Below are 132,122 nucleotides of genomic sequence, written 5' to 3'. Positions count from 1 at the left end.
GGGGTTGGAGGGGGGGTTGTCCTTTCCCTCCTCACCCCCCTTTCCTCTTTTTTTAGGGCCATTCAATTGGTTTCTGGGAGGCAGCACATCTCGGAGTCAGGGAGCAGTGTCCTTTGCGTTTTGTTACGGCTGTCACTCGCGCTCATTGTTAGGCATGTTCTACATGTTGTATCCCATATGGCCAGCTGGGCCGGGGGACCCCTCACAAAACCCAAATTGTGCCCAGCTTTCAAAACCAGCATTGTTGTCTGTGAAAGGAAGACGAATTAAAAATTCGTGCTATATCTATTCTGGAAAGAAAAAAAGGAAAAAAAAAAAAAAAAAAAGAAATAAGAGAGAGGGAGAGAAAGAAGAAAAAAAAAAAAAAAAAAAAGAAAAAGAAACCCTCTCTCCTTCTCTCCCTCTCTCCATCTCTCTTTGAAGAACAACAGAGCCCCTCCTTTTCTCCCCGACCCGCTGACAAGTTGGGCTCATGGCGCAGGAAATCGCCCCCCCAGCGCATCTCCCGGCCCGCACCTCCCGGCGGCCCGGCCGAGAACAAGGGAGCATTCACCCCCTGTAATGTTATGCAGCGCCGCACTGACCAATTTCTGTTCTTTTTCCAGAGAACTGTCTCTTGTTGTGGCTCCTCGTTGTGCGAGGCGGGCGATTAGGGAGAGAAAAGGGAGAAAGAAAAAGGAGAAGAATAATGAAATAAAAAGAGGGAGAAGGAAAAGAAAGAAAGGGAGAGAGAGAGGGAGAGAAAGGAAAAGAGAGGGAAGGAAAGAAAAAGAAAGAAGGGAAGGAGGGAAGGAGGGAGGGGGAGAAAGAGGGAAAGGAGGGAAAGGAGGAAGGGAGGAAAGAAGGAGAGGAGGGAGGGAGGGAGGAAGAGAGGAAGAGAGGAAGAGAGGAAGAGAGGAAGAGAGGAAGAGAGGAAGAGAGGAAGAGAGGAAGAGAGGAAGAGAGGAAGGAAGGAAGGAAGGAAGGAAGGAAGGAAGGAAGGAAGGAAGGAAGGAAGGAAGGAAGGAAGGAAGGAAGGAAGGAAGGAAGGAAGGAAGGAAGGAAGGAAGGAAGGAAGGAAGGAAGGAAGGAAGGAAGGAAGGAAGGAAGGAAGGAAGGAAGGAAGGAAGGAAGGAAGGAAGGAAGAAGGAAAGAAGGAAAGAAAGAAGAAGGAAAGGAAAGAAAAGAAAGGTAGCGAAAAACTAGTAAAAAAAAATAATAATAGCACTCATCCTTGCCATTTCTCCCACCCCACAGAGGAGGGGGCAGGCTGTGGGGCTGAGGCTGAGGTGTGGGAGCAGGGAGAAAGCTCACCTGTGCTCTCCTCCAGCCCCGGCCCTGCTCCGGCCGGCCTTCCCCAGCCCCTCTCGGGGCAGGAACTGTTTAGGCGAATCAGATAACCCGATAATGAGCTGGAAGCCCCCGCTAAGCCCTGGAAATAACTTACTTTCGTCACCTATTGACTGTTTGGCTTAGTTGGAACCGGTGTGGATTTTTCGGGTCTTTTTTCAAGAGAGCCGGTCAATGAAAAGCTAAGCCAATATTTACCAAGTATAAGAGCAATTCTCGGCGGTGTTTATTAAGGGGCCGGTAGGGAAGGGCTGCAGAGGACGCGCGGGGCCGCTCCTCCCTCCGCTCCCGGTGCTCTGCGGAGACGGCGGCCGCGGAATGCCAGGGAACGGGCACTTGTGGCTTCGGAAGAGCGGCACTTCCGCCCGCATCAGTGCTTCACGGCCCTTCATCCCCGCATCGCATCCACTCTCCGAACCCGCTCCCCCGAATCCCGGCTGTCTTTTCCGAGAACGAAACGATTTCGGGGTTTCTTGCTTTCTGCGAGGGATTGACGATTCTGACGGGTTTTTCTTTTTGCTCGATGACTCTGCGGGACCGCTGGGAGGCAGCAGAACCCCGCGCAGGGCGCTGCGCAGCCCCGCAGAGCCGCCCGGGGATGCGGCCCGGAGCCCCGCGGAGAGCCGGGGAGGTGGGCGCCGACCCCGAGCCCCGACGGGGCGGCCGCACGGCGGCGCTGCGGGACAACGGACGGCCGGGGTTGGCGGGAGCCGGGCTGCCATCGGCGCATCCAGGGCCCCAGGCAACCTGGATTGGCGGGGCAGCCCCAGGTCCTCGCCGCCCTTAATGCTGAAAGGATAAACACCGCGTTTTCCAAGTCCTAAGTGGGGTTGGGGGCGCGGCATTCACCTCTGGTTTAGTGTAATTACGGGCATCAATCGAGCCAGAAGAACGAAGGGACCGGCAGCAGTGAAGGGCAGCAGGCAGTGCCAACATCCCGGAGCGGGCGTGTTTTCCTCCCAGCCCTCCGCCTCTTCTCAGCCCTGAGCGAGCCACAGGTCAGAGCGGGGCTGGAGATGCAGGTGGCTACAAGCTCACACACAGCAAGGTGTTCCGGCAGCTCAGCTTAGCAGGTAGGTGCTCACAGACTCCAGTTGTTTTTTGTTTGCTGTTGACGGTGGTGGGTTTTCTTTTTTCCTTGTTGGTTTGTTTTGAATGATCCAACTTAGAGCTGCTTCAGGAAAAGCCAAACAAACAGAAGCTGCTGGATCGCCATGCTGTGCCTCCAGCACGCCTCCCACCAGCAGCAACCAGTGTCCCTCGCAGTGCCAGAGCCACTGCTTGGCTCGTGATGCTCAGCTGTTCCTCCTCTCTCTTCTCTGTCCCATTTGTTTTGTTGCACTGGCTAAAACACCATCTAAAAGCAAGTCAGTGCTCACACTTTTATCCCAAACAAGAGGCCAATCTATGTTTTTGTTTCATCCTCTGTCATTTGGAAGCATCAGAGCAGCTGGGACAGCTCTGTAGCCAACTCTGGAAGTAAAACTGAAATTCTGAGCAAATGCCAACTCAGCGCAGAGAGCAGAGCTGTGTGCACGTCCCCTGCAGCTCCAGCAGGAAATGCTCCAGGACAGACCACCCTCTGCTCATTTCCCTCCAGGTGCTGCATAGCTACATCTTGCATTTCCTTCGCTATACGAGGCTTTCATTCAGCACATTCACTACCCAGTGTAGAACCAAGCATTTGGATTCAGCGTCCTCTGCCTCAAAAATTGGATGGCCACATACAATGCTCCCACCTTGCACAGCTCGTGCTGAGGCTTTGCAGCTGACACAGCAGTTGCCACCCACCTGAGGTGACATGGCAGCACCTGCTGTCCAAACCTCACCTGTCTTCCACCAGGGGAACCCCAGCTCCCACAGCCTGGCACATCCCTGCCATCCAAGCCCACGTTCCCCTCCACCTCCCCTGGCTGGGACACGTTGGCACCAGGCATGAAATCTAAAACCTTTCCCCATGGATCAAAATGAGGGTGTGAGAGAATCATCTTGCAGGTCCCACATGGCAACAATGGTACACACTTGTCTGTGAGCCCGATAATAAATAAATTTTAAATATTTTAATAGCAAAAGAAATGATCTACAACGTGAGTTGTCACTTCTCCATTTTAATCTTTAACATGTTTTATTGTTTTGCACAAATAAGGTTTGAACAGTTAGAGGTAACCAGGATGTATGCAATGGCCCTTAATTCCATGGACATGCTGGGGATTTAACTGCTAGAAACCCTCTCTGTGCTGCTGATAAAAAAAACATTCCAGATGAGACGTGCAAGTCGGAGAGCTCAGAGGAACCTGCCTGGAATTGCTGCAGGTTGACTTAGCAAACATCAGCGTTCCTCAATTCTGCATAGAGATCTGCTGTATTTCATGGGGTTTAGCACCACTTCAGGAAGAAAGCCATCCACCAGGAAAACTGCAAGCGAAGCTGCTTAGAATAAATCATGTGAAGTCGTATTATCGCCACCATGGCTTGGTCTGGTCAATCAGGCTGAACTATTTCAACTATTTTAGGAAAACAAAACAATACAAAACAAAAAAATCAGTTCTAAATACAATGCAGGTGTTCTGATATAGATATATTTTTTCCATTTTAGTGCCAAGAACACAAAGAATCATATAGCAGTCTGTAACCCTAAAAAACAATATACAAACAATTCAGGCATCCAAAGACGCCAAATCCTTCTTCGACCACATGAAATATACAGAAAAAAATTCATCATCACCTGTTGTCTATGACTGTCAAATAAATATCCAAAGGATAATTAAAAAAAAAACAACCCTTCCCCAGTCAAGGAGTTTCACAGCTGCTTTCTTAATCAGGATTTTGTTCCACTCTACTTGAATATGTCCCACAAAAGCCTGAAGGCCATCGACTCCATTAAAGCAAACCAAATGAACCACACCAGCCAACCAACCAGCCATTTAACCAGCCATGCAACCAAACCAGCTGACCAGTGAACAAACCAACCAACAGAACCAGCCAACTAACCAAGCAAACAGCCAACCAACCAGCAAACCAGCCAACCAATCAACCAACCAACCAGCCAGCCAACTAACCAATCACACCACTGAACCACCCAACCCAACAAACCAACCAACCAACAAACAACCAAACTGGCTAACCAGCTAGCCAGTCAGCTAGCCAACTAACCAACCAACCAACCAACCAACCAACCAACCAACAAACCAACCAACGAACCAAACAACCAACCATCCATCCAACCACCCAACCAACCAACTAACCAACCAACCAATCAACTAGTCAACCAAACTTGCCAAACTACCAGCCAACCAGCCAAACCAATCAACCAGTCAATCAGCCAAACCGGTCAACCAACCAACCAAACCAGGTAACCAACAACCAACTGGCCAAACCACCACCCAACCAGCCAACCAACCAACCAGTCAACCAAAGAGCATGCTTTGTTGCCCAAGATCAGCTCAAATAATGGGATCTTAGTGTACTTTTGATAAATATGGCCTCAGCTCTCCCATGCTTTATCCAAGGCTCAGCAAAGGCTCAGCACAGCACAGTCCTGATGCTCTGCTATACCATGAAGGACTTGCTTTTCTCCTCTTCATCTGCTTTGATTTCTGCATCTGTAATCGCTCCAGCAGCCCTTAAAGTGCAGTCTATGATGCAGACTTCCTCCCACAGCCTCAATACAACCTAAACACAAACTGCAGTATGCTCACTTGAGGAAATATGTCATGAATCAGCCTGAAATGTGTACTTTTGAATAAAAATGCAGTAAAGCATCTTGTATTTTTCTCGGGGTACATTCACATAAGTGAGTGACAGTGGTGAGAACTCAGGTCAAAAGGATTCTATGGTCTCCTTAACAGGACTGGGTACGAATCAGCCCACTGGTTATCCCAGAAGATCCATTTATTCAGTAGAAAGGACCAAGGTTTGGGGAAGTGGCTGCTACTGTCGCCTTGCACTGCAATGCCAAGTGCGTGCTCCCAGGTGGGAGGTGGGAAAGGCATTCAATGGGCTGAGGAAATAGAGGGCAGAATGATGTGTTTGTGTTCACTGCCATCCATCCCACCTTCCCTAACAGATCCTTTGCCCCACATATGCCAGATGGAGCTGGAACAATGAAAGCAATGTAGCCTTTTGGCAGCCCAGGACACTTAGGGTTTCCTTTTCCCCCTTTTCCATTCTTCTGGAACCAGGCATTTCTGTGTTTGCAGCCTGCATCACGGTATAACCTGATTCAGCCTAACTTGGTCTAATTTGGCAGGAGCCCAGTCAAAATCTGGTCTGTCCAAACAAATTAGTGGAACAAATTAGTAGCAGGTTACTGATTGCCAGCTTGTACATGTTCACAAAATCATGATCTTACTGCATTCGCTGTCGGCAAGAATTTTCAGGTGGAGCTTAGAGAAGGAAATTAACATGGCAGTGCCACATCATCTCTATGATGAAAAGCACACGAACGTCGAGCTCCATCCACACGGACATGATCCACCTCCTGCTGCTCCCAAGCCCAACAAAATCTGAAGACACTGATAAAGTACGTTAAGGAAGGCTTCTGTCTTTGAAAGACCTGGAAATTAAACCCAAAATATGTGGTGCATACAGGAGGAGCTGAGATTTTTCTAGGCACCCCAGCGTGTGTGAAGGAATAAATCAAATCACACGTTCTAAGCCATCTGGCTTAATTTGTCACCAGCTGTTTTAATACTGACCGAAAAAAAGCAACACCAAAACAGAACCCTAAATTGGTCTAGGCTTTCCATTTGGCTAAAACCATAATGCAAGTGTTTAAAAGGGAAGCTCGGAGTAACCGCAGTTAAACTCCATCCCCCATTCATCTCCAATGTAAAACTGAAGCTCGGTAGTCAAGAAGAGAAAACTATTTTTCCATAACCAGTCCATTTTGTTTGGCTTAAGCTAAAATCCGAGGGCTGCCTTTTCATTTACAGGCACGCTTTGTATCTAGGTTAAGGACTTTAAAGTATGCTAAGGATAGGCTTTTGTTCTCCACCTCCTTGCTGTTCCCTCCTGCTTACCACGGAGGTCAGCTCCTCCATTAGAGCCCGTGGGCTGTGACACTTGCTGCAGCGCAGAGCAAGCTGCCACCGATGCACTCCCTCCTTCACAAATCCCCACAGGTCACAGCTCCCAGGGGCTCTCAGACAACTTTCTGTATAATTCATCACTGCTTCCTGAGGTAAATAATGCATTCTGCGCCTCCGGTTATTGTGCTCCTTCAAAGGCCCAGTCAAATAAAAGTTTGTTGTTTATCTTACTTTAAGAATGACTGTTTGCCCATCTCCCCTGACGTACCTTTATCTTGTTTCTGCCTCCCACAATAGCGAGAAGTCACTGCCAGGTAACCCCTTCCATTTCAGCCCTCTGAAAAAAAAATAAATATTGTGGCATGCTGCCTTCAATTCCGTGGGTAAAGTGCCCTGACCCCCGTTGAGTCTCTGAGATTTAAGGTGGGCTGCATCCACCTTTTCCCCCTCAGTCACCACATGCAAGCAGCCAGGACTCATTATCTGCCAAGCAGCCTCCATCAGATGGAGCCTGTAGGCCGTGGATGGATGCCATCAGTCACCTGGTCCCCATTTAGCTATGTTGAGAAAGGCTTTGGTGTGGTCCAGAAATTGAAGTAAGGACGAGAGGTAATCTTCAGGATGAGAGGGGATGGGCTCACGTTGCACCAGGGGAGGTTCAGGTTGGCTGTTAGGAACAATTCCTTCTCCCACAGAGTGGTAAGGCAGTGGCACAGATGCCCAGGGAGAGGTGGGGTCACTGTCCTTGCAGATGTTCCAAAACCATGGAGTTGTGGTACTGAGGGACGTGGTCTAGAACACTCTTGGGCATGGGATGATGGTTGGACTGGATGATCTTAGTGATCTTTTTCAATCTTAATGATTCTCTGACTCAAGTGGGTCTTTGTGTGTATTCAAGATAAAGGCTGGAGACAAAGAAGTGAGGAGGATCTCATTCTCAGCGGCATCACAAGAGGTGATGGCAAAACATGAGAAGTTTGGTCTCCACGTTGCCCTCTGGTCAGCCCCTGGCCGCACTATGTTGGTACAGAAAATGGCACCCACCAGATTTCATAGAATCATGGAATTACAGAGTGGTTTGAGCTGGAAGGGACCTTTAAAGCCCATCCATTCCCCCCCTGCAGTGCACAGGGACACCCACAGCTCCATCAGTGCTCAGAGCCCCGTCCAGCCTGACCTTGGCTGTGTGCAGGGATGGGGCAGCAGTGCCTTTCTGGGCAATCTGTGCCAGAATTTCCTACCTTTATCATAAGAAGTGCTTACTTTCTATCCCATCTAAACCTCCCCCCTTTCAGTTTGTCCTATCGCAGCAGACCCTGCTAAAGTCTGTCCCCTTCTTTCTTAGACCTCCCCTTTAGGTACTGATCTCAGGAGGTTCCATCTTAGCCCCAGAGGAGTGGAAACCTTTGTCCTTCCTCTTCCTGCCATAGGCTGTGGGGATCTCCCACGTGACCCATGCAAACAGTAATTACGGTCCTGAAGATTCAGTTCCTACCCTCTACAGCTTGATTTTAAAGGTAAACAGCAGCTTTCCTAATTTTCATCAATTATTCATGGGCCACTTAAGATAGCCATCAAATATATAATCAAATTAAATTAACATATCTTGAGTTTTGTAACCCAAGATTTCCTGTTTCGGCCCACAGGACGCCTGCTTCTGTTTGGGTTGCCACTTAATCACTGCGTAATATTTGTTTTGGCTTCGTTGTGTGTAAGGAGAGATTTATACCGTTCCATCTGGCTGCAGCACGCTAGTCATCAGAGGATAAAAGCTGCCCTTAACTCCTCTATGGGCTGTGTTCATGTAACACCACGCTGCAGCGCGAGGCTCTGGGAAGTGATGCTGGAGTAGAGTAATCAGACCTGCCTCTGCTTCTATCCACCTTATCTGTCCTTCCCAAACACGCTGTGTGAGCACTCTCCCCATGCCCCAACCTTCTTCTCCCAGCTCCTTAAGTTCCCACACAAAGAAAGCTGTCGAGTGATGGTTTCATCTGAATTTATTTAGGATGCGACAGCATTTTGTGGCCTCAACGTGGATAAGGGTCCCATTAGGTGAGGGTCAAACTCAACGCTGAGGCTGCTGTCTCAGCCCACAGAGGTCGGCACCACTGGAATCAATGGGAAATCTCACACCGACTTCACCAATCAAGTCAGCATCCCTCCTTCCCTCAGTCCTGCAAGGCAAACGTGTTGGCTTTCCATGCAGAAACATTCCTGGAAAGTCTCTTCTCCGCAGTGCTCCTGCACAGCTCCTTCCAGCCAGCACCACGCTACAGGGAAGGAAAGAAAAAAACTCCATTAAGAGTGCTATTTTAAAGAAGGGAAAGCAGATAGCATCAGGAGACAATCCGCAGAGCTGGGTAACAGCTGAGCAGGAGAAGCTGTTTTACTTCTTGAGTGGCATTTGAGGCACAATGGTTTACATTTTAGATAATTCAGCGTATCAACTGTGCAACAAAAGTAATTCAATGATACCATTTTCAGCCTTTGAGCAGAATGGATCTTAATTGCCAAAGAGACATTTTCCTTCATATCTCTGGATCTGTGCTTCACGATTTTTGTACTCTGAGCCTCAGAAAATTGCATCTCTCTCCTGATTAAGTGCTTAATTGTGGTCAGCGCTTTTCAAAGTATTTTCAGCAGTTAGCTGAAGTTCCACTTCAGACACGCACCGTTATTGACTTCTTTATCAACTCGCACCGTTTCCCCACATCAAATGCCTTCTGAAGCACCTCGGTGAGCCCAGATCCCCTCCTGTTCTGTGGGGGCTCTGAGCAGAGCCGGGCCATTCTCTGCCAACACCTCCTGCTTCATAGACCACAGGATGGTTGGGTCGGAAGGGACCTCAAAGCCACCCCAGCCCAACCCCTGCCATGGGCTGGCTGCCCCCCACCAGCTCAGGCTGCCCAGGGCCCATCCAACCTGGCCTTGAGTACCTCCAGGGATGGGGCACCACAGCTCTCTGGATGGCTCCTACTGGACAGAAGCACCTTCCCCCACATCCCTTTGGCTGCACTGGCCAAAAGGAGTTTGGCTACAATTTTAAACCAGGAATTATATGCCGATATATGCACTCCAGTGCATTGCTCACTGGTGGGTTGTGCCAATATTGCTCCAACATCATTGGACTGTGGGTCCAATCACATCCAAGTCACTGTGGGTTCTGATGAGGATGCACGGTTTAATCCCTGCCCCTTTCAAGACCACACGAACATGAAAACGAAGGGTTCAACGTCCAGCTTTACAGCACTAGGAAATTAAACACAGTGTCTAGAAGCTTTGCTACTGTCACATCTGAAAACTTGTATTGCACTGTAACTATCGAGTGCAGATTGCCACCGGGGGTCAAACTCTGACATGGTTTCCAGTGTTGTAGCTTTCATAGCTGTGAGACAAACAGCACACTGGCTGGAACACGGCGGACGTTAAGAACAGAGGGAGTATCTCAGCAAGGATTAGAAATGCTTAGGTCTGGGGAAGCATTATGAAACATAGAATCATAGAGTCAAAGAACCATCAAGGCTGGAAAAGACCAATGGGATCATCCAGTCCAACCCCAGCCCACCATGCCCACCATCCACGTCCCTCAGTGCCACATCCCCACAGCTATAGGACACCTCCAAGTGACCCCACCACTCCCTGGGCAGCTGTGCCACTGCCTCACTGCTCTTTGAGAGAAGGAATTGTTCCTAACAGCCAGCCTGAACCTCCCCTGGTAAAACGTGAGGCCATCCGCTCTCATCCTGTCACTGTTGCCACCTCATCACAGCCTCCTTTCAGGTCACTGCAGAGAGCAGTAAGGTCTCCCCTGAGCCTCCTCTTTGGCCCAGCTCCTTACCTTGGGCACCTGAGTGACAACAATTGAGATGGGAGAGGGAAACCATATCTGTCCCCATCATATGAAATTGTTTGGGCACAGGAATTGACCAACCTGATGTCACAGTGACCTGGGACCATTCTCCACCAGGAACCCCCGCCTCTAGGTCAGGATCTATCCCAGCTCTGGGCATACGGCCGATGAAGGAACCAGCAGCTCCTAGATAACATTTTCATTTCACCGTACATGAGAAAAGATAATTACTTTCAGGGTTTAAGAACTGGATGTGTTGATCCAAGTGTAATCTGTGTTTTAGCATTTGATTATTACATTAGAAATACAAATGTCATTGGGCTGTAGTAACCCAAGCTATCCAAAGAAGAAAGACGTGTTATTTAAGTTAGAGGACAGAGGGAAGAGCAGAAGCCAACGAGGGACTTGTAACTTTTGTCAATTAAAAAATACTACATCAGAAAAAAAAAATTATAGAGCCAAGAGTCTTCATTTTCTTTGAATGCCTCTTTTTCCTTTGTTCCATACAGAACGAGGAAGGCAGGGAGGATGCTTCCACAGCCTTCATAAGCACAAGTGAAAAAACATAGAACTTCCTAACCCAGTTCTGGTTTTTCTTGCCCCCACTTCCAACCATGCCAGATGGACAGAAGGGTCTGCAGCTCCTCCAAGGCAAAATTAAAAATAAAAAGAAGAGCTGAACTTCATATCAGGAATCCAGCAGCTGAGGACTTGGGAAAGTACGGCATTAATGCAGTTAGCAATAATGGATAAACACACTTTGTTACAGCAGAATCCCAATTCTCCTGTGGGTGGAGATCTGAGCTGACATTCCCTGTGGGCTCAGGGCCTGAACATGCTTTTGTCTTCCCTTTCCTTAGCTGGGCTGGCACCTTGCTTGTCTCTCTTATCCCAGCCTTCCCTAATGAATCTGACACGCAGATCATCTCCTTCACGCCCCAGCCCTACTCAATGCAAAGCGATGTGAAGCGGAACCAGAGGCCAGAACAGAGCAAATCACATCTATTTACTCATCTCAAGATGCAGTGCTGTCCTCCAGGATCCCCGCTCTGAACTTCTTGCTGAACCATCTAAGGCAAACCGGGTGCCAAGATTGTGCATAATAGTTAATAACACGAGTGTGCACCAAGAATTGATTCAAAATCTTTGTTATTTGCTGTTGAACAAGCTATTGCCTTGATTTCTCAGCAAAGTTCAAGTTTACAGCTGGCTGATTTGTCCTGCTAGCATTCCTGAAGCACTGCTGTTGTATGAAATTTTATTAAATTGCCAGCATCGGCGGCTGTTCAAAGTTTGTGCGCCTTATTTCAATTGATGACAGCAAAATAAGGAAATAAAGGGAGGGGGAGGCAGGGGAACCCTGTTAAGGTTTTTTTTCTTTCTCCTATTCAATAAAATGTCAACTCTATTATATAGATGTCAACTCCATTACTGTAATGCTTCTTCTGTAACCTCACCACAGAACTATCTGCTAATAAAACAAGTTTCTCAAAGGAAGCGCCGAGGGCAAGCGCACCCACTGTAGACTCCAATCTGCTTAAGGAAATGCCTGTTCATCCCCATACGAACCTATGCCGTTTCCATTATCCCATTTTTCCTGGTTATCTTGCCATCCCACGGAGCCTGCAGTGCCACAGACCTCACTGGAGAATTCAGGAGGTGGGGATGAAGCATCAGCATCCTGGTGGCACCACTGGCACGGCACCACAGGGAGCGCCTCATGGAATCACAGAATCACTGAACTGTTTGAGTTAGAAGGGACCCCTAAGCACCATCTGGCCCACCTCCCTGCAGTGCACAGGGACACCCACAGCTCCATCAGTGCTCAGAGCCCCATCCAGCCTGACCTTGGTTGTCTGCAGGGATGAGGCAGCACCGCCTCTCTGGGCAGCCTGTGCCACTGCCTCACCACTCTCTTAGCATGCCCTGGGGTCCCCGAGGTGCGGCCAAGCCCCCAGCCAAGTCTCCCCCCAAAATGCATCAAGGCCATAAATCCCTCTTCTATATGCATACATACATATTAATACATTTTAAACCAGAATTTCCATCCTCAGTTGATAGTCTCACTCATCCCCATGCAGCACCAGTGGGGACCGATCACCATCACTGGCTCAGGTTTGTCATCTGTATGCATCAATCTCAAGACAAAGATGAGTACATATTTAAAAAAGAAGAAAGCAAGCCATTCCAGAATGGGAGTTGTTTAGATAATTGATTTCCCTTGGACTCACAAGCACTAAATAGCACCCTCAGAGCTGCATCTCCCAGATAACCTTTTCCTTCAAATCGCTCTTCCTAAGGACTGGCCTTTGACAGAGGCATCTCGCAAAGTGCAAATCCAGCAAGCTTTAAGCAAGCTCGTAGGTAAGACCTTTCCGAGAGAACGCCACGATGATTCCTCAAGCAATTATTTTTTCTTGGTATCCTTCGCATAGAGAGAGCTAATTAACTGCCTGCCAGGTTCCGCGGATTCACAGCGAAAAATGAAGTAGTACAAATGTCATAATTAATTAGCGGTTTAATGCTAGAATGAACACAGCAAAGGTGCTATAAATATTCAGGCAACGGGACCTCTACGCTAGCACGTGCTTGTGGCACAGACCTGTCTTGTGGGACCCTGGACTGACCCCACATCTGCACCCGACAGCCCAGCCAAGAGCCCAAGCACTGCATGCCCAGCATGGGGCGTGCGCGAGCCTTGCTCCCATGGAGCTCCTCCTCTCCCCTGCTGGATGCCCCCTGCTCGGCTCAGCCTCCTGGAGCGAGGGCTCCCAGTAACTATGGTTACTTCTAATTGTGCAGGGAAAATTATTCTGACATCAAAGGTAATGGAGAGGATCCTTCAGGAAGTCAACACTCTGTCATTTCCTCCTGCTGCATCTACCCCTAACCCAAGGAGTCACCTTGACCGCACGCTGACTTCAGGATGCCAACAAAGGAAACCAAGGGATGTCGTCAAATGAGGATCAAGGTTTCCCCCCCCCCTCTTCTTTTTCCCCTTTCCAAAGAGAGCCCACGTGATGCTAGATGCCAATCTGTCTGCAGGGAGTGGTGGGGTCACCTGGAGGTGTCCCAGAGCCGTGGGATGTGGCACAGAGAGACGTGGGCAGTGGGCACGGTGGGGTAGGTTGGAGTTGGGCTGGATGATCTATTAGTGGTCTTCACTACCTTCACGATTCTATGATTCTATGGTTCTAAAGCAACCAGGAGAGCAAGTTATCCAGGAGGTGCTGCAGCAGAAGCAGCCAAACAGCGCCGACAGCATCCAGCCTGGTCCTGAGGGGTTCTGCTGAGCACAGAACCAGCTCCAGCTGGAACCACGGCAACCCACCTTCATGCCATCAGCATCCTGTCTCCGTGCTCGCAGCCCCTGCCAACCCGCGGCAGCTTCCCATGGCTCCGGAGCTGTCCAGCATCTGTCCCGGCCATGCGGCACAAAATCCATAAAGGTTTGCTTTCTTTTCTCGGCCGCCCTCCAAATGAACAGATTAACAGCTTGGCAAACGGGCTTGAGGAACGGGTCACCGCCACGGGGTGCAAGAGGCACGCAGCACCCAGTGTGGGCGTCCAGGCAGAGGAGGGCACGGAGCCCATTGAGAGGATTTGGGGTGCACACAGAAGGCCCCGCTGCTGCAAACTGCTCCGAAAACGCTCTGACAGAATGCTTTGCTCAGCACGCACAGCTCTCGAGGAAGGATTTGAGAAGTCCGATGCATTCGGCTTTTGTTCCAAGTGGGGGCACGTGCAACACCTACAGTCACTACAGTAGAAAGTAATTATCGAGTGGTAATTGCCATCAAGTAAAGACAGACAGCACAGGGGGTCAGAGGGGTGAGTGGTGAGACCAGGACCCCACCGTACAACTCTGCTGTTGGCTTTATCTCCTCATAAGCAACTCCCCCAAAAACACAAAACCATCTCCATTGCTGGAAGCAGGCACCCAGCCCTGTAATTAATTCCCAAGGGCCTGATTCCTCCTGGACACATTGGTGTGGGCAGTGGGAGCAACACGCGCAGCTGGAGATGTACAGACATCACTCCTTCCCTCTGAACGGGGGGGGGAAGAGCTGCTACACCTGGGGTTTGTAGAGAAATGATGTCAGAGTGTCTTGGAAAACCCACGTTCGTTTTTTAAATCAAATTAAACGTCTTTAGAAAGCAATGCTTTAAGCCTCCATTTCTGAACCCCTTTTTAATCTCTGCAAATTACTGGTAGGAGGTGAATGGAGGCAATCTGCCATCAGCCTGAGCCGTAACTCGGCAATGGGCGGCTATGGCTGATGAGTTGGAGGGAACTACTGCTTGTAGGCGAGCGGCCGCAGAAGTAAATCAGCATTTATACAGGCTTATTGAAACGTGGCCCCCCAAAATCAGCCCCGAGCGTTGTGTCAATTGTGTCTCACCAAGGTCAGTATCTTCACTGTAATGGACACAGTCTAAAAGAGCAAGAACAATTCAGCGGTGGAAACGAGCGCCATCCGCCCCAAATATGCCGTTAGTAGCAGGAAGATAAGCCAAGCTATTATTATCAGAAAGACAAATCGAGTTCTGAAATAGCACCTGCACTTTGCAGTGATCATCAGTGGTGACCTGTGCTGTGTGTGTCAGTGGGGAGCTACGGAAATAACCCCCAAATTAAAACTCCATCGTGGGATTTGTCGGTGGGCTCTTCGCTATCACCGCCTGCCTTATTGCAGTTCCTTTTATAAAAGCCTTTTGAAAATCTCCCTTTGAAATTTACTTGGCTGGAATTCTGCAGCTTAGTCATCCCATGCTATGGGAGCGTATGGTCCCGTTTTCCTTCTCACTTCCAGGTATGGAGCAATTCAGTTAGAAAATACACATTCTGTGATTAAGGATGACTTCAAGAGTGGGTTTGGGGCTTTTTTTTGGTGTGAAAATGTGCCTTATCAATTGGATCTTCATTTTCACACGTATTCTAAAGCAATGAAAGATTTTTTCCCGCTGGAAAATTCTGACTCACAGAAGTGAGGAAACAAAGGCACGAGTTGGGTTGGTGCAAAGACCAAAACAGCAAAGGGATAAAGCACCTCAACATTGCATTCCAACCCAGACCTGCTGCTTCATACCGCCCCTGCCAACACTCTTTCAGTAAAGTCAAGATGGGCAGCTTAGGAAACGATGGAGGAGATCATTACAATGCTGAGGGGTTGACCTATATAGATATAGACATAAAAATCATACTATTAATGAGTGAAGAATTCCAAGGCGCTCCTGGCAGGAGCAGCATATGGGCTGCATTTCTCCTGGCTGCACTCATCCTTCGGGGCTCAGCACTGTGGGGAGCACTGTGCATCCTGCAGCAGAGCTGTGAGGTGTCCCCACACCATCCCTGCCAGGCATCCTTAGGGCAGATCCCCATAGGACATCCTTAGGGCAGGAGGGTTTGGGCCCTGAGGCTCTCCAGTCCCCTCCACACTTTGGCAGAGGGGCTGTGGATGCAGAGAGGGAGGAAATGCATGAGGAAAAAAAAAAAATAAACAGGAGCACCAGGAATTCTGCTTAAGGCCTGGACAACCTGCACATGAACCCAGCTTTGTAGGTAAACTTGGTGGGGATAAAGAGTTTGGGATGGGTGAGTTAGTGAGAGAAGTAATGCACACACACTTCTGTCTGTGCTGAACTACTGGGATCAGAAAAAGGATGGATCCACAGAGATGGGATGTGGGGAGAGGATGGGATGGGATGAGAAGGGAAAGGGAACTGGAAAGTGAGAGGGAGAGGGAAAGAGATAAAAAGGGAGAGGGAAGAGAAAAGGAAAGGGAAGAGATGGGGAAGTATAAGAGGAACGTGAAGGAGAAGAGAGAAGAGAGAAGAGAGAAGAGAGAAGAGAGAAGAGAGAAGAGAAGAGAAGAGAAGAGAAGAGAAGAGAAGAGAAGAGAAGAGAAGAGAAGAGAAGAGAAGAGAAGAGAAGAGAAGAGAAGAGAAGAGAAGAGAAGAGAAGAGAAGAGAAGTGTCCCATGGCCCCCAGGCCACCCTGCAGTGTGGGAGCAGCTCGCAGCATCCAGCACCGGCCACCTGGGTGCACGTCGAGAGGCTGCATACGGTTGTGCCGTGCCCGGCAGCCCATCCTCACCCAGGGAAGGGGTGGCAGCGGCGCGGGGACACGCCGAGAGCTCAGCCCCTACTCGCGGACACGGCCGCCCCGTCCGGCTGCCCGGAGCGGGCAGCAGAGCCCGGCCGCAGTTTCCCCGACGTCTCCGCAGCCCCAGCCAGGAGGCAGCGGCAGCCCCGAAGGGGCATTTCGTCGTGGCAAAGCAAACGAAATCCCAAATCCCCGACCGTCCATCGCCCTTCCAAACTCCCCCCGGCCAGGCCCGGACCCCACGGAGCGGCGACCCCCGGGCCCCGTCCCCGCCGCGCCCACGCCGGGAGCGCCGCGGGTTTCGGGAGAGGCGTTTTCCGTCAGGGCCGCGCCGTCGGGTCGCGGGTACTTACGGGCGAGGGCCGCGGAGGAGCTGCTGCGGCCGTGCCCCGGGGCGGCCGGGCTTAAGAGCCCGTCGGCGGCCGCGGGACAATGCCGGGAGGAGGGGGCCGGGGCCGGGCGGCGGCGGGAGGCGGGGGCGCTGCCCGGCGGCGGGGAGGGGACGGGGCCGCCCGCCGCCGCTGTCCCCCTCCGGGCCGTCGCTCCGCCCCTCGGTGTCTGGCGTAAAGCTGGCGCCGGGCTAAAAGAAACGGCGAGCTACGAGCGCCCAGGGGCTGGTAGCCGCCAGCGCACGGCTCGCCGGTGGCGGCGGGAGCGGAGGGCCCGGCCCGCCCCGCCATGTCGCTGAGCCCCAAGCACACGACGCCCTTCTCCGTCACCGACATCCTCAGCCCCATGGAGGAGAGCTACAAGAAGTTCGGCGGTATGGACGGGGCGGCCGGGCTGGGGCCCTACAGGCAGCCCGCGGTGCCCGGCGCCGCAGCGGCCGCCGTCCCGCAGCACGTCGTGGCGGGCCCCGCCGGGGCGGCCGCCTACCACATGCCGCACGGCGTCTCCCAGTTCCCGCACGGCGCCGTCGGGGGGTACTGCGGCGGCGGGCTGGGCAACGTGGGCGAGCTGCCCGCCTACCCCGACGGCATGAGGAGCGGCGCGGCGGCGGGCGGCGGCTGGTACGGGGCCGGCGGAGACCCGCGTTACCCCGGCAGTAAGTGCGGGCGCGGGGCGAGGGGCGGCGGGCGGCGGGATGGGGCGGCCGCGCTCCGACGGGGCGGCCCCGGCTCTGAGCCGCGCGTCCCGCTCAGTCTCCAGGTTCGTGGGCCCGGCGGCGGGGATGAACGTGGCCGGGATGGGCGGCCTGAGCGGCCTCGGCGAGGGAGCCAAGGGCATCGTGCCGCTGCACGCGGCCCCGCGGAGGAAGAGGCGAGTGCTCTTCTCGCAGGCGCAGGTCTACGAGCTGGAGCGGCGCTTCAAGCAGCAGAAGTACCTGTCGGCGCCGGAGCGGGAGCACCTGGCCAGCCTCATCCACCTCACGCCCACCCAGGTGAAGATCTGGTTCCAGAACCACCGCTACAAGATGAAGCGGCAGGCCAAGGACAAGGCGGCCGCCCAGCAGCTGCACCCCGACGGCTCCGGCGGCCTCTGCCAGCAGCCCTCGCCCCGCCGCGTCGCCGTGCCCGTGCTGGTGAAGGACGGCAAGCCCTGCCCGCCGCCGGGCAACGGCACCCCGGCCCCCGGGCAGCCCGCGGCCCCCAGCGGCCCCGGGGGCTCTCTGCCCGCCTCCCACCCTCACCCGGGCTCGCTGGGGCAGGCGGCGGACCTGGAAGAGCTGGCGCCCAGCCCGCCGCCGCTGCACGGCCAGGTGCCCCCCCTGGCCCCCATGGACTCGGCCGGCGTCGATTACAACGGCGGCATGGTCAGCCCCAACCTGCTCTACGGCAGGACGTGGTAATCCGACGGGGCGGGCGGCTCGGCGTGTCCGCACCCAGCCCGGCCCCGCCGTCCCGCGGAGCCCGAGAGCCGCCGTGCGCGTACCTTGCGGCCCCGCTGAGCGCGAACAATAAACCTTCTGAAGTGCAACTTAGCCCGGCAGAATTAATTTTAGAAGGGTGCCCCCGAAGTGCGATTTCATTATCGGTTGATTGGAGGGAAATTGAGTTGTAACCGGAGGTCGAGGAGGCGGCGAGCGGTGCGGGCGGGAGCGGCCGCTGCCTTCCGCAGGACGGGGAGCGCCGGCAGCGCCGAGAGGACGCGGAGACTTTCCGGAGGAGCTCGTCGGCTTCGACGCTCGCATTCCAGGGGGAAAAAGAGCCGCGTTCGTTGTTCTGAATTACGGCTTACGAAATTAACGTTCGCGCATGGACAGAAAGCCCCCCGACGGCAGCGGGCAGCCCCCTCCGGGCCGCCTCGGGGCTGCGAACGGCGGGCGGGCGGGGAGCGCCGCGGGTCCCGGTGTGCGAGCCGCTTTCTTCTTCTAATTTTCTTTTTTTTGTTGTCGCTTGTTTGTTTGCTTTGTTTCCCCAACCCTTTATTTTTACTCCTTTTCCCCTGCATTTTTTTTTGTTTTTTCCTTTTACTTTTCCAGGGTTTTTTTTGTTTGTTTTTTTTTTTCGTCTTTTTTTTTTTTTTTCCGTTTACATTTTTTTTTTCCTCCCGCTTTCTTTCTATTTCTTCCTTCGATTTCTTTCTATTTATTTATTTATTTCTCCGTTCTCTTTTCCTTTCTTTCTCCTTCTCCTTTTTTTTTTTAACAATAAAGACAAACGTTGTTCTGAACCCTCGCTGCTTCCTTCCCGCTCCGTACCCGCGGCCGCCGCCTCCCTCCTACAAAACCGCGCTGGGATTTCGTTCTGTGATGCTACCTGGGGTTGTTCTGCTGTTGGAACGGTTTTGGGGGTGGAATTGATTTAGGACTCCCGCTCCCCTGCACCACGTGCAGGAGCAAAGGGGATGCTGTGCCCATGCAGACTCCCATGCCGCTCTCTGCCCGGCTCCGAGGGGGAACGCCAGCTTTGAGAAGCGTGGCTGCCAGCCTTGGGGGCAAAGAGCTGGACAGGGGGGATGCTGCTCCCAAAGGAGCTCCCTTTCACCCTAAGCTTCCTCCCCTTACCCCAGAAATGAGTGAGGGACAAGGGCATGCCTGCCTGTTCAAGCCCAGGAGCGGCGTCAGTAGGGCAAGCAGCAGCTCCTTCCACCAGCCTCCCTCCCACCACTGCACTTGCATGAAAACCCAAACTTGCTGGTTTTGTTCTGCTCAAAAAATTACTTTTGGAGACCAATGTATTTTTATGGAAGTGGGAGAAGGGCACGGGGGGAACGCTGACAGCTTTTGCCAACCCCAGGTAGGACAGCAATTGCATTGCAACGAAAGATATTACACCAATCTCCATCACTTGAAAATAACACAGTTTCACCCTCCAGGGTCAGAGGGCTGGAGGCTTTTGCCCCATTGCTGGCGATTAAGGTGTGTGCCTAAACAGAGACACTCGCAGGAGATGGCCGAAGCAATGCTGGCTCTCAGAGCTGTGTGTGCAAACCTCAGGAGCACAAGTAAGAGGTGCTACAGCAGCTTTTACCTGGATGCTCCAAGGCAGCAGAAACAGGCTCAGGTTTTGGTTAAACAGAGCTTTGAAATGGTAGGGTAGAGGCTGCGTGGAACTAGTGCTGCAGTAATGAATATCCACTGTGTGCATACAGAAATACAAAGGGGAGAAATAAAGCACGGGGTAGCGCTCCAAATTTCAAAAGCCACTTTATAAAGCAAATAAAAATATTTACTGATTTGGTACACTCACATGGAAAACCCCTAGAAAGAGTACTAAAAATGAATGGAAACTCCATACAGGGCAGCTATTTTAAATTATATATCAAAACAGACTGGTACGGCTTCCGTGCTTGTTCGTGTTACAAAAACCAAGTCAAAAAACAGGCAACAAGCTGTAGAAGTGGAAACGTTCTGCTTCAGAGTCCAAAAATCTCCTGCTTTCCTCTATAAGAAATCCAAAGCATCATCAGAGCAGCACTGCTGGACACGTCCTTAACCCCGGTGCGCTGCGTGCTGCCCGCTGCGTCCTCGCCGAGTTCATCAAATCTGATTTCTGTGCATTCTTTACAACTCCGTGTCTGTTTTCAGGCTCTTGTGTGTGAAGTAGAGGGTGGCTGCAGCTCGCATTGACAGGCGCTGCGCGGCACAGCTTGGGGATGCCATGAGGACAAAACAGCTCTCCCACCTCGGCTGACGGCTTTGCAGATCGGGGTGAACTCGTGGTTCGCAGCGGCAAAACATAATGGGTTCGGTAAGAAATGTACACATGTAAAACAAGCAGAGTTTAAAATCTACAGGGAGGTTGCTGAACAATTTCATTTCTTCCCCCTCCCTCCCCAGGTTAATAAAAACAAAACCGAAACCCGGACGTTTTGTGGGCTTGGGAGAGCAGAGCTAATTCCAGCTGTATCTTCCCGAGGGTGGGGGCAGCAGGTAGGGCCTCCCGGGGCCGTATGCCTACAAACAAACAAAAGCAAGCATTTATTTTTTGGATTAACAGCACAGCAAACAAGTTAGCGGGGCTCCAGGCGCCCCTACAGCAATGAAACAATGCATCCTCAGCACAGAAAGGCACCGCGCCGCAGCCGCTCTCAGCACAGCCTCCGCTCAAGGAGGGCAGATCCACACAGCATCCGTGCCCCAGCAGAAGCAATGCTGCTCAATAAATGGCTCCTTTTCTGCTTGAGCCGTGTGCGAGCTGAAGCTAAAGAGAGTCAGCCGTTGGTACTGAGGGACAACTGAAAACCAAAAATGAAAACAGTTTGGTTTTGTTACAGAAGCGTTTTTCAGCACTTGTGTGCTTTTAATACCAGGCGAAGCATCCCAAAATCTCACGCTGAGGCTCAGCACAAATGAAGGCATTTCTGTCTTTGAGATCAAGCCTTCTATGCAGTATATAAGGAAAGAGAAAAAAAGCTGCTGGGGAAAAAAAAAAAAGAAAAAAAAGGTAAAAAAAGGTTAAAGTGTCCTTGAAGCATTTCAAACGATTTAAAATCCTGATGCGCTGCAGAGCCCACAAAGTTCATTCTGTTGGCAGCCGTGGGGTTTTTGTTGGCTTTTCCTGGGGGAGGAAAGGGGGACCAAGGGCTGATGAAGAGGCTTCGTTTTGTTCTTTAAAAGAGAAAAACCATCTTTAGCCGGGAACGGAGATAGCTGCTGGAAGTGAAAAGGCAGAGAGCTTCGCTCCACGTGTTTGTGGCAGGCAAGCAAATAGATTTGAGCAGAAAACATTTACACCCTGTTTTTTAGGCGGGATCTGAAGAGAGATGTGCAGAACGTGCTGTTTTAGGAAGATCTGGGGTTTGTTTTTCATCGCAGTCAATGCAAAACCCCAACAATTAAACCAGCTGAGTTGCCTGCAACCCCTGAGAAATCCTTCCAGTCGCACAAAGAGCAGAAAGCTCTGTCTGTGTGCCCAGGCATGGCTCAGGAGGGCTCTTAACAGCTACACAAGGCATTTATCTGGACGTTCAGTTACGTATTAGTAAGGCCTGAAATCAGGATGTCAAGCAGCTCCACGACCACATTTACGCTTTATTTCTCTGTGCCAGCTCCGAGGCACAGGGAATGTGCACCACCCCCAAGCAGCCCCTATCCGTGGCAGTTGCATTAATTTTGTAAGCACTTTGCAGCAGCGTGTTTATTAACCTCTTCACGCCATGTTCTGGATGCTGTAAAAAAAGAATTCAGAGGTGAAAGGGACCGAAGATGATTATTTATGCTGCTCTGTGTCACCGCTTCCACTTGAATCCCTTTTCAGGGCTTTAAAGCTTTGAGATGTGCAGGCAGCAAGGCTAGATTCAATTACTGGTTTCGCATCCTAAACCTTTTCAGGTAGAGGCTAATTTTACTTCATTGCCATCAGCCCCAAGGAAATAATTACATCTGAAAGTTCATTCAAAAATAATGTAAAAAAACAACAACAAAAAAACAAAACTGAAAGGCATGGCTGCCATCCTGCCTCCTATTTCACCACTGGGGCAGCAAGCAGCTGTAGAGCTGCAGAGGTTGTTTATCACTGCACACATAGGTGCCCACAGTGCTCCGAGATCTCAGTTTCAACTTTCCAAACAGGCACTGACCCCCATCCCACCCTGCTCTGAAACAATTCCTGTCTGCTTCTGTGCTGCCTGGTAGTAACTGTTATTCACAAAGACTCAAGGTGGGGAATAAACTAATTGAAGCACTGACTTCTTTCACAAAAATGCAGGATTCAGCTCCTGGACACCATTTCCTCAGCAAGGCTAATGTGATGAAGATGCTGTCTAATTTTGCTTACAGTCAAGCCTGTGCTGGAAGGATTAGCACTGGCCACACCTCCTCTGCATACTCAAAGGCAGAGTGCATGGTATACTTGCTTCTCTTTTCCTCATTTCCTGCTGCAATACTAAACACTACAGCTGAATGAGCTGGAGACAGTTCTTCCTCCAGTCTTAAAAGCCTCCTCTGCACTAAAAATGCTTCAGGGTAGGAGATGGGGGGAGGTGTGCAAAGAAGGGAGATCTCACCGCTGCTAACAAGGGTTCAGCCAAACACGAGTTGAAGAGTTGGGAGCAGTGGGGCAGGCTGCTTGTTGGCTATAGATCTTTTCAGCAGCAAGATGTAATCCTGCAGCCCAGGGACAATGCTGAGAACGGTATTAGTGGCTCTCAGGCTGTTTCTGCTGGGCTCCGGTCCTGACAAGCTGAACCAGCGACAGAAGCACATGGCACTCTGCAAAAAGCTTCCACAGCAAAGGCCAAAGGCTCTTCTGTTACAAACTGGATTTGACAGTACGTGTCTTTATTGTATTAACTGCTTTAGAAAACTCAGAGCTAACGATGTCACAGTGCAAAGTGGTTGCGATGGATTCTGCTACCTGAGTCTCCCAGTCGGAATAGAAAAGAAAAATATGAAGTGGACAAAGAACCAGAAGTGGCAAAAAATGTAAGACTTTCAAGTACATTATGTATTAAATGGATTGTGCTTGCAGCTCCTGCTGCGTAAGCAAAGGAGACTAGGATGTTATCCAACACACTGCAGGACAGAGTTCAGACCTAAGAGAAAATCACTACTGGAAGCATAAGGGGAACAGCCCTAGAAATCAAACATCAAATTGGACTCTGTGTCACACTGTGCAACAAATGCTTGCAGGCTGGGATGGTCACAAGGAAAACTAAGAGCATATATCCAAGTGTGACTTGACTGGAGTACATTTGAAAGAGGTAGGGAAGAAGCAGGTCCCACTAGAAGGCAAATTTCAAAAGGTTTGTGCCTTGTTTGCCATATTAAAGGGCTGGGAAATAGTTACTGAGCAGCTGAGTACCTTTTTTTCCTCTTTCCCCATTACTGGCCAGTAGCCTTCCCACAACTGAGCAACAATTCCAATTCACAAAAACAGTACCAGAACATGAAGCTTAATACAAACATCTGAAAAGTATTTTAAACTAGTGAGTAGCACTGCAAACGCCCAAGTTCCTAACTTAAGAGAATACGCAGACTAAGTTTTTACTGGGAATACAAACACAAAAATAGCACATAAGCAAAACAACCTGCTGCTTTCAGGCCTTTCTGTTCTGTTGCATTTTCATAATCTGATGATAAAAACCACCTCCAATTTCGGATGTTCTCCTACCAAGTTTGCTTGCTTTTTGTTTAGCCAAACTTATCTCCAGGTGTACATTCACAGATGCTTCTTACTCTGACTACGAGAGTCTGACATTTAAATAGATTCAGCCAGTAAGCATTTGAGGGGGCAAAAAAAAGGTCAAGTTGTAAGAACCTACAGTTTAAACACACAGCAGGGAGACATCCTTCCATCTCCAAAGCATGTAGATTTCCTATGTTCCCTTACAGAAGGGGAAGGCTCTGGTTGAAATACTTGCCTTCAGATCCTATTTTCTCAAGCTGCAAGAGGTGTGTGACTTGGTAAGACGCTTGATCTGGTTTTAATGAAACACAGTGATGGTGTGGGCCTCGTGCCACAAGCACACACAGAGGGGCTGGGCAGGGTAGGGAGGTTTATTTGTCGGTGCTTGCACTGGTGGCACAGCCAGCAGACCACATGCAGCAGAGGAAGGCCCAACCTGCAGCCACAGAGGTGCACACAGCATTTCCATACCTGCCTCCCCCGGTCCATCCGATCCTCAGGTCTCTGTGGGTAGTTCATGGGCCCACCCAGCCCTTGGTACTGGCCCGGTGGGTACTGACTTTGGGCTGGCAGCATGCGGTTCCAGGCGAGCAGCGGGGCAGCCCCAGCAGTTCTGGAATAGAGAAGAAAGCGTGACCTCAGGAGTTGTGTGCTACAAAATGCACGTTGCTGTGCTCTTGTTTGATACGTGCTACCATTTGCCTCACATTTGCTCACTGCTTCTTTCCCCACGCTTGAAAGCCACACGCTGCCACCGCTCAGACTTCACAAACCAGACAGTCCAAAATATTCCTCGAAAGGATTCTGCCCAGCTTTTATTCTAGGAGCAAATTTGCCAGTTCATCTGCAGCAATCCTGACCATTGATTAAAACCCAGACCTCACCAAGCTAGCTGAACGTAACGCACCGTCCAAAGAGTAAACATGTGCAATACGGGAGAATGAGGCTTTCTTTTCTAAATGTCCAGGCTCTTTCTGGGAGTCCATTCTTTCTTGTTAATTGCAGGTTGCAAATGAATTCTTACTGTGAGTATTCTGAATCTAGGGTAGGGGCCTTGGCTGCTTTTTCCCATCCATTATTCTGCTCAATATGTCAGAAGGTCTGATCGGGAAGAAACCTTTTCAAGTTCTATTGATGCCGTTTTCAATTGACCACGGTGACCTAGCAACATAAGCACTAATTGGCATGGACTGACTGACATTTGGTGTACAGTTTATATGGGAACGCAAATTCAACATCCATTATAACCCAGTTTGCCATCCTAGATTACTAACAGCAAGAAATGTTTTAATTGCCTTCAAGTACCTATTCTAACATTACAATTATAAAGCAACAGGTATAATACATCCAATCATTGTTTGATTAAAAATATTTAGAAAAATGATACAGCCATGATATAGTCTTCAGAGCTGAACACTGGTAAGGGTACAACCGCTCAAAGAAGTCATAGCAGTTCCGTTTTGCACTGCAATATGTTGTTGTAATGAGAAAATACTGGCTAGCTGAGACAGCTAGTCTTTTATGACCCACATTCAAGAGAGCCAGTTAAGCACAGAGACAGAAATAGGAGCACAGTGAGCACAAGTACCACATTTCACATTTACCTGCTGCACTCCTTAACTGAGTTACTGTGCACATCTTCCAAGAGTCTGCCCCTAGGTTTGCTGGAGTACATTGGTGGGACTTTGGCTTTGGCCAAACAACCTGATGCAGGGACTCAATCTGATACACACTGTCAAACACACACAGCTTAAGGAGGTGGTGTGATGTCAAGAATGAAGCTGTCCCCAATAGGAGGATGCTCTGATGGGAGCAGAGCTCTACCATGGGAGGCAAACACTGCTCGAGTAAGTGGGGAAGCAATGCCAGGAGAACTGGGAAACAATTTCACCTACTGGAGCAGAGGCAAAGTTTGATTGGGCATAGAAACTCCTATCATCTCCCAAAATGAAACAAATAATACCTATTTATACACTGGCTGGTCTTATCTGATAAATGTGCAACAGGTAAACATGATGTGCAAGGAATGTACTAAAAGCTAAACGGCAATAGGCAGCTTTATTTTTAGCTTCAGAGATGCCTAGAAAATGCACAGTGTTACCTGAAGTATTCAGTAGGAAGAGCAATATCATCTCCTGAGTTAATAGCACGTTGTACTTCCTCAACTAAACACTCAAAATCAGTATTGTACCAAGGATGTTCCTTTTGATTAAGGGTTTTGAGTACTAACTTCATCTTGTTATTGTTCCTAGAAGACAGCAGGCTCTTCAGGAAGAACATACTGTTCTGCCTTATGGAAAAATCCATTGGATTACCCACATAACCCCAGTTCTGGAGCTCATCAACCATTCAGTTTCTACAGCTTTGCCAACATCCTTGTGAGAAATACCCTCAGCCCTGAGGATTACAGGTCAAAAGTTGTGTCATATACTTGGAACAGGAAAGTTCAAAGCAAATTTCATCTGACATTAATATGCCATTTTGCATAGAGTTTAAATGCCCCGTTTTTATAAAGCGCTGTTTGTTATCAGGACATACAGCATCTCGGTTTTAATCCCTCTTCAGGTGTGAAGCTGATAATAATCAGTTGTAACTATCACGTATTCCAGGGGATCACAGAATGGCCTGGGTTGAAAAGGACCAACAATGCTCATCTAGTTTCAACCCCCTGCTATGTGCAGGGTCACCAACCAGCAGATCAGGCTGCCCAGAGAATAAACCCAGTGATGAACCTGGGAGGAGAAGATATGCTGTAGTGCATATTCTGTTCTTCAAGCTACAAAAACAGTTTAAACCTTTTCTGCTACTCTTAATTCACCAAGCAATTTACTATTTCTAATCAAACAACTTCTTAGATCATCATCTGCTAAACAACTCAGCAACCTATATAGTTTGTGGCAATCGACTTCATGCTCCTCCAGTGACTGCATTAATGGGTGATTTAAGCAACCTAAGGGCAGAGATAGCAAAGCTGTTCCCCAGGGGTAACAAAAACCATGTGCTATTTGGAATATCACATGAATTCCCATTGGCAGTTACTCAACTGCAGTGCCCAGAGTTGTGCTGACTCAGAATTAAAGTAACACATCTGTGTACTGAATAGCTAACACACCGTGTCAGGAAGCTTTATGTAAAAAGAAGAAATCTTACGCTGGACACGAGATCATCTGGATTATGAGGAAAAAGCTTTGCACTACTGATTTCCACCCCCTCCCACAGGCCTATGAAACAAGAGCCAGTTTAGCACCAGCTGCACTACTCTATCCCAGAAACAGCACAAAGGCTCAAAGCCTTACTGTCAGGGACAGGCTCCTTGCTTATCCTTTGCTTGATCAAGGATATCGTAGCCTCCTGCCAACCCACTTCATCTGAAAAGGCTGGAGCAGGGGCTGGCCTCTCCCTCTGCTGCTTTCTTCCTGGGAGTCGAAGGGGCAGAGAGCAGAAATTCCTTGCAGCTTTTGCTGTTGGAGCACCTGAAGCAGCAGCAGCAGCACGCAGGAACAGCCCCAGCAGCACATGCAGCAGCAGCTTTGCAGCACCCAGAGCTTGCTGCTGGCCTGGCTTCTTACCAGGAATTAACTGGGAAGCTGAAAAGCTCTTGGGGAGAAGGTGATCAGTTCAATAGGTTTGACCATTGCCCAAAGCATCTCTTTGAACACCCTCCTCTTTCCTAATCAAATATGTGTTCCAAAACCACAGCAGAATTACTTGTCTTCAGTTCTACAACTGGCAAGTCTGTGATTTGCACCATCAAACGAAATACAAAACAGGAAGGGGAAAGTCTTGTAGAGAGAATAGCCAGAAAAGCAAGAATTACATCTTCCAAGCAGCACCATTCATCTGCAAAAAATGGTGCATCTGGAGAGTGCGTGCTTGCTTCTAAAGGTATTAGCAAGAGCCACATGCAGCAATCCTATGATAGGAGTCTAAACAGAAACAGTCCATTATGACAGTTATGTGAGAAGACGCCTTTCAAGTGTGAAACAAAACAATTTCTGCCTGAAAGGAATTATTTATATGTGAATTGAGAAACCCTTTCACTTTCCAAAAATAAAGGACCCAATGACAAAAGCACAGCGGTGTAAAAAAAATAATTACAAGTTACAGATGCGTGGCAATATTGGACAAAAGGACACAATGCAGACTGCATTCAATTAAGGTGCGGGAACAGCAACTCTCACAGACAAAGTGATATTAAAGTTTGTAATGTGACATTCAATTATAATGCAATATTTCCCATTGACACGACGCAGGACAAGGGAGCTGAACTTCCACAGGGATCAAAACGGTTGCCATGGAAAGCATGATTGCAGAGAGCTCAGTAAATTCTACCCAAGCTGATACTTTCAATGGTTAACATTTGCAAATAAATACACGGGGAAAAAAACTTCAGCCTAATAGGAGCAGAAACTTCAAGGACCTTCCATACAGCCCCCTTCCTCCATAAATATAAACAAAGGTAATTATTCATGGCTTTCACAGGTATGCTGAAGTTTGTGAAGTCTGCCTGACTTAAGGGCATACAACCTATCAATGAGAGAACGCATGCAAGACATCCCTTATTATCAAACCATGTCACATTCCTTCTATTCGATGGCACTTATTGCACTGCGGATTCCATAATCCTCCTCTGAGTCCCTTCTGCATTTAATTCAGTTCAGTCTTAAGTAGTTAAAGAAACTGTTTTCAGTGGCAACTAATAACTACTGACCTACAGTGACACTGCCCTACAATAGGCTTGTCAGGCCTGAAAAACTTGTACCAAAGAAGCTGATTAGGACTTCAAGAGGTTTGTAGCAAGAATCAATGGCTGGTCTGTACTAATGCTCTGGTTGCGGCACAGAAATGATAAAAGTGGAACACCATTAGTTATGCCTCATTAAGCTCCACAGCCCTCCTAAAAAGAAATTTGTTTAGCCTGTCCAAAATCTAATGCAGTTTTAAGCTCTCTGTGTTCAATTTCATAGTATCTCAAAAGCTTCAATAAGATAAAGGCCAAAGAACCAAGAACGGTACCAAAGCACCAACAGTAAAGTTAATTTTGAAGTCTGAGTTTTTAATGGAAAGTGTTTTTGCCTTCCTTTTTTAATACAAAGTACTCAAACCTTTTAAAGGATGAACGCCGCACAGTGTGCTCACAAAATATAAATAAATCATGGACATTAATTAACTTAAAAAAAACCAACATGACGTGAACAAATTTAAACAACGGAGTTCAAAACAAAGAGGTAAGAATGCTGTGAAAGCCAAACAGAAACAAGCACGTACTTTTAACCACGCTTTACAAAACATCAGTGCCACCTGCCTTACCTTTGTGGTGCTTGCTGAAATAAGGGCGTAGGGCCTCGCCAAGACTCCTGAGGTCTAAGATCTATAGGGCAAAACAAGAAGTTAAGAGTAAATATACTTACAAGAAGCTCTGATTTCTATCCTGCATCATTCGTCCTTAAACTAGATACACCACAAAATACACATCACTAATTCTTCTTTGGTTACCAATGCTGGTTTTGATGGATTTCCTTTATGTCGGTCCACGACGAGCTCAATGCTAATAAAAGGCAACCTTTTAAAATAAGCTTCAAGTTACAGGAATTTATTTTAATCAGTTGATGCTTGAACACTTCCCAGGTGTCTCAGCATTTCAAAATGCAAAACCAAGTCTGTTGCTCTAAAACTGAAGACTCGAATGTTTCCCACAATTGTGTCTGTCACTGCATTACATGAAAGAACTCTGCATTAACATATATAGAAATAAATCCAAACTTAAGATTTTGAGATCTTGGAAGTGCGTGTAGATGAGATATTTAAGACATTTACAAGTCTATTAATTAAATCTATTAACGATCTCTCAGATCACATAATTAGATTGAATTAAATCTTTTGGCCAAAGACGCAGCCCTGCAGTTATAAGAAACTGGAATGAAGAGGACCACCCACTTCTCAATTGTGTCTTCTACCCAAACCACCTCTTTACAAAGACGTAGCAGTAACAACATTGCTTTAACAGGACACGCAATTAAATGGTTGTTGTTCTTCTAAATAAACTGGTCAGTAAACATGATGAAAGAAACAGCTCATCAATAGCTCCCCGGTCAGGTCACAACACTCAAATTGTGTAGCAACCAAAAGCTTCAGTTTCAGTGACACCTTTGATTCTTTTCAATGGTGTTTAAGTGTGACCTAATTTTAACAGCTGGTTCCAGAAGCTGACTAATGGATATGCTATGATGGAACAGTAAAAACCCTGTTAAACCACCAATATTCAAGTACACTAAAGCCCTGCAATCGTTTGAAAGAAATGAGGAGAAATAGATAGAGGGAGATCTGTGCCTCTCTCCTAACTCTGGCTGGATTGTCTGCGTGCTTTAATGGCCTGACCTGAACAGAAAGCTTTCATGGCAGCACTTGAGAGCTCAGCACACAGTGTGGGCAGGCCTTACTGAAGATAACACACACTTGGGTCAGTGGAAATCAATCGTGATGCCCAGCAGCTCTGTCGTTTGTATCTGGCCACCTCTAGCCACAGCTATTCCCCCCCAGGCCCAGGAACACAGACACCTGCTTAGTGGTACCTATCTTTTATATGTAAATATACTGTATTTCTGTATACATACATACACAGGTGCATGTTGTTACCACCTGATGCTCATAATCAGGCAGAAGTGGTTATCTCATACCTAACGCACCACAAGGACCAAAAAGATGGAGGTATGACACACTTGCAATTCTGATAGGCTTAATCAGTGTAAGGGTTTTCACATGCATAAGCAGGCTGGGCAAACACAATGCTTTAGCAACAATGCTTGCTATTCAACAGAAAAATCAGTACAATGCAAGAAAACCCCAGAATCGTAGTGCTGGCTTTGAGACTGTGTGTGTGTGAGAGAGAGAGAGAAAGAGAGCAATTAAGCTACAGCCCTCATCTGAAATGAAGTCATTACAGGCTTTTATTTTTAAATTTGAGGTAAGATCTTGTTATATATAACCATAAATTCGTTACAGTCCAAGAGCGTCCCTCATTTCAAACTAAAATATCCCAGCAAGACTTTTCATTTCTGATAATTTCCAAGCCCTAATAATGCTAGCACTGCAGAAAAGCGTGCAATACAGCAGAACTGAGCTCTGCTAACATGTTTGCAATTAGAAATCCTCCACCTGTAGCTAGCACATCTAGTTCCTTATGCGCAGCCACCACGATGACTGCTGGGTTTGGGCTCTAGCATAGCTCAGGTTTAGGAGACCTACAGATCCACATACCTTGATAAACCGTGTAGTTTTCAAGCTATAGTTTCTTTTGCACAGCTGCCTTAGTCACACTGCAATGTGTCAGTCACCACAGAAATGGGAGGAGGCAGCTCAGTTCTCTTGCTGCTTGCTGGAAGACAAACTTCCAGTAAGACGACCCCAGTCTTGCCCTGGCACGGCGTTTCCTATTCACACAGATCCCTGCATAAGGGCTAGTTAAAATTTTATTTCATACTTAACTGCTTCTTTTCCACCTGAAAGAGGCCCCACTACCCTGCTGTAAGCACATCTTTATCTAACAGTCCCCTAGAGCTGCAAAGAGTTTAATGAAATCACCATAAACACATGTAAAGCCTCCTTATTACTGTTCATTTGTATGGCTCTGGCAGGGAACAGTCTTTGAAGGGGAAAAAGCTTGGAAAAGTAAATTACACTTCAAAAAGCGACAGAACTGGAAGAGAAATGACAATTAATATTTTATTTAGTCTTCAAAACAGAGGCATTTCCTAGAGCTATAAGGCCAAATAAACCGCCTTCCTCAGCAGCTCCTCAAGTAACAATTTATCTAATCAGTGTGGCAATCAAAGATGAGATTTTCTGTTTACTGATTGCACTAATCAAAATCACTTTTCAAATGCAGCTAATCGACAAGTTTACTGACTGAAATGGAAGTCATAAATCAGATACTTTGTGTTGCAGAAACCAAATATGCCATTCACAGAGTGCTACCATTCCACACTTGACTCCCCAAGTTATCAGCACAGACAATTATTCATCAGCTGAAAATTGGCACATCAAAGTCAAATCAGAGAACAGCAGTCAGGAACACCCACAGCAGGCCCTTGAAGGAGAGGTGGCACTTGGCTTGACCGCATTGCCCTTCGAGAGTGTAATTTTTCTTCATCACACATATAAAAATGTTATATGTAAAACGAAAAGTTGCTTTGCATCAATCCCATAAGGAGTGGGCATTGTAACCACATCAGTGCTCATTTTTCCAGAATGAATGTGCATTTTCAGGAAGCTTCCCAGTGCAGTTATTCCACATCATACAGGTGTTCTCTCACAATCTGCCTTTTACACCCTCACAAGGATGTAGCTGATGAACGTCACTCTGACACAGGACAATCTGCCCCCATAACAAAATTCTGCTTACACCTTTTCAATGCCTTGTAATTTGGTTTTCCTGGTTGAAGATACCTGCCTTTTGATAGCAGCACTTGAGCTTGGACTGAAAGATGTAGCTGCAAAGACAAGGAGATAGCTGTGCTCTCCTGTTCAGGAATACCTCTTGGTACTCCTAGACACAACTCTGTCTGGGTGAAATTGGAGGCAAGGAGAAATAAACCTTACCTAATTCTGTCCATGTGTGCCTGTTCAAAAAAAGATGACTGCCACCTACTAAAACAGGGTACAGAGAGATGCTGATGTGCTTCCACCTCAACTGTTTGCAACCCAGTACAGGGGTGTAGTCCCAACTGCAAAAACATCCCTTCAGCATGAGCATAAGAAACTGATCTCAGCACAAGTTATGATAACTGAAGGTATTTTCACAGGTGCTTTAAAATGGTGCTTTAAGCAGATCCCATTCTTCACTTGGTAGAAGAGAAGCTGAGGCACACAGTGCACTGACAGGTCCTCCTGACCCACCAGCCAGATGGCAGCACAGGAGATGACACACTGCAAGGGAGCTGGAAGGACCAGCAGGTTGACCTGGAACCTTTTAATGCACAAACAATAAATCAGTCCCTGCCTGATGGAAAACCAACCAGGAAGGAAAAGGCACAAGAAGGAAGGGGAAAGGAAAAAAAAAGGCTTTTAGGTTTGTCAAGCACACCCACAGAACAGCAACTGGGGATGCAAGGACTCTATGATGCCTGAAGGAATTTGAGAATGAGGAAGGGGCAGGAGATGAGGAGAGAATGGGATGTGTGAAAGAAAGCCCCCAGACAATTCCTGTGAGCAACAGATGTGCTGAGATTCCACACTGATCAGTGGATTCAAGCTTCCTCAATTTGAAAGAATGACGGCATCGGGGCCTATTTGCATTTGGAGTATTTCCTACACAACACAAGGTGCTCAAACGCCCCAAGGGTGAGAGCTTTTATAAGTATCTAATTGGCAAGATAAGCTCCATGTATGTAAGGCTCACAAAAGTGCTTTAAAATAACTGTTTTTCAGAAAGCATCAAGATTCAAGTTTCAGAAGACACCAACAACAGTCTGTGGGGGACCTACGGACTGATGAATTCTTTATCTCCCCACAAAACCACTCATTCTCTGCCCCTGGAGAGAAAGACAAAAATATGATGGCAGTCTGGTAGTCCCACTCCTCTCTTCTTTAAAGACCGTATTTTTGCTTACTCCAGAAATCCATTTGTTTTTTCTTTTAAACAAAGTTCATAGCTCCAAACTCATACTTAGTCTGTGCCTCCAGCCAATCTGGTTCCTCACACAGGAGGATTTCTGCATGCCCCACTCAAGCACAGCTCATCCATTTTGTACTTGGGCAATAAGTTTAACTCAGTATGGCCAATGATATTATTTGCTGTTCCTCACGCAGTCAAGAAATACAAGTCAGCTCTAAGTAGTATGAAAGCCTCACTATACAGCAATCTGGTTTCCTGCATACAAGATGCTGGAGCTTGAACTTCAGCTATTTCAGCTGTTGAAACTTCAAACATATACATGTAATATTTCAAGAATTCAGCTAAATAATTACAACTTCTAAGTTTAAAGCACCTTTTTGGGCAGTTTAGCAATGTTTCCTCCTATTTCAATCCCACCATTACAGAAACGCAGTTCCTAATCACATGTGAAGAGACAAGATGAAGATGATGCTCTACTGTAACTCTGAAGTGACTGAAGCAGATGGCCCAAAATAAGACCAGTATATAGGAAAGGACAGAACCAAACACCTCCAAAAGGGACTGAGCAGTCCATGTATAGCAGCAGCAAACGCTGCAAGACACCACAGTTGTTCTCTCCAAACACAAGCCATCAAAATGCTAAGTCCACGGATGCTGGTGATGTTGAAATTCAGCCAATACACGCAGCATAACAGACACTAAAAACCTTATTGGAAAAAATGCAATTTGAATAGCAGGCACAGCATTCAAAGCGGGATCCTGCTTCCAGGTACATCTTTGCATTTTAGAATCAAAACTGTTTCAGTGCGTTTCTTGGAATGGCTGTAGTGAAAAGTAATACAGAAGAGCAGCCCAAGGTTAATCACTCTGCTTCCCAATTTTCCAACACACAAAAAGCTCTGTAGCAGTTGTGGACTCTGCAAAAGCGTGACTGACACAAGGCAGATGTTTGGAGTCATGTTCATACAAATCATGCCTTGACATTTAACTAAGTCAAATAAAAATAATTTTGTGATTGAACCCAAACAACAGTTTCCCCCCACCACCACCAATTTGATGCCAATTAACCAACAGCTAAAGGGAAGAAAAGGTTTTCAAAAATGCTGCTTCTAGCATATTTTCATTTTTTTTCCAGCATTGTGCTAATATTTCACAGAAGGAAACCATCTGGTTGGGCTCTAACTGCATGGCTAGTCAAGACTAAGCCAAATTGCTTTTAGTAACACCAAGGTTTTCCCAGTGAACAACGCGCACTATGTTGTGTCATTTCAACAAGTTTAAAGAAAAGTAAATAATAAATAGTTGTTTTAAAAGAGCAGTGCTCACACTGGTGCTAATTCATAGGAAAAATAAATTTCTTCTGCACAAAGCAGAAGGTGGTCAGGCAAAAGGTGGAAATGGGGTTTGCTTCTTGGCAGGATCTCTGTAACAAAATATCAAACGAAGCAATATAAAACACTTCCCATTCACTGGTGTGAGAAGTGTTTAAAATTCAGCACTTGGTTGGGTAAGGGCACTAAATATACCATACCTGAGTGCAACCATTAAAAGAGTGTAAAAAATGCATTGCCTGAACTCTCACTGTTGTCAGAACATCAAAGCAGGCAAAACACACCTCCTGCAGGATGAATTCCTGATTCTACTTGTTACCTGTAACAGCGCAACAGACCAAAATCCAACTCATTTTTCAAACTCAGAAACGTATACAGCAGAACTCACTTACTTGACAGCAATTTAGGAATCTGCTGCTGCCCACTCATAAGAGGCCGGGTGTATGGGCTCCCATAAGCTCCAAGAGGTACTGCATTGGCATACATTCCTGGCATCCCTCTTTCCCTTGGCATTGCATGGCTATTGTGGGTAAGAAACGAAGAGGAGAATGAATAGGATGTTTTCACAAATGCCATCTTACAGCACAGCTGCTACCAAGTCCTTGAAATACCCAGTTTTCTCCATGCATCAGTGGAGATGTGCACAAACATGATTGTGGTGACATAGAAGGGTGCCAGGCACACCACAAACAAAGCATACACTCTGTGAGCTGGTGCTAGCACAGATACTCAAGATGCTATAGCAAGTCCCAGTAAATAGGAGGAAAAAACCCACATTTTCTGCAAACTATGTAAGAGCTCAGTAAGAGTGAACTGCTAACACTGAAGGCAATGTTTGTCAAGGCCTGGATGTCATTTCCTGTGGGGAATTACATTCTCATTAAGACATTAACGATCCCAGTGTCTTATTAAATTGCATTTCAAGGTGGCAGACATATGTGATCAGGAACGTAACTTCTTGGTTCACAAATAGAGCAGGGGAACAAATTATGCTTTCTAATGCATGAATATAAGAAAGGTGGTTGTTTTTGATTCTTCCAGCTCCTCTACAGTCATAAGATGAGGGAAAATAAAATTTAGAAAAGTATTTTCTCTTCCTAGAGAGACTCTCAGTTTACTTCTATTTGATAGTATTACAATCTACTTTAAAACATTCTCTGTTCCGGCTCTGAGAGACATATGGCTCCCTGTACTTCCCAGTAAGGGAACAACGTTTCATTTTATCTATAATACACAGCCCCAGCTCATTCCCTCTTAGTTGTCATACAATAATGCTTCAGAGCACAGAATGAAAGTTATCTTGACTTTTGGAGAACTAATAAAAACTGACTGTGAAAACGCCTTGGAAAATGACAATCAAACGGATTGTAGGGTGTAACACAAGTGCTCTAAATAAAGGTTTGTAAAACCCCCTCATTTTTAAAAGCATGAAAGACATTCCTGGCTTTGTAATAGTATTAACTACCACTTGTGTGCAATATCCTCATTGTATCTTCTGTACTTCAAGAGAGTATCTAGCAAACAAGTTGAAAACAGGAGGAAAAAAAAAACAACAGGAAAGCTAGTAAGAAATATTTTGTGGAAAAAACAGCCTTCCATCTAAAACTACTATGCAAGGTACTACTGCAAAATTGTCATGCCTGATTCTTATTAACACTGAATACAAATAATCACACACCAGAGTTCCCAGTATGGAACATCAGCATCTGATCTGTTTTTCTTTCCCCAATCCCTACACGTTTGTTTGGGTTTTTGTTTTCTTGTCTTTAAAAGGGGAAAACAAAAGAGCATAGTCAGTAGTACTGCCAGGCTTACCCTAAAGTTCTAAATGCTGACTGGTCCAAGTGGACTGGCTTTCTGTCTCGATTAAAGCCAAGCTGTGGTCTCCAAGGCCTGCCATCATTGTTGGTCTTTTCCCAGTCTCCTGGCTTCAGAACTGGAGGAGGTTTCCTGAATATCAACAATAGTTCCATAAGTAGTTACCAGAGCAAGCGCTCAGATTAATGAAAGTAAATTTGATTACTCACAACCAATACTTACTTTGCACCAGGTAATACAGTAGCCTTGAAAATAAAGTCTTCATCAAACTGTGGATCTTTGAAAGAGATACTGCAAGAAAATATTTGAGGAATGTGTTTACTTGAGAATTAAGACAAGCAAGATGAAAAAAATACTTGCTGGTCAATTAACAGTGACATGGACAACAAGACAGAAGAACCTAAAACTTAAACTGTAAAAACACCTGGGTATGTTGACTACAGAGAGTTGGATCTCTATGTTGTTTTCTACAGGGTGATTTTTTCTCTCCACTGTGCCAGTATTCCATCCAAAAGAAATGTTGATATTTAGAAAACAGTTAATCCTATGTATGGTAATGAAAGTATCTTTTGCAGATCTGTGAGAACAGATCTTCTAGTAAAAGCACTTGCACTTGACCAAGGTCAAAGGATACCATAGCAAAGATGGGAAAGTTAACAGATTGCTATGCAATCTTCTCACAAATGTACAGAACTTGGAAGCAGGGACTTTTTATTCCCAAAGGCAGCCTTGTACTTGTATGTAGTTCTACTGGGAGATGTATATGTTTTTTTCAGTGACGTTTCAAAGAACATCCATTTTGAGCTTTGGAGCATCATCCAAACAAAGAACAAAATATGGCTGGACAATTATTTTGTGCTGGTAGAATGCATTCTGTAGCAGTTTGGGTTTGCTTTTGGTAACTCTGTCCACACTCCAGTCTCCTGGTTTAAGTACCCACATTCCACCAGCTGCCAGCAGGAATTCTGAAGTACACAGGACCAGCTTGCTTGCTTCCTGTTCTCTATCAACCATTTCACACAGAAGAATGCCAGGGATGCCAAGAAAGACAAAAGCAAATCACTAAGCAGGCTAATCTCACTCTTCCAGATGAAATAAACCTATCTTTCCCCAAAACAGAGAATGAATTAGACTCCAAGGAAAGAGAATAATGGTCCCTTGGAAAATTCAATCAGAGTCAAAGAACTGAAGAGTAGAACCATGACTACTTGTACCATCTCAAAGCACAGGAAGAAAATTCTCTGCAACAGAGGAACAGACAGAAGCATGGAACAATTCAAACCTCCTGACAGTGGCAGATGGGAAGCAAAGAAGAACTCCTCATGGCTCAGTGATGTTCTCATTTCAGAGCATCCTTTCAACAACACCCTGACAACCCATAATTTAACATTCCTTATAGCCCCTAAATAGTTGCACTAGTTGAACCAAGTTATGCCTCTTTTGAGGAAAAAAATTACTCAAGCAGATCATGAGTGATTTTCAGTGTCTCAAGTATCTTACGTGGCACAAGACATGAGAAGTTACAGGCTCAAGTATTAAATACCTACTCTACCGTGCCAAATTAAGTGAGAAAAACATAACACACTAGCTGTACAGAAATTTGCTGTTGAGTACAAGAGTCATTCAGATCATTTGTGACCATAAGATTTACCCCTGTAAAAACTCTACATTATTTTTCATTCATCAGAAGTTTCTCAGTATCCCCCCAAACACCACAGTCAGGCAATGACAGTATTACTGCTATATATTCTGCAGTTAGAAGGAGGACAAAAAGGAAAAACCAAACCAAGCCACACTGTTGGGGTGAAGCTTTGAATCCAACACATTAGGATCTGATTTTTCAAGGGACTGGCAGGTACCACATGCCTCACAGAGAACATCCAGCACTTGCAGGGCTGAAATATGCTATCAGGTGGGTTTGCCCCAAGAATAACACGCGGAAGGAAAGGGTTCACTTGATCAGGAGAACCCCTCTGTCAACCAAGGCTTGTAAGACAGGAAGCTGATGAGAACCCATGTCCAGAAGAGAGAAGGTACTAAAATAAGAAATAGCAAAAAAATAAGAAAATCCTAGCTGTAGAAACAACTCATGTAAAAAGAGTTCCTTCCTACAAGGCAGGGAACTCAGCCACTCAGGGAGAAAAAAGAGAAACAGCTCCTTATTGCTGACTCTAAGAGACAAAAAGCCTATGTTCTCAGTCACTGCCTGGGAATTGTTAGCAATTAAAGTAGATAAAATCCAACCAGCAAAAAAAAAAAAAAAACCTGGAAAAAAAAGATAAAAATCAATATCCAATTCTATCTCAGGGGCTTGTCTCATGGAAGTTAGGTTTTCTTTCATTTAAAAGGCTTGATAGAGAATACAGAGTTCTATCGGTGCTGCTCTTTGCTTGCCAAAGATCCAGATGTTACAAAAAACAAGCAAAAAAGTAAAAGCAGACAAGGTGAGGCACTTCTGAAGGGATGTAAACCACTGGGTTTGATGCACTGAGAAGCAACCACTTCAAATATCCCTGCAATGGGCATGCCACCATGACCCAAACACGACTACATCATATTCGGAATTCAGAAATGAAAAGAATGTAAAACAAAAGTTGCATTTTTTCTTGAGATGAATTCTGCTGCAAATTCAAAACTACAAAACAGATTAAGCTGAGTTTTCTTATTGCATTCTGTACACTGATGTATTAAAACCCAAAATTTACTTACCTGACTGCAGAATTTTGTGTAAGATCACGTAGCATTGGAACGGGAGACTCTACTGTCCTGGTAAGAGAAAAGGCTCTGTTAAAACGTCACAAAAACTTCTCAGCATCTGCTTCACTTTCTCCTTGACTGCCAGTTAAGTCTATGTCAAATAAATGACTTCAAGATTAGCTTGTCTTTTCTCTACATCAAGTTGCTGTATAAGCAGTGGAATTACTGAACTCTTATTTCTTAATGACCTTACTTCTGCAGCTGATCATTCATGCATTCTCACTAAGGTCCAAGAGTGGATTTGCATATATTCCACTGTCCAAGTGTTGAAGAGTTAAAACTGTTCTGCACCTCAGAAACCTTTCCACATCAGTTTGATTATTACAAGCCAGCAGCTTCTGAGAGGGCAGGAGAAGAGCAGAGCAGACACACAGATGCCACATGGACACAAACTGACGTCTCAGGGAAAAAAGCCTCTGAAGAAATAAGTATTTTTAGCAGCTGTTTTACAAAGCACTGGAAGAGTTTCCTTCCTAACTGAGATTTAATAGGCTGGGATGCAGCTGCTTCTTAACCCCTTCCTTCTTCCCTCCAGAGAACTTATATCCTCATGTTGAGTAGACAAACAACATGATAGAGAACATCAACCTTTTCAATCAGAAGCTGGATCCCTTAGCTCACATTACCACGCACAACCATCACACAAATCAAACTGTATACATGCTTTGCTAAAAAAGATCTGCATGAAATTCAGTGAGCTACACACACTTTGAAGTGGTGATATAAAGGCTTATCTTCACAGATTTCCTAGCAAACAGTACCTCTCCAGGTAAAACAAGAAACCCCACACATTTCTCAAGCCCTAGATAGGGAGGGCAATAAGAGAGTTTTCTTGTTCCTACATTACTATTCTCTCCAACAGCTCTGACTTGCTCATATTCTCCACAAGCCATGAGAAGAATAAAGAAGTGTATATTAGTGAGTGTGATCGAGGGTACATTATCTGTCCAACAAAATCACAGTATTTCTGCATTTAATAGAAACGAGTTACAGAACACCTGCTTATACCTCTAAGCAAAGTTAGATTAATGAATGCATATCCAACAAAGCACAGATGACACTGATTATTTCCCAAAATAAATGCATTATCCAGAAAGAGGAAAAAAATAAGCTTATTTTCTGTGTGCACTTGGTTAATGTATATTCCTGAATTTAGTACTACAACCTAAACAGAAAACAGCAAAGCACATCCCTATTTGGATTTTTCTTTAACACAATGAAAATTAACAAGTAGGAAACAGGATGGTTTGGTTTTTTTTTGACCAGCATGCCCTACTACTGGAAGTCACATCAGACTCTTAAATCAGAATTTGTACAAAAGCACAAGACCAGAGCAACATGATGATACTGAGGAAGGCTACTGCTTTCACTATTGCTTTTAATATATAGCTCTGGTTTACCTATAATAAGCTAGTAAAACGAGTGATCTTGCCTTTGAGTAGTATAGTGATCATAATACACACCTACTCTGAATCCTAGCAGAAAGCACACTTGGCTTCGACCTAGATACACTGCCTTATCAGGAATTTTAGGTTTGTCACTGTTATTTCGTTGTTGTTTTTCAGTTTAAATGCAGGTGTAACTGAAGAAAGTACCCTCTACCACCAAACAACTGAAGCTGAGAGCTATACTCACTTATCTGGAAGAACAGCATTTTCATTCAGTGTAAGCTTTCCCTGGATTCCGTAACACAACTCTGGGGGCATATCCACTGGCTGTGGAAAAAACAACATTTCAGATGGAGCACATGGTAAGAACTCCACCCCCATCATCTGTACAGTCCCATAAGAACAAATATAACCCACCTCTGTATTTTTGGACTTGTACTGTTCCACAATGAAGTCACAAAGCGGATGGTGTTTTCCAACAAAAAGAACATCCCCACCAAGGCTATTTCTTCTGTCTGGGAAAAAATAATGAAGACAGGTAACAGTTCAGAAGAAGGAAATAAAGAACAAGGCATACCAGCACACCATTCCATTGCTATCTCTGCCAGGGCTCCTCCAGAGGAAAGCTTCACTGTGATTTATGAGAAAGCACTGAAAGTTCTTAGTATCTCTGCCCAGAACAGGATGCCCCCGATCACAAAGAACAGCAGCACACAGTAAAAGAATGGAAATCCTGTGCTTAATAGGAAGAATCTTGAGTTCAGAACGAAGTGATGGCAAGGAGATAGGTTGAAAAGGAATCTCCCACGATTTCTTTACCGACAAGAACTGGCTAACCAGGTTTAATTTTTGCACAATGCTGAAAGTAAGGCATGATTTTGCTTACACAGATTGAACACGAAGCTTCACATGCTGTAACTGGATGCAGTCAGACTGCTAACCAGCTCTAATTTTTAAATACAAGTTTACTCACTGATTCCAATACATTCATCTACCAATTACTTTGAGAACATACACTGGTAAAAGATTCTGACATGACTAAGTCACCATCTAATTTTCAGGTTAGATCTTATGCAAGTCTACTCCATTGAAATAAAAGCAAAAAATGGAAGTTATGAAAACAAATCCATCAAAGATCATTGTAATTACCAACACATAATTCAGCTCCTGCTCATTTAGTGCTTAAAGCTATACGAAACTGTAGTAAAAGCAAGTTCTGATGAATACACCACAGTCACAACAAAACAGTGTAAGTCTTACTTTCTTCAGGAGTGAGGTCAGGATAGACTTCTTCCAAGGCAGCCCTGAGGCGTCGCTCATCAACAAATGGCAATAATGCAACACCTATGAAAATCAAATCATCCCGTTTCAACAAGTGGGGAAAAACAGTCACTGCTTTGAGGCAACCTAGGAGAAAACCATCTGGAAAACAATCTACCCAGAAAAACAACACAAAAAAGCAAAAATGAAAAAGCACCGTCCTCTTCAAACTCAGAACATTACACAGGCATTTTACTTGCAGCACTTTTACTGCAAATTATCTTTGCCACGTGCTGCTCAGACGAACAAACGTTGGATGTTGTTCTCCATACCAAATGAAGCTAAATTACAGTACATTAACGAGAGTATTCCTGCTCAGAGAAGAAAGGAAAAAAGTAGCATGAGGGTTTGGGAAAATGTGACTGTCACAGGTTTTAGCTTTTGCGATGCTTGAGACCATCCAGGCTGTATGATACCAAGTGCAGGAACATTCTGCCAACTGCTGACGCTTTAAAGCAAAGTTCTCAGAACTATGACTGACTGGAAAAAGCTTGAAAGAGACAGCCCAAACATTTCAACTTTCTAAGACACTGTAATGAAGAAAAGAGAAAAGATGAGCCTGAACTGATGCGTTGGTTTCAGCAGCAACTGATGCAGCTATGGTTTCAGGAATGATAAACGAGTGCTTGTGAATGGCCATCCTTGAAAAGATACTAGCATGGAAAGTCTGAGTAGTAAGCAATAGTAAGCTTTGCCTTACTGTTCCATCAGTATGATTAAAAAAACAAATAAGTCAGTCTGCTACCCTGCAGGCTGCCAAGGAAAGGAGGAAAAGCAGTACGGGATGAAAGAGAATGTTTATGTCTGAGCCCTCCTCTATCCTCCTCCCTTCCTACAGTCTGGGGAGAGACACTTGGAAGCAGCATCCACTGCCCGTATCTGCTTCATTTAGGAATCAGATGAGGTCATTAAGACAGTCATTATTTATCTCATTTGCGAAAGATACTCTCCCAACAGAATTCAATTCTACTTTATTCAATTTATTAGGAGATAACAACGGAAGAAATCACTGTGTTCAGGCATGTGGTGATAAAGATTATATAATTCATTAGGGACTATTTATATTAGCTATTAGTTTCACTCCCAAGTCACATGCAGGCTCCTCTCAGGACCAAAAATCCTCACTAAGCAGTACATCTCACAACACTTCTCTGAGCCCACTCTTAATCATGTTTGATAAAACTGGAGAACAGCAATCCCTGGTGTGCTTCAGTGTTTTTCTTCAATTATCGACTCTAAAAAGCATTAAGAAGTTTACCATGGAAATTCTTTAAAAGATTTACTTCTGTCACCTCTATTATGGCTTTTAATCTAGAATTATTATTCTAGTTTTTCATTTCATTTCCCTTACCACAAACAGTAGAGTTTTATCTGACCATGACTACAGCTTGCTTCTACTGATGAGTTTCCCACTGATGATATTCATAGCTTCCTGTTTGCATCTGCACCAGTTCTACCAGCAGGCAGATCTCAGATGCATCTGCCATTAAATAAAGTTCTAAATATGTCAGTATGAAGACTGACAGTGTCTCAGAATATTACTTAGCTGGGAGCAGAGCTGCACAGTCTGCAGCTGCCTACCACAAGAAAGAAAGCTGCACTGTTCTTGCTCTGCAAGCACAAGGGGCTTCCACAAAGACCGAGCCCTGCTGTATCACATTCAAATTTCAACTGGAACTACTTGTGAAGGAAAACTGATGAGCCTACGTGGAACATGAACTATTCTCACCTTCACAACACAGTGGCAGAATGACAATGAAATACGAATGGAGCATTCATAACCCAAGAAATTACAGAAAGGACCAACGGTGAACCTTCAGGAGCTTAGTTACCTCCATAATAAGATGATCTTCAGATGTTGTATTAACAACACAAGGTACACTAGACACTTCTACCTAGGTATTTCTAACTTGGGAGCTATTTCTTGTTTTATAACTGCCTCTCAAATATGAAAATTCTGGATGGTAATACAGAATGAAGAATTTATAATGCAATTAAATATTAGATGAATGAAAAGTAATGTTACAGAGTGCTAAAAGCACATGGAAGCTACTTAAAACACTACTGCTTTGAACTGTACATTTGATAACCAGACAAAAGGACTAAAGACAGTTGCCAGAACTACAGCAGGGGGTAAAAAAAAGACCTTCAACTCACAGAGCAAAAACATGCTAAGCAACATATCTCATAACACTCAGGTCTGTTCTCTTTGATTTTGGTTCACTATCTGCAGTTAAGTCACTGGTGTCTCTAGCTGGCTATTTCAAAGCATAGATGAGATAATTTACAGAAGGAACCACAGCATCACAGATGTTGGCAGAAACCTCTGGGGACATTCTTGTCTAAACCCCTCCTCAAGCACAGTCACAGGTTGTCCCAGACTGTCCAATTGGATTTGAAGCATCTCTGAGGACAGAGAATCTACAGCATCTCTAGGTTAGCACGTTCCAGTGTTAGACCACCCGCAAAGGAAAAAAAAAAAAAGTGTTTTAATGTGCTCAGATGGAATTTCCTGAGTTTCAATTTGTGCCCACATCATTATTTATACATCTAATAGAGCTGTTACACTGCTGGCTGAATAACAGATAGAAAAGTTTGGCAGCTCGTTAGAACTACTATTCTCTAAAGAAAGAGACTCTAATAAATACTGTATCCATTTCCTCATTCTTTGTACACATTCAAGTATTTCTATATTCCTGAGCACTTTTCTCTTAGTAATAACGAGCCGTGACTGAACAGAATAAAATCCATCAGTTAAACACAAGGACAACAAGAGGCAATAACACAGCATGGCTAATAAAAATAGAAAAATGATTAATCTAGCTCAGAACAAATTAACAAACCTAGAGTGACTGCTGAAGTTACTGCTAACCACTGCCAATATATCAGTTTCTGAATCATCATTTGTTACTCACAGAAATTCCTTCTCAAAAATAGAGCTGCTGCAAAATACTTCTCCCCCACACCAGGTAACACAAGTTCCCCTGTTACTTGGTGTGTCCTTATCTCACTGGCATCATTTCTCATTTTCTTCCTGCTTATACAGGCCAACATATCGTAGTTCAAAAGAAGAAAGCTCAAGCTTCACCTTGCCAAGCGTACTTCTTCCCATTCAGATCAATAGCAAAGTCTTCAGGGTAGAAGTCAATTATGCTCGATTCCTGTATTTGAGAAAAATTTAAAGACATCATTAAAACCAATTATGGAATTGACTGAGAATGCCATGTAGTTATGTGTTAGCTCACACTCAGTAAGCATGCAAAGAACTCTAAGAGAAACACCTGATACTAAATACCATCTAAATAAGAAGTTTGGTAGGGCATTCCCATTACCTACAACATCAGAACAAGAAATTAAGTAGGATAGGAGAACTCCTGACAACTCGTCTCTGCTCCCCAGATGAGTTTCACAGAGTTTCTAACAGAAAGTGAATGTTTTACTAAAGCATTAAAAAGTCACAAAATGATTCTTCCTTGCTGAAAACCCTGATTCCAAAAATTCACTTGTAAGGATCTTTTAAATGGTCTCTACAGTCCGCCAGAAACGTTCCCTTCTGTTCTCCATTATTTTTTCTGCCTGAAGTCAAAAGCAGCAAGTCACAATCACACAAAACTGCAGAACCTCACGCAGAGGAATAAGCCAAGAATCCTTACCGGATCTGTCATGAGCTTCCTCCAGGTTGGAGGCAGAAAATTTCCACTTGCAGCTGGAAATACTCCCATCAGTTGTTCAAGAGGCTTGAACTGTCAAAAGTAAACCAGCAGATGTAGGACATTTCTAGCAAGCTGTTAAGTCATAAAGAAGTAAGTATGCCCTACCGGTTTCGAGCCCTTTTCAAAATCTGAGGGCATGTCTGCAATACCCTCAAAGTCAGAAGCAAACGGAGCGTAGTGAAAAGGGTAATACCAGTTCCAGGAGGCACAGCCCTAGGACACCAAAACAAGAGAATTGCAAGTCAGGCAAACCAGAAGTATAAAACAACACAATAGAATAGAAATCAAACAGCCCAGTAACTCAAGTAGTTATAACTTAGCCCAGCATCAACCGGGAGAAAGAGAAGTCCCCACAATTAGAAAAGAAAGAGCTCTTGCCTCTAAAGGTACTCTGGACTTCAGGGTGGGACTTAATTTTTCATAGCCAGATTAGAGCGATTGAGTTCAGTGGATAGTGAATGGAGACCTCGGGCATTTCCTTGGCAGCACAGAACAGCAGATAGGCTTCTCTGCCAGAGTACTCCTGCTATGTGCTAGGTCTGAGTCACTAAGGGAGACAGCCAAAGAGACAGACCTAGCACCGTCACAATACAAGAGACCTTACAGTACAATCTTAACCTTAACTTCAGGACACTGCAACATACCTCATGCTCGTTTCCTCCCCCTTGAGAGAGAACACAAACATACGCACACAATCCAATAAACCCAAACACAAGAATGTCTTGCCAAGAGCAGGAGATCACAGTCTATCCACACAGTTAACCAGGCCCTGGGGCTAAGCAGAGGAGCTTACAGTAACTAGACATATTTTAAACCTGTGTAGAGTTTCTGGCACATCTCAGAGCATGGAAATGTGCATTGGCAACACGGAACTAATTTACAAGTTCTCCATAATGGTATAACTGCACAAGTCAAAGCCACGACAGAGGTCTCAAGAGGAGTAGCAGTAAGTAAGTAAGTAGTATTTCTCTGGCAGCATATAGTTTGCAGCACTGTTTTTCCAAGCTAAATCCCACTGTCAGCATGAGAATACAAGGGAACAGGCAACGCTGATGTGATGCACTCCACATCATGTGAGTATCTGAACAGTATTTGTTGCAGGCTGAAAAGCTATTGCTTTAATTAGTTACTTTTGTACTGTGTAAAAGCACAGACGTGAGCACGTCAGGTAACATTTTGTTTTTCCTTCTTACTATCCCACCTTGAGCACTAGAAAATACAAAGTGCATTCACTTGAAAGTGGCAAAACAACACTCAAAAAGAAGAAAAGAAAGTCAACTCAAACATCGGTACACAATGCACTTTAAAGGAAACGTGTCTCCAGAAGGTCTGAGTCAAGTTTTCACCTCCTCAGCTATTTTTCTTAGCAGTACCACTTGAAACAAAAGCCTACTGCTTTGACTTCCAATGCTGAATAAGTAAATGTCAACGAGGCTTCTCCAGCGATATTTTTGGTATAAAGCTACACACACTTTAATTATCGGATGCAATTCTTCAGACAGTTTCAGTATATGTCAGGATCCAGGTGGACTGGGGTTCTTTTTTGCCCCCCAAACAGATGTTCCTATTAGTGCAACACGCTCTCCATCATTAGCTTTTTATAGAAAAGCACGTAGGAGTCTTGCTGATGTTTTATGGACAATGAGCAGTGGTTGATTGCTGGAAGGAATTTGTATTGCGGCCAATAGTTAAAAAAATAGCAAACTTATCTTGAAATTCTTGCAGTCCAATAGTCAACTAATGCAATCTGGCAGGTGTATGGGCAGAAAGTTATCTGACTGCTGTACTGATACAGCAGACTCGCCACATACAGCAACTTACAGTATCTTAACTACACAATAACAGCTCTGTTATTCAAGTACAGATGACAGCAGCACATGCAAGCATTTCACTGCTGCACTACTTTAAGTCTGCAATATCATTTTTGATCAGGTCTAGAGAGAAATCTGCCCTCTTTGAGTTCTCTGGACACAAAGCAAACCAGCAAAGAAAACCCTACCCATCTGTGTTTGTTCACCAAGTTTGTCTTTGAAACTTTACTGAACCAGAAATACTTTCTATGCAGGTAATTTTCCTCGAGACCTTATTTGCACTCCTCAATTTTCTTGAGAGCACTGTGGTCCTGCCTGAAGCCTCAAGTTATCAACCTCACCGATTTATTTTCTTTGCAACTGTAATCACTATTACTGCTGTACGTTCCAGTCACCTCGCTCTCCAAACTCCAGAGGACAAGGAGCTGTCTCATATACACATCTCATTAACTAAGCTGGTTTTATATGCTAAACCAGGCAACACTGCAGAAGGACTTGCCCATTTAGCTTGAAGTTTGGGTATAAATCAGTCTGTCAGTTCCTATAATTTAAAGGCACGGATATCTCAGCAGTGCAAGTGCAGCTGAGGTTTGAATGGTTACAAAACCCCATGCCTTTTGCACAAGGCAGCAGCACGCTCACCAAAGAGCAATGGACGTCCATCCCACGCTCAACTGAATACGACAGCCTTAATGTTACAACCTTCAAAAGAATCCAAATATTTCAGTCCTCTTACAAGTCTTCTCTCAAGAACATCTAATCTCAGCCTCTTCTATCAGCTAGGCTGCTTTTTGCAGGGGTTTTGTACCACTGCAATAGTGAGGGCTGCACTGAGGTTTTCCAGCATACGTCTATAGCTGATCTGAAGACTTACTTACAAAGCTGAGAGAGACGCTGGCACATAGTGAGCTCTAGGAACACATCTTGCCACAATTAATAGGAGCACAGTAAGCTTCCAGCAGACCTTAACCGTGTGCAGGACTGTGGGAATTACCAAGGTGGAATTTCCAACGTGGCCATTAACTCCAGGTGATGTTTTTCCTCTGCAGGAGGTAGGATATGCAGAGCTAAGTTCAACTCTCCTGCAGATCAGCTGCAACAGACTTGCCAGCCTTAAGCTGCAAGTCTTCATCCACCATAACTCTAATAAGTTAATATAATAGAATGGAAGACGCTTTTATTTTTGTCATTCTCAAGGAGTAATAAAAAAAGCACATTAGAATAAGCATGCATGTAAGGTATTTGCCCTGCTGGTGTTTCAAGTCAGACAGGTGTGAGCCTCCTACAAAGAGTGCGTGGGCAAAACCTTGGAGCTACAAAACCATACTGAGACAGATAAACTTCATTTGCCCAAGCAGATTCTATTCCCAGCTCATGCACAAAATATAACTTACTTTACCTTCAGAGCACGAAACTAGTTATTAACCAGCAGTGCAACAAAGGCCAATCTGACATCTCAATTATCAAAAGATTTAAATCAGATACAGATTACTTCAATCACAGTGCACTTCATGGAACATCATTACAATCTGTAGAGCAGACCAACAACTCTGCTCCTCGCTAGCATTTCACATGCTTTGTGCTTTATTTGCTCATTGCCATTTACCATTTCACCAGCCACTGCAATGCTATCTACTGCAAAGGGGAAACACACACTGGTTCTTAATAAAGTAACAAGCACTGCCACTGTACGGAGGGATGGACTTCATTCAAACCTTAAGTGCCAAACAGAATGGCTACTTACATCTTCAGAAAAGCAATGCTTTTCAAACATAAGGAATGCAAGTTATTATTTCCTGAAAAGAGGCAAGGTGCAGACAAAAGAAAACTGAAGTTTCAGGGAAGAAAATAAGTACCTGATAATAATATCTGAGAACCCAGCAAAGCCCTTCAACGTAGGACTGTACAACTTTACGACGGAATTTCTCATCAGATGCATCAACATCAAACTTGTTTTTATAGTAGCGTTGCTTCCAACCAGATTCCCACAACCTGCATAACAAACAGATGTCAATGCATGTTAACATTACATTCCTTTTTACATTTTTGCATTCAAATTCAAAGCAAGTAACTTGCTGCTTCAGTCCCACTTTTCTGTATTAGGAGGAGTTCCCCTCCTACTAAAAAACAACCCAACTGTTATTAATAATAATCAATTGGCTTCCTATTGCTGTTGAGACAAGCTGTGGTTTCCAGCAGAATAATCAGAAGCTCTGGAAGCCACCACTTGCTGATTCACATTAAATGAGCTCCCTTTAACATAGGGACTTCCAACCTTTTGTGCCAGGCCAGGATATCAAGTCAAAAACACAACCACAGATACTGTTTATCCTTACTTTGTGTAGCCCCCCCCTTATGTCTGCCCAGGGATGGGGCAGGGAAAACAGCCACCTGCTCCATTTGACAGATGTGCATCTGAATCCCTCAGTTCCAATGCAATATTATTGTTATAAAGATAGCAACCTGTTTAAATTCCATACAGAATCTAAAGCACATAGGTAACCTGTGAGGTCAACTCAGCAAAACTCAAGCTCACATTGCAGCAGATGAAGCCTTTAAGATAGAGCAAAGGTTGCTTAAAACTGATATACAACACAAAAATAACCTGAAACCTTGCTTTGAACTAGTTGACTTGTACATGGATATTATTTATACTTGAATTGAGCTCAACCACAATTCAAACTGCTGAGGAGATGGAAAAACAAGGGCTGTTTTTGGGAGTGTAAGGATACTAGCTGGGAGAGCAAGGCCTAGAGCTACCTGCACTGATGCCTGGACAGAGTCAAGAGCTCCTGCAGTCTCAGCAGCTGATTCCAGGAGTTCCACCCCAGCTGGATACTTAGGCAAGTTTCAAAACCCTTTCAATAAGGCAGCAACCACCAAGAAGTTTGCTAGCAGACTACAACTACTGAATCCAGCTTTGAAGTCATTCCAAATACAAAATGTATTCCCGTAAACAACTTTTGCATCCAGTTCATTTGTGTTTTTATTAGTAGCTGGAAATGATTCTGTTTTACATCGATTTCCACTCCCACCTAAATGCCACTTAATACAAATGACATTAACCTAAAATAAAGTTGTTCATTTCCTAACACAATGAAAAGCATCAAAATATTTTCCACTCAGAAAAGGATCTGAATAAGTATTCCAAGCTACAGAAGAGCTTAAATAACTGCAGACAAATGCAGTGCTTTCACTTGCTTGATAGCACTACCTTTGTCCAAACTGCTGCTACTTGTAAACCACTGTGACTCCTTCAAGCTACTTTGCTTTAGGAAAAGCACAAAAACCACTGCTAACCTCTGCTGAACTTCAAAGGCAAGCCAGTAATAACACTCATTCTGACATCAGATTGATGTTTTCCTTGATTAATTTTAAAAAAAAAACCACAACAACATAAAAAACTCCTTCAGATCTGCATCACAATAGTTAGAATGAGAGCAAGTGCTCCCTCCTGGCAAATCGAATTGGCAAGATGTAACACGTGTCATAACAACACTACTGGACACTCACGATCAATACTTCACAATGAAGTAATCCTCTTTGCTTTCCCATGTTCACACAAGTCCCCTGACTGCAGAAAACAGAAACCCATTGGCTGCATTGATCAGGATAGCAACTTGAACAAAAATTATAAGGTCTTCACCCTTGAGTTAAAGGGTAATGGCTTGATTTAAACCTTTGATAAATTGAAACTCGCTGGTAATTCACTGTCACTTAATTCTTATCGAATTCCTACCCTTTAATCATCAGGGGAACAACATAAATGGCCAAAGACGGGCTTGCTACCAATCCAAGATGGAGGAAGACATCATGACAGCCAAAATAAGTAATGCTGCACATGCCAGTGTAACTGAATGTTATGGGTTAAATAGCTCAAAAATTCAACTGCAGAGCAGTGGCATTCAGCTCACATAATCAAAGCTGAACAGTGGATGTGTAGCCAATCTAGTACGTGGTCTCACAGGGAGTAGTGGCTTGCAGGATGAAAACCTGCACGCATACTAATCTAGATACTTAGATTTAACAGCTATAGCTTACACATCTCACTGGAATTTACTGAATATTCTCACCCTCCACATTAATTACCGGTGGATAAAAAGATCATAGGAAAGCATCTGAAGGCACTGCTGCGCTAAGCTAGATGCAGTCTAATTAATGCCATTTATTTCAGCAATTTGCTAACAAAGTGCTACATAAAATGGCTTCACCTGATATTATCCTCTGGCTCAGGTTCACTGTCACTGTCTTCAGATTTTCGCTTAATTCCTCGAGCTGGGGATGGGGAGCCATCAGAATTGAGACTGGTATTTGGAGACGACATCGTCTAGGGTCATAATTGTTACAGATGAATAGAGGGGAAGATTTATTAGACATTTTAAATTCGAGTTCAAACTAGCAGTTATGTGATAAAGCAAAATCACACTCATTCTGATCCCCGAAAACAAGGCAGAAGTTATGCAGTCCTTAAACTATTAAGTCAGGCAGCAAAGGAAAAAGAAGAACTCCAAGGGCACTGATCCACGCAGCCAAAAATTTCACTGCGTTTGAGAATGAAAAAGATGCAATGAACAAGATAGTTTACAACGGTAAGGCATGCCATTCTGATGTATTCCAACTCTGGAATACAACTGTTGTCTTTAATCCTACAGCTTATTTTATGACTTCATTTTATACTGACAGTGAAAAATGAGTATGCAGAGCACCACACAAATGCTGCTTGTAATACCAAACCAGCAGAGATACTGTTTCCTCACTGCTGATCCCTTAAATTCCTTTCAAATGCATGTACTTTAATATTACAGCCTAAAAAAAAAAAAAATCTCTCATTTTCACTTCTAAAAAACTAAGAGAAATAATTGCAATAAAATATAGTCCTTATAAATGAAACCTCAGCAAGTATAGACTCCATAAAATAACGGATTTGCTTAACCCACGTGCAGAAGTTTCAAGATTAAAATGGAAGACAAACAGAAAGTACACTTAAATAAAGCAAATTGTATTCATTCAGATTTAAAAGACGACCAATCTTTATGATGAAAAGAATCTCTACTCAAAAATACATTCAGTTTTTTTAAATGAATATTTATGGACAGAAATTTTGTCATATTTCAAGTAACAATTGAGACTAATGACAGAACACTGAACTTCTTTCCAGGTTTTCACTGCTTTCTAATACATTTTAAAAATTTGACCTGAGTTTCACCTCATGTCAGTGAGGAGTGAGGCTTGAGCAGGTTAAAAAGCAATTCCCCAAAAGAGATCTGAAGAAAAATAAATCACTACTTTCCAAAACAAAAATACACACGTGCTCTTTAACAATGATCTGCGGTCCAGATCACTTTTAAAGACTACAGATTTTGCCTAATCCTTTTGAGAACTTACTGACCTATAACAGACACATACAGCTTGGGGAGAAGTGGTGGGGATCAGTGCCATCGTGTATGCCTGGTTAATGGCAATTTGCATTATTTTTCAGACACACAGCCCTACTGATGTCCTGTTTGGAACAATTTCTATACACATATATACATACACACACACTGATCAGTGAAACAAATGAACAAGATGCACATGCTGTATGTATTTCATGTACGTTCTCTGAAGCACGGGAATTTGGAGCTGAAGAACAGTTTCAGCACAGTGAAGCTGTGCCCCAACTCCCAGGTTATTTTCCCAGTTCCCAGCAGTGCTGAGAGATGAGGAGCCCCCACAGAAAAAAATAACAACCAAACAGGTCTACAGGACGTGATTATTGCCCCCTCTATTTGCAAATACCTTTAAACATGTACTTACAGAGTTCTGTCTGTCATGCATTCTCATTTCAAAGGCAGCTTGCCTGGGGTTACTGATTGCCTGAGGACTGGAGCGATTTCCCAAAGCTTGAGGGGAAAACTGCCCACCAGGAATAAAAGAAGGATGATCCCTCTAGAAAATAAATACAGACAGGTGTGCTGAAAAAGAACCGTGATCTCCACAGCGACGTGGTGATGCTCACAATGGTCAGATCAGCATGTTAAATAGCACACAGTTACAGAGGTAAGCAGTTACCCACTCAGTTCACCTTAATTTAGTTACGTTTAACAATCTTCATTAAACACAAGATTTTAAAGAATTCAGCTTACATAAAGGGCAGACACATCCCAACAACAGTTAGTGCTTCTCTAACACACTTATCATAGAATCATAGAATCACTAAGGTTGGAAAAGACCTAAAAGATCACCCAGTCCAACCGTTCACCTATTCCCAATAGCTCCTACTAAACCATGTCCCTCAACACAATGATGTTATGAAACATAACATAACAGATGTTATGAAACATCTGACAGCACTGACTTGCTTGCACACAATTCTGTAATAGCCATAGTTTGGGGTATGTCTTTTTTGTTTTGATAGAAGCAGATCAGTGCACGTATTTAAAGTTAAACTCTTCAGTCAAAGCCCATCTCCCTAAGCAACACAATTGCTGAGAAGACTTGTGTCAATCCACAGGAAAGTGATTCTTGTACTGTGATCATCAAGAAGCACTAAATCAAAGTCCATAATTATACATGCACATTTGAAGGACAAAACATACAGGTATCATCCACAGCATTCAATTCTCCTTTTCCTTCTAAGAAGTCTTTAAGATGCAATTCCTTCAATCAAAGCCCCAGTTTACAAGAAGCCATGGAAAAAAAAAATACTAACATAGTTTACACATAGCCCAGAAAATGCCACAATTACAACTACAGCTTCAACTAACACTTTCACTGAATGCTTAGCACACATCTTAATTCCTGCTAGCCTTTGCATCGTGAAAGAAATGAATTTACCTTCATTCTTTTCTTTTTTTCTTTTTGTCGTCTTTTAAAGTTATCCTAGGTAAAGAATAAAGAGGAAAACATCACCCAGATTTCTTGGAAACGTATTTTGTTATAATCCTCAACCAAAAGACTGCAAGGTTTTTGAGTAATGCTCTGAATAAGAGACCTAGATCAGTTCTTTCATCTGTAAATTCAATGCAAGCTGTCTAGAAACTTCTATCTTACCCTGAAAACCTGCAGAAAAGAGTTGCTGCTTATTCAAAGGCCCCTAATTTTGGCTATGACTGAAATCACCCAGTAAGCTTAGCAATAGTTTCAGTTCAAGATGACATCAGTGTCAAAGGATTAAGTAATAACACATGCCTTAGCTCCTTGACTGGTGTGGGACATCTGCCAGAAGGCCAAGAGAGCCAAAACCCTAGAAAAGGACAAGGCACGAGGAGAGATCTTGGGCCCAGGATACTGAGAGTTCAGTCATCAAATTAGTACATCTACTTCAACAGAAGCACAAGCTGAAGCAACTAGAAATCAAACGTTTTGGCAGCACTGGCAGAGCACTGTTTGAGCAGTAAATACAGTTTTCTTCCTTCATTCACAAGTGCTTTATCCCTCATCCTAACTGAAAAAATTGCAGTCCGTCTGCCAAAAACTGCACAGACTGCAGAGACAGACCAAAAGAACAACAATTCCTGGACAAATTTCAAATTTCAGGGGGTACTGAAAGGCAAGAATGCACTCTGAACTCATATTTAGTATTCCATCCCTATACAGAAAAAAAAAAACAAACAATCCTTGTTTAGTTTTCATAGTAGCTATTCAAAAAGTGGCAGAACTCACGCACAGTTCTTGTTTTGTTGCTGCTTGAGATAGCAACCAGAAAAAAACACCCTGCACTCCAGGAAAAGCAAATCAACTGGAAGCACTTGACTAATTTTCAAATATGGAGGAAGCCACTAGAGACACTAACAAAATACCAAGGTTTTTTTCTCATATTCTATTAAGGAGCGTCACAGTAACACAAGTGATGAAAGCAAAACTCCAAGAACACAGCATGGAAATTACATCATCGTCTTTTCGCTTTTTGAAAATGCTGTCTTCAACTTCTCCAACAGCCAACATGATCATCTGGACTCGCTGCAGGTTGACAAAACCACTTTCTGTGAGATAGCCCTGTAAAATACAAAATAACGTGGTTGAAAAGCAAATTTATTTTGGTAGCAAACAACAGAATGCTTAAAAAAAGAACCAAAAATATTACCCCAGTTTTGTGCACCACGTTTTTATAGATGTTAACCAAGCGATCAATTGCTCCCTCCCTAGAAAGGAAGCAAACAAAAGCATGAGACCTTTCATTTAAAACTACAGCAGGTGTACTTGAAGGAAAGCATGTGCTCATGTACCTGATCTCCAGAGATGGCAGATGAGGAAGAAAGTCATTTCCAACAAAGAAGCACATAAAGACCCAGTCATCAACGCTTCTTTCAAAATCAAAAGTGAAAGGTAAACTGGCCATAGTGAGTTCTCTTTCTAAATACTGCAACACAGGCAAAAGACACCAAGAACCTTAGTGAATGAAGTTTAACATTATTCATACACAGGGGATTTACCAACTGCTCCCACGTACCTCTCGCAAAACACATAAGCGGATGAAGATAAATTCTTGTTCCGAGGCAGGAAGGCTGTCTGCAAACTGATCATGCTAAAATCAAAGGAAATAACTGAATTACATCCAAGCTCGCTTTCGAGTTTATCCTGCTCCATTTTAAAGCATACTTGGAAAAGAGCAAAGAGATGCATAAGCACTGGTTCTCAAGTTCTTATGCCAAGCGTGCATCTTACTACTTTGTGTGTCTTAAGTTACTGATTATCCTCCTTGCCAGTGGGAAGAAGAAAGAAAACTAATAAGTGAGAAAGTTAGATTCTGCATAGTATTTATATGCTACAGAAGTATCATTAACATGAAAGGAAAGCCAGGCAATTCCACTAGCATAATTTGTATTACGCTTCAGACAAAACTGACAGCAAGAATAATGTGAGGATATCATTAAGACACAAATTAGTTCACACCAAGAAGAATTTGTAGATATATCAGAATTCTTACCTTGCCTTGTTTTTCTCTGGGCAAACCTTGACAATCTTTAACCTCGTGACCCATCTGGTTACAAAGAGCACACGGCTTGGGTTTATTTGGTTTAAACTCTTCCCTAATGATGGTGAAATTTGGTTCGTGTGTGGCTAATCCAAGCATTATTAGATCAGCTACCAATCAAAAGAGAAGAGTAAAATATAATGAAAGACAAACATTCAGCATTTTCTTAAAAAGAACAACAAACCATAACTGGAAACCACATTCTGCTTTAAACAAGCATTACCCACGAACTACCCAGATAGTACAACTAAGTGAAAGTCAGCCCTTTGGCCACAGACAGGCTGTCAAAAACTAACAGATACACTGGATTATTCATACAAATGCAAAATTCTAAACACTACAGCTCAACACAATCAAAAAACAGCACAAGAAAGCTTAACAGGAGAGATGCACTGTCAGCAAAGAACTCACCATCAGCCCCGCACAGACAGTGATGAGTGTTCGGGTCATGGTTTGGTTGAGCTACATGAAAGAGAATTACACAGCTTTGGTTCAATAACATACAACAGGTTAGAAACAAGGGCCATACTGCAGTTTATTACAAGTATACCTCTTTGTCTTCTAATGTAATCCATGATTTTATGTTCACCTTCACCAGGAGCACTAGCATCAGACAGGATTACCTGTGAAGATTTACAGATTAGGTAATCAATTTATGCTGCCATCCTTAAAATAAAAAATCCACCAACAGTAGGTAGTTCAAGTATTCTTAAGTCAGATTCAGTATATGAAATCCTAATTTGCAGTGTCAACTATCATATTATGACTCACAAATCAATTATTTAAGAGTTTGGGTCCTCTGAGCAGACCTTAATTTTTCTCTAATTTCAGGATGAAGCTGACATATTGATTCAAACACCACTGAAATCATCATACCATTAGCTTCCTGATAAATTATATGGACAACTGATGAAACAGGGCTGTCGGAAACTTGATGGGGGTGGAGTGGTTGAGTAACAGTATAAGAGAATCTCAAAGTCAAGAAAGCTGCTATGAATAATTTTTATTGACTGACATCTACTGTGCATCATTCAAATAATAGAAAAAATGCAGCCTGAGACAATAAACAAGTTAAAAATAAAGAGTGAAAAGAATACACACACAACGGACCGGGACATTTTTCCCTAAGATAATAAAGTGTTCCTAAAACCCTGCCTCCTATTACATCAAATTGTAGCTTGCAATATCAGATCTTTTCACTGCTTTTAAATGACATCCAAACAAATGGTGCTTTTAGATTGAGTTATTAGGATGAAATACACCTCTGAAGTCCAGCAGAAGGTGCAGGTTGCTCCATGATTAATAACTGTGCGAGAAGATGAGACAAATCTGTTGAATTCAGACTCTTCAGTCATATCCTGGCCTAACCTAATAGATCACCTTAATTTTCCTGAAGTATCAAACTGTGAAACTTACTGTCAGATTTTTCCACCCTGGGTCAGTGTTCAAACGGTCAGCAATGTAATAGCGGAGACATTTGGCAAGATTGTCCATAAACTCAGTTCCCTAAAAAGGGACAGAAGGAAATAAATTAAGCCATCATCCAGATACTGACAATTGCTGCTTAAGTGCAAGATCACTCACTGGGGTAATACAGTTGCTGTCAAATCTTTCCTTCACTTCTTCTGGAGGAAGAATGCCACCTAGAGCAATAAAGACATTTAACAGAAGTAAATCAATATGGAACATCAAACATTTTGGCATGACAAACAGCCTGATGGCTACCCTGATAGTAATTAACACTTTGTAAAAGATTACTTTGTTTCAGAAACAAAACAGGTCTTACCATCACATTACTTTCAGCTTAAAATTAGGTACTGGTACTCTTACAAAACCTTTGTTGCTTCAGAGCAGCGATTTCCTTACCTGTTTTGCCAAAAACTAGAAGTCTCAAGGAAACCAAGCTTGCTAAGTGAGATAAAACATGGGGAAATAATTTCCTCGTATATTCTACCCTACGTTTCTACTTCTTACTCACTTGAGCTCCCAAACAAGGTTACACTAACTTCCTATCTCTGAACTTCCTAAGAGTCTACAAATGCAACAGGAAAAAAAAAAAAGTGTGCTCTGCCTTTTTAACCTCTAAGGAGGCTGTGCTTCCACTTGGAAAGCCACATTACTTCTGCCTACAGTCACCTGAATTAATTCCTCCAGCACACTCAGCACCCTCCAGCTACAAACACTGCTTTCACTCGAGTCAAATTACTGTCACTCTCAAACTGCACTGATGTTGCTCTGTTCCTGAGTTTAAAGTTTCCAATCAAAGAACCTACCTTTGCTTGCAGTGCATTCCTTATTCCTGTGCAGCAACAACTTCACATGACCTCTACTGCTAAGCCTCAACTAATTTTTTGTTAGCACCCAGAAACATTCATTCCTTTCTGTAAGGATAGTGGGAGGCTAAGCAAAACTCTGTTTATCCCTGTTTTTCTGTTCACTTTCTTCCTGAAGGAATTAAGAGAACACAAATCCATTTCAGGCAGGAAGACAGAAAGCAAAAGTGACATTTTACCTTGGATCTTAACTTTGGGGAGAAAAAAAACAAAGATCCACTACACCCTCCTACTCCATAATGCACAGAGATATTTTGAGAGCACAACATCCCCTTTCTATCCCTTACTGAAACACTAGAAATAAAAAAGGTGACTCTGACTTGAAAAACAACATCAGGTATTGTCACAGCTTTACCTTTGGCCAGAATTTCTTGTCTTATTTTTTGCTTCTCTTCAGCAGCTTCCATGCCCTCTTTTGATGCTCTGAATCTTCTTGACCGCTGCTGATTCATTTTTGCACGTGGAGCCTGAAACAGGCATCATAATGCACGGGTCAGTCACCACATCCACACAGTTATTTTCCATCTGCTGGTTGTTTCTGGTTCTCAGGACAACCCTTTTGAAATTGGCCAGTTTGTGAATATCCAACCATTTAACACAGGGTCTCTCCATAACCAAACCTGGGATTCTGTTCACCCTGTCACATGGCAGCAGAGCTGGGCAAATTTCTGAATAGGTTTCTTAAGCCTCTCAGCAAAAGCATGCATGTGCAACTGTACCCTCATCTCAGAAACACACAGTGCTCAAGATGCATCATTTGTAACATTCCCTTTCTCCAAAAAGAAGCTCCTAACATTGTATACATAGCTCTTTGTGCTTCCAAAATACCAGAGCAGACAGTACTCACTTACTAGCTAGGACACCTATTTGGGATTTTTAAAAGGATACATCAACATTTACTTGTTGGATTACTTTCACATACACAAACACATTAGGAATTTTTGCACTTGTGTATCCTTAAGTAGGAAAGTTTTTACTTGAATTCATCTTATCTTGGAGAAGCTGAAAAGCCTAGAAAAAGCTTAGCAGTCCTGGTACCAGTACCAGGTACCAGTACCTAGTACCAGAAGCCTGGTAGGCTATTTCAGTGTGCCTCAGCACACAACATGCATACAAATATACTGAGTGAAGGTTTTAATGAAGTGTGGTATCTTCCATTAGACTAACTGATGCACCAGCAGGATGAGGATAAGGAACAGAGGAAGACAGGCTCCAGTGTCTGCTTAAAGCTAGACTGTGAAACATTTCATGGCATCATCAAGTCACAGCTCACTTTAAGTGCACCTGTTTAAATGGCTTTCTGGTCTTTCCCAGTCTGCTGCATAAATCATTACTGAAGTCACAGAATAGAAGAACATGTGAAATAACTTCAGAACTTTATTGTCTTAAGGAAGTTTCCTGCTTTGCCAAAGCAAAGTTCAGATTGCAGTAGACTACATCAGCCAGCTGATGAGACCCCATGGGCTAAATTCTTCAACAGTTTTGAATACACAGAATTTAATTAACTGCATATTTAACCTCTAAGTTTTTCATTTTGGAAAACTATTGTCCAGTGGATCTTATGAGAGTGGAGGGCAGCAAGCCTCGTTTCAGAAACAGTCATTAGTAGGAATTAAATTCAGTCAATACTTACCACTCCATCTATAGCCATGTAGAGAAGTCGCCTTGGTCTTACAATGTTGAAGATCCTGTCAATATACTCAAAAATTGCAACCATCATTTCATCTTCATTTTTAGGTGCTGGCCTACAACATAGAACATTAAATTTAACATGTGAAATGCTACGAATGAGTCCTACTTATAGAGACAAAGGAAACTGCCTTACTTGTCTTCTGGATGTGTACAAGGGTGAATGATACCATTCATATCCAAGTACAGATTATCAAACTCCACCTCATTAGGGTTTGGTTTGCTTGTGTCAATTGAAGCCTTGATGCCATTGCATTCTTTGGCCTGCAAAACCAGTTGGAACAATTAATTCAGTATTCAATCATGCAAGCAGAACAACTAATCTACAGAGTATTAACATACAGACTCACAGGAGATCACAGAATCATTAAGGTTGGTTGGAAAAGATCACTGAGACCACCCAGTCCAAGCATCAACCCAACACCACCATGTCTGCTAAGCCACGTCCCTCAGTGCAAGGTAATCACTTCAAAGGCAGTAGAAAAAGACAGCAACAAATTCCCCTAAACAGAATTACCTGGAATTTCATGCTTACACTTCTTACTCAGCTTTGTTTCTAAGGCCTTTATAAAATTAACATTACCTGAAGGGATAACGATGACTTAAAGTTGAGCCAGTTCACTCCTGCTGATCAGCATGTATTATACATTTTGTTCCAAGGAACTTCCACACTGTGTATTTTCCAGATAAACCACCCTTCTTACTGCCAGCCCCATACAGGCTCCCTCAAAACGCAGGGAAGGAGATTCAAAGCACATAATATGACGTGATGATTGGGACACGACAAGAAATGTCAGAAATCTCTTCACTTTAAAAGCTCGTTGTTTTAAAACAACTTTCAAGATTGGGACATCTAAACAAACTCGTATCACTTCCCTAACCCACAGGAAGAAGGAAGCAGCAGAAGCCATTCGCCTATGGCTGATCACACTGGAGAGCAGCAGGTGACATGACAAGCTCCCCAACAGTACAAGTAGGTACGTCGGAAAGAAGCAAAGTACAAGACTGAGCTGGAACACTTCCTCTTACCAGATTCCACTCTACAAAGGAAAGAGATCCTCTCAGATCCCACCAGACAAAAACTGCCACTTGGAGCATATCTTTATTACTTTTCTTGGTTACTACCAAATGCACCAAGGCGCTCACACACCCCTGAACCCTTCGGCTTCTGACTCTGAGTTTGATTGCGGATGCACTCAGCATGCTAAATAACTCCCAGCCCCTACTTTGCACCTGTGAAATAAGCAGACTTTTAACTATGACTGCCTCCCTTTAGACCAGTACCTAACCAGAAAGAAGCTCAGGTCACACTGTGGATGGTCAACTCAATGCTGAATTATAATTGCTCTAAACACATCTGATCACCGATGTTCTCAGAGCTCTTCAGCATGATTGAACACTCACACATGGTAAACCCAGATGCACAGAGAAAACAAATGTCAGCGAACAACCAGGAAGCAAATTAAACACCAGTAACATCCATGCCAGAAGACACCCTTTGACCAAGAGGACATCAAATTCATTTTAAAGACTTGATGACTGCAAGGAGTTATAACGTATCACAGAGTTGCAACGAGGAGTTCAGCTTGGCAAGCAACGCGATGCTATTCCATCCAGGCCGTGCTCACAGGATTCAAGGAGGCAGCAGGAAAAACGTTCCCCTATTGCTCCTTCCACCCCAGTGAAACTTGTCAGAAGCTGACCAACATGCACCCGGCACCTCCTCTGAGCTCACACAGCCCCTGCAGCTGCAGGAGCACAGTCTGCAATAGGAGCAATGTCTGCAGTGCATTCCTGCAAATGGATTTTTAAATACTGTAGGCTAATCTCCTCTATTTCTTTAAAAAGCTGAAATTCTGCCAACTTGCATCTTTCTCCTCCTAGCTACGCCAGCAAGCCAAATTTTGACAGGTGGGATCAGGACCAGCTCGGTTCCTTCAGAACTCACAAAGAAAAAAAGAGCATGTTGCTGCACTGTCTAGAACAAGAACAATCCTTTGGTTTTAGCAGGAACTAATTGCCAGGTGCAAACACTGCTCTGCAGCTTAAGATTTTTATCAAGTTCCTCTGGGCAGCGAAAGCCCTGATTTTAAAAGAGCACCCATTCTGGTTTACATCAGATAAGGGGACAAGCAGCTTGTCTCGTGTCCTACTTGATCTCCCATCAAACCTCTTGCCAAAGCTAACTGTGACATCAAAGGCTTACAACTGTGTGATACGGAAAATAAAACTGCCCTCTCCACAGATCTTATTTCCCGTCTTGAAGGTAAAGCAAAATAAGCACCATCTCCCTTAGATGGCTATGAAAGCCATTTAGTGGTCATCTGCATACTGCTAAGTCAGCAGCTTTGCCAGCACCCACTCACAAACCCATCAGCTTTTTAATGCAAACGTCTTGTAAAAGGTTTAAGTATCTGGGAGTGATATCTCTTGTGATAGAACTAAACTGTTCATTTCTAATCTACAGCTGCTTTTGAAACCATTGAAAACAGATCTTCAAATATGATACTTCAGTAGCAGCTTTATTAATTTGTATGAATCTGATTAAGAACCTTCTCCCCTGGATTTTATATTATCTTGGAGATCTTCCTCTTATTCTTCCCGCTCAGCTTAAGAAAAAGATTAATCAGATTTAAGAAAAAGAAATAACCTAGCAAGGTAAGAGAACAAGGATCAGCTCTGTCATATCTCAAAGAGACAAGCTACCCACAGATACAAAACTTCTGATTAGAAAGATTTATAAGCAATCCTAAGATACACACAGAACTGATTACATTGTGAGAGAAATTTAAATTCCTCCACAGTAAGACACAGCTTCTCACCACTGTCCTAGGCAGCTCTCAAACCTGTAACCAGGTACGAATATCAAAAACTGTAGTTAAACGGGATTTATTCAGGTGCTGTCCTCTCTGTACACACACTGCACTCCTAAGTCACAACAAACCAGTGCGCATAAGGAAATCTGCTCTGATGCTCCATTACGGCCAGCCAATTTGACTCTAGAGAATTTGTTATATTGTTCCTTCTCTTTTAAGATTTGCTGTTACAGTTTCAGTTACTGAACAGACGTGCAATCACATACACCAAAGGTACCTCTGCAGGTACCTTTCCTTTACCTGAACTCCACAGCAACTGGGATTAAGTTAGCATTTAGATAGGTGTTTACTAACATGATGGAAGCCTTCCGCTTTTACAGAAAGCTTTGCTGAATTGCTACAGCATGAAAATGTATTTGCCATTTAAATTGCGACTGCTGTTAAGCACACAGATCTTAAAGCATTATCCAGGAAATACTGGAAAGTTTATAAGACAAAAAACGTCCACTTGTAGTAAACACAAAACTGTAAACAATCTACATGTACTCTCACAACCATCTGCATTCATTTATTCAGAAGAATGCTGCTCTGAAGCAGAACAGCTGAATTTCACACTGAGTGATGGCTGTAAACAGAAGTGATAATTAATAGAGACACTGTATCCACAGTCCTACTTCATTGCTGGAATGGATATTCATAGAATCATAGAATGGCCTGGGTTGCAAAGGATCACAATGCTCATCTGGTTCCAACCCCCTGCTACGTGCAGCAGGGTCACCAACCAACAGACCAGGCTGCCCAGAGCCACATCCAGCCTGGCCTTGGATGCCTGCAGGGATGGGGCATCCACAGCCTCCTTGGGCAACCTGTTCCACATCAGACGTACTAAAGGAAAGGGGGGGTTGCTGATGAAAAGCTCAGACCCCACAGCCTGTTATGATGCTGACTGCAGGCAAAACAAGCCATTCACCTGCGAGAGTCTCCCACTGTGACCGAAAAGCATTCCTCGGTTCTGCTTCATAGCAACACTCGTAAATCAGAAACTACCTCGTTTGGTGGCAGCTCCTCAAACCTCCGGCATGCACCTCAGTGCCAAACTCACACCCTGCAGCTACAGGTCACACAAACCCCTCACACTGCACTGAGGGAGGCTCAGGAGCCGTAAGGACGACAAGCAGAGTACTCTGCAGGTCCAACGTGCGATTCACCCAAATTTAAGGCACCGCTTCACTGCCTAAACCTGAAACCCCGCGGCTACGTGAAAAGAACCGAACGCCAACCCCAACTCCTGCTGTGCTGCACAGAAACCTCGCTTAAGGCAAAAGGTAACACGTGCAGGCTGTTTGGCTCTCACGGAGGAGGAATTGCTCCCAACAGCCCAGCGGAGCTCCCGGCCCCAACTCCGGGCGCACACGCACGCGTAGGGCCGGGAACCGCGCGGGCACCACGCTGCCTGCCCCACTCCCCCTCTTCCAGGCCGCCCCCTTCACCTTCTCCTCCACGCAGTTGACGATGATGGACGGGTACTTGCGGCTGAGCCAGCGAAAGAAAGCCGGTACTCCCATGGCGGCACTGGAACGGCAAGGAACGGGCCCGAACGAGGCGGCGCCCAACGCTTCCGGGGCCGGAGAACGGCGCGGGGCAGCATGGGGGCCGAGCCGCCATCTTAGGGGCGGGAGCGCCTACCGCGCACGCGCATTGCCGAGAGGCCACAGCGGCCCGGCGCTGCGCGGGGTGTGAGCTGTTGTGAGGCGAGTTGCGAGGGGGCAACAACCAAGTCCCTCAGTGCCACACCTTCCTGTTTGTTGAACACCTCCAGGGATGGTGACCACCCTCCTGGACAGCCTATGCCGCTGGCTCACTGCTCTTTCAGAGAATAAATGTTTCCTAGCAGCCAACCCAAACCTCCCCTGGCACAACGTGAGCCGTGCCCTCTCGTCCTACGGGAGCACCTTGCCTCACACAGCCTCCTTTCAGGTGGTTGCAGACAGCCAGCGTAAAGAATCCCTGTCATGTCGCTCCACCCATTGCATAAGCAAATACTATTAAGTTAGCCGCGCGGTGATGTTCAAATGGAATTAAAATCTGCAGGTATTAAAAAGGATTAATAAAATCAAAGGAAGGTTTTGTGCTGGGCTGCACCCTGTCCTTTGCATGTTCAGGGGAGGAGGTGAGGAAGGAGCCCGGCTCTCGTTAACAGAGCCAACAAACCTCAGCACTGCTTGTGGAGTCAACTGCCGACCTGGGGAGAGGAGCCCTGCTAATTGGCTGTGCAAAGCATTAACCCAATATTGGATTTCTTGTCGCTCCGAGCCTCGCTTGGCTGTTGGTAAGCCATTTTCTGTTGTCACTTCTCTTACAAAGTCTGTGACTGGAATAAATTTCCCCATCGACTTTCCGCTGGCAGTACATCTCTTGTATCAGCTCGTCCTTTATCTGCTCCTTACAAAACACATCTTGATTGAAGTCTCCTATTATATCGCTCTTCCTGCTGCAATTTAGCCTATAGTAAGACAAACTTAGTATGAACACACTGTATTGAGGGGCAATCAGTTGTTTTTTTCCTGATAATACCAAAAAAGAGACAAATGCAAATGAAATGTGATCATCTTATCTCATAATTACTTGTGTAAACAAGCTTTGTTGCAGTATTATTATTATTGTTTGGGTTTTTTTTCAAACATTTCCTTGAAAAGTTAATCTACATTTTGCTGGGTGAATGAAAACAAATCCTGCAAATAACCTAAAGCAGAGCTAAGCTGCAGCCAGCACAGGACAAACAAGAGCATGGTGTAAAGATGGTATTTTAGTTGGGTGATGGCTCTTCTTTTCTGTAACAACTGGAGGGCATGATGCTCCTCATAATTTGGCATCCACCAGCTGTTCCTGACCGTGAAGAGAAAACTCTTCCTGTGGGAAATCTAGGATTGTTTCCTTTAAATTTTTCTGAGAGGTGAAATAATTGAGGAGTGGAAAGAGCCTTTGAGAGCTACGTGTGAAAATGACTCCTTCTGGTATTCCCCTGACACTGCTGTCATGCAACAAATTTGGGGGCTGCCCAAAGTGTGTTACCAAAAACTAAGCAAACTCTCCAAACCAAGTGATAGTTTGCAAAGCAAACACTGGTCTATTAAAGCATTGGGTGCATGGGGATCTCTCCACAAAGCTTGCACACCTCGGAGCTATAGCACTCTCTCTATATACATTCAACACCCAAATATTCATACAGTTTTCACAAAGCTCCCAACTATCCCCAGAGCTGTCAGAATTGGGGATTGTCAGAATATCATATCTAACTTTGTACCTGCATCTGTAAACGGAGGGGTTCTGGTGAGTCAGTTTGCCTATAGATGCAGATCTATAGCGATCACTCTTTGACGTCAACAGGACTAGATTGCTCTTGGGTGCCTCCCCATGTCTACACAAAGGGGCATGTTCTTATCTTGGGCATCAAGGGATCTATTCTTTGAATACTAACTAAATTGTTTGAGTCTTATGGTATCAAATGTACACAGTGATGAGTAAACAGCTGCTTTGGCAATGCCTGTCCTGGGTGGCTCAGTGGACAAGGCTGGCAGATGCAGGAGGCAGCAGTGGGAACAGTAATGCTGGCTGGGATCTCATCCCACAAGGCAAAGTCATTCTGTCTTGGGGAGAGCGGGAGGGGACACTCCAGTCTCAGGGCAGACTCTGAAGTTCCAAAAGTGGAGAGGCACTTGTGGTTTAGCTTTTTATTATTATTACTATTTTTTACCATCCTTTTAAATTGCTTATTGTCCTTTCTTAGCAAAAAGTTCTAATGGAGCAGCTGGAATGGACTTTCAGGCTGAACTTCAACTCTTCCTCCTGTCCAAACCAACATCTTCTGCTTCTCCAGATGAACAGTTGCCTCTGTAGCTTCTCTGACACAACTTGGAGGCTGCAGGGAGCTCACAGCTGTCCACATGGCAGCTCAGAGGACACCAGTTCCAGTCCTGCCCTCTTTCTTGGGGCTCACCTGGAGGCTGCACGGTGCTCAGGACTGCCTGCTGGACTCCTCCTGTTGTCCTGGAATGGCAGCAGCTTGAAGGACACCAGTCCAAGTCCTTCCCTTTTCCTCAGAGCTTGGGAAAAAAGGGGTGGGAGATTCTGGGGAAGGATGAGGATGGAGGATGGGAAAGGAAGGGAGCAGCAGCTGGAGCTGGGGCTCTCTGGCACATGGTGACATTTCAATGCTCAGATGGAAGTCGATGGCCCCTGGTGTGCCACCAGATGTACTGATGTCTCCAGGCAAGCATGGTGTTATAGTGCTTGCCTGGCTCTTATGGAGGTGGATCCATCTCCATTGTTTCTTCCTCTGGAGGCACATCCACCACCATGGGCTCAACGTCGTCCTTGGGTGGATCAACATCCATTGGTTCTGGTTTGCTGCTGCTCCCCTGAACCTTACGCTTCTTGGGTAGGGGAGGATCCATGGTGGGAAGGGGGAAAGGCTCCTTCTGAATTGCTGCTTCTTGTGCTAGAAGGCTGCACCAAGACACAAGTCTTTTAGAGACTGGAGTTCCGTTGTCAGGGTCCCTGTATTTATAGCAATCATCAGGGAGGTGGCTTGGGACATTACAAAGCCATGGCAGAGTGACCCTAAGAATGTCCCATGAGAACCAGAAGATGGATGTGTTGGGCATGGGGAGCCCTCAGCCGGAGGGGTGCCCCAGTTGCTGCTGATGGAATTCTGGGATTTGAACCAATTCTCTTTAATGTTTTCATCAATGACTTGATATTAAGTAAATTTTGGATGATGCTACATTGGGAGGGGTGTTGGTTCCCTTGAGGGTAGAGAGGCCTAGGCCCAAGATCCTGACACATTCGAGGGTGGTCACCATCTGCATGAACAAGAGCAGATGCTGGTTCTGCAGCCCTGGCTCTGTGTGCAGACCGGGGGATGAGGAGCAGCCCCTTGGAAAGGGAGCTGGGGGTTCTGGCCAGTGGCAAGTTGAACCTGAGCCAGCAGGGTGCCCTGGAGCCAGAAAAGCCAACCATGCTGGAGATACCAGGCCCTGTGCTGCACAGCCTCACTGCCAGCACTGCCTGTGCTCTGGGGCCACAGTATAAAAAGGACATAAAGCCATCAGAGAGCATCCAGAGGAGGGCTACAGAGCAGGGGAAGGGTCCAGAGGGGAAGTCTTTGTGAGTATACATGGGTCCAAATGAGCCAGCCTAAAAGAAAACATTATGCTGATCCTTCTCAAAACATCAGCTAACACAGAACGAGATATTTTCAGGATTTGTGAAGCTTCTGTTTCAACCAATGTGTGTGAATACTAGTGCTTGAAAACACACAGATGCTTTCCTCATTCTTAAATGCAAATTTCCCAAATTTCTGCAGCCTGAATACACTCTAGCCTAGACAGCTCACCACAAACTCCTCCTCGCTCTGCACATCAGCTCAATACCTCCGCCACTATTTCCCCTCACTCGATGACAGCACTCATCCAGCTTTTTTTTTTGTCAGCACCTATCCATCTGCTAATTTGCTTTTGCAGGCACAAGCTGATGTTTGGCCTTGCTTCAGTACAGCTGTGTGAGTGTGACGTGCAAAAAAGGACGCGGCTCTAAGTCCCTGCAGATACACAGCAGGAATACATGAAGACTTCTCCTTACAGTATTCTCAGTGGATGAGTGGCATGCTGATTTCAATCTGTTCAGGCTGTATTGATTACAGTCCTACTGTCCATCAGCATCACCTGTCATCATCATCAGGCTGCCGGTATGACAGCTGTCAAGGAGCAGAATAAAGTTGACTGGCAGAACGTTTTGCATCTAATGAGTCTGTGCACAATGAAAGTATAATAAAAATATGCTCTGGAGGAACTCGGCTATCGCTTAAATACCAGAAGAGAGATATTGCCTTAGCAGAAAGTCCCGCAGCCATCTGTCATCTGTCATTAGCTGCATGTCTGAGGCTGAGCTGGACTGAGGGAATGAAAAGCACCAGAGACTAGTGATGGGTGCCTTGTGTCATGCGAGGAGATTTAAAGTGGGCTGACATCAAGAACCCAGAATCACTCAGAAAGAGCTTAAAACTACAAAGGCGCTGCAGATTTGATGCAGTGTTCCTTCGCAGCGCTGCTCGCAGAGACTTCTTCCAGATGAACTTTGGTCTGACGTTCACTGGAAATCACATAGCAATGGTCTGTCAGTGGCGTGACATACCAGTGGGCTTAGTTTTAGCAGATGAGCAGGGCCTCAGAAATGAATTACCACAGCTGAAGGATGGGCAGAACAAAGCACCGAGGGGCAACAAAGCAGGCACCGGCCTTAGCATGGTGGGGTTGTACACTCGTTGTGCTGCAAGTCTCCCAGATGACATTGAGACTGCACATAAAGAAGGAAAATAAGCTTCCAACATGGTGCTAGAAGGCTACAGAGAAGTTTCTAGACATATCTTGTTGTCTACCAGGACCATCAGCAGGACAGCATCAATGCTTCTGGTTGTGCTGCCACTGCAATGCAAAATTCATTTTCAAGCCCAGTCTAAAGTAGCCCATGGTCCAACGGGCAGGAAACTGTCACAGTGAAGGACACCAAAGAGCTTCCCTTGTGCAGATGCACACAGTATGAGAGTTGCTCTTCCTCTTGGCACAGAAACAGAGCAGCCACTCTGACCCAGGCAGCCCTATAATGGTGGCTGGGATCCTGTAGCTGCAGAGTCCAGCTGCCTCCCATTCCAACAACCCCGCTCACACACTCCATCCTTAGCAGCACTCACTTTCCAGTTGTTGGGATAATCAACACTGCACCACTGCCGGTGTCAGGCTGGGAACCTGTAAGATGAAACAAGCCAACAGATATCTATACTAACCATTTCTTCTCATTTTCAAGCCTTCTTCAAAGCTCATTTCCGGCTACTCGTTCTTTTTATTAAATAGAATATTGTTACCATTTAAAAATCGTTTTTGATGGACTAGACCCAAAGATTTGTGGCTGTATTCAAAGATGCAGTACTGCTTTGCAGCAGGGTTTAATTGGGGTGCTGTTTTTTGCTTTTGAACTTATCATAATTATGAACAGATTTTTTTTAATGTGTCCCCTGGTTTCTCCCTTCGAAAGAAAATCTCATGTTTAATGAACTTAATTTTAGATAAAAGGAATTAAAAGAAGAAAATTAAAAATGCATGAAGCTCCTAGAGTCATCCAATTATTGTGATGTCCATACAGCAACACCAGCGTAGATTTTACAAAGCAACTAAAAGCAGAAAATCACTGAGGATCACCACATGTAAATTCTGTTCTGTTCCAAAATATGCTGAATTAGAAATGTACTTTTTATGCATTTCTTCTTCTTGATCTGTTGCAGATGATGATAAAGATCAAACATGCCAGGCAGCCCCGAGTAGCATATCTATGCATACCCAGAATGCTTGCTTTCTTTTTTCCAAACCAGTCAGCTCTGTAGCCAAAATATTAGAAGACATATGAGAAGATGGTGTTTTTTGCACTCCTACTGCAACAAAAGCAGCTGCCAAGCTGGGCTGTAGTAGTACTGCTACTAAGCATACTTGTGGCCTGCACAGCTTCCAGAAAAACAGAGACTTTGGTGATGTGGCCATTAAGCACTGCAGCCCAACCACACTTCTCCTGCAGCACAAAAAGATACATTTGGATCATATACAACCAGGTACAGAAACGGACTTGACTCCCTTTTGGTCAGTGCCTCTTCTAGAACTTGGTCTGAATCACAGAGAGAAATAAGCACACACAGCATGATGACATTGCTGCCCCAAGGACAGCACCATCACCCAAGGCCACATTTCACTCTTACAGTAGCTGGCACCACTCTCAGAGTAATTCTGTCAGGCTGGCAAGTTTTTGACCCAAGAGGTGTTATTTCTTGCTCACTGTTGACACCTCGTTTGTGACAACCCATGCATCTCTGTCATGCAGGATTACCCATTACACAGGTGCATCCCTTGCCTTGTATTTGGCACAGGGCAGGAGGTGCTTGCTGTGAGCAGGGACCTGCAGAAAATCAGCTCCAATCCCCAATAACAGAAAGAAATGGGGAAGTAGCCAGTGGGTCCCAGCTGCCTTCTGGAGAAAGCTGTACAAACCACCATGGGGTAAGTGGACATCTGAGGACACACCTTCAGTTGGATCTCCTTCAGAAAAGAAAAACAGAGTAAACACACATACAAGGAGGCTGTGTAGAAGACCAAGCAATCTTTATTCTGTATTTAAATGCGAATATCAACCTATGAGGTGCACTTCTGCACATTCAAGTTGTGGAAGGTGATGCTGTTGATTTGCTTCCCAAAAGCAAGCGGTGGAACTTCAATCATAGAAGTCATCAAAGTCATCTGCTTCTGAGCTGTGAGTTTGTGGACGCAAAACATCCACAGCCTCAGAGCTGCTATCGTCAGATTCGCCCCAGAAAGCTGAGAGTAAAGGCAAAAAATAAAGGGAGAATTATAAAAATCTTCTCCATGCCCATGTGACAGCACAGGCCTTATTCTTTTACAGCTCTTTTGAGGTAGCTAGACACTGTGGTTTATGGAGGAGCTCGGGCTTAGGGTTGTTTTGAGGACCCCCAGCAGAGGTGTGCATTTCTGGCACTGTGCTGTCACCAAGTCGTGGTTTCCTAACTGAGCTGCTGTGGAGGAACAGTGAGCCATTTACAGGGCCGACTTCATTGTTCCTCAAGGTAGTTTGGCAGAATATTTCCACTCCAAGCAATTTACTTGACCATCTGCTGCCTGAATTACAGCTTTGTCTATTATGTTCCACTTTCTCCCTCTATTTGACCCTACAGTGAAGTCACGGGATAACCATGACATCACAGAGTTGGCATAAAAATGGCAATGATGTCACAAATGGAAAAAAAACCACCACTCTGTGACAGGACCACATACAGACAAAAAACGACTTCAAAGAACTGGATGGCTTTAACAAAAGGACCTGGTAATTAGCAAGCAATTTCACTGAAAAACAGAATCACATTTAAATTTGAAGTGCTCGAGAGATTCCTCGATATGTAAATTCCTTTGACCCATGGAAGGAGAGGGAAAAAAAAAAAAGCAGCAGACACACAGGGAAGTACACAGAGCTCTTCACAACGAAGGCCTGATGAGATGATTCAGGTGTGAAGGTTGCCAGCTCAGTCGTGCAGTAACTGTTAATTTTTCTTTTTCCCTTGATTAAAAAAAAGAAAACCACAACAGAAAGCCACGCTTTTATCTCCAGAAAAAATAGTTGCTTCACCACCAAAGGGCCACTGAGGAGTGCTGCTGATCAGCAACAACACGGGGCTCTGCATCAACAGCGTTTGAATGTTAAACTGCACCCACGACAGCAACAAGCATAGGCTGAGGGAGTCAGAGGAAACAGAAGCACAGGTGGGAACAACATTCACAGGCACAAATTCCCTTCCTCTTTGGGTCTGTGGTTCCCCAGGGCAGCAAGGCACAGACATCCTACCCCACAGCTCCCCCTGCCCTGCTCTGGTGAAACCTCTCTGCAGGTTGTGTGCAGACACGTAACATCCTTCTCTCTTTCAGCCCACTGTAGGAAGCAGCCACAGGCTAGAATGTCAAGCCTACAGTTATTTCCAGAGCTGCACTGCCTGGTCCTAAAGGTTTTCAGAGGGTCCTCGTTTCTCCAAAGTTATCAAAAGAAAGTTGAGGCAAAAGCCTCACAAATACAGATTCAGACGGCAGGAGAGAGGCAAACTGTCAAGCTTCATACAGAAATTTCAGCTCATATTCGACTGAAGCACTGTTCACTATTTTGTGCTTTTGATGGCACAAGCTATATAAATACCTTATCTACAAATGCAGCAGCTGCACCTTTCATCCTATATCCCCAGACCCCTGGACTGCAGGTCTGCCATGAGCAGCAGAGTGGGGCAGGCTGCACCCTGTGCTCGTTCCCATGCTGAACGTGTGGGAGGAGAGCAAACGTGCTGAAGGGCTCCACAACACGCAGCTCCCCAGCAGAGAGCTAAGCAGGCTAGAGATGTGACAGAGGCCTTTCAAACGGCATCAAAGCACCCATGGTTAATGGTATCCTGAAATCAGCTCAGATTCTGTAACTGTGAAATAAGCTTGGTATCTCTCAGGGCTGTGATAGCTCCCGAGGCTCCCAGCAAAAAACTCTCTGGTCCCAGTACTGCCTTCCCTCACAGAGTTACAGGTGAATTTGGACACCAGCAGTTAAGGTAACTAGAAGGAAAATCAAATGTAGGAGAGAATGAAAACACACAGGGCCCAGAAACTGGTTTAAAAGAAAGCCTGCACAAGGAAAAAAGCTGTTTCAAACACACCCACGTGTACAGACACTGTTGTATGCCCACCTATGGTAACCACACAAACACACTGCTGCCCATCCACTCCTGCACTCAGTATTTCAAAGAGGGATAATGCCAGACTTTTCCTCCGCTAGGCTTGAAGAACATGGTTTAGTGGGGGAATATTGGTGGTAGGAGGACTGGATGATCTTGGAGGTCTTTTCCAACCTTGGTGATTCTATGATTCTCCTGCTCCTATTTGATTTAAATCACCAAGCACAACGATCACTGCCCTTCCAAATCATGCACTGTGAAACATGTCCTCTCTGATCCAGAATTTCCCATCAGTAACTATTTGCCTGTTCCTGTGCTGAAGTAGTGAAATTCCACGTTTCCTCCATCTCCTTAAAAATGCTGTATTTAGAGGCTTTCTGCCATTTCAATTTCCCTAAGAAAGACAGGTCTTTAAGCAGTTTAACAGTTGGTTCTTACCTTTGGATTTTATAGCAGTTATTGCTCCCTTCCTGAATTCAGGCCTGCAAACAGGGAAAGATTATAAGTATTCAGCACAGTGTCACAAAACTAAAAGACATTCAGTTGACTTTTTGTTTTTTAGTAACTACTCACTCCTTGGTCGCTGTTTTTCCCACTTGTACGTTTTACAAAAGGTGGAGAAATTATCATGCAACAAGGACACTGGTCCAGATGTTCAGGCAGCCTGCTCTGGAAGCAGCATTGCTAGCACTGCTGATGTACACCAGTAGTGAATTAAGGGGACAAAGCATCACAGCTTCATCTATCTTTCACAGCCTTTCAGATATGCACAGAAAGTAAAGAAAAAAATCCAAACAAAAATAAAAGCACCCCCCACTGATGCTCACTGAACTTCCTTATTTCCCATCCTGCCAGTGCACTCCTCCAAGTCAGCTCCTGGGTTCCCATAGCATCACCCACGTCCCTATGTAAATGTGCAATCTTCCAGCTGCCTTTGATCTACCTTGATGTATATGCAGTTGCGATTCTGTTCTGTTAAATGACTGCTCTTGTGTCTAGAGCATCACAGGCCCTTTTGAATCTCTCAAACAAGCTGGAATCATTTTGATCTTTTGTGTGTAGCGTGTGTATTGTGTTGGTGCTGTGAAATAATCACATAGGGGCAATGATGTAGGAGAATTAACTGTTATATTAACAATCCCGCAATAAGCTCTAAAAATAAAGCTTCAGCTGATTTTAATAAGGAAGATCAAATAGGAGATATTTGTGACATTACTGTGTGAACTAGTCCAACATAAGCAAATGTCAAGCTGCAATTTGAAGCTGTCGCTACAGTCAGAACACAATCAGCTGTCAAAATTTCACACAATTTGCTGCATTTCATTTAGAGACACGGCAGCTAACACATAATTACTTGAAGCGAGGAGTTAAAAATATTCTAACTACCATCAATGAAGGCATTTGTGAAGGAGATACAAGACGACAGATGATTCATTGCTCGTGTTACATCACCGTATTCAGTGAGATTTTGTGATTACAACTGGAAAGTTCAACTTAATGCAGGGGAGGTTTCATTACATTACAGCTACCTCTGTAACAGCAACTCCTCTTTTTAAGAGAAAAAAATGTTAGTTATATTCATCTCCTACAAGCTGTGAACGCCATTAGCCTCAATCTCCCTTCTCTAAAGGGATTCACAAATTCCCAGAAGTCGAACATTAAACACAGCTGAAGTTCAACTAAAATATCAAAAGAACATTTAGGTACTAGTAACAAAACAGCAGCACTAGTTAAGTACAAACAATTAGAAATATATCCTTTAAATAATTCACTCAAAAATGCGTTAGCCTTAACTAGTGCATCTGACAGTCCTCAGCACGCCATCCAAGTCTCTCCTGGTTTTATTCAGTCAAACCCCACCCTACACTACACTCCAACTTCTGATTCAAATTCGCCCACTCCAAATACTTGCTGAACACACTGCACAGGTCAGGTCCTCCAGGCTGAGGCCTTGAACAGCCAACCATGCTGAACTCCTGCTCATTGTGCTGAGATTTCCTGACCCTCGGCGCTCCCCAGGAGGTGCCCCATGGATCCCAGGCTCAGCCCACAGCTTGTGCTTAAGAGGAGGCAACTCCATCAGCCACATCGTTTTCCCTTGGGTGTAGAGTGAGAACCCACTTGTTGCTGAGCTGCAAATGGAGAGGTGACTTCCGTGGCAGACTGCACAAGAACCGTTTTGCCTTCAAGTATTTCATTAAAACAAGCTCACACAGCTGACAGCTACCATTTACACTGCCTACTGCTTCCTCTTCCACCGTCGGGAAGGGAGGTGGAAAGGCTTTATCATGCAGCCTCAGAGTGACCCTTTGCTCCGCTTGGTTCAGGCCACAATTGGACGTGTGAGGGCTGTTCAGGTGGATCCATAGTCCTGCTGGGCTGAGGATCACCATGCAATACCAGGACCACAGGATGAGCACCCACAGCCCTGCACAACCCTGAGCACTTCCAACTGCTCCAGGGCCACCTGAAGGCCTCACTGAGAAGCTGTGGTGCAAGGACCACCACGGCCAAGAGGTGAGGCACCCTGGTCTAGTGGGCGGCAACTCTACCTACAGCAAAGGAGTTGGAGCTGGATGGCCTTTCTGGGCCCTTCCAATACAAGTCATTCTGTGATTCTAAGATTCTGAAGATCTGAAAACCTTCCCTCCTTCTCCCACCTTCCCATAAAGAGAACAGCCAGTGCTGACACAAGGGAGGGCAAAGACAGACGTTCACATTCTACCAAAAAGCCATCAGTGCATCCCCTCTCCCAGGGGAAATTACCATGCCTAAGAACAGAATTCCCTACCAAAAACAGCCCAAAGGGGAATGAGAAAGGGCTTGTCAGAAGCTAGGTATCAGTGCCACAGATCAGGCAGAAAAGGAGATGCCAGGAAACGGTCTGGCATGGAAGCTGGTGGCACACAGAGAAATGCTAGAGGAGATGCAGAAAATGGTACCAGGAGACCAGAAATAGCAACTCTGTCAAATCGAGACTGGAAATACTGCAAGATAGCTTTGTCACAGGGAATAAAATTCTTGAATTATGTCTGAAGTGTTAGTCAACATGCAGCAAAACCTTTACATTGCAAAACACCCGTATTGAGAAGTCAGGAAATTCAATCGTGAAAGTTATCGTCTGCTACGCCGAGCGCACAATAACCACACAGACCTCCAAGGAGAAATTTCAGGGCTATAAATGAAGTAAGGCCAGTTTCCCTGCCTTGACTAATCCCCTGTAGTGACCCTTCGATATCCATTTACACATTTGCTTCTTCCCTAAAATAATGCCAAACTCAACCCAGGCTCTAACAAAGAAAAAACCCAAACCGGTTTAACTTCAAAGGGCCTTTTAATCTCTCCTTTACTCTGCTGAAATAGGCTTTTTTGTGCTGAAGATTCTGCAACAATAAGAAATGAAAAAGCTCCAAGAAAATATTTTTTCCCCTCCATAAAGAAAATTAATATGAAGAGGAAAAGAAAAATCTAGTAGAGCAAAAAGGCAAGTTAATAGATGCGGCATTGGGAAAAAAAAATCAAGAGAAAATGCTTACTCCAGTCAGGGTGCCTTTTTGCTTTAGCACTTGTTGAACTTCAGCGCTTCAGTGGCAAGAGAAATGAACGAAAAATAAATAAAAAGGACACCCAAATGCCTTAAGAGAAAGAAAAGGAAAAAAAAAGGAAAACCACACAGCCCACAGCCACTACTTAAACAGCAAAAGAAAGGAAACAACATCACCCAAGCATCAAGAAAAATAAAACAGTGTCAAGTTTGATCAGAAAGACAAACAAATTGAGGAGCGTGGGGGCTTCAGGAACACCGACACTACAGCTGATATTGCCAGAGGTTTCAAGGCTGTGCGCCTCTTCTGCATGAAAGCAGTGCTGAGGCACCAGAAAACAAACCGAGTATTTATATTTCACAGGGCAGTGCTTCATAACCCTCACTGAAAGAAGCGATGCAGCTTCTCCCCAGTGACACGTGAGGATGCAAAGCTGCAGATTTATCTTTAAAAATCGTTTTCTGGAAACATCTAAAAGCCTTTTAGGAGTATCAAGCCAGGCTACTCGGTGCTGGTGCTTCTGATGTGATGTCTCAGCTCAGCGTGCCCCTGTGTGATAAATACGCTTTGCTGTGAGCTGCAGGACAACTCTGATGGCACTATCGTTTGCTGCTGATGGTTGACTAGAAATTGGGCATCACAGAAACGCAGTGAAGTTACAGAGTTGGGAATGCAGTAACAAATCTATTCAACATGCCATCACTTGCTGAGGAATGGAAACGATAACACCGAATTTAAGTAATTACACTGCAAACATGATCACTCTTATTGTAGGATACAAAGATTGACATCAAGTTACATTTAAGATCGCCCCCTGCTTGTGTGTCATGTTGAAGAAAAAAAATACATATTCCTGCTTAGAGAAACAGACCAAAATCCACCACAGTGCAAGGTCCTTGCTAACTCTTGATGACTGCCCTGCAGCACGGCTGCTACAGCATCACTGTTTCTGTGGCTTTCAGGATTGGGACCAGATGTGATAGCTACAGGACTTACAGAAAAACATCCCTGAGATACAGTCGACCTCTGTTAGAAGTGATTTGACAGTTGAAGCTCTGTATAAGGACACATCAGGCACAGACTCACCTATACACACGTGGCTCTTAAGGTGCAGGACACTGGCTCCCCACTCTGCCCCGTTTCCTTGCTTTCACTGCTCTCAATGGCTATTTCCTTGTCCTGCTTAATGCATACCTTGGAAAACCCTGACCCCAAAAACTTTAGGCTGGAGCTCTGACAAGAGATGCCAAACAAGTCCACAAAACGCCATCGAGATTTAAAATGATAGCAGTAACATCAGGTAGAAGATGCAAAATGAATCGAGAGCTCCTAGTTCAGCAAAGTCTGAGTGCCCCCTGATGGCCAACGTGCTGCTTTGCACGGCAAGCCAAGCATCCCATTAGTTATTGCCAGTTGATTATTAAATATTTCCTTCGAGAATAATTAAGAGGATGAATTACAATCTGAAAACTTTTATTTACATCTCATTAAATCTGAGTTTGTTAGAGGCAGCTTTTGACTAAAAAAACAGCCTCCGGGGACCGGGCTGGATTACTTCCAGAATGCAGATTAATCAAAGTTTAAAATACTTTAAACCGTGCTTACGTCCTGACAAATTACATTTTTCATTTGCTTCTCAGCCTATAACGCTGCTTTAATCTTCAGATTATTTGGAAGCTAGACAGAGCAAACAAGTCACGAAGAAAAATAAACGGCTTGCATCAAAACCACAGAACGATCCCGAAAGCTAGTGACCTCCTCTGGCTGCAGCCACCGCTGCAGGGCCGCCCGATGCCACACACATCGCCTTCTGCCCGCTCTTTCGGGGAGACTCAGGCCTGACTTATGATACCTTCTCCCCCCGAGCGGTTCTATAACTTAACCTGCTCTTTCCTCTCGCAAAACCTTCACTCTTCTGGCTAAAGTTGCATCTACGAGCAGCTCGAGAAAGTAAATTAGTCCAGGGGGAAAAAAAAAACCAAGCCAGTTTGATATCTGAGGCAGAAGCAGACAATATTTGTGGGAGAAGAGGAAGCTCTGGCATGCACCTCCGAACAAAAGGGAACAAGTGGTCTTTACTCAGAGAGCAGCTTCCTATTAAGACTCACTCCTTCGTACATTATGCCTTTCATCCCCACTCAACCACAAAATGATTTTGCTGTAGGAAATACAATGGCCGAAAAAGATTTACATTGAAAGAATCTTTAATAATAAACTGTTGCAGATCTGCCTACTTCCCCATGATTTATAATACAATAAACATCGGATTCTATTAAGTCTCATGCACTGAAGACATGCACTGAAAAACCGAATATGAAAGAGCTCAATTCTTCCCATCTCCAGTACCATAATAGTGAAATGAGCATGTATAAATGTGCTAAGAGTATCTCTTTGCATCTTTTATAGCTTGTGTGTATTAATCTGTAAAGCTTATTAAGAAAGTCATTGCTATGCAAAGCAGCACCCAATCTCTTTCTCTTGCTTTTCAACAGAGTGCAGTGTTTAGCCAATAGGACCGGTCCCCTGCCCCTCATTCTGCATTCATAACATGCAACATTTGCACAATGTATCTCTCAAAGGCTGCTGAATAGAAAGCCTTAATACTCATGTAAACAACTGCAAACCAATTACTTAATGAATCAGGCCCACACATAATGAGGTGCCAGACAAAGAGCTATAAATGCATTTTTGCGCCCAAGCCTCCGCTTTAAAGTAAAATCCCTCAGCTGTAGTTTGGGCTTAACTGGCACATCATAATTATTGTCTCCAGGACATCAGAGGAAGCCATTTTTTTTATTTAGGTCCAGCAGGGTCTTTTTCGAGGTCACTCATCAGCTCAGTGACAAAACAGCAAAGAAGAATTTATAAAAAGTACCCCAGCAGTACTACACAGTTATGTTTATTCTCAAGTAGTGGGTTTCGAGACCACTTGTAAAAGCAATAAAGCACGAGAAGTGACTGCACTAAGTGGAGAGCTTACATGTGAGCGGCCAAGAAATTTCGCCGCGTCCTGACCGCAAAGCAGCACCCAGATGCTGCCACTGCTCTTCCTGCGCCACTCCTGCCGTGCTGCTCTGTGCAAAGTCCACGTCAAGTGTCCAAAACAAGCAGTAGTCAGAACTTCACCTTTAAAAAGGGAGGATTGCTTTCCTAGCCGTTTTGGATATGAACTTTGAGTCGCTGTAAGATTGGTTGCTTTGTTTTTTTAAGGAGCACCATCAGTACCAGCGCGCTCACTGCTGCTCAGCGCTGGAAGGCATGAAGCTACAGGGCAGAGTGATGCTAAATCCATCACAAAGGAGAATTAAAAAGAGCACTAAAGAAAGGACATCATATAAACAGCATCTGAAAAACTACTAAAGATGCCAAACAGTACCCAAGGCTTTTTTTTAAATAGCTGTCATCATTAATTATACGTATCTTATGTGCTTATTTAGGTGCTTATGCACATATTTAGCTGCTTAACAGCAATCCTGTAAGCAAGTTTCCCGGAGCTCTGTCCTTCTCTGCCTGTTATCCTGGGCTTCTGTGAATGACTGAAATTTAGCATTTCAAAATTCATCTACAAGCAAAACCCTTACACTTTCTAACATTAAGTATTATTCAGAAGCTCATCCTCAAGCAAACTAAGTTCCAGAAAATAGATTGAAAAATAAAGAGGAAAAAATAAACAAGAGTTGGAGTCACGAGAGCTAATCCCAAACAACGCACGAACGTCCTTCATCAATATATGATTACAGCTTGCCTTTATTCACTGTATTGAAGAACTGCAGGAAGGTTGTGTTCTAATTCAGAAGACAGTACTTGCAAAATCAGAATAGCCGTCTGTGTCAAAACTGGCCTCATCAATAACAATACAAAGAAACTACAGAAAGATATCAATGCTTATCAGCAGGACGAGTTAGAAATTTATCAGGATGCTTTAAAGTCTTTTCCTGAGTGCTATTAATGGCTGTCTTCAGCTGAGGAGCCACACAACAGCAGAGCCCACTTGCAAGGCTGTTCTAATAAGAGCAGATAAGAATCTAAAGCCAAGCCAATATTTCATGAGATGGCTGTGCTATATCCTATTTTCTGCTGCTGCTTGACCACTAATTTGATTGTTGCTGTTTGATTATCGTTACACGCCCATGAAGAACACGGGGAATATCTAACACAACTGCTCAGGGACCCAAAGCAAAGCACTGCAGCATTAAAAAAGTGTTTGTTTTTTTTTTGTTGTTGTTTGAGTTTAAAATTAAATAGACAGCATCCTTTAGGTAAGTACAAGGCCATCGATTAAACGCGTTCAGTGTGAAAGCAAGACAGACATGCTGTAAATAGCCCAGTATCAAAAATAACAGGGGAAAAAACCACCAGTCTGCAGACTGTGAAAAGCATGATCCAGTTACAACTAGTTTACATCTCAGCTACACGGAGAAGAAACCCATCACTTTATTTCTTGAAGACTTTATGTTTTCTGTCTGCCCTTTTCCTGACAACTTCTATTGTCTGGCCTCTGAGTAGCCCTACTGAGAGCAGCTGTACACGCTAATTTGTGGTTCACTGAGATGTCAATTGAGTCTTAAAATGAGAAAACAACAGCTGCAAAACAATACTTGGCTTTGGTGCAAATATTTTCTAAGGTGTACCAGAGTTGAAGTTGTTTCATTAGATAAACATAAATACAAGCCTTAACCTCAGATCAAGTAAAAATCATCAGAGATTCAGTCACATTCTGCAGGCATTTCTCATTCCACTGAAACATTTCAAATGTTAAATCTTTACCTTGAGAGGTCACCGCTTCTTTCACTGGATGAACTGCTTTCGGAGCACATTTCTTGCCTTTCTTTTGCTTCGGAACCATTATTTCCAACACCACAACCTGCAAAGTGAAAAACACAAAGTATAAATTTTCAAACATTAAATCTGAAGACATCACAGCTGTGTGTCACTTCAGTGATCTGATGATGGTTTCTCGTGAACTCAGAAACCTTTGTGTGTTTTGATCTGTTTTAGAACAAAAGAGCAAACACTGGGTTTAAGAACTGTATTGCATCACACATCAACTTTAAGCAAAACTTCAAGGATTTACTCTTTTTCTTCATTTTCTTTCTAATCCTCAAGTTCTAATTTACTTGCCTTAATCAGGAGGAAGGGTTACTTTCATTCTCCTTCCCCTTACATGCGTTAGTACACATTAGCATCTCTGAACACTGTGATACATCAGTATTTTTAACCTTTCCTTTTCAAATACAGAGCTGCATTTGGGAGACACAAATCTTAGATTTTTCTATGACTCAACAGCCAACTTAACAATCAGCCATTCCCAAACCTTTTATCCAGACTTTCCTTTACTTCTTCCCCATTCTGTGCATCTCATTTTCTATTCTGTACAGATTGATTTAAGAAAGTAAATAGATAAAATTCTTTCACTGGAATGGCACAATTGCTCATGTTTATGTTTGTTTCCATGGACTATGATGCTTCTTAAGTACAAATCCCACTATACAAGGCTACTTTGCACTAGAAATTACGATTGGGACACCACAAGACTTCTATATACATGTATCTATATAGATGTGACTGAAAGTCTAAGCAAGCCCTGACCATGGAGGACTTCCAGGATGCAAGACTGGCTGTAGCTCAAAGCTGCAGACTGGGCGACGTAGGCATGCACTGAGAAACCACTCATCATAAAGGAACTAATATTTGTGCTTCTTTGCACATGACATCAGGAAAGTAAAAACAGTAATAAAAGAATTTAAGTCAGTGTAATCGGTTCAAAACTCCTAGAAATTGCTTTTTACTCCAACACTGCTCTTCAGGAGGACAATGTGGGCTACTACCAGAGTGGTTTCAGTACTACTGGGATCCCATCAGGCCTGCACCTCCCCTACATCAAATGGGAGCACAACCTACTTGTCCTTCACCTTTGAGACCCTCTGGAGCTTAGCTTTGCCCTATCTGTCAATTATAAAACAATACTGGGCTATCAATCCCCACTTCTGCCTTAGTTATGGCAGACTTGCAGCCAATTAGTCAAACTGTTCCTCTCGAGCCTCTATGAATCTGCTTATACACCCACATCAATGGGGAATCCTTCCAAGCCCTCACAAGCTCACCATCTCACCTTTAAAACTGAGCTTGGTATTTCATCTGGGTTGCAATACCTATAAAGCATCCAAGGAGGCTTAAACACTCGGAGCACCAAGCTCTTGCCTCATCTCCACACCTCAACAACATGCCCACATTGTAAGGCAGTGGAAGAGACTGCCAAGTGGAAAGAAGCATTGCTTAATGATTTCCTTCAGCCAGTTCAAATGGTGACAAAGCACGAGGGCCGCTCTGAAAATAATGTCTCCTATGTTATGATGTTGGTGGCACGGCAGTAGAGATTAAACCTTCCCACCAATGCCCCATTGCATGTTGTTGCCATGTGACAGATGGCAGCAGAGGGGCAGCCTGACAGAGCGCCGTCCGGCATGGAAGTGCAGACAAAGCCAAGCTGTGTCACTGAATTCCACCATGCAGACAAAAAATGGCACGACTGAAATTCATCAACGCTTGCTGAACACTGACGGAGACCAAACAGTAGATGTGAGCACAGGGAGGTGATGGGTGGCGCATTTCAGCAGTGGTGACAGTGATGTGAAAGACAAGCCACGGTCTGGATGGCAGCATGCAGGCTCCTGCACATTACTGGCAAATATGCACCGCTAATGGCAGTGACTGTTGAAAAACTGTGTTGTGTAGCCATGAATTTGCATTATCAAACAGTCTTGCTGCGCCCTTTGTAGCTGTTGTAGCTTCCACATAAATAAATAGGAGGCATTACTTTCAGAGCAACCAATCAATATATTTTGGAGCTCCCCAGCTCCATGTTAAGCATGTGGCATTTTGAGTATTCACTCTACAGCTGGCCAGTGCCTACTGCACAGACACAACTGAAAAAGCATGATAAAACAGCCTTTAAGCTTAAACCGGGACGTTAATAATGAAAAGTAAGTTCTTAATCCAGCCGTTCGAGCAATTCTGCAAAAGAAGGGAAGCTGCTTTGCCACAGATGACACAGCTCTCCTCACATCTTTTTCCCCAGCGTATTCTTCCTTCCACTCAGAATTAGCAAAGGATCTGAGATACCACTATTAATTAAAAACACTCCACACTTTTCAACTTAGAATTAATTGTGCAGTCTGTATGGGTCAAAGCAGCTTTCATGTCAGCTTTTACAATTTTGTTCCAAACAAAATGGGTGTACTTTTCTTCATTAGCCACCAGTTCCAGGAAAAACTGCCGTGGTTGCATAATGAACCACTATTGTTTTGTTCTGCTGAACAGCTGAAATGATCTTTGACCCAGAACATACTGTAGCGGAGCAGAACCAGGAAGAGGATATTTTCTCCATGCACTGCCCTATGGCCAAGGTTCCAGTGTTTATCAATGTACAGCCAAACATCTTTGTGACAAGAAAGTGATGCGATGTAACCTTCTGCAAAGAAAGAGAAGGAAGCTCCTGGTTATGTACTCACAGCATTCATACCTTGCTAACTGTGTTACCTGAGAAAAAAGCTCGTACTTTTTGGCCATCAAAACCAACATCCCTGTTACACTTGGAGCCCTTAACTGCAGCAAGAGTCCCGGGAGAAGTGGAAAAAGACTCATCTATAGATATCAAGTGCTGTCATTACCAGCAACGCCCAAGAGCTTGACTTGGCATGCCCAGAAGGGAGAACGGTGCAAGCAATTTCCAGAGCTGCTGGATTTCCAGATGCGAGCTGGGGAAACAGGAAGTTTACTGCCAAGGCAGTTTGTGAGGAAACCTCAAATCTGTGACCTAAGCAAGTAAGCAAGCAGTAGGTGTTGCTCTGTAGGGAGGAGAAGAAGGGCAACAGGAATGCCAATTAAAAGCTATCAACAGCAATTAGTCATTGTTTCCAATAACAATCAATAATCACATATGTAAACACGCGTAGCTGGAGAGCAAATGAAGCCAGTGCCTTTGCAAGCTCAACTCAGACGTGGATCTGCATCTCCCTCGTACACAAGTGAGTATTCCACAAAAAAGGAACTTTGCCTTTTCTGTGTACTTTTCGCAACAATAAAATAGTTAGCAGCTTGGGTATTTCAGCTGTCACTAGACTTCAAAGTTAATAATGCCTTGAAAGGAATATTATCAGGATCAGCTGAGCCTGCAAGCTGTGTAGTTTTAGTTACCTTGGCAATATTTATTGCATTCACATTCAGGAGTGCTGCTCAGTCCAGGCTACCACGCTGCTAGCTGTGGCACGAAAATAGGCAACTAACAATAGCTCCTGCCCAGAGGAACTTCAAATCTGAACAGCCTCCTCCACCACATTAACACTAATTACGGCACTTGCTGATCATCCACAAAGAGCCATCTGGGATTAAACACAGGATATCAGCTGCCTTGCCACTGCCAGAACACAAACAGCCACTGTGCAAACCTCTGCCTTGGGACCAGAGGCTTGAGTGATCCCTACACACAGCTTTTATAACGTGCTGATTTCCCCTGCGATACAGCAGAAAACTTGCTTACAGGGAGAGGATAAAGGCTACCTGTGAATCTGATAGAAGGATGTGCTCTTCTGATAAAAGGAGGTGATAGGAGGATGAGCAAACAGTTGAAAAAGATCTCCAAATTAAGAGCAGAACTCTGCAGTGGCCAGTAGCCAGAAGGAGGTCAAATATCAACAAATATTGCCCCTGCTTTCCTTTGAAAAAAGAAAGCATAAAACACTGTCAGCATCACAATATACCAATGCATGATGCTCCCCTCTCAAGAGGGTACACATCTGATGACCAGAGGGCTCATGGAATCCTGATGGAGCAAGCTGGCCCAGTGAGAGCACTTCCGATAGCTGCTGCCTCTGCTTGAAGACTGAACAAAGCTTTGCACTCAGAATTCACAACTGAAAGATGTCTTCCTCAAACTTCCTCAAGTTGAGCAATGCAAAATATCACCTACTGGAGAACGTAATCCAAACTAATTTAAGCAAAACATACAATTTCACGCTGTGCTGAGGTACTTCTGTCAAACCAATGGTGATTAATCACGTATAGATGAACTTTTTTTCTTTTTGGCAACAGCAGCTTGTAATAAGATTGATATCAAATGAAGCAAAACGTTGGGTAGACTTAATAACGCTTTATTAGCACACTTCAAGTGGAAACTCAGGACCCTTTCAAGTCCAGCTCAAAGAAGGACCTCACTGGGAAAGATGTGCAGGCGTGGAAAAAGTGTTGGCAGGATTATTGGCTCATTAAAGGTAACCTAAAAAGGAAAACAGAATTGGTTTTGTGCCCTTTCATGTTTCCCTATGATACGTGAGAAGGACCTTTTTATTGTATTACACACACACACACACACACACACACACACACACACACAAACATTTTTAATAGTATTATTATTCTTTAGAGGGTTTCTCCTCCTTATGTCTACATTAGAGATTTTTCCACCTGGAGTGGAAATGGAACATGACATCAGTGAAAGCAAAGCCTGATGAGCAGAGAAGCAATGCCATTTTTATTCCAATACTTTACAGCTTTGCTGTCTATTTAAATCAAAGACATAAATGAAGGATAGGAAGAGAATCTATTTTTGTTGAAGATTTAACAAACCTACCCCTTCACTAAAACCTGCAGTTTCCTACTCGAGAGACATTTAAACTCTCATCTGCAAAACCAAAAATAATGCATTTTATCATTTTTCATCTCCCATCATTTGCCTACCTGAGGAACAGGTAAAAGGGCAACCATTTCTTTTACGTGTCTTCCCAAGAGAAAAAAGTAAGCATCCAACAAGAGATGAGTCCATATACAGAATGAGTCCATATACACTCCTCTACCCCCACGTAACTTCAGCAGCAGCGAGGTGACCATTAATAAAATGTGGGTGAGATCAACAGCATTTCTTAGGCTGAGAGGCACCTTGCACAACACAAAACTCTCTCTGAAGTCCCTTAGTACAACACGGCTCTGCAAGGTGAAGAAGGGGCTCTATGGAGGAAATCACCTTGAAGTATGAGCTGGATCAATCTTGTGCCCTGAGCTAACTGCAGGCTTGGAAGAAGAATAAATTTTTATTGCCACAAATAGGAGTATTTACAGAATGTTAAAGTATTTGGTTCCTTTTTTTTTCCCCCCTGTAACAGAAGAAAAAAGAATAAACCAGAACTATAGAAGCACCTGTCAATTCCCATTGGGAAAGGCTCTCATCTCTCACATTGAAGTCCATCAAAACCTCAGTGCTTCCAATGCTTAAATCAAAAATTACAGCCCTTAAGGGATACAGTAGGCACTGAAAAAAAAAAAAAGTTTATGTCCATTATGTATGGAAAATAATTGTATAACAAAATAGTTGTGTGTAGCAGTCCACCTGAAGACAAAAAACCAAACTACCTCACAAGACACTGGAGCCCCAAAGGCAGGGCTGAACAGTTTCAGTGCTGCAGGGCTTGTAATGGTGAGCACAAGGCAGGGAGTGACAGGCAGGGAGAGTGAGGAGCCAGGAAAGAACAAGAAGCCTGCAGAAGATGATGGGCTGAAGATGAATCGCAGCTGAAAGGAGCAACTTTGCTTTCAACTGAGATATGAAAAGCCTCACTCCCAGAGACGGCAGAACGCTGGCCAAAAAAGTAGCTCATAAAGCAGATTTGAGAAGAAAGCATTTTTAACTTAAGTTACCATTTGCAGCATTCAGGCTAGGAGGAGTTTCTCAGCGTTTTTACAACTAGGAAATATTGGTACTTGCACGTCTATTCAGTGAGAAGCTCTGGGAGAGAATGTACACTGTGGTTCAGCTTTGGACCAGCTGCAGCCCAGTCCAAGAGCCAGGTTCCCAGGAGGAACTGCCAGTATGCAAAAGCTGCTGGGCTTCCTGGCTCAAAACAGCCATGCTACATCCTGAATCTGGCATGGGGAGAAGCAAGCCAGAAGCCTGGGCAGCTACGTACATCCAAATTGAAGCCTGTGTTCTCACTTAAAAAAAAGAGATCTGTGCTGGCATTAGAGGAAGCCACCATTCCTCACGCCCTTCTTGCTGGTGATGTCTGCAGATGATGGACTTTAAATCACAATCCTCTTAAATCACAGACAAAAATCAGAACAATCCCAAACTCTGCCAAATCTTGGATGAATTTTCAAGTAAGTGTGCTTTATTTCAGGAGAACCATTTAAATGGCTTGTGCGCTTTTAATTCACCTAAAAAAAAAATAATCATCATCACAGCTCACGTTTTACAATTACATTGCCATGTGCAACTGGAGGACATTTTAAGCAGCAAGAAAAACGAAAGCATTCCACTCTCAAAGCCTCAGAGAAAAAAAAAAATATTCTAAGTTTTATGTGGCTAACATAGTAATATTATTGCCGCAGTATAATTCAGGGATACAAGAAGCACGTTTTTATATTTCAGCTGCAAATTAGGCTCAAAAAGCTGCAGAGGAAAACCTCCATAGAGAAATGAATTGCCCTCCGAAAGACAGGCTATTTTTAAGTCGTAAAACAGCAGAAAGGCAACAGCGAGAGCTGTATAAACAGATGCCCTCGCACCTTTCTGTCGGAGTACACACCTGCATAAATAAACAGTTAGCCAAACATGCCCATTTATAACGAAACAGCCCACGACTTTGCAAAAATCAGGCAAAAGCAAATTGAGACTTATTGCAAAAAGCTCTGCCCGGAATACTAACGCGTTATTGATACTTCACAAGCCAAGGATCCTAAGCGAGCCCAACGCATCTGCTGCGGGGAGATCTGAACACGGCTTGATAAAACCTTATTGCTAAAAATTTGGTGTTATCAGGCAGCTTTTGTAACAGAGGCAAAAGCACAGCTTCCTGTCTAGCGGGATTTTTCCTCGCGCTTATTCTAATGATACACATTCAATTAGGAGAGAAAAGAAAAGAATCAAATCAGAAACATCTGTAGTTTGCCATATAATTACTGGATCTTCCCCACGGAGACTGACCTTCGTAACACCAACACGAGGACCTGAAAGGCTAAATGACGGGATATTTGTGCGGTTTCAACGTGTAACATGATTACAAGGAATTAAATAGGCACTGTTATTTCCCATCTTGGTTTACGTGAAGATGAGTGCGTACTTTCTGATCCCACGTTTAATCTCTGTGCTCGGTGTGTAGGAGCTGAATTTACTCACTATTAGCGGACCCGAGCCCCTAAAAACGCCGTGTTTTGATTATATAATAAAGTTGAATACCACATTTGAGGTTAATATGCAGCCATTACTTTTACCTGTAATAGGAATCTTTCCTACCACGCTTTCTTCCTGGCTCTCATCTTCACACCAGCTTGTGACTTCTGTATGTGAACACACCATAATGAAACCCATTTCAAAGTGGCTGCGATCAGACTGGTTTGTTTTCTTTTAAGCCCTACTCCCTTTAATTTCTCACTTTTGTTATCTCTTATTTATTGATCTAAACTATCCATTACCGTTCTTAAAAGAGGCGCCTACTGTGAACTTTACTCGAATGCGGAGCTGCTGCGTCTCTGTAGCTCCCAGAGAAAAGGAAAAGCTAACCAAATGTCTGAAATAATTTAAGACCCAATGGATTTCAGAAACAAACAGCCAACAGTAACTCTGCGATCTTGTCCAGCAGCCCGACAGCCGCGGCATAGATCATACCCACCGCTGAAAATTAGTTTAAATCAAAGTCTCAGTCTCCTCCGTGGATAAAAGTGGCGTGGATTTAGGGGGCCTAAATCAGTTTGTTTACATGTGCTGTGTGAAGAGCGTTGCAACCTAATTGCCTGTCTCTTCTGGACTTTGATGTGAGGGATGCTCTGAGAGCAGGCTGAGCAAGTTCCCGTCGCCAGTTACTACACAGCGCTAACACGTTACTTCCTTATCTGAAGAAATTAACTGGATTTTCACAAACATCCACCTTTTAAGAATGGCACTGCACACCTCTCTTACCACCAGCCCTTTCGCTGTGGAAAATCTGTTCCGCATTCTGGCTTCACAAAAAGCAAAACAAACACAGCTAAGATATCACACCATTTCTAAACAGCAGGCATTTTCAAAATATACCTATGCATATAGAACCCGCTTTAACAACAACCACAAGGCTTGATTTTCTATCTCAATTGAGAAAACTAGTCCCTGTAGGTAGCACTCACATTAAGAAGTAACAAGAATGACCAAAATGCAGAAAGTTTAAGGTAATCACCAGAAGCTCATTACAAATATTAAGTCCCTGGCAGATTCTGATGGAAAACACACTTGTATCTCACAGCAGGGCACGGTGGCAGCTCAGAGCACACAGGCAGAGCTTTTAGCACTTGTTACCTTGCTTTCCCATGCTGTCGAGCCACGGAACATGTTTTGCCTGCTCCATTTCCCTGCCGTCATTTGGGATCGATGGCAAGCTGTAAGATGATTCATTACTCTGAACAGATGACCCATCTCCACACTGTTCTGTAAGGACCTCTCTCAGCAGCGGTGGAGCCTGAAGCATTAAAAAATAAAAACAACCACAGCCCTATTATTCCGAGTTTCGAGAGGCAGCGGTTTCCAATGTACATTTAGGCTCATCTACACTTCACAGAGCAATCTGCTTGCAGGGTATTTCTGCTAGATGCTGAATTACCTCTGGGTTAAACCGCTGCTCGCATGGGTACTGCGTTCTGCCTTCAAGTAACACAAACCTGGAATTTTTCTTTTAATCTCTAGGTTTTCTGGAAGCTGTGTTCTGTGCCTCACGTACCCACCGTAAGCACAAGAGACTGAATAAAAAGTTTCCCTTTTTCCATTTCGGGTACAGCAGTAAGGCAAGTTAGCATGCATTGCCAGCAACAGCTGCAACAAAAACACCAGCGAGGTCAATGAATCTGACACCAGAAAATCCAATCTGACACCAGCTTCTGATGGACTTGACTCAGATTTTAACCTGTACTGTCACAGCATATTCCTCAAGTTCAGTCTCTCCTGTCAGGGTACAAATCCTTGCAGCTCCAGCCTGGCCTCTGTTAATTAAACATCCCTTTTGATGTCCTCAAAAAATTAAGCTGAAAGTAGATGCTTTTATAGGGAGCTGAAATGAACTGAGTGTAATTATGGCCAAGTTATAAGGTTTTGGGGGCACTTTTTTTTTTTTGTCTTTGTTACTTATAGGGCATCCTTTTGTTTTCCTTCTGTACCACAAAGCATGGACCAGATTCTTTAAATCTACAAGCTTTTTGATCTTATTACCTGTTTAATAAATGAGCCAGCCTTCAGCAACATAGGCCAACATCTCAGAGATAATCCCAACTACTTTAACTTCTTCTATCTGCACTTATCTGAGAAACTGGAGAGGCTTTGAGACCAAAACCAAGTGGGGCTCATAAGAAAGGTTTTCCTTCCAGCATCCACCCCCTCCTCATTAAGCCCATGTTTATTTGGGAGCACATCATGACAACTTTTCAATCTCAACTTGCACTGCTGCCATTCTGTGCTTGGAAATCAGGTGTTTCAATGTGGAAAATGCATCATGGGATTCCATTTAACTGAACAGATTTTCTTAAATGGAGAAGTAGATGTTGAAGGCATATGTGTGGGCCACAGTAATGTGTAGCAGTAAGCAGATCATTACTATATATTTACCCATAAAGCTTGTGTTACTAAGCTTTGACTTAGAACAAGTCTGTGTAGAAGATTTTAAATGTATGTATACATTTATCTGCCATCAGCAGGTATTTTTCTAATATTATTAAAACAAAAACATTCAAAAAATAGATTGGACTGCTTTGCTAATGTCTCAGGAGAAACTAGAGGGCAGAAAAGTTTGGCAAATATTTTTGCACTGATGTTATTTCATATTTTATATACACATGTATGTGTACATGTTTTTCTTTCCCTGTAAAGGGAATGCATCTCAGAATTACTTGGTTCTTCAGTGACCCACTTCTCTGGAAATGAGCCCCTCATTCCTTTTGCATAGATGTAAAGAAGAAAACCTCCAACAAAAATTGAAGTTAGTTTATAAATGCCCAGTTATAGTCTAAAAAGGACACACGTGCTGCTATCTGTAAAATGCTCAGCAGATTTAGCATACCAAACATAATTCTGTTTCTTTAAAAAGAAAAAACCCACTATCATTCATGATAAAAAGCTATTAAGCCACAGAGAAAGGCAGATGATATAAGCCTTACGATAAATTTGCACCGTGACAAAAGGCGTTAGCTTCTTAAATCAGCAACAGGCCCAAAGGGTGGAAAAGATGCTGCAAGGATCTTCGTGGGCTTCTTGTTCCATGGGGAAAAGCCCTCAGACACACAGAAAATCTAGGTTCTCTCCACAGACACTTCTAGCCATCTCAAAGATGGATTAATGAGCACTACTCACTCATCCTCCCTGAGTACCCAGGTACTGGGCAGCATTCAGAGGCACAGGGCCTGCTTCGCTTTAACTGCATGTGCAATTTAGTCCCTTGGTGTCAGTTATTCAGATATTCATACATGTACATTTCTATAGATATACACAGATGCACAGGTGTATGCATCTGTATTTATTGCTCTCTACAACTTGAAAGGAGGCTGTGTGAGGCGGGGTCGGCCTCTGCTGGCAGGGAACGGCCATAGGATGAGAGGGGATGGCCTCACGTTGTGCCAGGGGAGGTTCGGGTTGGCTGCTAGGAACAATTCCTTCTCCAGAAGTGATTCTGCACTGACACAGCTGCCCAGGGAGCAGTGGGGTCACCTGGAGGAGTCCCAGAGCCGTGGGATGTGGCACTGAGGGACGTGGTTATTGGGCATGGTGGGGGTCAGCTGGGGCTGGACTGGATGATCTCAGTAGTCTTCTCCAGCCATAATAATTCTATGACTTACCAAACACTCTGGGTACACTGGAAAGCCTCAGGACACATCATCACAGAGGCTCCCCACACCCCCAAAACTGACCTGGCTTCCTGGTGTCTCCTCGCCCGAATCCAGCGCGCTGTGTGACACAGCAGCCAGCTCCTCAGTACACAGGTGCTCATTCTCCTCCAGGAAGGCAGCGTGGCTCTTCAGCGAGGCCTGCAGTGTGGCCACATCCCACCCCCCGCCTGGCTTGCCTCTGGGGAGCTGACAGAGGACAGCTGCCTCACTGGCCTCCACGTCTTCTTTCAGACTGCCATCCTGGCTGCAGGAGCTACAAAATAAAGCAGGCGAGAAGTTTATTTAAAGCCCAAAGAGACAGCCAGAACAGGTATGGAGGTCAAGTCCACCTGCAGCCACTTCCTCAGTTGTCCCTTAAAATCCTCCAACAATTAGGTCTTTATGGGAACCCTACCTTAAGGGGTCTGAAATTTAATTTTAAGCAGGACTACAAAGCCCTTCCCAGCTTGTGCAATGAAGTGAACAGTGCCACAGAGTGACAGCCAGGGTAACCTGGTCCTCCTTTTGTTAATGGGGGAGGTAGGTGACTTTTTTGCTCTTTTACCTCAAATATATTGTTTTCCCAGTTGTTACTCTGTACCCTGGCAAAGCATTATTAGCCTCTAAGCGGATGCTCTCCCTCCTGGAAATAAGAATTTACTGCATATGCGGAGAGCAGGGCTGCAAAAAGTGATAAATTTAGGAAACAGCATTTGTTTGGCAGCACCTAGCATCAACTTCATTGCAAATCCCAATTTAGAGAAACAAACAAATGGAAAATAAACCATCAACAAAGCAACCCACAGACATCTTTGTTTGTTATGACTGCAGTCTTTTCCACACGTACTCCCCGTTCCCAGCTGAGGAGTCAGGCAACTCTTATATCCCCAGCCTTTTCTATCCAGCTGTTGGGAAATGGAATATTTCAAAGTCAAACAGAATATGTAGAAAAACCCTGAATGCCTCAGAAAAAATGGTTAGTGAAATGATGCTGTAAATCACAAGGAGGTTCAAATGGTTGCAAGCAGTAAGAGAGGAATAAGCATCTGGTTTTTTTTTATTTGTATGTACTATACAGAGCACATGAGCAAAGGAGGCTGAGAAAGGCATGTTACATTTTCCTACAACGTGCTGTTTTCCTTTGATGATCAAACATCAGCTTCTTTATTCCAGCATTCCCTGCAGCATTTCCACGTCAGCTGCTCAGGACATCAGCACAGTGGAGCTGGACCTGACACTGAGCTCTGCAGCAAGGAAAACCAAAGCCCTGGGAACAGGAGTTCTCCATAGCAGGACAGAACAGGGCCTGAGAGAGTTTTTCCTGAAGATGCACCTGCACAACGACCCAAGTGCAGACTCCAGCAGTGAAGCAAAGCAGACTGAGCCTTTCCAAGGGTAGATCTGCCCGCTTTGTGTGGCAGTTTCCAGCCCAGGCCTCCAGCAGCCCCGAGGAGCACGGCTGCACCCAGGTTTTTGTGCAAAAGCCAACAGCTACACAGCCAGCCTCATTTTACCAACTAAAAGCTCTGCACGATTTTGTAATTACATTAAGATACAGCAGAAGTTTTGCTTTCTATCAGTCTGTTCAGCAAGAGCCAACAATTAAGCGAGAGCCGCTCTGCATTGAGTGGAGTTTCCTAGACATCTGATCAGCTAAACAATGCCAGGGAGATCGCATACACAGTTAAACAGTGCTTTTTCTTCCCCCAAAGTCTTACAAAACCTGTATTTCAGCGGCCGGCTCATTTCCTATTGTTTCCCTCCCCCTGGGTGGTCTTTCCAGGGTGCCACTCGAGAGGGATACAATAATAAAAAGGGAAGGGGAAGGAAGGGACACCAGCATAAAGAAAAACAAAATGTATGACAATCTGCAGCAGGCTACGGATCAGAGGTCAGCAAACAAGAGGTCCTTCTCTTTTACAGGTTGCTTCCTGGAAACAGTCTGATTAAGCTGACAGCTTGAATTATGTGTTACATTTTGTAATGCACAATCCATCTGTGCTAAGTCCTCTTCAATGCAGCTGAAGCAGCACAGGCATAAGCTCTGCCTTTTTCCACCCCTTCAACACCGGCCTTAAAATAGTCATCATCTTTCTGCACGCTAATTCTCAGAGACCCTTTCCCCATCCATTTTTAAGCCCCGGAATAAAGGGCAGGGTACCCTGAGGAATGCCAAAAGGACAGAGCCCACCGGAGGGCTGAGGCAAAAGGCACGCAGCCCTGCAGGACTGACATCCATCGAGCTCTGCAGATGCAGCACAGGCTGTGGAGATGCCCCACGGCACAAAGGGGCTTTGGTTCAGCCACCATTTTTAATAACTGTGATAGCAAAGTGGCATCACCCCACCAGGAGCTGTCAGCGAGCCTCGCAGCCTGCATGGAGTGACCTTTCCCTGCAGCATCGCCTCTCTTTGGTTAGCAACCTGACAGTGTTATCAGGATTAGTGCTCCTCCAGCTGCTAAAGGCACGCTGAAACTCAGTTTAAAAAAAAAGAAAGCCTTGCCCTGTGGTAAAATACAACATACAAACACTTCCCAAGGGAAAAAATAAAAACCAACTTCTTTTCCTTAAGCCTCAAAAAAAGACCTTGTTACAATGATGTCGCTGAAGTAAGGCACTTTCCCCAAAAACCTGGGACTCACTGATACACAGCACAGATCTTGTTTGTTGCTGAGTGAGCTACAACATCCAAACTGCATCCATAGCAGTATATGTGAACGAAGCCCACACTCTAATTACTTGCAAACTTCTCCTCAAGACTCCCAGCTCATGAATTACTTTGCAAGACTCAGGCACACGCGCTGAATTTCAAGTGCATTGGAACGAAGGACTTTGAAAGAACTTGTTACCAACTCAGCAACAGAGAGGCTATGTATCGCTCCTCGGCATCTTTCATGCCTGCCATTCCTGAAACTTTATCTGCATTTCAGTTTCCCATTGAAACAAATTTAAATTTGGATCTCTTCTGCAGATACACATAGCAGTGGAGATCACACTTTCATGGCCTTGAGAAACTAAGGTATTCAGCTTAGCATGATGTGAGAAGAGATACTCCCCATTCTGGTTTTAGTCATGCTCCAGAGATAAAGCGAACATTAAAACCTTTCTCATAATTTAGCTGGCTTCAGGAGCACTGCACAGTATTTTTGTCAGCTCCTGAACAGCTAGGCATCACTAGCATCTACAGGGAGAGAACTAAAGGTTACATTACCACCACTCAGCTATGACTTCTCCAGCAAAGACAAGTACCCTGTGCAACTTCCCTGCAAAATGTTATGACTAACAGGTGTCACGCAAAAGAAAAACTGTGTGTAAGCTATTTAGATGTAAATGAGATGATGTTTCCATAGCAAGCAGCCTGATGCAAATGTGAAATGATAAAGTTGCACAAGTGTATATTGGTGGCCATTAGTAGCTGCTCAACTAGCATCTCTTAAAACAGGGACTGACAGTGAGATCGGTACCCACCAATAGGTGAACACAAATATAGGAAGAAGAGATGCAAGGACGTACCCGTCAGGCACCGAGCTGCCCAAGGGCTCATCCTCTGCTGCACAGCAGCTGGGTGGCTGCAAAGAGGAGTTCTCTGCTGGGTGGGTGCTGCTGCTGCTGCTGCTGGCCTGGCTGGCTGCCTGCTGGGTGTTCAGGTTACATCGGGGTCCTAGGGAAACAAGTAATAACAAAATTACTCCCGGAACATCAGCAGAATCTGTATACTGTGATGTATGAAATTAAGACAGGATGAGCTACTCGGTGCACTCTCTCACCTCAAAGGTGTGAGCAAGCATCCCTCCACCTGGGATTGCATTGGGTTTCCCATGCCCCCCCCCCAACATTCCATGTCCTTCTGCACTTCCCTCGCAAGGGGGAGTTCAGGCAGACCCCAGCCATGCTCCCAAGCTTGGGTTTGCAACCAGAGCTCAGGACCAGCCAAAACGAACCCTGCCGTGAAAAATCACTACCCCAAAATTATCTCCTACCTCCCCAAATTGCCTTGGAAGAAGCAATGAAACAGACAAGCCTAAAAAGGTTGTTGTTGTTGTTTTTATGATAAAGCTTCAGAAAACTTTCCCTGTGTTGGAGAGAAAGGGTGGGAGATAGAGGGAGGGGAAATACACCCAGAGAGTCCACACATTTCCTAAATCTTGCAGAAGAAACACACACTTCAGTGGTTTTTTAAGTCAGCACATTAGTTACCTTCTCTGAAGGAGAAGAGTACAGACACTAACTGTGCCTAATAATAACATTTTCTCCTTAAATGACAAAAATTAAGTGGACCAACTATTGCAGTAATAAATAAGCACTGCCACAGAAACCCCCAGTTTTCCATAAAAGATGCCCATGGGTTTGAACGAAACAATATTCACAGCTACTGGTACTGCATCCAACACTTCAGCCCAACTCAGGCATGGGTTCCCTGAGGCCCCAGTTCTTGATGGCTGTGACAAGTGGCAGCTTATGCCAGGACCTTCCAGCCCTGCACAAAGCCTGACAGCGGTGACAAGGAACAGCATCAGATGAAAGAAAATATCGGGAGAGAAGTTATTTAGGAATGGATGAAGAAATGGAAAAATAATAATAATAAAGAAAAAAATTAAGAAAGGATGCCAGAAAAAATAAATCTACCAGAGATCATCTGGTGGAGATGCCAGCTATTGACTATAAAGAAAACCATGATCGTTACAGGATAGAAGTCCCTTCATGTTAGGGTTGCCACTGGTTTCCATTAGGAAAAGCTCATTTTTAGTATTTCCTATGTAGCTTGGAAAACTTAAAAGCTAGAAATTGCTGTATCAACTGGCAGGGCAGGGGAAGATATTCCTGCTAGGTCTTAAACAGAAAAAAGAAACAAAGGAAGAAACAGTTACTTAGAGACAAATCTTTGTCAGTGTGATTTGAAGAACAAGTCTGTTAGCTTACTTGAAAGTAAACAAGGAGAGAAAACATTTTGCCATGATAGCAAAAGAAAAGGTGAGATGGTAGGAAGCAGCCTTTAAGTGCAGCCTTCCATTCCCATACATGTGCAACCCAGCTGGAAGACAAGCATCACATCCCTCAGGAAAGCAGGAACAAGTCAGAACAAACAGTAGTTAATCTAGCCTCCTACATGGAAGTGCTGATTCTTGGTCTACATTTGCAAATCCAATTTTCAGAAGTGAACTGTTCTGAATAAGCATTTGAAGAGTGAAATCGATCCAAAATAGAAGTTACCTATTTTGCCAGTAAAGTAAGCTGACGTTAAACCTCTTAAAAACAGGCTCAATCAACTTGGAGACAATTGCAGGCACAGAAGTCTTCACTTTCCTTCAACTCTCAAATGAGACTTGGCCAACCCTCACATCAACTAGAAGAGCAGTGTACCTTGGATGAATGAGGGACAAAGCTCTATTTTACAGAATAGTCATCCAGCAGGGCAGAGAGTACTCAGCAGGACCTCTCCCAAATTTGGGGTCCATCTTAAGTAGGATGCCAGGACAAGGCAGCCTTGTAGGAGGCACTGCAGGACTGGCACCAGTGCAAAAGGCCCAGGTTCAGCTCTCGCTGCCAGTTTTTGCTTTGCACATCCCCATCCTCCTCCTCCTCTCCCTCACTTTGGTCTGCTCAGGCTGAAAAGCAAAAACCTAAGACCTTGAAGATGGAGCATGGGATACTCAGCAGGTATTCTGCTGTTGGGGGAGAGCAAAGAGAGCAGGAGCCTCAAAACACCCCAGCTGAGGAATGAAAATCCAGCAGCTTTCATCCCCAGTGAGCCTTTGATGAAAAGCCTAGGAGGAAACAGCCAAGAAAAAAAGGAGAAAAAGAACGAAAAAAGAAAACAAATGAGAATTCTACTGTTCTTCAACCAAAGTGTAAGAGTTGAAGGAAAAAGAAACAACAAAAAAACAGCAGCTGTGTGCATGTGTGTGTTTAGGGAGAGCGTGTTTGGGGTGAGTGTGCTGCAGCACAGCGGAGCAGAAGTCCCACATACCAGAGATGCTGGGCTCAGAGGCAGATGCCAAGAGGACGGGCTGCTCACAGACTTCTTTGGCACTTGCTACCAGGTGCTCGTGGGTCACCACCTCATCCACTGATGTGTCACTCGCTAAGTCAGCAGTCCTGCTCTGCACACTTCCTCCATCAGGTAACGTTGAGCAGAGTGCAGTGGAATTTTTCTGTTCTGTAAAATTCAGAAGACTGCTGTGCAAGCTGCTGTCTCGGATGGGCATCTTCTCCCCCGTGGGGATACAGGACTTGCCACCTTGCTCATCAGGCTTATTGGCATGCTGCACGTCACCACCAGCTTGCATGAGATGCCCATCTGTCTTATCATCCTGCAAGGCTGTCAGTGTGCTGGGGAGGGCAGCAGACTGAGGGGGTTCCTGCTGCACGCTGCAGGCAGACATGCAGTGGCCCACGAAGAATGGCAGTGGGTGATGCAAGCTTCTGGACACAGCTGTTTCGGCATGAATTCCAGCCTGCCTTGCAGCCTGTGGCATCTGGAAGACACAGGTGCAAGGTGGTTAAAGAATCAAACAGGTAGCACACTGCACATGAAGCTTCTTGAGGATTGTGAGCTAGTTTCTGAAGGGATTTTTCTACAGTATTAGTTTCCTTCATTAAAAACATGTTCTTTTGTCCATTTGCTTTCAAGTAAATTGAAGTAGTGAACACTCTTTCTGCAGAATTCTGCATCCCAATTTGCCAGCTTCTAGAGTTCAGAAAAGGTGGAGCCCAATACATCTGGTACAGGTTACCCCATCACAGCTGAAAATAAGCACAACTCATTGAAAGTATCTGCCAAAAAAGAATCCTGCATATGGCTAATACTACTGTAAGATGATGAGTGTCATCTCCCACACTGCAGGAAGTGTCAGCTGCCAGCAAGTTGGCACTTCATTCTGTGCATCCTTCTGTTGGACCAGCTGCAGAGCTGCTGCTGGAGTCCCAGATCCCACCTCTGACACTGCCCCCAGCCCTCTGTCATCCTGCAGAGCCCACTGGTCACTGAATGCAGCCACGGCCACTAAGAGTCACCCTCCTTAGCCAACCCAAGCTTCACCACTCACTGCAGCCTAGTATTCGACTTTGCTTTCTACTTGTGTCATGTCCAGCAATGCTACCATAGGGACCAATCTGCACGGAGGAGCACCCTGCTTTGACCAGCACCAGCAAGAGATGTTCTTGGGCAAGAAGCATGGCAGAGATGACTCTTCTTGAGAAGGTGACAGGATAAGGAGAGTCTGAAATCTCCATCTGCCATCATTCGTCTATATATCCAGGTCTGCTCACTGCATATCAACATAGCAAGGAAGACTGAGGAAAACAAACAAACAAAAAACCACAGCCAAACAACAACGTGATTCACTGTCTTTTGTTCTTTCCTCCAGCTGACCCACACCAACCAGGAAGAACTGAGCTAAACACAAGTAGGTGGAATTGTATTTTCCACAAGACAACTTTGGGAACCAAGCAGAGACATTTCAAACAACACTTTCACCCAAGAACTCAGCTGAACTCGCATAAAAATCATTCCAACACTATAAATGCTCCACTTCTACACTCCTGTGTCTTGGCACTTTTTTTTTTTTACTCTTTGAAAGCTTACTCAACCAGAAAAAAAAAAGAACAACAACAAAAAAAAACCTTAGAAGGAATTGCTGCCACCACCAGAAGGTCACTGCCAGTTTATGCAAAGCCAAAATTAGCTACCACGATGCCATTGTTCATACTAAGCACAGGTTGCTGTTCAGCTCCAAATCACCGCAGGGCAATTTACAGTCACCTCCACATCCCCCTCCTCTCTCTCTTGCTGGCTGACCTCCTCCTACCACACAAAGTCAGCTGCCAAGCCCAGCTTAATGGAAACAAAGGCATCTTGTCTAGTGTGCGTCCGTTTCATTAAAAAGCTCAAATCCCACCTAACAAGAAGCAGAACAAAAAAGCCATGAAGTTATTTTAAGAAGTAAAGGTTTGCTACTGAGATCAAGTTCACAGCTTATTCTATCATCACTGCTCTTGGATTCCTCCTAATTACTTCTGGGGGCTTGGACTTGCTGCTTTGAAACACATCTAGCAGGTATTGTGTGGATTTAGCAGCTCCTGAGTTTAATGTTCCAAAACAAATGCAATTCAATCAGGTACAAGTGCTTTACAGAGCTTTAGCAGAAGTACATCTCCAGCAGGCTTCTTCTTGTTTACAGGCAAAAACAACAACTCTTTACTGCCTTTACGTCCTTGGAGCAACAGCTAAAGTTGGCCTAGGTACAGCTTTTACCACCAGAAGCAAAACGTGTAGATGACCCACCTAGAACAGCAAACAAAACTATCAGTTTCGTGTCACTCCAGCTGGGAGCTGAGCGAATCTCTCACAAAGCACACTTACAGTACTCTTTCTGGCTGTGGAGTGGAGGGAACGTGCAGGCTCCCCACTTGTTCCTCCGCTACCAATCTTTTTTATCATTATTAAAGTACCTCGAAGAGAGTAAGGATGATTAAAAAAATCCCTCCCATCAGTTTGTGTAAGAAGGTAGTGCCTCTGCCTGGCAGTGACCACCTTAGCAAGCAAGGAGATGCTGAGCTAGAAACCTGCCTTTTCCAGACACTGAGCACTGCTCTCAGCTGGTTGCGCCCTTGGCCTACAGAAGGATGCTCAGCCACTCCGGTATTCTCAGGAGGTGTCCTACACCCAGCATCCAAAAGACACAGCATTCCTAAGAGGCACAAGACCAAGGATATCAAGAAATCATTTCCAATTTGAAATTGGACTTCACTGCACAAGGATATCAGAACCCCAAATTATACCAGTCTTTCAGTCAAGGATCCCTCCGATACGGCACCTCTCCTAGAATATGTAACATAGGGCTGCCGTTACACAGGGCTTCAAAATACTGGTGCTTAAATCCTTTTCAAGGAGAACCAAGGTTTTCCAGGTGATCTCTATTTAGGTATATGATTTCTGAGCTTAAGGATTCCCCCAGAATTTTGAAATCCAGAAGTATACCCAACAGCTCCGAAAAGAGCAAGCTATTCACACTGCTGCTTTAGGGCCAAGAGATCTGACCTTCTCTAGAAAGTTGGCTCTGTAATTGTCCATCTTGGTCTCTAACACACTGCACAGAGACTCTGAGCATCATCACCTGCTCACAAGCTGAGCTATCTAGCTGAACTTACCTTCACACTTAAGAATGGAGATAAGAAGCAAGAAGTGGAGAGTGAAGGAAGTTCACCAACAAGATCACTGTAACTCAATGTATGAATTTGGGTACACACCAAGTTCTCACACTGCCCACAGTATTTTCAAAATCTAAGTTGTGCTGTGATCTCTTGATGTTCTAGTACTGATGTGGAAACAACTTTCCTACAGGTTAGAAATTACATCTCCCATACCAACCACTTTTAATTGTAGAATTATTCAAAACTGAACTCACCTTTTCACACGTCTGAATTAAAAACCTAATTCACAAACTGCTGGAGGCCTGCCTATATAGGTCAAGGTTGCTCAGGTTCATTGCTTTGTATATTACAGTTTAAAGAATGCTCTAAATTCAAGGTTTTTAACTTTTTAATCTATGGGCAAAACTTCCTATAAACTCAGATTAACGACTGCTAATGCACTGAAAAAAGAAAACCAAAAACCTTCCTCCTACTATAAAAACAAAATAGTGTGGCCTCTGTTTCTTTTCTGATAAGAGTCTTAAATACCAAACATTTAACTGCATAATAACGTTTACTGGCAGCCAGGCAGCCTGCTTAGCAGATATATAAAGCAGGTAAAAGGAGAAAAAGTTAATTTCTTGGCTGAATGATTCCATCGGTAGCTATAGGGCAAACTAGAAAGTCTTTTAGTAAAGTAGCAGTTGATTCTTCTATCAATCTGCAGCACACATACTCTTCCAAGGAATGCATTAAATATGAAAATCATATCCCGTTATCATCTGTTTCCAGCTTTCAGCCCAGTAAGCTTTTCTTAATGAATGCTGTAGCCTAAGGGACAAGCATGCTGTTGGCTTTTCTGAATAATGGAGTGATGCTACCATTTTTGCTTATTACAATATCGACTAGCTGAGGGGGTTTCACACATAGTCACAAGTGACTACTCTTGCCAGCATGCTCCAAGTTATTACAAGATGTTTTTAGACATTTCATCTAAAAGAGCTTTACTGCTTTTAGTGAAGAAAACAGCTATGGTCTTGAACTGTATCATTTATATGGAGATAGGAGGAGGGATTAGAAGCCTGCATTACTGCAGATATATAGCAGAATATATTTAAGTATTCCTTGTCAGTCTTTTTGTCTGTTACTTAGATAGGCAATCTCTTTTTGCTTCTTCTGAGAAAAGGTCAGAACACAAAATTATAAATACACCACGAGAATCAATAGCTGCATTTTTTAAATTACTGTTCATTAGGAACATTTCCTGCTTGGTCAATACCCTTCACACATTATTCAGCACACAAATTATAAAAACCGACACAAAGACAACGATGAACACTCAGAGTTCCTCTTCCTTTTTAATTCTAGCTCTTTGATTGAAATAATTGCACTTTTTACTCAGGTTCTCTACTTCACTCAGGCTCTAAACAATATTTCACACTACAGCTGACAGCACAAAATCCCCACGTAAAGGCTGCTTAGCAGCGTCTGCCTCTTAACACAGTCGCTCAGTGGAAAGAACATTATGGGAATAACACACATTTTTATCCCCCCCCCCTTCCACCACCACCACTCCCACATTACCTGCTCACTGCAGCCTTCTTCCTTGCCACCTCGTGCCAAGCCACCCTCTTGAAACAACAGCCCACTTTTAATTTCTCTTCCACACCGTACCTAAACGTGAACAAACCCATTACGTTACATGGAAGGCCAAAAGAACAAAGCACAGATGAGCAAATATTGCTTTGCAAGCTGTGTACTGAGCATCCTTCTTCACTTGTTTTCACCCCCCTGAGCAAATGGCAAGGCTTGTGAATAAAAAAAATAACTGCTGGAGATTGTAGATCATTTCTCATTCATCTAACAGTCTACAGGACAGCAATAACTTGTTGACTCATGTTACAAACCAAATTCTGACTGAGTGCATCAAATTACTCCTGCTCTATCAGACAACTGCATCAAATGAAATTCAGAATTTGGGTTGTGTACAGCACCCTGCAACTCACAGAGCCGTTCTAAGGAAAAAATATATGGCAGATGTTATGAAGAGCAACCCAGCATGAAAGGCAACTTGCTGTCGTGTTGCTAACAAACAACTGCATAAAACGTCCTCACCTCCACTACATTGTTTAATTGACCAAACGTAATGCATTCATAGTAGGACTACTGCTTAAAAGCCAGGCACATGCAGCACCTATAATTAATCCTGTTTGTTTGTAATTGTAAACACCAATAACAAGTTACACTGGTACTGAATGAAAGCACTTCAATACCTATTCTGCATCAGGTAATATGCATGAAGATAAATCTTCAGAACAATTAACTTAGCCAGCCTTGCACTTCATTCCAACTGTGCACTCAGCAAGCCTTACTTTCCGGGTAAGGAGAGCTGCTCATAAAATCATAAACATTAACTTCTAAGGAACAGAAATTGATCACAAGAAAACTAAAGATGCCCAAAAGAAACTCAAATGTAAGCTCTGGATTTTCCTGAAAGCTTACGTGATTTTACACAGACCCTAAAAATTACTGAACAAACTGCAGGCATATAAATGGGGGAAAAAAAACAAACAAACATCACCAAATCTCTCACAACTAAAATTTTTTTTTCCCCTCAGCCACAGCACATAATAAATTGTATAAATAGTCATGGTAAAGCACTCCTAAGGAGTGCTATAAAAAAAAATAAATAAAAAAAGAAAAGGTAATTCCTGTCAGTGCACTTCCACAATAGATTAAATGATGACATGCTTCATAATTCTTAAATAATCCACAACGAGAGAGCTTTTCATAACTGCAGCACAGAAGGTTTGTAATCAGTGCTTTGTTCAGCAGCTCAGAGGAGAATAAGCCTGAACTAGGAAAAATAAAATAGATGGTGCAGAAGCAGCAACATGGAAGCCCTGAATGAAAACACTGTGTAGATCAGCCCAGTGATCACAACTGGGACTCACACCAACACAACCTATTGAAGAGTGAAAGGCAAACTAGTAGGCATTAGGGCTGTTCAAGAAGAAAAAAAAATTAAGAAAAGGGAAAAAGAAGATCTAGCATGAAGGTATTCCCAGCCTCACAAATAAAGCACAGAGGACTCGCATGCCCACACCTGGGACAGTCTATAAACTGTACATTAGCAAGCTGAAGCTAGGAAGTTGTTCCCCAAACCCAGCAGGCAAGGGAAGTTAGCAGACAATGGCTGGGAGGTACTGGGCAAGGCAGTTATGAACGTGGTATGCAGCCGTGGGGTTTGGGAGAGCGGAAATCAATCAGCACCATGGGAGAGAGCTACACCTTCCTTACTGCCAGCAGCAGGGAGGGCAGCTATCACAGCCCCAGGTCACCTCTTCTGCACACTGAAGTCAACAATGACACAGAAGTGACCTTCTGAACCAGAAACCCAAGTGCAAAGCCAATGGTGTTTTAAAGGAGCGTTAATCAACACAAGAAGTTCTCGTGGCCCCTTCTCTAAACGCATTCCAGAAGAAGCATTAAAAACTATTACAACCATAAAAATCTTCCATACGAAGGGAGAAAATAGATTGGGGCTATTTACTTTAAGATGAACAGGGGAGGGCAGGGTTAATACGTTGCATTAGGACTAACATGGGCCAACCACTCAATCTACTTAACGCAAAAACAAGGTTTCCTGAAATCAGAGACAACTAACTTAAAGAAGAAATATTTTCTGAACCACAGTACAAAGTTTCTCTGTGGGATTTATCACATTATACTGGCATGACAAAGCTTATATTTAAAGAGGAGTCAACACTCCATTAACACCGATATCAATAAAGATTTGTCCAAAGAGCAGACTCACATCTGAAGCTGCACATTTATCTATTGAAATGAACTTTTCTAAGAACTGCATACGCAGGCTGCCTTCCCTTTGTTGCAACGCAATGAGTGAAAGCCAAACCAGACAGTAAGAAAGAAAAAAATAAAGCATGCTGCTGCTGCTACATCCCTACTTCAGGTTAAGCTCTAACAGTACTTCCAAAAATATTAAGAGAAGTTCCAAAGAATATTTAAAGGGAGATGTGCCAGTGCAATCTGAACACGGGCTTTTTAGATAGCCCCTTTTAAAAGGATCATAGTCTACATTCTGCTATCTCAGGTGAAGCTGTATGGATCCCTGAATGGGAACAGAAGGAAAATGGTACATTAGGATAAGGCTGTTCCAGTTTGAATTCAAAGTGCACTTCAGAGAAGTAATCACAACTGAATTGTAGACAGCCACCCAATATTGTGTCAGCATCAAATGGGGGCTTAAAACACCTCACCTGTTTCCTCTCCTCCCTTATTCTAGCAAACTTAAAAAGAGGAAAAAAAACCCCACCTGCAGCTGCATGAGTACCCCTGCCAAATGCTTTTAAAGAATGCTACTTCTCTTAGCAAGAGGATAGAACACTTCTTTCCCAGTAAATGTTTTAACTTTTAGCTCTCCAAAATCTGACTCCATCTATCAATGACATATTATCTTCCCTTTTTTAAACCTAAGATCACTTCCAATCCACATTACCTTGCAACATCCCATATTATTCCTTGGTAAAGTGACACAAAATATCAATACTTCAATTATAAAAGGTGATGAAACGCTCCTTGAATTTTACTTCACCAACCCAGAAAAAAGTTCAGCATTTTTCAGCTCTGAAAGCAAATGAACCACATCTGTTTACATACAAAACTATTAAAAGACCTGAGGGATGCAACGGTTTGCTGGTAGAAGCTCTTTTTCTTACCACTGCTCAAGTATGGCCACTTAACTGTTTAGTAAATAGAACCAATAGCGACTTGTTGTAGATCTGCTTCAGCCTAAACAGTTCCAACAGGGTAATTTGTTTTAACAGGAGAGTCAGTGACACCTCTGTTATGAGAACGGTGTGATGAGCAGCAGTAAAATTAACTGCGGCTACTTAGGGCAATCACACCAGCAAGATTAGAAACATACCCTGAAATAACTTCAAGGAAATGCATTAGGATTTTTGTAAGTAATAAAATTATATTTTACTAAGGGTTTTATAACAAAGTCTCTATGAAAACGTTGCAACTCGAGGTCTTTTTCTGACCTAACCTAGATAATGTTAATGATAACTCCCAAACATTGGCACTTAGAGCACTCTAAAATACAGGATGAAGTTAGGCCAACATCCTGATGTACAAAATAGACAAAACCAGTTCAGCAACCCCCGTAGTAACATATTAGTAAGTCTTCTAGAAAGTTACTTCCATCTTCTCAATCAGCTCTGAACTCGAAGCTTTCATCTGAGCCTCAAACTCGTTGAATTCATTTAAGAACGCCTGATTTCGTAGAAGAGCTTTTTTCTGTCGTTCATTTACTTCTTCCAAGTACTTTTTCAGCTTCACATATTTTAGTTTCATTCTACGGGGGAAAAAGAAAGTGTACTTAAACAGCAGGAAATTAAAAGCAACACATCTATCACAGTTTTCTTCAGACACATACCTAAATTCTGGCACAGGAACTGCCTGAGCGCCAAAGCTATACAACAAACTGTATAACCTACAGTTTAAACACAACTTTTGCTTCAAAAGGATAAATATATATACTTAAAACTTAAATAAGTCTGCTTGGAATTAATGCAATATGTCCAAAATGAAAGTGGCATTTAGAAGAATGTATATGGTGAGTCAAACAGTGAATTAAGGCTGCCAACCTAAATCCGTGCTGCTCCAGGTGGTGCACCTCACTCCAAGCCTTCCTTCTTTCACTGCGCTGATACCACCTGCTCTGCACCCACACAGCAAATTGGGCCAGGAGCAATCCAGGTGGAAATCCACCTCGACCATTTCTCACCCAAACAAACAGATTCACTTTCAAAATCCATTGGATTCAAATAAATAACTCCAAAAATAAAGCACCGTATGTAGCCCCATTTGCTCAGAGTTTTTTCTTGTATTTACATTCTGACATTAATCTACAGGCCCTCTTTCAGAAGAGCATTCCCTGAGGGATTCTGCCATAATTGCACCTACCCATCATTCATTTGAGCCACAACTGCAAAGCCACTTCTGTGAACTTTACAAAACACACTTGAGGGAAAAACAAAAAACCCAAAGCACTACAAACAAGAATGCCTGAAATTCTGCTCCTCTCTAGAATTCCAGATGCCTTTCCCAGCATCTTAGGAGGCTTCCATCCACGCAGACACCACAGTCACTGTTTCAAAGACACAACATGCCCCTTTCATAATATTTTCTTTTAAAAATAGATCTACGTTGCAATACTTCTCAAGCTCATAACCCCCTCAGAGCTACTCAGGAGAGCTAGGATCTTTTGATGCTCATGTGCTCACTGGAGAGCTATCAGTTCCAGAAACTGCTAACCTTCTGTCTAAGCTGCTTGAGACAGGAATTTCATGGCTTATGTGTAAAAAAAAAAAAGGAGAGGAAGAAGGGAGAAGCTTTGAGATAAATGCAATTATTAAGAGAAGCAAACACACTATATTAATTTGAATGGGTAATGTGGGACATGTTTGCAGTTTTAATGGCTTAGTCTTTCTCAAAAGGGCTGTCACCAGCAATGCTTATAACCTGGCACATGTTATATACAACTGTGTCCAGATAAGGCATCTGAATTTCTGAACATCCAGTCCAGATGCACAGCCAGCACACTACATGGCTTTTTAAGCTTTTCTTAATTCCAGACTTGCATTAAATAGATAATGTAGAAACAATCCAGGGAGCAAAATTAGAACCTAGAATAATATCCTTTAGCACTTCCTAAAACTTTCAGGCATCCTGTGACATGATAACGGCAGCACAGAGCACTAGGAAGGAAACACCTTCTACATTTCATGCTACAATGACTCCACAAACATTGCACAAAACTGACATGCATGCCAGATGTCAAGATAAGTAACATTCAGTATTAGCAGAGTAAGGTAGCTATGTTAACATAAGTGACTTCACCAGTAACTGAAGTCTTAGTAACTAAAATAAAACAACCAATGAAAAGTTTTGAAATCAGGCTTACAGGTATGCATCAGAACTTTTGTATTCTAGCAGTTTCCTTTCCAATTCTAGTCTTCTGGTTTCACTAGAAGAAAACATACGATATATGATAAGACACAATTATTTTATAATTTAAACACCCAAAACACATGTGGGCATAGGCCCATGGGGAGGACCGGGCTGCTTAGGAAAAAAAACTCTGTTTTCAGAAGGAGAAAAGAATAACAGTGATAATAACCACAATCCATTCCTGAAAGCAAGAAACCACCCCATGAGCAAAAATTAGCAATTGATAAGTCAATGGCTCCCAGTAAATTTGAATTATAAACCCTGCAACAATCAAAGCAAGTTCTTTAAGTTTGTTTTTGTGTTAAAAATGATCACAGATTTGTTCTGGGTAGGAAGGCTGTACATGTGAGAGTGACATGGACAGGGCTGTATGCACCCACGTGGCTAGGCATGCTTTTCCATGTATCTGTGCTGCCTACAAACAAGTTCATGTCACAGCCACACACATCCACCTCCTCCCAGCTGCCCCGCACAGAGGAAAGCCTTCCTCCTCTGCAGCCTGTGAGATCAAGGCATCCATTTTACCCATCTGATCCTGCCACTGTCTGAAGCAAGATTACGTTTTCATGTCATGTATGCAATTTAAAAGCCACGCTTCATCTGGGATCTCATCCTTTCAATTTCCTTTTACATGATGGACAGCTAAGCAAAAGCAGATTTCAAGATCTTGTTTTTACACTTCTAGAAGTAATTTTCATGACTCGATGAAGAACACTGCGATATCCTGATGGATGTAGAAGTCAGCAGATGCCATTGGCATCTCTCCTATTTCTCATTCTCCAGTACCACAGGCAGCACACTGCTAGTTCATGAAGGATTGCTTCCTTTCTCCCAGCATGCTTTGCCAGCATCCCACTCAGGATGTCCTGAATCTCAGAATGGCCTGGCTTGGAAGGGACCTCAAGGATCACCAAGCTCCAATCCCCCTGACACAGGCAAGGCCACCAACCTCCATATCTCATACTAGACCAGGTTGCCTAGGGCCCCATCCAACCTGGCCTTGAACACCTCCAGGGATGTAACTAGTCTAGAAGAGCCCAGCTTCCCACGAATTTATATTCATCATCTTCACAAACTCCAAGCCTTCTGTATCCTGCAGCTCTGACTGAATCTGGCCAATAATTTCAAGTTATTAGAAGATACTCTGGGTGTATACACACCTCATTTCACTTGGAAATTAGAACAAGAAGAAAAGCTTTTTCACAGAGTACACGCAAAATTACCAAAAACAGGCAAAGGATAAAAAAAGTCATTAATTAGTTAGCTCAGTTGCTGGCATTGCATCACGTATTTTCTCATGAGCGAGCAATACAGACACAAGCAAGCAGACAGGCAGCACCTGAGTACATAATGCAGACCTTGTCTAGCAGGAAGATAAAGAAATATAAGAACTGTCACACGAGAGCCTCTCAGCATTTGAGTACCAGCGTTATAAACACCTGGAACGGCCAACCGGGAGAAGAGGCCGAGCCCACAGCCTGCCTCCAGGAACTCGCAGCGCGCAGCGAGCTCCTCTCCTCCACACCAAACAATCCCAGCTCGTTCTCCCCGCCACCCAAACCCAGCGCTCCGAGCCCCACGGCCCCTCACCTCTCTCGGAGGCACCGCAGGAGGCCGCCCAGCCGCTGGCTGCGTGGCGGGGAGCTCTCAGGGCGCAGCCCGCCCGCCGCCGGGCCCGCTCCGCTCATGCCGCGCTGTTTACGGCCGTGACCAACGCAACGGCTCCCGCCCTGCCCCGCGCCGCCCGCCCCGCCCCGGAAGGCCGCGCTGCGCTGTGCGGATGGGGGGGAGCGGGGTTGTGTTGTGTGGAGAGCGGGGAGCGTAGGAGCGGAGCGCGTGGAGCTGCCCCGCCAGAGGCGCCCAGCGCAGCCCAGCCCCCCTGTGCGAGGGCGCCCTGAAAGCAAATACGTGTCATTCACAGCGCAGCGCCGTTCCGCACTTCCACAAGAGACAACAGACAAAACGTAGGGCTGGCTTTGCCTCAATTCCCAAAGCTGCACAGTTTACCCCGGGATGTGTTTTACCCCCTGCCTCAGCCGACGCTTCTCAGTGTGGGGTTTCAGCGCTCCAAGCGGAGCGGCCCCTTGGCTGCTTGGAAATAATGAGGTTTTTATAGCAGCTTCGTAGTTAAATCGTTTTCTTTTTTTAAGTCCCCGGTAAGAGCTCGTATTGCTAATATCTACGTCAAAGTAAATAATCTCCCCTCTGACACCGAGGTGAGGCACTAAAAACTTGCTGTTCACAAATGTCAGCCATGAAACGCCCTGTCAGCCTGACACATACTTTGAATGCATCGCTGATTGTCAGTGCAGAAAACTGTCAAATGCTACATGGCATTTGAACAAGAAAACACTTTCATATACTACAATTTTGTTATTTTTCAAAACAGGCAAAGAATTTGGCTTTGTCAAACCCGTACCGGTGACATACCAGGCTCGGTTCTGGAAGACTAAACGGCTTTTGAAAATATTTGCGCTTGCTAAAATAATATCAAAACTTTCAAACCCTTCTATTGCAATCAGAAGCTGTGAGCGTATATTATATTTACATACTGGAAAATGTTATTCCCCAACCGAGACTTCCAGGTCTCAGCTGGATGGAATCAGCCGTCCAGCCTTGGAGGAGGGACCTGTAGGACCGCACGGTTTGTCTCAGACCGTGCCAGCCCTGCTGATGTTCTATTTGTGACCCAACGCCAAGCAAACGTGAGGCCAGGGGGTCCTGAGGAGCTGTCGCCTGGCCACTCCAATATATTTCCCATTTTATGCCCCTTGACCATTTATTCCATGGGTGCAGGGTTGTGCTCGCGTCCTCTGAGGCTTTGTAAGTCAGTTCTGTGATGAGATCCTCCGTGCTGACACTGATGGGCTCGTAATTGACTGAAGAATAATCTTATTACTCCCATCCCTGATAACTCACGTCAGTACCCCGTCCCTGAAAGCCTACAAAGAGAAGTGTTTTGTTTGTGCTCTCCCTTTAGTACTTAACACTTCTTTTAGATTGTTTTAATTTAATTTTAATGTAATCTGATAAGAGCTGTAAAACTGTCAAAGAAATCTGTCTCGTTCTGTCTTATTAAATGCACTTTGAATGAAATGACGGGTTTTTTTCCCCAATAGCTGCCAAATGAAGGTATCTCTCAATTCAAACGAAGGGATTGATGTGCACTAATCTTACAGCTTTATCCATCATTTCTAATTTAGGAAGGAAGCCATGTGTGCTTTTAGCATCCCGCTCTCCCCTGGAGATTTAGCAGCACCCTGAAAGGTGCAGGCTGTACCTCACTGCAGCAATCATCTGGCTGTGGGATCTCAGTTCTTCACCACCATCCTGTCAGTTCAGTCAAAGCACAGCAGCCCAGAGGTTTTGTTTGATTTCACTGCAAGGGGATTTGCAGAAAGCCAGAGACGTTCTGAAAAGGGATTTTTCCTCTGTGCTCTGCCTTGGTTTCTGAAGCAACTGTACATTGGGCTGAGGCTTGCCCACAAGCCAGAACAGAATTGAATATATTTTCTTTTTCTTTTTTTTTTTTTTTTCAATTAGATTTATAATGCAGGCCCTGGTAGCTATGTAAAAGGCATACAAAAAATTTGCATAATGCCCATATACGTCTTTTTGTTAATGAATCAAGTCCCAAATGAAGAGCACTAATAATACATTAGTAATCAAAGAGCAAATAACACCAGCAAACATATCTCGGCAGAGCAGTTGTGTGGATCCATTTCTGACTGCCAGTGTCAACGCGTGGAAGCAGTAATTAACATGTTGAATTTAATGTTTAAATTTTAATAAATTTAAATGTAATAAAACGCTTTTATTGAACGTTGCAGTTCCTTGAAACCTATTATTCCCCACGTCTGATGCATAAATAGAAAAGACATTGTCTTACTGAAGAGCACAGTGTTTGCTGCCAGCAGGACAGGTGAAATGAGTTCCTCCAGCAAGAACTTGTTAACACGGGAGCCACTGATAACAGCTGATTCAATACCAAACTTAAGAACAAGAATACAGTGTTTAAAGCCATACAGTGTTTATTAAGAATATAAGGGCCTTATCCAGAGCCTGTTGAAATCATTGAATGTCTCTAGTAATGTTGTCGTCAGTGGACCAGAAGGGATCCTGTATGTCCAGCCCTTCTCTGGCTGCTCCAAGCCATGAGTCTGAGAGGGTATCGGGGCGATCTGGGGTCTCAGTGATTCACAGTCGCTGCTGTTTGAGATGTAGACGTGAGGAATTAACCAGCAGCTTCTAGTTTCCATTGAAGTGGCTGCTTTTGTCTGAAGAGGGACGAGTAGATTGGCAGTGCTGAGCTCTCCCGTCCCTGGAGAAATAAGAACTGAATTTAGGTTTTCTGAGATGTGAGACATGACGCTGAATTTGAGCCGGACCACTCAGAGCAAGCCATCAGAGGGCTCGAGTCCTGTCTGACCTTACATCATCTGCCTGCTTTACACCACGGAGCACCCTGTGCAAACACTACTTTGAATTCTGTTGCTCCCACTGAAACAATGCTGATGTCCTTCTGTGCAGATCTTATGCCTCAGGAGGACGGAAGACTGCACCTGAGAGTGTTCCTGTCAATTGGAGCACCCTGCCTCTCTTTCAGAGCTTGCTCCTTGGTGCCAAGGCGAGTTGGTTCTGTATTGTTGCCCAGATCCTCTCTCTGGAAAACAGCAGTGCTGTGAGCACATTCCCCTCCTGCCTGCCGCCTGTCCCACTTCTACTCCAGAAATCACAAAAAAATTGAAAGGAGGATATAAAACAAGCGAGGAATTCTTTCAACTGAACATGATAACATTTCCCTTTTAGCACCGCATTTGAGAGAGATCTGTTCTGAAGAGTTGCTTTCCATGTTGGCAGGGATGAGGCATTTAGGTAAGGTGAAAAGACTGAAGATCCAAAACTCCTGGCTCAAAGGGAGAATGCCTGGCCCATTGTCTGGTGTGATTAATGAAGCCTTTTGCATAGCGAGATAATGTGATGTGTGCTGAGTGTGGAATGCTACTGCACAGCAGAAATATCAGCAGTATGAATAATATTCGGCACGATAACGACATCAATAAGCTAATCTATGTATTACTGGATTCGGCTCCAAAATGCCTCAAATGATATTTGTTTATTTCATAATTGCCAGCCACTTTGATGCACTTGTCGTCAGGTTCAACAAGTGCTCCAGGCTACAAGGGCCTGAAACAAAGGGAGGCACTTGGATGAGGTTTGCAGTTTGGGATGATGGAGGAGAAGTTGTGTGGCTGCTCCTCACCGCTGCCCCAGGCAGCGAGGTGCTGCTCTCTGCATGGGTTTACAAACACAGCCTCTCTCTCAAGGTCTGCCGTAAACCAAAATGCTTAAACCCTCTTAAAAGACGTTTCTATTTCAGCGTGAGCATTTGGGAGTCGTCGGCGACTTTAAGACAAAAATTGAGCACGTCAGCAAACAGCATGCACAGAAAATAAGTACGTTCCCTCATGCTGGAGTGATGTTCAGATCAGAACTGCATTCTGGTGATGGTGTGGTCACTGTCTCTCCCCCTTCTGTTTTTCCCTCTGCACGAGGTGTGGAACTGCGTGTGGACCCTATGAATTGCTAGAGCAGCAGAGCTGCTCTGAACATCACCTAGGGTGACAGCTCTACGCCGTCTCCCTAATTTCTCTCTTTGAAATCTAGTTTTGAGAAGACACAGTATTTTTCACTCTCATGCTGGTTTTCTGCTATTTATTATTTTTCCCCTCCGTCCCGTATGGGGATGAATGAAATGATCCTTACATAGAAAGCATTCATTCATTCGAAAAGCAGAACGAGTGTAGGACTGTTAAATTAATTAAACTGTGTCTGCTCAGAGCTCAGCATCACCGGGCCCTGCCCTCTGCACTCCATTTTCTTGTGTGCAACAGTAAAAAATCACATCAACTCTCAGCAGGTACCCGAAGCAGAGGCCCTCAAAAAAACCTTGAGAACAGACTGAGAATATTCCAACGGTGTGTTCTGGGCTGAAAGTAATTTCAGAGCTCTCTCCAAGTAGTAGAAGGGGTAACCAGGTAGGATGTGTGAATAGTAAGGGTCTGCCTCGCTGGGCTGACTTACAAGCTTAAAGTCCAACGTGCTTTGCCTGGGGGTAGATGTGCACAGCGCTGATGGGGACACTCATGTCCAACAGCAGCAAACTTTGCAAGGAGCAAGCCTTTGTTCTCCCTCCATACGTAAAACCCTGCTCTGTTTTTTGGCTTTTTTTTTTTTTTTGGCAGAAAAATGAACCCAGAACTCACGTGTGACAGTCACCATCCAGCTAAACCTGAGCCCCTTTTCTCACATCCTAAGGATTACATCCCTGCTTGTTATTTCCAAAACTGACTTAAAAGGGAAAGCGAGCGTTTCACGAACCTACACATTTTCCTACAGGGATTGTGGATTAATTATTATTATTTTTTTTTTCAATAAGCGTGGAATCAAACAAACAAATAAACAAACAAAAAGTTCAAGGCAACTTCGTAACCTCTTCAGGGCAACACCCCGATGGTTTAATCGCAATTGTGCGACCATTCATAGGAGAGATAGGGAGCTGGAAACCTCGCAGTGCCCCGGGCAATCTCTCCGGGACCCCCATCGGCACCCCCAGGGCTGCTTTCTGCAGCAGGGGACAAGTGGAATGGGTGCTGAGCCGAGCAAAACATATGGATTTTTTTTGGTAAGCATATGCTGAAAGGAAAAAAAAAAAAAAGAGAGAGAGAGAGAGAAGGAAAAGGAAAAGAAGTAAATAAAGAAAAGAAAAGCAACCAAAGAACTCTAAACAACTCTCAGTCCTGAAAAAGAAAACAAAGGAAAAGAAAAGAAAGGAAAAGAAAGGAAAGGAAGAGAAAAGAAAAGAAAAGAAAAGGAAAGGAAAGGAAAGAAAAGAAAAGAAAAGAAAAGAAAAGAAAAGAAAAGAAAAGAAAAGAAAAGAAAAGAAAAGAAAAGAAAAGAAAAGAAAAGAAAAGAAAAGAAAAGAAAAGAAAAGAAAAGAAAAGAAAAGAAAAGAAAAGAAAAAGAAAAGAAAAGAAAAAGGAAAAGAAAAAGAGAAAGAAAAAGAAAAAGAAAAAGAAAAAGAAAAAGAAAAAAAGAAAAAGAAAAGAAAGACAGAAAGAAAGGAAAAAAGAAAGAAAGGAAAAAAGAAAGCCTGCACCAGAAAATCGACTCGAGGGTAATTTTCGGGAGCGACGGCAAAACCGCCTCCCGCACCTCCGGTCCTAAAGGCTGTCGGGGTAGCAGAGCCGCGAGCATTTTAATCCCATCTGTTGTAATGGTGATTACCGAAAGAGGAAAGAAACCAACGAAAGAAACCCCCCGAGCCGCGGGCGGGGGCTGAGGCGGCGCGGCGGTGCGGTGCGGTGCGGTGCGGGCAGAGCGGGCTCTGCAGTGCCCGGGGCAGCGGCTCAGGTAGGTCCCTGGTCCCTTCAATCCTCCTCTTCCCTGGGAACCGTATTTTTTTTTTTTTCCCTCCTTTTAATTTTTTTTTTTTTTCCCTTCCCCTTCTGCTTCCCTTCACCCCCCTCCCTCTTTTTTTTTTTTTTTTTTTAATTTCCTTTCTCCGACATTTACCCGCAGCGATTTCATTCGGGCGTCTTTTAGCTTTCGGGCAGCGCGGCCGCAGCGAAAGGGATGCTCTCACTCCTTTAAACCCCGACTATTTCTGTCGCTGGGCAAAGGCGTTGCGGGAAAGGACGAGCGGCTTAACCCTGCCGTTCTCGCACCGAGACGCTTACGGGCACACGGCTGGGATGGGGGAACGGAGCCCAGGGGCCGCTCTCCTCGACCACCCCTTCCCCCCCGCCGCTTACCTGGGCACCGCGCAGCTCCGGGGCCGTGTCCGGCTGCAGGAGGAGCTCGGGCAGCGTGGGGGAGCCGCAGGATCCCTTCGGTAACGAGCGAATAGTAGCAAAAAAACAACAGCAAAAAAAAAACAAACAACCAGTTAGGATGTTGCCCAAGCCTCCCTGCGCATCCCAGCCGGGCGGTAGGGATGAGCACCTCGGGGTTTTCACGTCGCGGACCCCCGGGCATCACCGCCGGCCCCCCCCCCCCCCCCCCCCACCCGGTGCCGGCAGCCCCCGGTTAGGCCGGGACCGGGCTGTAATGGCGATATCATCAGGAGCCAATTACCTTTTCAGAGCGTTCGCTTCTCCTCACGGACACTGTTATTTGAGAAATAGGATCATTTGATTTCATATTGCACTAAATAACACCCAGCCGTCTCAAATTGCCAGCTTCTTAAAAGCCACCCATTGGAATAAATTGCAGAGCGACTCCTTTGGCTCTGGCTTCTTCTTCTCTCTCTCTCTTTTTTTTTTTTTTAAATTTTGTTTTGTTTTATTCCCCCTTCCCTAAGTAAGCCGTGGAGCAGAGAGCCAGGCCCGGGAATTCCTATCCGGATTGCTAAACCCAACAGGCGCTGCTTTGTGCCCATTCTTCCTCCTTGCTTCTTTTCCCAATGCCACTTTCTTTTCTCTTTTTTCCTTCTCTTAATATATTTTCTAAAATTTTCCACTTTTTCTTTTTTTTTTTTTTTTTAATTTCCCCCTTCTTTCTTTCTTTCTTTCTTTTTTCTTTTTTTAATATATTTTTAAACCTTTCTCCCTCTATTACCTTTCACTCATTAAATGTCAGATAAACGAAACCAGCCGGGAAGGCGAGCCAGCGCAGGCCGGGACGTTGGGATTGCTTTATTACTCTTAAGATTTTCCTTCCTTAAGGCCAGTTTATTATCGTTCTGCTCAAACGGAAGCTTCGGGAGACCCCGGCTGGGCTCCTCCCGTGGCGAACCGGCCTCAGGAAAGCCGGGCTTTCCCTGCCCAGGGCGAAGGCAGCCAGCCCTGCCCCCCTCCCCCCGCAGCCCCTTCCCGTTCCCCGGACTCGCGTCCCGATCGCCTTCTCCTCCGGCAGCCGCTAATCAAGTAATTTCCCGATCCCAGCCCCATCAAATTGCTCTTTAGCTGTTGAACTGTGGAGTTTTGCTCCTCTTTTCTCATGCTAATCAAGCCCATTCAGCATCTCTCTGTGAGGCTATTTGTAGTGGAATAAATCTCCTTGTTTGCCTGCTGCATGATTAATTGATATTGTTGTATGGCTTTTGTTTGGGCTGCGGAGAGCTGAAAGGCAGCGCATATTGGATGTGACGAAAGGAGCTCGAAACATCATTTCGCTGCTGAGGTCTTTCAGAGGTCGGGGGGGAGACGGCTCGCATTATTCGCCCTATTTATTTATCCGTATTAGAAAATATGATGAAAGAATAAGGAGCGGAGTCTTTTTTAAGCATTGACTAAACGGCGCGTACACAACCCCAATTAAGAAAAAAATGTGCCGAAGACGAGGCCTTTTCTCCATCTTAGAAAAATAGCTCTTCTTAACGAGGACCAATTAAATCGTCCTTCATTCTACCTGGGATCTCACAATGGACTCACCGACGGATCGCCTTTCTCCTTCGCCGTTAATTACGGCGGCTCCAACGCCGCTCCCCCCTGGGATGCGATGCCCAACCCGGGCACCCAAAGCCGCCCTGCCCGACGTCTCCCACCGCACCGAAGGCCTCTCTCGGTCCCATCGCCTTCCACTGCCAACGTGTGGAGCTATTTGGGCCGGCCTCTGTTCCCAGCTTCCCCCCCCCCCTCTATTTTAGAAACGGCTCTGTGCTCCCCGAGGACGTTGCTACAACCGGGGGATTCAATTAAATCATCCCAGCTCTTGGCTTCTCCCACTGATGGCTTTTTCTTGGGGGGTTGTTTTGTTGTTGGTGGGTTTTTTTTCTTCCCCAAATATTTCCTTTCCTAAGTTCCTTTTCAAAAAGAAAGAAAAATAGAACAGAAAAAAAAAAAGAAAAAGCGGGGAGAGGGGGGAAAAGAAAGAAACTGTTCTCCTTTCTTTTCCCTGTATGCAGGGTAATTGATAGGCTCTATCAGAGGTCAGGATTTGCATAAGAATTAAGAGCAGTAAATTAATTTAATATTCCATGCACATCTCCAATTATTCCTGCAGACCTTTGTCTCCACGGCTGGCAGAGAGAAGGTTCAGCTGCTCTTCAACCAAACAACATCTGTGCAGTTAATAATTTGATAAACAGCTCATACAAATAGTTTCTGAATTATCTGCCAACCCAATGACTATTCAGTTCTGAAACACTTGGCAAGGTCTGCTACGTGCGCGCCGAGCTGCGGAGCCTTGCTCCCGTGATTTAGCTGCCTGGGCTGCCTTTAGCTGCTGGGTTCTCATCTTGTACATATAATCACCTACTTTCGGCAAGAAGCCACCAATAACAATGCATAAATAAGTCATTACCAGTAATTAATAACAGTGCCCCCACCCTCTTTGTTTCAGGTGATTTTTGCCCCGCAGAGGAGCTGGGCTGGCAGCGGGAGGGCTTTGCTGGGGTGATGCTCGTGGATGGGGCTGCCACGGGTGGGACCTCGACGCCACCTCGAGGTTTTCAGCCCCATTCAATCTGCATCGAGTTTTATGGGTAACTCAGTGCACAGACACAGGCTCCTCGCTTTTCCATAGCGGAGCAACCAAAGGTACCTCTCGTCACCTGCTGTGGTTCACTCTGATTTTCCCCACTCATTTCCAGTGGAAATCCAGTCTTCCTCCATCCTGCATGGATGCAGAAGCCCAGCTCCATGCTGGCCCATGGCACCAGGCTTGTCAAATTTATTTCTAAATGCACACATTTAATGCACGACCAACACTGATAACTACAGGGGTAATACCCCAGCACTCCACTCCAGCTGCGTCATCGGGACAATAACAGCACACAGACACGGATGGTTCCCACTAATTTCCTCATCTGCATGGCTTGTGTTTTGAGCGTTGCTTCTGGCACATGTTAATAAACACAAGTGGATACGTGGAGGAAGGGAGAGATTTACATAGATATTGGGAATCCACTTGTAGCGAGCTCAGATCCAGTGGAACCGCGTGGATAATGAAGATGAATAGAAGGGCCAATTTGTTCCGGTGTGTGGCAACATGCTGCTTTATTGCCAGCACAGAGAGCCTGCAGGATCCATCCCCACTCCACAGTTGGTCTCTTACAGAAATTGGCTGCCCAGCCAGGCAGCCGCGCTGTGTTTCAAACTGCTGCTCCAGCTCTTGTATTCACAGCTCTAAATCGAATGCACAGAACCATTCCTTTTTCTGTTTCCTATAACACTTGCAGCAAAAGTGCTTGAAGCAGTTGAAAACTACACCAAGTTTCGACTTGCCCTGGTAAGAAGTCATAGAATCATAGGATTATGGAATCATTAAGGTTGGAAAAGATCTCTAAGATCATTGAATCCAATCAGGCTCCCTCAGCAGTAAGGACAAGAGCCAGGAGCTGGGAGCTCAGAGAGGGGCAGAGCTGTGTGCTGTGGGGGTCAGGGCTGCAAACCCCATTCCTGCCATGGACAGCCCCTCCCAGTCCCCCTGTCACCACAGTGCTGGGGACCTGTGTCCTTTCTGCCATTGGCTCACCCTTGGAGACCGTAAGTCCCTTTGGACCACAGCAAGAGCATTTCAACACCAGCTCTTGCCAGGGGGTGTTAGGCAACTTAATTAATGTTTGCAGAGCCTTGAGCAGACAGTGCTACATGTGCATACATCAAGCCATGTTTCAGCCAGGCCACGGGGCACTGCAGATGCACAACACACGTGGGCCCGAGGCTGTGGGGCCGTATCCCATGGGCACAGTGCTGTGGGCACAATTCTGTGGGCACAAAACGCTGTGGGATCACATCCCATGGGCACGATGCCGTGGGCACAACGCTGTGGGATCACATCCCACGCTGTAGGACCACATCTCATAGGCACCCCACGAGCGTAATGCCAGGGGCACAGAGCTGCAGGACCTCATCCCACAGGCACATTGCCTCTCACCCATTCTGCACTGCACTAGCAGGCACTGAGGATAATCATCACTAGAGATGGGGAAGAGCGAATGGAGTCATTTAAGGAGCTTTTTGGAGCGATCTGTCTTTACAGACTTTCCGATCGAGTTGCTCCTCCGCTCTTTTTTCCTTTTTATTGAGCCATAGAAGTGTCTGTAATGAGAGATTAAAATAGTAGTCGTGCTCTGTGATTTATTTCTGGAATTCTCGTGTCCGTGCGTGTCGCACCGCGCAGTCACCCCGCTGCAGGCTGAGGATAAATAAGGCAGTGTCATACAGTGAGCAAATGGTCACACAAACAGCAGAAAAATATGGAGAAGAGGAAAATACATTTGTAAGTTATTGAACCTTTGGAGCCAGGGAAGAGGGAGGCTGGGGAGGGGGCTTTGCTTCTGCCTTCCCTCTGGTGAATAAATCAGCGGCCGGGCGCCGCTCGTGCCGAATAAAATATGGCAGGGCTCAGGAACCAGCCCCGCTCCCATCGCACACACTGACTGCAAATCGTGCAGGTTATCAGACGGTGCCATAAAAAAAAAAATCTCTTCCCCCAACCGATGATGAACCTCATGCATAGCAAATGACAGAGCAATAATGCTCAGATTTCCCGTCGCAGAGGTAAAAAAAAGAAAAAAAAAAGCAAAAAAAAAAGAAAAAAAAGAAAGAAAAAAATGTACACACTGACAGGCTAATGGACACTTTCCCAAAGAGCGGTTAGGAAGAAGTAGTAAATGGGACTGTGCTGATGCGGGGCCGCGGGCCTGGTCAGGGATCAAGCCACACAGCAACATATCGGATAACACATAATTGGCAGGTCACATCCAAATGAGTGTAGTCATGCATCATCCGGAAGGCTTTTGCTGGTTATAAAGACACTTGTAAACAATTCAGTCGCTGAACATGGCAATAATATGTTGATCCGGCATGTAATGAGGTGTTCCTGGAATCAATAAACTAGTCATGAAGAGCAGGGAGCGAGGTCAGAGCCTGCCTTTTTGATGACCTTTCCTGGCGGGTAAGGACATCACATACTCTGAAGAGGACTTTTCTCATATTGCAGAAGGCGCCGAGTGTCAGAACTTCCATTCGCGGCAAGCAAATGAACAGCCGGGCGCTGCATGCTAATGAAGTCCAGGCTATTTTCCACCTTTTCATCTGCACATTATGCTCTTGACTTTGGAGAAGGTGGGAATTAGGTTGGACCCTCGTGTCAGACTGCCTGATGGCTCGGCTCCGGAAAACTGGTAATTGAAGCTGATGACTGATGCGGAGGAGGCCTGAATTTGGAAATAAACAGTTTCAAGCACTGCATGTCATTTCTAGAGAGACTGCTGAGTGAATGGAAATGAGCTCCGTTTCTTCAATCTAATGCAGTTTCTCAGCGGGAAAAACACCGTCTTTTAGACAACAATGCCAGTCATTAAGATTTAAATGTTCTGCCGTTAATGTAAGGAATAGCACCTGCTTTCCCTGGCAGCACTTATGCAAATGCTGCCCAGCGCCCAGACCGGAGTTCACTAACAGCCCAACCTCACAGGGTCAAGGTGGGGAAAAATGCCAACTGCATGGAGAGAAAGGCTTCCAGGGATCCCAGCCTGAGCCCGGCCCCTGCTGTGTGCTGGGGGTATGTGCGTAGCATGAGCATCCTAGCCTCAATGCACAGAATGTGGCGCCTCGAGGCTAACATTTTCCACCTTGACACAATGCCCCACCAGCCCTGCTGTGGGAAATGCCATTGGAAGTGCTGAGAGCTGTTTGAGAGTCTCCCTGCATCTTTCTGCCTGGCGGAGCTGAGCCTCGGGAGCATCCCATCCCTGTGGGATCGCAGCTGCCGTCAGCAATTAACTGTGGGGGCACGTGAGCAGTGACACGCGTTGATTAGAATCATAGAATAGAATCACAGAATCATAGAATGGAGGTTGGAAAAGACCACTAAGATTGCTCAGTCCAACCCAAGCCCACTCCACCCACTGCCCACGTCCCTCAGTGCCACATCCCCACGGCTCTGGGACTCCTCCAGGTGACCCCACCACTTCCTGGGCAGCAGTGCCACTGCCTCACCGCTCTCTGGGAGAAGGAATTACTCCTAACAGCCAGCCTGAACCACTACCTGGCCCACAGGTTGCCCCAGCATAGCTGCACCCCACGATGCCCAGCTCCAGGGCTGCCCTCCCATCAGTCTCCCCACATCCCTGCCATTGCCCCAGTGTGCCCCACAATTCTGGCTTTCCCCTGGGAGGTGGCAGCTCTTCAGGAGCGGGGCTGCTCGTGTAATAGTTTGCAACCCTTCAGCATGAAAGGATAGAGAAGGATGCAGGTTGTTATTATGAAAATGAACCGAGCAATGGACAAAAATATTCAGAAGATGTAATCTGCTGTCCCCACAATGCGCTCACGGAGAAGAGCACTTGGCAGGCAGAAGAGTGGTCGCCAGATACATCGCCTTGGTTAAATTGCTTTTGCTCTGACAACGCCTTTTAAAACCACATCCAATCTTATTTTAAAATACTGAATTCCTTAAGGTACTGGGGCCTGATGCTGGTTTCCATTCGGGGATTTGTCCAAAGCAATTCCACCGACTGTTTAATGACACATCTCCTTATTTCAGACAACAGATGCGTGGAGCTGAGTCCCGCTTCCCAGCACTGTGAACCAGATCCAAACACCACCACAATTCAATGGCCAAAAGCTTTTCCCCAAACCTTGGTGGTGGTGACCCAACAAGGAAGATCCTCCCGCTGTGCAGCCAGTTGTGCTGCATCCCTTTACGGCCACAATGGGCGGATGGCACCCATCAGCCATTAGCGATTCACACAGAGGAGCCTCTGCTAATTGTGCAGAATGTAATTAGTGATTATGTAATATCTAAGCTCTTGCAACTGTCATTAATGTCCACTATCCACCAGAGATAGTTCTTAGTGAATTAGAGAATGATTACTGCACGGTAAATCTACTTAATCCTAAATATGCTAATTAACACTGTATGCACTTTAGACAGTGGTTAAAAGCACTACTAACCTCAAAAACGTTGCCATACACCAGGATCTAAATGGCTTGCAATGAGTTTGCCTTCAAAAGGTAAATTTACTTAATTAAACTGTATGGCAAACTGCTAGGGCCAGCTATTGATTAGGGCAGCCAAAGCCAGGTTTTGCTGTCATGAATCTAGTGAAGCACGATTGCAGCTCGGTGGCATCCCCGCGGCATGGTGACATCCTTGTGATGTGATGAGATCCCTGTGGTACAGTGATGTCCCTGTGGTGTGGGGATATCCCCGTGGCATGGTGACATCCCTGCAGCGTGGTGACATCTTTGAGGCGCAGTGACATCTCTGTGGCACAGTGACATCCCTATGGAACGATGATATCCCTGCAGCATGGTGACATCCCTGTGGCACAGTGACATCCCCATGACACAGTGACATCCCTGTGACTTAGTGACATCCCTATGGAATGATGACATCTCCACAGAATGATGACATGCCTGTGGCACAGTGACATCCTTGTGGCACAGTGACATCCCCATGGTACTGTGGCATCACTATGGCACAGTGACATCCTTGTGGCACAGTGACATCCCCATGGTACTGTGACATCACTATGGCACAGTGACATCCTTGTGGCACAGTGACATCCCCATGGTACTGTGACATCACTATGGCACAGTGACATCCTTGTGGCACAGTGACATCCTTGTGGCACAGTGACATCCCCATGGTACTGTGACATCACTATGGCACAGTGACATCCCCATGGTACTGTGACATCACTATGGCACAGTGACATCCCCATGGTACTGTGACATCACTATGGCACAGTGACATCCTTGTGGCACAGTGACATCCCCATGGTACTGTGACACCTCAGCAGCGCAGTGACACCCCAGTGACAGCCATCCCATGCAGGGCCCTGTGCAGCAATGCCATGCACACAGACACACACCCTCACGCACGAGGCTCTGGCGTCACCTCATTTCAAATGGCATCCCACAGTTTTCCCCTTCTTGGGTTAAATCCTGCCCCTCCGAGGCTCACGTTGTTTATTACTGTATTCCTCGGGCCATAAAACATAACTCCCTTACAGTAGCTCCCTTCAATAAATTCTTACTTAAATCTTAATTTCAAGATTTATTTGCGCAAAGCGGACTTTGGGTACTAAATGAACAAATGGAATAAATGGAGCAATCGTACAGTTTTCGAGCCGTCCCTTCCCAATGGCTGTGCTGCTTAATGTATTCTGCTTTTCCATATAAAAAGCTATGGCTGTCACAAACCCCCAGGATAATAGCATTTTGTGATTTATGGAGATTCCTCCCGCTTATATATTTTATATAAATAATACTCCTGCGTGCGTCCCCGCACTCATTCATAATCAAAAGCTGTAAAAAGAGTTTGCGCAGTAACCTATTTAAAATCAGCTTACAAAAATGGGATAACGAATAGATCAGACACCAAATAAGTCATTGCAGCGAGAGCACCAAGAGGAAAATGAACAGCACGGTGCCATCCGCCACGCGCTTTTATAAGCAGGCTGCCGCAAGCCAAGGGCGCAAAGCAAAAATTCCCACCACAGAAAGTTCCCTGATTAAAAAAGATAAGAAATTAAGCACTCTCCTCCACGTATGAAGGTCGTGCAGCTGATAAGGAGATTGCATGTACATCCTCGTACGCATGCATGCACGTGGGCACACAACCACACGGGCTCGCCGATGAGGGGCAGCTTGCGAGCGTTGGGTGGTGACAATCCCCAGCTACGGAAATGAAAGAATTAGGGACACAATAAAACCCTCTAATTGCCTGGCAACAGCATTTAGGCCCCATTAGGTAGATTTGTAACTGCTTCTGGAGGAATAAACTCCTGTGTCATTAGATAACAAGGAAAGAAATAGGTTATTTCCTTTTTGAAAGGTATGAAAGCTCCCAATTGCCTGATGTATGCGCTTAGTAGATTATTTTCTGTCATCTCAGTTAATTGAATTTTACCCATTGCTCTCAGCATTCGTCCCCTCTGCGGAAGGTTAGGAAGTTCAGAGGAGATGTATTTTGCACCGTGTCCATTTATTGCATGAACCAACTTCAGCCATGCAAAGTACTCGGAAGGTGGAGCAACAAAGCCAGTGTGGGATCATCTTCCTGGTGTCTGGGTGAGCTGGGGTCCCAGTGACAGAGGAATTCTCCTGACTGGCACAGAGTGGTGATGGGAGAGACCCATAGCGGGGCTGGGGACAGCTGCTGTCCTGAAGCCATAGAAACATTGTGGTTGGGGAAGAGCACTAAGTTCATACAGCTGACCATCAACCCGTCACTGCCAGAGCAGATCAAATCCTACCCGTCAGGACTATGGCAAAACTCCACTTCTCCCATTACTCCCAGTGTTCCCACTGCTTCCCATTTACCCACTTATCCTCCTGTGCCCATTTATCTATCTGCTCCCACTGCTCCCAAATCTCCCTGTGCTCCCATTTCTCCCACTCACCCCAGTATTCCCAAAGATGCCAGTGCTCCCAGAGCTCCCAGTACTCACAAAATTCCCAGTGCTCCCACTGATCTCCACTGCTCCCCATGCTCCTACTTCTACCAGTGCTCCCACTGCTCCCAAAGTTCCCACTTCTCCCTGTGTTCCAAATGCTCCCAGTGTTCCCTTACCCTCACTGCTTCCTATACTCCTACTTCTCCCAGTGCTCCCAGTATTCCTGCTGCTCCCAGTGATACCTGTGCTCCCACAGCTCTCAGCTTCTCCCACTGCTTTCCGTGCTTCCACTGCCCCCATTCCTCCCACTGCTATCAGTGATCCCAGTTCTCTCCTTGCTCCCAGTTCTCCCCGTGCTCCTTTGGCCCACAGAGCCCCTCCAGCTGCATGCAATACATGCACGCAGGTCAGAACTGGCGGCAGCAGTGGGTTTGCTTTCTTGCTTCCAACAAGCAGGACTCAGTAGCTCCTGCCTGGCATTTATGGGAACATCAGGAGGTGTTCTGTGCCCACATCTGCAACCCTGCTGCAATCACCAACCGCTGGAAGGGCACAAGCTGTGTGACTCCAGCATGGCTTCAGCAATAGGCAATATTTGCTTTGCAGAGTAGCGCCGCCCGTAATGAAATGTGATTGCCTGGCCGCCAAAAGATTACTGAAGTAATCTGAGAGTGACTTCAGAGCTGCTTGATTTTAAACACTTCTGAAAAGCCAGCTCCATTTTCTGCTTTGGTGAATAACAATTCCCCGCGCCGGCATATTAGAATAAATCAGCTCGGCTGGTATTGCATTGTTATAAAGTTCCCAACTATTATAAAATAGTTTCTATCAGAGCTGTTTTCTTCGCGGCCAGTCGAGTGGAATGATCCCTGAAAGCAGCAGTTTGTGGCAGAAATGTGCTCGCCGTTCTCCCTCCGCGCCTCAGCACCGCCGTAAATCTCTGATTGCCCACACGCACGCAGCGGGCAACCTGGGGGACCCTGCAAAGAGAGCAGGGCTTTCATGGGCTGGGAAGGGAAGGAGCAGCTGGAAACCCGGGGAAGGGAGGAAAAAATCAGTACAGGGGAATGAAGAAAGAAGAACCCTCCTGTGGACACTCCCTGGCCATGCAGGCCAGTGAGACATTCCCTTCTCACCTGATCCCTGGGGTTTCCCCCATCCCAAGGGCCCCCTGGCTTCAGGGATAGGGCTTGCACTCCCAGTTCCCAGGACAGCACAAGGCAGCATGGGGTCTGCAGGGCTGTGGGTTGCTTGAGCATTGTGTCCATCCATTCCTGTCCATGGCCATCCACACCTCAGTCCATAGCCATTCACTCCTGTTCATGGCCACCCACACCCATCCATGGTTATTCACCCTCATTCATAGCTATCCACCCCTGTCTATGGCTATCCACACCCATCCAAGCAATCCACGCTCATGCATGTCCATCCACCCCTGTCTATGGCTATCCACACCCATCCATGGCCATCCACACCCATGCATGGCCACCCACCCCTTGTCCATAGCCATCCACCCATGTCCATAGCCATTTATCCTCCATCCATGGCCATCCACCCCCATCCATGGCCATCCACCCCCATCCATGACCATCTGCCCCCATCCATAGCCATTTATCCTCCATCCATGGCCATCCACCCCCATCCATGGCCATCCACCCCCATCCATGACCATCCGCCCCCATCCATAGCCATTTATCCTCCATCCATGGCCATCCACTCCCATCCATGGCCATCCACCCCCATCCGTGGCCATCCACCCCCATCCATGACCATCTGCCCCCATCCATAGCCACCCATCCTTGTCCATATCCATCCACTGCCTTCCACCCCTGTTCATGGCCTTCCACTCCCTGTCCATATGGGAATTTCTTAAAGGAAAGCAGCTCAAACTTAAACCCGGGAGCATGGCGTTAACCCAGATCACCTTGGAAAAAAACAACAGAAACAATGGCACGCATTCATCCTGCATCCTTTATCATTTAAATTACCTGGCCTTCCTCAACTTGTGATGGATCGCCTTCAAATTGCCCAAATGGAGGCTTGTTTGTTTTTCCTGTATAGCTGCATTGATTTTTCCCCCTCATTTTCATAACGGGGATTTTTGGAACACACCACTCCAGTGTAGCAGTGCCCAAGCGAGCCAAAGGGCTGCAACTGGGGTGGATTCATGGCTTCTGCAGGAACCAGTCAGCTCCAACAACAGAAGCCAACAGTCCTCCTTAGGGGGTGCATGTGACAGGCTAGATGGCACCTGCCCCAGGGCTGCCCTGTAGGCTTTGGCCTGCCAGGTTGGGTTTGTCTTTGGGCACAACCCTCAGCCTGTGTTTGTACGGGAGCAAGATGAAACCCCAGAGCTGGAATGCAGTGATTTAGCTTTATTTTTTCCCTTGAAGGAGAAAGCCTGACTTTGGATAAAGGTGGTGCTATTGGCTAAAATAAATCATAATCACAATTATAAAAAAAAAAAATCACTTTTTAGATGGAAGGCAGCACTAAGGGTGCGTGCTCTCCAGCTGTGTGCTGGGCTGGTAACGAGCTTGGCTTAACGAGGCGGGCAGTGCGTGGTGGGCAGGAGGGCATGAAGGCCTGGCTCTGTGCGGGCTGACGGCCCGAGCCTTGTTTGTGAGTATTTAATGTTTCTTAGGAAGCACTTCTAAAAGAAATTGGTATGTAATGACAGCACTCGCTGGAAAACAGGCCGATTATAAAATGCACTAACTTATCTGGTATTCATTTGAAAAGTAAATGGATGCAAGTAAAGGTGAGAGTTCACTACCAATTCAAATATTTTGCTTTAACAGGCTCTAGCACTCCTATTTTAATTCAAGCAGAAGCACAAGTATGAATAATCAAACTGGATGATGCTCATCAAAACCTTTGTGCCTTGCACCATTTCAAATGGTCATTGAAGCTTAATGGCAAAAAATTTACATTATTCCTTTAATTTGTATTCTGTTCCTTCCTTCTGAGTGATGTGATTGTGATTTTCTGTTGCCGGCTGTATTATTTTGATGCAAATGTTATGTGCTGCTACAGTTCAATTTCCTGCTTGCCCCCCCTCCCCGTGCCCCCCGCTCCTTCCCCCCAGTAAAGAAATAGTTCAAAACTGGGGAGGGATTTCAAAATAGTTCCTTAACTACTGCTCCTAATTAAAGCAAACAATGCAGGGTCTTGAAGCACGCTGAAAAGCTGAACATTAATTATTAGCTGGAGGGGGAGGGAAGCGGCTTTGCTCCCTGCACTGCCAGGGAAAAAAAAAAGAGAATGAAAAAAAAGAAAGGGTGAGCTAAAAAAAAAAAAAAAAAAAGTTGAGGGATCCCAATTCTGCCCATAACAGAATTAGCGAAGGAAATCCGTAATGCAGCTGAAAACTCCTTTTGGTGGCACGCAGTCACCTGGGGATGCGCGCCTGATGGAGAGGCATGGGGCTGCACACCAAAGCCTTGCGAGCAGGCGGCCCCCGGGGTGCTGGCAGCACGTAATGTATGCACCGCCTAATTTATGGCGCTGTGACTAATTTCCATTCCTTGTGCTTAGAGTTGCCTGGCTAATTACAGGGATGTTTTCTTAACTCGGGTAATTGCGCTGCCCGCGCGCCGCCCCCACGCGTGCCCCATGCGGGCTTTGATGCGGCCCCACGGGGCGGCTGCGGCGGGGTGCCACCCTAATTAGGCTGCCAGCGTTAATGAGGGGACGCGTGGGGCCTCGTATCCCCACGCGTGGGCTCTGCATCTCTGCGTCCCAGGGAGCCCAAGGAGCGGTGGAGCATCCCCAAACCACAGCCTTGCCCCCAACACACCCCCACTGCAGTAGGGTAGCAGTTGTGCTAAGGGCATCCCCAAAATGTGGGCAGCAGGGATGCCCTGGCCACGCGTCTCCAAGCACCGCCGCGCTCTGCCCGCGTTTTATAGGTTGGAGCCGCTCATGCATTTAAAATTATTAGACAGATAATCACTTCCTTGAAATAATTTCAGCACTCATCTATAATAAAAAAGATTTCTTTCAAAGGACCCTTAGTTAAATGGGCTCAGTGCTACTTTCTGTATCACGCAGGTCAATTTGATTCTGCTCTATACTCTCTATACAGCTAAACAATTGCTTTTCATAAACTGAAGAGCGCGGTGAAAGCAGCCTGTAATATCCATCCAGCGATGGCCTTGAACACTTTCATTAATAAAAGCTTGACATCTGAAATTCTGCTTCTTTATTCCTCCCTTATCAAAGACTTGGTCAAGATTCCAGAAAATTAATGTCGCATTAAGAAGCACTGATGGCCCACAGCGGTGCCACTGCGGGGTTCCCAGTGCTGCCCGATGGGGGGATGACCTGGGGGGCTCTGAGCTTTGGGATGGGCTGGGATGAGGGCACTGAGGAGGCGAGGAGCCCAGGAGCACCTTCTTCTCCTGCCTCCTTCTCCCAGCAAGAAATGTGGTTTTCTTCATTGTAGAATCATGGAATTGTTTGAGTTGGAAGGGACCTTTAAAGGCCTTCTGGCCCAACTGCCCTGCACTGAGCAGGGACACCCACAGCTCCTTCAATGCTCAGAGCCCCATCCAGCCTGACTTTGGCTGTCTGCAGGGATGGGGCACCTCCACCTTTCTGGGATTGCAGTGCCTCACCTCTGTTAGTGTAAATAACTTCTTCCTTATACCCAGTATAAATCTCCCCTCTCTCAGTTTGAAGCCATTCCCGCTTGTTCTATCACCTGCTAAAGAGTCTGTCCCCTTCCTTAGTACAGCCCCTTCAGATGCTCCTTTTACATCCCAAGAAAGAAAAGCATTTCAGCCCGTACACATGTTGCACGTGTTGGGTGAGCCTGGTCTCAGTGCTGAACCTGGAGAGAAACCCAATGGAGAAGGAAAGAAATTCATTTTCTCTACCAAAAATGAGCTTGAATAAACGCACGGGTAAGATATCAGCCTGCGTGATATCAGCAGGGCAGGAAACTTTCTCACGCATCATCCCAACACGTGAGCAGACAGGAGGGTCCAATAGGCTTTTCTTCTTATTATTTATCATTTATTTTAAGGAATTTAGACTCTATCACCCTGCAACCAGGCTCCCCCTGTCGTACAGCGCATCGTCTCACATGGGCAGCAACCACGCTGCTGGGGCTGGAGATGCAGCAGCATCACGGAGGTCCCCCCCAGGCTCAGGTTGAGCTGTGGAAAAGAAATAAAGCGAGGCTCCCCCCCTCAGGAAGTCTCGCTTCTAATAACCTGGCATATTCACTTAATACAGCCCGGCTCCTTCCAAGTTGTTAGCGACAGCGGGAGACACGGGCTGAACGCTGACCCGGTTTGCTTGCCAAGACAGAGCAAAGAGAAACCTTCACATAATCATTTCCAAACATTAAAATGGCTCCATTGTCATTATAGCTGAGAGATTGAATTCGCCTCATCAAAGCGGCGTATGACAGGTGACTCAATAGGATGGTGCCAAGCGCGGAGGCAAGGAGATTAGCAGGGCACTGATATCATTATTTCCGCCTATC

At 44.8% G+C, this 132,122-nt stretch overlaps 4 protein-coding genes across 8 annotated transcripts in view; 2 read left to right on the top strand and 2 right to left on the bottom strand.

Annotated features, from left to right (window-relative positions):
• LOC125689010 (uncharacterized) overlaps positions 1-970 on the top strand; it is a gene marked incomplete at both ends in the record, with an annotated part of 1,832 nt that extends 862 nt beyond the window's left edge. Inside the window, one exon of the mRNA XM_048935738.1 lies at positions 920-970. Coding sequence (XP_048791695.1) covers positions 920-970 — 51 coding nt within the window. The remainder of the gene's footprint in view (positions 1-919) is intronic.
• A 15,936-nt stretch (positions 971-16,906) lies between these two features.
• On the top strand, positions 16,907-18,774 carry NKX2-4 (NK2 homeobox 4). Its single transcript, XM_048935035.1, has 2 exons — positions 16,907-17,363; positions 17,461-18,774. The coding sequence occupies exons 1-2, from the start codon at positions 16,997-16,999 to the stop codon at positions 18,105-18,107; spliced, it is 1,014 nt and encodes a 337-aa protein (XP_048790992.1). The 5' UTR covers positions 16,907-16,996; the 3' UTR covers positions 18,108-18,774.
• A 1,116-nt stretch (positions 18,775-19,890) lies between these two features.
• XRN2 (5'-3' exoribonuclease 2) lies at positions 19,891-65,054 on the bottom strand. The gene is made up of 30 exons (XM_048935028.1): positions 64,865-65,054; positions 60,695-60,822; positions 60,503-60,614; positions 59,225-59,336; positions 58,121-58,179; positions 57,953-58,042; positions 57,087-57,159; positions 56,948-56,998; positions 56,489-56,646; positions 56,012-56,086; positions 55,788-55,921; positions 55,646-55,703; positions 55,450-55,557; positions 54,397-54,441; positions 53,377-53,508; positions 51,792-51,907; positions 49,437-49,572; positions 45,875-45,982; positions 45,710-45,799; positions 45,145-45,217; positions 41,997-42,080; positions 41,154-41,251; positions 40,984-41,063; positions 39,301-39,357; positions 36,814-36,882; positions 36,589-36,723; positions 35,166-35,293; positions 29,140-29,200; positions 24,301-24,442; positions 19,891-20,657 (listed from the first exon to the last, which is right to left on the bottom strand). The coding sequence occupies exons 1-30, from the start codon at positions 64,937-64,939 to the stop codon at positions 20,595-20,597; spliced, it is 2,850 nt and encodes a 949-aa protein (XP_048790985.1). The 5' UTR covers positions 64,940-65,054; the 3' UTR covers positions 19,891-20,594.
• Positions 65,055-70,183: 5,129 nt separating this feature from the next.
• KIZ (kizuna centrosomal protein) lies at positions 70,184-111,006 on the bottom strand. Of its 5 annotated transcripts, XM_048935030.1 has the most exons (11): positions 110,863-111,006; positions 109,226-109,288; positions 107,458-107,614; positions 103,819-103,908; positions 99,071-99,578; positions 96,616-96,763; positions 93,144-93,375; positions 90,553-90,712; positions 82,002-82,098; positions 74,128-74,171; positions 71,545-71,788 (listed from the first exon to the last, which is right to left on the bottom strand). In XM_048935030.1, the coding sequence occupies exons 1-11, from the start codon at positions 110,958-110,960 to the stop codon at positions 71,685-71,687; spliced, it is 1,701 nt and encodes a 566-aa protein (XP_048790987.1). In that variant the 5' UTR covers positions 110,961-111,006; the 3' UTR covers positions 71,545-71,684. The 5 variants fall into 5 exon arrangements, with proteins under 5 accessions (XP_048790989.1, XP_048790991.1, XP_048790988.1 ...); XM_048935032.1 differs by lacking the exons at positions 71,545-71,788; positions 109,226-109,288; positions 110,863-111,006 and adding exons at positions 70,184-71,512; positions 106,754-106,881 and having other exon boundaries at positions 106,999-107,575; XM_048935034.1 differs by lacking the exons at positions 71,545-71,788; positions 107,458-107,614; positions 109,226-109,288 and adding an exon at positions 70,184-71,512 and having other exon boundaries at positions 110,863-110,975.
• Between the last annotated feature and the right edge of the window lie 21,116 nt (positions 111,007-132,122).

Source organism: Lagopus muta, chromosome 2 (genome assembly GCF_023343835.1).
Source record: "Lagopus muta isolate bLagMut1 chromosome 2, bLagMut1 primary, whole genome shotgun sequence".
NCBI lineage: Eukaryota > Metazoa > Chordata > Aves > Galliformes > Phasianidae > Lagopus > Lagopus muta.
The sequence above is the reverse complement of the archived record's forward strand: the minus strand, read 5'-3'. Positions and strand labels throughout refer to the sequence as shown.

Excerpts from the sequence above, each read along its gene's own strand:
- NKX2-4 (XM_048935035.1), top strand. The coding sequence starts at position 16,997 with ATGTCGCTGAGCCCCAAGCACACGACGCCCTTCTCCGTCACCGACATC. Across the intron at positions 17,364-17,460 it reads AGACCCGCGTTACCCCGGCA|TCTCCAGGTTCGTGGGCCCG; the intron begins GTAAGTGCGGGC and ends CGTCCCGCTCAG.
- XRN2 (XM_048935028.1), bottom strand. The coding sequence starts at position 64,939 with ATGGGAGTACCGGCTTTCTTTCGCTGGCTCAGCCGCAAGTACCCGTCC. Across the intron at positions 45,218-45,709 it reads GGAAGCTCATGACAGATCCG|GAATCGAGCATAATTGACTT; the intron begins GTAAGGATTCTT and ends TCTCAAATACAG. Across the intron at positions 42,081-45,144 it reads GAAGAAGTACGCTTGGCAAG|GTGTTGCATTATTGCCATTT; the intron begins GTGAAGCTTGAG and ends TGATTTTCATAG.
- KIZ (XM_048935030.1), bottom strand. The coding sequence starts at position 110,960 with ATGAGCGGAGCGGGCCCGGCGGCGGGCGGGCTGCGCCCTGAGAGCTCC. Across the intron at positions 103,909-107,457 it reads AGCTGATTGAGAAGATGGAA|GTACGGTGTGGAAGAGAAAT; the intron begins GTAACTTTCTAG and ends GTTCACGTTTAG. Across the intron at positions 74,172-82,001 it reads AGAAGCGGTGACCTCTCAAG|GCCTGAATTCAGGAAGGGAG; the intron begins GTAAAGATTTAA and ends CCCTGTTTGCAG.